The sequence below is a fragment of the Oryza sativa genome, chromosome 2, assembly GCF_034140825.1.
Source record: "Oryza sativa Japonica Group chromosome 2, ASM3414082v1".
In the NCBI taxonomy this organism is placed as follows: Eukaryota; Viridiplantae; Streptophyta; class Magnoliopsida; order Poales; family Poaceae; genus Oryza; species Oryza sativa.
The window spans coordinates 5,009,791-5,111,761 of record NC_089036.1 but is presented as its reverse complement, the minus strand read 5'-3'; the positions used below and the strand labels follow the sequence as shown (position 1 = coordinate 5,111,761).

The window sequence follows — 101,971 nt, the reverse complement described above, 5'->3', positions numbered from 1 at the left end:
CACCCCGAAGCGGCCCATGGATTCTCACCGAGAGGCTTGGCGGCAGCTACTAGGCCGCGCTGCTGCTCGTGACCCGGCCTTCTACCTAACGGGCCGCAACATGCATCTATTTCAGTTTTTCTTTCTTTCTTTCTTTCTTTCTTTTTTTTTTTTGCTCGCAAAAACGTCCCGGACGAAGGATGCCTCGCTGCTGTTGGAGAGCGCCGACGACTCCATGTCAGCAATGGTGGTTTTCGTCGGGAGTAAAAAAAAAAAGGAAACAAGGAAGATACAAGGGATTTGTTTTTGCAATTCAATCTACAAGATGCAAAACAAATCTTCAAGTTTCTTATCCTTTTTCTACTTTCATCTCCAGTAGAGCTTCGCGTTGATAATGTATTATACAACCCCGGCTACAAAGTAGTCTAATGAGGTTGTATAATCTAAGAAGAGAAGTGGAGACACAAAGTATACAAATGACTAGCCACCTTTTTTTTATATAGTGCAATCCCAAATATAGAAGGTTTGTGCCAAATAAGTGTATTTGGGCCAGGTCTTCATGGGCCAAGCTCAAAGTTCCTCAACATCGATAACAAGGAAGACACTGGTTTGGCGAATTTGAGGATGGCAAGAGCTGATGCCCCAAATTTAGAAGGTTCAGGCCTCTTCATAGCTCCAGAAATCCAGGCATAGATCAGGAGCGTCCCAAATTCATTGGGATTCTAATTGATACACAAAATTTGTACTATTTGTTGAGCAATTTTACGGTTCTTGAGAAGGTACCATGAGGTACCATTTTTTCTATTGTAAATTTGGTACCTCTTGGTACCTAGATACTATGAGGTACCAAATTTTACACTAAACTTTTGATATCTCATGGTACCTCCTCAAGTACCGTAGAATTGCTCTATTTGTTATGGCAACCGGATATCATGCACTATAGAAAAAGGAGATCTGAATTCTGTTGATTATCACTGAATATGTTCGGTCCATTCTAGGGATGTGCCTGTGCCAACCCGTGGACACGTTTATAGGCAAAATTTAGCGGGTAACTCGTGATTTGGCTCGCGGATTACCTACTAAGTTAACCTATAAATATGTTTATAGGTTGATCCACTTATAATAGATGTGCCAAGCTAGATCCTGACGTGAAAATCCATGGATGATTACTTATTTGACTTATAAGTGAGTTCATGAGTCAGCCCGCTTGCATCCTGAGTCCATGGGTTGTTGATAAGTAAATGAAGTCATCAATGCCGTTTTGACCGTTTGTAACGCAAAAATGGAATTACTTAAAAAAAGGGAACGTCAGTATTTTCTCCTCAAAACTTTCAAATTCATGATATTGGAATTAATAGATGGGCTAAGGCCCATTCGAAGATTAATTCTTTGGAAAATCACAAAAGCCCACCTCATGGGATGGCATGCATATGGGGTTTAGTACTACCTTGCTTATTCTAGGAGAGGGGATCTCCTTAAAAGGGAGGATGCCCTCCTAGCCACTTGAAGCATGTGTGGTGGAGAGAAGAGGGGAAACACACGCGCGAGCTCGCTCGCCTGGCCTGGCAGGCGGCGCGCGTGCACGACGTACGCGTCGAATGGTCCGCAAAATTGGCTCCTCACCCTTACGCAGATGCAGCCTCCTTTTGCAGTTTTGTTTTGCTGCGGGAAATTCGAATTTGTTTTGTTTTGGAAACACTCCAAAAAATCCGGTGCGTGAAAACGGCATGGAGTCCGGATAGGTTACGCGCGACTTATCCGGTTCGGTTTACGCGGGCGCCCTGATCAGGCGATCTATCTCTATATAAACCGAGCCGCCACCTTCACGCAACACACGCGAAATCAATCTAGGGTTTGCCTCCTACTCTGTGCTGCGCCATCGCTCGTAGACTACTCCATCCCGCTCACCGGCGTGCACCGGCGATCGGTAGAGCAAGTCTCCGGAACCTCTGCCTTCGACGTCCTGCACCGGGAGAAGGCGGCAATAAGGTTTTTGGGAAGCGCTTTGCGCGACTGCTCCCTGTTCGTCCGCGACGGCTCGCCTTCCTCTCCGCTCGCGTGCTTCGCGCCTTCGTCGACGCTCGCAACCGCGAGTAGTTCCTGCCGAGCAACCGGTCTTTCCGCCACCTTGGTACGTGTTCGACATGTTGCGCATATTTGATCTGTTCATGTTTTACTGCTTAGTTTATATGTGTAGATCTAATGATGTGTTCAATCTAGTTTACATCTGCAATGTCATGATTTATTTATGGAATAAATTAAATCATTATGTGCTTATAATTTCAACAATCCAAAAACCTTATTATAGGCGCTGTGATTTTACTATGGCTGGTTTTGCCGATGCACTGAGGTTGGATAAATTCACCGGTGTGCACTTTAAGAGATGGCAGATCAGGGTCACTCTGTGGCTGACGGCTATGAAATGCTTCTGGGTGAGTAATGGCAAACCTGAAGGAATTCTTACTGCTGATCAGCAGAAGCAATTCGAGGAAGCCACTACTCTCTTTGTGGGATGCATTCTTAGCGTTCTTGGCGATCGTCTGGTCGAGGTGTATATGCATATGACCGACGCTAAGGAGTTGTGGGATGCACTGAATACTAAATTCGGTGCTACTGATGCTAGCAATGATCTGTATATCATGGAGCAGTTTCATGACTACAAGATGGCTGACAACCGTTCTGTAGTCGAACAGGCTCATGAGATACAAACCATGGCTAACGAACTCGAACTCCTTAAGTGTGTCTTACCCGATAAATTTGTGGCCGGGTGCATTATTGCGAAACTACCTCCATCATGGAGAAGTTTCGGTACTGCACTCAAACACAAGAGACCGGAATACTCCGTTGAGGGGTTGATAGCGTCTCTTGATGTTGAGGAGAAAGCTCGGGAAAAAGACGCCGCGTCTCAGGGCGATGGTGGGCAGTCCAGTGCCAATGTTGTGCACAAGGCCCAGAACAAGAGCAAGGGGAAATACAAAGCTCAACAGACCACCAACTTCAAGAAGCAGAAGAAGAACAACATCAATCCTAACCAGGATGAGAGGACTTGCTTTGTGTGTGGGCAACCTGGTCATCTGGCTAGGAAGTATCCACAGCGCAAGGGGATGAAGGCACCTGCAGGGCAGACTTCTAAGTCTGCTAATGTGACCATTGGCAATACTGGAGATGGAAGCGGGTATGGTAATTTACCTACTGTTTTTTCAGTTAATCAATCTACTAATTGGTGGGTTGATACTGGGGCCAATGTACATGTTTGTGCTGACATCTCATTGTTTTCTTCTTATCAGGTCGCACGGGGTTCCACCGTCCTAATGGGGAATAGGTCACATGCTTCTGTTAATGGTGTTGGCACGGTAGATCTGAAGTTTACTTCGGGAAAGATCGTGTAGCTGAAGAACGTGCAGCATGTCCCTTCTATCGACAGGAATCTTGTTAGTGGCTCCCGTCTGACTAGAGACGGATTTAAGTTGGTTTTTGAGTCTAATAAAGTAGTCGTGTCTAAACATGGATATTTTATTGGTAAAGGTTATGAGTGCGGAGGCCTGTTCCGCTTTTCCCTTTCTGATTTCTGCAATAAGTCTGTGAACCATATTTGTGGCAGTGTGGATGATGAGGCTAATGTTTGGCACTCACGTTTATGTCATATTAATTTTGGCTTGATGTCTCGGCTTTCCAGCATGTGTTTAATTCCTAAGTTTTCCATTTTCAAAGGTTCTAAGTGCCATAGTTGTGTGCAATCGAAGCAACCTCGCATGCCTCACAAGGCTGCCGAGGAGAGAAACTTGGCACCACTAGAACTCCTACATTCAGATCTTTGTGAAATGAATGGGGTGTTGACGAAGGGTGGAAAACGATATTTCATGACGTTGATTGATGATGCTACTAGATTTTGCTATGTGTACTTGTTGAAAACGAAAGACGAGGCTCTAGACTATTTTAAAATTTATAAGGCAGAAGTTGAAAATCAACTTGACAGAAAGATAAAATGGCTTAAGTCTGATCGTGGTGGAGAGTTTTTCTCAAATGAGTTTGACTTATTCTATGAGGAACATGGCATCATACATGAGAGGACGCCTCCCTATTCTCCCGAGTCTAATGGGATTGCTGAAAGGAAGAACCGCACATTGACTGACTTGGTGAATGCCATGTTGGACACGGCGGGACTACCTAAGGCATGGTGGGGGGAGGCATTGTTGACTTCGAATCATGTGTTAAACAGAGTTCCTAACAGAAATAAGGACAAAACACCATATGAGATATGGATTGGGAGAAAACCATCACTTTCTTATTTGCGCACATGGGGGTGCTTGGCGAAAGTCAATGTACCAATAACGAAGAAGCGCAAACTTGGACCTAAGACTGTGGACTGTGTCTTTCTGGGATATGCTCATCACAGCATTGCCTATAGATTTTTAATAGTTAAATCCGAGGTACCTGACATGCATGTTGGTACAATTATGGAGTCTCGTGATGCTACCTTCTTTGAGAGCTTTTTCCCAATGAAGGATACACATAGTAGTTCGAGCCAACCCTCTGAAGTAATTCCCAGTTCAATCACACCACCAGAACAAACTGAACATACACATGAACATGTCACTGAGGAGGATGTCAGTGAAGCTCCTCGAAGGAGTAAGAGACAAAGAACGGCTAAGTCCTTTGGTGATGATTTCACTATGTACCTCGTGGATGACACTCCTAAGTCAATTTCAGAAGCATATGCATCTCCTGATGCAGACTACTAGAAGGAGGCTGTCCGTAGTGAAATGGATTCCATTATCGCTAACGGGACTTGAGAGGTGACAGAGCGACCCTATGTGTGTAAACCTGTGGGGTGCAAGTGGATGTTAAAGAAGAAGCTTAGGCCTGACAATACTATTGAAAAGTACAAGGCTCGGCTTGTTGCTAAGGGCTTTACTCAGAAAGAAGGCGAAGATTTCTTTGACACTTACTCACCTGTTGCTAGATTGACCACAATTCGTGTGCTACTTTCCCTAGCAGCCTCACATGGTCTTCTCGTTCATCAAATGGACGTTAAGACAGCTTTTCTTAATGGAGAGCTGGATGAGGAGATCTATATGCATCAACCTGATGGGTTTGTAGTTGAAGGTCAAGAAGACAAAGTGTGCAAATTGTTGAAGTCTTTGTATGGTCTGAAACAAGCTCCTAAGCAATGGCATGAGAAATTTGACAAAACATTGACATCTGCAGGCTTTGCAGTCAATGAGGCAGATAAATGTGTGTACTATCGCCATGGTGGGGGTGAGGGAGTTATTCTGTGCTTGTATGTTGATGACATACTGATATTTAGGACAAACCTTGAGGTGATAAATGAAGTTAAGTCATTCTTGTCTCAAAATTTTGATATGAAGGATTTGGGAGTAGCTGATGTTATCTTAAACATTAAGCTAATTAGAGGTGAGAATGAGATTACACTCTTGTAGTCCCATTATGTGGAGAAGATCTTGAATCGCTTTGGCTACATTGATATATAGTAAGCCTTCTCCAACACCTTATGATCCTAGCTTGTTGCTTCGCAAGAACAAAAGAATTGCTAGGAATCAACTGAAATACTCCCAAATCATTGGCTCGCTGATGTACCTGGCTAGTGCAACTAGGCCTAATATCTCCTTTGCTGTGAGCAAGTTGAGCCGGTTTACCTCTAATCCAGGAGATGATCACTGGCGTGCGCTTGAGCGAGTAATGCGCTATCTGAAAGGTAGTATGGAATTGGGGCTTCACTATACTGGGTATCCTGCGGTGCTGGAGGGTTATAGTGATTCTAACTGGATCTCTGATGTGGATGAGATCAAAGAGACCATTTTGATGAGGTCAACCATGGAAGCAAAACTAACGGCACTGGATACTACTACTGTTGAGGCAGAATGGCTGCGTGATCTATTAATGGATCTGCCTATTGTTGAAAAGCCGGTGCCGGCTATCCTTATGAACTGTGACAATCAAACGGTAATTGTCAAAGTGAATAGTTCTAAGGATAATATGAAATCGTCTAGACATGTGAAAAGACGATTGAAGTCTATCAGGAAATTGAGAAACTCCGGAATTATAACGTTGGATTACATCCAAACAGCTAGAAACCTGGCAGATCCCTTCACGAAGGGACTATCACGAAATGTGATAGATAATGCATCGAAGGAGATGGGTTTGAGACCCATGTGAGTTATACTATGGTGGTAACCCAGTCTATGTGATCGGAGATCCCGTGAATTAGAACCTGGGAAGAACAAACCATTAGTAAACTAGAGGAGAGTACCAATCTATACCCTCTCTAAGTGAAGATGCATGTACTCTCATGAGCTGCAAGGCAGGTTGGCTATGACTTAATGAGTTCTGTTGGCTTTAATTAGCGAAGATACTGTCCTGCAGAGCATTCTTGAAAGAACTCACCTTTGTAAGCTTGACTGTTGGTCGCAGTCTATAGAGATTTTGGGTGAATCTTCTAGGAAGCTTACTAAAGACCTAGAAGTATGACTTATACGCTCCATCCGAGGGGTAGTCTACAGACGGTCTAGTACCAGATAAGACTCTGAGTGAAACTTGCTTGCACAAGACTTGCAATTCAAGGCGTAGTCCATTGTTCAAGTTGTGAGTAAGTGTAACTTGGAGTTCTAGGTGGATGTTCAACCTTAATCGGTCTCCATCGAACCGCTGGTATATAAACAGTACATTGGAAAAGGCAAATCTCATTGGGATTTTGAGATTTGGTGGGGGATTGTTGGAATTAATAGATGGGCTAAGGCCCATTCGAAGATTAATTCTTTGGAAAATCACAAAAGCCACCTCATGAGATGGCATGCATGTGGAGTTTAGTACTACCTTGCTTATTCTAGGAGAGGGGGACCTCCTTAAAAGGGAGGATGCCCTCCTAGCCACTTGAAGCATGTGTGGTGGAGAGAAGAGGGGAAACACACGCGCGCGCTCGCTCGGCTGGCCTGGCCTGGCTGGGCAGGGCAGGCGGCGCGCGTGCACGACGTACGCATCAAATGGTCCGCAAAATTGGCTCCTCACCCTTACGCAGATGCAGCCTCCTTTTACAGTTTTGTTTTGCTGCGGGAAATTCAGATTTGTTTTGTTTTGGAAACATTCCAAAAAATCCGGTGCGTGAAAACGGCATGGAGTCCGGATAGGTTATGCGCGACTTATCCGGTTCGGTTTATGCGGGCGCCCTGATCAGGCGATCTATCTCTATATAAACCGAGCCGCCGCTTTCACGCAACACACGCGAAATCAATCTAGGGTTTGCCTCCTACTCTGTGCTGCGCCGTCGCTCGTAGACTACTCCATCCCGCTCGCCGACGTGCACCGGTGATCGGGAAAGCAGGTCTCCGGAACCTCTGCCTTCAACGTCCTGCACCGGGAGAAGGCGGCAATAAGGTTTTTGGGAAGCGCTTCGCGCGACTGCTCCCTGTTCATCTGCGACGGCTCGCCTTCCTCTCCGCTCGCGTGCTTTGCGCCTTCGTCGACGCTCGCAACCGCGAGTAGTTCCTGCCGAGCAACCGGTCTTTCCGCCACCTCGGTACGTGTTCGACATGTTGCGCATATTTGATCTGTTCATGTTTTACCGCTTAGTTTATATGTGTAGATCTAATGATACGTTCAATCTAATTACATCTGCAATGTCATGATTTATTTATGGAATAAATTAAATTATTATGTGCTTACAATTTTAACAATGATTCCTCGAGATTCGTGTAAAGGATGTTCTTTTCACAGCAGTGCATTAGTGAGTCGAACTCACGATCTCATTAGAGATCATGATGCTAGCCAATCCAGCATAAACATGTTTCAGCACAATTATATGCGAGTTATATGTAAGTTACGCTATAATAACTCTATTTTTTCAAAAGAATACATTATAACTACTTCCTCCGTTTCATATTATATAACTTTATAACATTGCCCACATTCATATATATGTTAATGAATCTAGACATATATGTGTGCCTATATTTATTAACATCTATATGAATGCGGGCAATGCTAGAAAGTCTTATGACCTGAAACGGAGGTAGTATATTTTTACAATATAATTATATTTTAATTATACTATAACTATATTTAAAATATTTCACCTAAAAAAAGCTTGTGATAGTTTTTGGGTAGTCCCACGAAAAATGCCTGGTGTTGTAAAATTAGCTCGTCATCAGCACGCCTGAAATGACACGGCATGCTAATTTGCTAATCACTCACGTCACCACGATCCAAGTATGGTGATTAATTGCCTGTCCTTCACCGTGATTAATTGCCAGGTGATCACTCACGTCACCACGATCCAAGTATGGTCCAATAAGACTCGGGCCGTGCTGGGCTGGCCCAAAATCACGACAACCCATCGCGCTTTTCATAAAATAAGTCTATTTTTTCTCCCTCAACTCTTTGGGTTGTGTCTTATATGGCTGGAAATAAGTCTATTTTGTATCCCTCAATCTCTTCGGGTCTTGCCTTATATGGCTGAATTAAGTCTATTTTGGATCCCCTACTATTTTCATTTGTCCGTGCCAAAGCATTGGCCCAGGCACGACCCCGACACCAGTCGGGCCGTACCGTGCTTGGGTCGGGCCAAATGGCCAGGCCGTCAGGCCTCAGGCCTTAGGCCATCTATACATAGGAGCCTTTTCTCACTCTCCTTCCCTGCTTAGATGGATCTAAAACTAAAACCCGATCCATATAACCTCTTATTAGTGCCAGTTTATTAAAAAAACCAGTGCTCCTGAGAAGGTTATAGGTGTTGTTTTTTTTTTTAAAAAAAAGACACTTTTAGGTACAGAGTCGAGCTGATCACCAAGCCAAGCCTGGTCTTTCTATCTCCAACCCCAAAACTCTCTCTATATTGTCCTCCTCGCCTCTCCCACCTTTCACTCTTTCCCTAGCCCTCCTTGTTGTTGTCGCCGCTAGTCCTCATCTGTCACATCCTGATTTTTGTTTCAGGATTTATAAATTATTTAATAAATTATTATTAGAATTTATATTAAATGATCTTTAATTTACAAGTGAAGTTAAATGTGGGAAATAAAATTTTCCAAATATAAAGCATGGATGGATTTAATTTTTATTAAATTCTCCATGATTAAGTCAACTCTCTGAAATTTTCTCGGATTTTTCAGAGCTCAATTCCTAAATGATACAAAGAACAGTTCAGTAATTATTTGATCAATAATGATCTAATTATAATTGTTAAGAGCTTTTCTTGTTTAAAAATCCTTAAATTATAAATTGTTGCTTAAAAGGAATAATTAGAAATGATCTTAAAAGAGAAGATCTAATTTTAATTTGTTAAATCTCAATATAAAATTGGGCTAGATAAAATTTTGTTAAATACTTTGCTTAATTCTATAATTCCTAGATTTTTCTGGGATTTATTTGAGCTAAGGAAGTATTTTTAATAAATAGAATTGTATTTCATGAATAATTTAAATTGAAAAAGGTTTTTAAAAGTCTCTTTTGGCTTTGGGCCGAAAGTCGGCCCAAAAACCCCCCTCTCTCTCTCTCCCTCGGCCCAGTAGGCCCAGTCCGCAGCCGCAGCCGCCCGCGCGAGTGCCGCTGTCGCTGACAGGTGGGTCCCACCTGTCGGACCCGTCGTCTACCTCCGGCCGCCGCCGCCCGAAACCCTAGCGCCGCGCCGCCGCCGTTTCCTTCCAAATCCGGTCGATCCTTTCCTTCTCCGGCCGAATTGATAGAGGAGAAATGATCCTCGGGATCTCCTCTACCTTTTCCCCTTTGGAAATATCGGCTAAATTGGCTTGGAAAGTGTTTGATTCGAAGTCGAATCGGATCGGCTTTTCTCTCTCCGAGCCCGACCTTTCCATCTCGTCGCCGGCCGCCATGGGCCTTCGCCGCCGCCTCCTTGCCCCTATAAAAGGACCCCGGTGTCGCCGCTACCCGTCGCCACCCTCGCCTTCGCCTCTCGTTGCCGATAGAGCCCTAGCCCCGTGTAGCCTTGTGCCGCCGTCGCCGCCGTCGCTCCAGCTGTGCGCCGCCGCCGTTCCAGTCGTCGCTGTCGCTCGGGAAGGTCGTCATCGTGGTCGCCAAGTCGCCGCCGTCCTCGTCCGCCGCTTCGCCGCCGCCGAAGACCGCCGGAGCACCGCCGTCACCGTCGACCTGAAGACCGTCGCCGCTTCTTCCTCGTCGCCGGCGCCGTCCATTGCTTTTCCGCCGTTGTTTTGGTCACCGGTGAGTTCGCCGAGTCGCCCTCTACCCGTTGGTGTCCTCCGTTTGCGTCGTCGCGCCGTCGTTCGCCGGCGAGCTTGCGCCGCCCGAGCCGCCGCCGGTGCTGACGTCATCGCCGACGTCATCGTCGCCCTCTCCCGTGAGCCGGTCGTGGACCGATCGATCTCGGCCGTCCGTTTTGGATGGATCGATCTCGGCCGTCCGTTCCCGTGAACCGTCGCCGTGCGCCCGGTCCACCGCAAACCCTAGCCGCTGACGCAATAATTCCCTTTTCCTTTTCAAAAATAATTCATTATTGCGTCATAATTCAATTAAAATCCATATAAGTGTTTTAATCCGATTTAATCTTTAAAAATTCATAACTAATTCATCTTAGCTCGGATTTAGTTGGTTCAAGTCTCTAAATTTTTCTAAAATTGAGATCTACATGTTAAAAATACCTACATGTACTGTTCATGCTTGTTTATGTGCTGTTTTGGTGTTTTTGCTCTTTTCTGTTTAGATTCCGACGTTTCTGGAGAGTCCGTTTTCGCAGGAGGAGAATTTGAAGAGTTCCAAGGCCAGCAAGGCAAGTCACACAGATCCCAAACAACCCTTTGAGCATGTTGATCCCGTTTAAAGCTATTGTTTCTATTCAACTATTGTATTTATTTTCGAATGTCATTGGGTGGAATTAACCTATTGTTTGTTATAGCCCTTTTTGTTCTTGATTACTTTATTCCTTGATACCTTGGGTTTTTATAACTTGACTAGTTGGGCTATATATATTAGTTCAGCTAGATATTAGATGTGATTGCTTAGCCATGCTTAGAAACATTAGCACACTATTGGGATAACTTATGATTCACTATTATTTAATGATGGCTTATTGTTAGTTCACGATGGTCAATCGTGATTGGTTAATTAATTACTTGCCAACTAAAACTTGATAATGGTGGGTTGTGAGCACATGGTTTTGAGAGTCGTGCTCATGACAATTAAGGACCGGTTCGCGAGCTACTGTTGTGAAACATTAACCGTGCCAACCACAAGCCAGCGTGGGCAACGGCTTTACCTTTTGTATAGCATGATTCATTGCGGAGCACCAGACTGAGAAGTGGCGAAGATAAGCCCACGGGGGTCGCTGGGGAGTCCATGCCTTGTTTATAAGGGGGTGATTATGATCCAGGAAAGGTGCGCTGTGGTGGATTGTGTTGTGCAAGGGGTATTGTCACAGCTCCTTTCCGAGGTACCGTGGTGGTATTGAGGCACATGGTGACATGTTGTGGGGCTGTGTCTTGTGGGTACAGTGGTACACCTCTGGCCAGAGTAAAACTATTCGAATAGCCGTGCCCGCGGTTATGGGCGGGTTGAGCAATGTTTTTCGTGATTAGTCTCACACCTCTCACAATAATTATAGATGTTATACCTGGTAATAATTTGCTTAGCTCCTGGCTTGGAGTTAGATCTGTACAGCCGGGTATGGTTGTTCAGGATGGTTGGGCCTGTGCAGCATGGGTGTGCTGTTCAGTGTTGATTAAAATTTCTGATTAATTACTCTACTGTTTTACTACTCTTAACTCTTTGCTAAATGCTGCTTTCGCAAATGAGACTATATTATGCCATCCTTTGGTATCCTTGTGCACTTGCATATTTGCTGTGTGGCTTGTTGAGTATGTCATATGCTCATTCTTGCAATAATCAATCAACCTCAGTTGAAGAAAAAGGATCCAGAAGGAGAAGACGTTTGGTTTATACCCCAGTGGAGCTGCCTGTGGGAGTGGAGCCGGAGCTTCGCTAGATTTTATTTTCCGCTGTAGTTTTCTTCATGGTGAGGACTAAGTGCCTCTTAAGTAAGTATTTATCGTTTTAGTTAATTGGATGAATCTGTATATTAAATTGTCAGTTTGTGTACCTCGGCTGATTCCTGGACGAGGATTTTATGCACAAATAAGTTCGGAAATTACTAGTGAATTTTCGGGCGTGACATCATCTCATCTGCAGTTCCTCCTCCTCCTCCTCCGCCTCCTCTCGGAGTGCCTCGTCCTATCCCCGCACGCCAACTTTCTCACTGACCGAATCCATCTGCAGCGCCATCTCTCTCACCTCTTAGCGCGGGCCTCGAGCTCGTGATGGTTGGATCCATCGATCACCACTCAAGCTCTAGGTGTGTTCCTTTGTGACGCTGAGTGTAGGCAACGATTGTACACCAAGGGTGACCCCCTCACCTCCCTCGATAGCAGGCTCCCCCTGACCTTTCCAATATGGTGGCGGCCTGTTCTCACATGGGGGAGGGGGGTCACAAGGTTAGGCACGACTAGATTTGGGTGTGGCTCAAGGTGGCTAGATACGGCTGCCACGAGTGCAATGATGGCTAGATCTATCCTCTATCATGACCAAAAGGGTGATGGCCTCCCCTTGATGTCATCGAGTGCATCGGAAGGTTGAGCGAGCTGACGACCAGTCTTTCATGGCAGCTTCTCCTCCCCTTTCCGGCTCGGGTGACGGCGGTGGTGTGGCGGTGAGCCGGTGAGCATGGCTGACGGAGATTTGATTTTGTATTTTCTTGATTTATTTTTTCCTGAGTTGTGGATGTTCTTGATTCGCAGATGTTGTTTCTGATATGTTCTTCATCTATATATAGAATTGTTGTTTCTACGATTCAGCTCTTAATTAGCTCGAAGCATCAGCTCAATTCGAGCCGATACATCGAGCTAACTTTTTTTTACTCCTAAAACCTCAAAGTTTAATGGGATGTCGGTTAAAAAATCCGACACCTATATAGGATTTTCAATTGGTACGTATTGAATATTATGTAGTAGTGTAACCATATATGATATATCTAATCCATCGTTATCCACGAGCTAATAATAAGCTAGCAACTGAGACTAACTGAGTGACTCTTTCCATTGGATCGAAGGATCGGTCCCATTTGGGGAAAGGAAGAGGGGGAAAGCCATATATGGAGAGATGGTGGCGAACAAGATGCGTGTTGCGTCAGATCGCAAGCAGGCAGGGGTCGTCAAAAGTTGCCATCATATCATTCAGCTGCTATACCTAGCTACTAGCTCATATGCACCTGTTATTGTGTGCCTTCGCCGCAGTTTTTCCCAGCATTAGCTGAAAGTTATCACGCACGTAATCATATCCAAGATATATCACTAGTTAGGGAATAGGGAGAGTATGCCTTTCCCTCCTGGGAATTCAACTATTTATTATTTGCCAATGTTGAATCAGCCATTTATCTGATCAATCTTTACGTTTTTGTCACCACAGAGAGAAGCTTCTCCGTTTTCATTTTTGTCAGTTTTTCTATGTGGCATGCATGGTAGGGTTAGATTGGCAGCGTGGATATATGGCAGATGCAAAATGTTCACCTTCCCCCTTTAATTTGTGCCAGTGACCCACTGCACATGAACTTCTCCAAGGCCCCGTTCTTGTTTACGAGCATGGTGGACTTGACTAGCACCCGGTGATAGGATGGGCGTCGCTAGTGTGCTAGGGTTCTCATCGGCGAGGAATATAGCGGTGACAGACTGTCGGCCGGCGCCGATGGCCAGGATGCCATGGCCGTGCGCAAAAGAGAGAGAGAGCGGGATAGGTGGCCGGATAGGGGCAAAAAGGGTATTTCGTATCCTCAGTCCATGCATACCGCAATGTGGGAGTGAAAAATTGAAGGAGCTCCTCTAACTTAATGGGTCCCTGACAGGTGGAGCCACCCTCATGACCCATATGTTAGCGACACATGTCCCTCTAACTTAGAAACCTCCTCCGTGGCGAATAGGTAGGAAATGTTCTCTCTTCAATGACAAATTTGTAACAACAAACACAAAAAGAGAGTGGTTGTTTATGAGAGAGCAGCAGATAGTTAAATTCTCCCCTTTCCAAATAAAGAGTACTTTTAATCAATTAGTTTATAATTAATGAAAATTGTCCACTTGTATGTATGACACAATACATATTGATCGCTAATATGGCATACTTTTGAGTATATATAAATATCTTGGGGGAAAAAAAGGTCAAAGCTAAAAGGTGAATTGTATCCAGTGAAAGGTATTTGAGACCAGAGGGAGCATCATCGAAATTTGAAATGTGCGTCACATACTCACATACATGTAGGCCATGCCTGAAACATGATAAATTAATTTGTAGGATTACCCGATTTAAACCATATATATACACACAACACACCATTGAAATGCATGTGCACTTGGATAGAGATATATGTAGTTGGATAATTGGATGACCTGACCTAAGACGGTTGCTGGGATCGTGGAGAACCGCAGGTGCATCCATGCACTACTGCCTCGAGTTGTTGCGCCAATAACCAACCAAAAAGGAGGAGAGAAAAATTAAAAGAAGAGGAATTATTGCTCCCACTAGCTAACTGTTGCTGTAATGCTGCTACCAAACCATATATACACACAGCGAAGAAGCATCGACGACGACCTGCATTATGTTACGCACAAAAAAATGTTAGTACTCTCTCTTCGTCCGTTCTAAAATGTAAGTTTTTTTAAGATATTTTTGTGAGATTAAAAAAATAGTTAAAATTGAATGGTTGAATTGAAGTCTGTAATCGGTTAATTAAGAGGGAAAAAATTGATGAATAAATTAAATGAGAAATGGTTGAGATGATCGAGATGATAGATGAAAAAAATAGTTATAGTTTGGAATAAATTTAAACTTTAGAAATAAATAAATAAATATATATATATATATATATATATAGGACACTCATATGGGGCACCATGGTGCCCGGGCACCATGGTATCTAATGCACAAAATCACTCAAAATTTTCAAATTGTGAGTATATACCTAGTTATAATAATTCGATTCATACCTATACTTATCAACAAAACAACTCAGATTTAACTTTATTTCACAATCCATGATTACATATCTAACTAATTATATATATGGATGCTATATACCTATAATCAAAATCTAACAAAAACAAGTTCAAATTCAGTTCAAACTTGCTTTGAACTAGTTAGTAAAGTAGTTAATGTTAATACCTAAGTAATTGAAAAAGTTTCATAGTCATTTGAATTGGGTATATACTCAATTTCAACAATGGTGCCCGGGCACCATGGAGCACCAAACAAATTTAATATATATAAATATATATATATATATATATATATATATATATATATATATATATATATTAGAACAGAGAAAGTATATGTGTGTGTAGTTGGTGTGTGTTGTTTAATTAGTGCACAAGTACACGCAAACCATGTCAACCATCGTCAGCATACATGATAGTGTTGGATGCTGTCTACCACTAGCTAGATAGGAAGAAGCCTGAAGCTCTGAATTTGTATATATAGCAGAAGGTTCTATAGCTAGCTAGTAGCATGCATGGTCCATGGATGGGGGGCCCTTAGCTTTCTTGATAAAATTATCCAATTTGGATAGAATTGTGATCGATCGATCAGTTATCAAAACACGTTATGATTTTTAGATAATGGAATATAATCTCGATCGGCCTTTGCTCAAAGAGCTACAGCCAATTATTATACCAACTCAACAAAAACTCACACCTGAATAAATAAAAGCACATACAAACTAATAAAAAATCATGCAGCATAAAAATATCACAAAAATTATTGAATTCTATTTGTGAATCTCCATCCAAAGTTAGCAAACAGCTACATAACCATTGACTCAAGATTACGACATGCAGCTTTCACTGGCTTGATTTCTTCATCACACTTTAGTAGTTAAGCCCAAAACCGGAGCCAGTATGTTGCCCTGAAAAGAATCTGCATATATGACATAGATGGTGATTTATCAAAAACCATATCATTTCTACACAACCATATAACCCAACATGTAGCAGATGCTCCAACAAGAATAAGTTTGGTAAATTTTTTATCAACTCCCACAAGCCAATTCTAAAAAATATGAGATATACTATGATGAGTATATAAACCAGTAGTAAACTGCAGAGCTCTCCAAAGAAATTTTGCACAGTGACACTCCACAAACAAATGTTGAATAGTCTCATTTCTCATGCAAAAACAACATTTTAAACTACCATGCCAATTTCTCCTAACTAAGTTGTTCTTTGTTAGAACAACCCCTTTAAGTAGGTGCCACGTAAAAATCTTAATCTTGAGAGGCATCTTAAGTCTCCATATAATCTTATTCCTCTCAATGTTGCCATTATTAATTAAAGCTACGTACATAAACCAAACCGAGAATACACCATTTTGATGAAAATTTCATCTAAAAATATCATTCTCCTCTGACAAATGAATATGAACAATTGAAGCACATAAATTATGCCAATTGTTTAAATTCTATCATACTAAAGCTCTCCTAAAAGAAACATTCAGTGGAACAGAAGACATAACATTTGCAATTGAAGCATTCCTTCTACGAACTATAGCATATAATGACGGATACCTATCTTTAAAAGAATAATTCCCTACCCATTTATCCTCCCAAAATCTCACTTGTACACCATTATTCACAATCTAGGAATCCATATATAAAAACTTACTCTTAACTTTCATAAGACCAGACGAAAATGGGAATCCCCTTATTTCTTCTCAACCCAACTTAAGGTTTGACTATAAAGATATTTCATTTTCAATAGATCATGCTACACGCCCTGCTCATTTATGAGCCTAAACAACCATTTACCCAAAAGACATTGATTTTGAATTTCAAGATTATGAACTCCAAGACCACCCTGATCTTTGGGTTGACAAATAATATCCCATCTAGTAAGCCTATACTTCTTCTTGTGCTTATCTCCTTGCCAAAAGAAACGTGATCTATAATAATCAATTTTTCAAAGAACTCCTTTTGAAATCTCAAAAAAAGAAATCATAAACATGGCTAAACTAGAAAGCACAGAATTAATTAACACCAACCTCCCCCCAACTGACATATGTTTACCTTTCCAGCTACTGAGTTTCTTTTCAATTCTTTCCTCACCTGTTTTCCAATCCTTGTTACTAAATTTTCTAAAATGTATAGGAATACCAAGATATCTCATAGGAAAATTCCCAAGCTTATAACCAAAAATAGTAGAATAAAGCTCTTGACATTCCTTTGCCTGAGCAAAACAAAATAATTCACTTTTATGAAAATTAATTTTAAGGCCAGATAATTTTTCAAAAGTCGATAGTAACAATTTTAGATTTTTGGTTTGTAGTAGATCATGTTCTAAAAAAAATAAAAAAAATAAGAGTATCATCTGCATATTGGAAAATTGAAAGACTATCATCCACCAAGTGTGGAATAATCCCACTAATTTGACCATCATCCTTGGACCTCTTAATTAATATAGTAAGCATATCAATGACTATATTAAAAAGAATTGGAGATAATTGATCTCCTTGTCTAAGACCCTTATAAGTTTGAAAGTTAGAACCAACTTAATTGTTTACTTTTATACCCACAACAGGAAACAAATGTTGGTGACTATTGTGTTTGTTAATTTTGACCAACGTATGTTACTGTTTAAAATGTGTTCGTTATGCCTCTCATCTTTGTTTATTGGCTTTTTAGCCGAAGCCAAAATTTAAATTTTAAAACTTAAATTTAGAGTTGTTTTTAAGCTTTTTTTATTTTTTTCATTGGTTTTTAAATCGGTGAGAATATATATAGATACGAAAGATTTAACAGTAAATATTTTTTCTTGATTTGTTTATTTTTTGCGGCTTATCAGTCATACAACAGACGATCAATCTATTAATGTATATATATCGCGAGTAATTTTGTGATGGAGGATGCTAGCTAGCAATCTAGAAGAGTCAATTGTCGCAAGACAGTATGATATATATATATATATATATATATATATATATATATATATATATATATATATATATATATATATATATATATATATATATATATATATATATATATATATATATATATATATATATATATATCACTGGTAGAGAAAGGGCCTTTACTCCCGGTTATAAACCCCCCTATAGTCCCGGTTATACAACCGGGAGTACGAATCCGGGACTAAAGATACCCATCTTTAGTCCCGGGTGAAATAACCGGGACTAAAAATCCATCTTTATTCCCGGTTGGTATTACCAACCGGGACTAAAAATGGTGGAGCAGTCCCGGTTGATTCTTTTTTTTTTTGTTGTTGTTTCATTGCTCAATCGATTTGCTCCCTAAATATCCCAAATCATCCACAAGCATCACAGATTTGGGAAGAAATACATCACATATTGCAAAGAAATACATCACAGATCACAAATACATCACATCACCAAATCTCAAACGAAAAATACATCACAAATCCTAAAAGAAATGCATCACAACTCAAATACATCCCAGATCAGATCCAATATCACATACATCACAGATCAAATCCAATGAAACACAAAATCAAAAAAAAAAATCGGCAGCAGATGGGAGGGCGCCGCCGGCCTCTCGGTCCCCGTCCTCTCGGCGTCTGCGCCAGCTCGGCCGCCACGCCCGCCCGCCGCCGCGGCTCCTGCCGGGCGCCGCTGCTACCGCCCGGCTTGCCGCCAGGCCCGCCCGCCCGGCCGCCGCCACGGCTCCCGCCCGGCTTGCCGCCGCGCACGCCCGCCCGGCCACCGCCGCCGCTCGCGTCGGGCGCCGCCGCTCCTGCCTAGTGCCGCCGCTACCGCCCGGCCGGCCGCCGCTCCAGATCGAGGGGAAGGGGAGGAACGGCAGGGGAAGTGGAGAGGAAGGGGATGAAGGGGAGAGGAAGAGGGGGTGAAAGAGATATTAATGAGAGGGGAGGAGATCGAGAGGAGATCGCGCGCGGCTCTCGGGATAGTCTTTGCTCCCGGTTGGTATAAACAACCGGGACTAAAGATCTATTTTTAGTCCCGGTTATTTATACCAACCGGGAGTAAAAATAATGGGGATCTGTCTGGAACCCGACAACTTTTTGAACCGGGACTAAAAATGATCTTTAGTCCCGGTTGGTGTTACCAACCGGGATTAAAGATAAAAAAGTACACCTCAACTTTTCAACCGGGACTAAAGATGCTTTTTAGTCCCGGTTTTTATTAGAACTGGGACTATTGTGAAATTTGGCCAACCGACCAAAGATGGTTTCTCCACCAGTGTATGTACATATATATATACATATATATATATATATATATATATATATATATATATATATATATATATATATATATATATATATATATATATATATATATATATATATATATATATATATATATATATATATATATATATATATATATATATATATATATATATATATATATATATATATATATATATATATATATATATATATATATATATATATATATATATATATATATATACATATATATATATATATATACATATATATATATCTATATACATATATATACATATATATACATATATATACATATATATACATATATATACATATATATACATATATATACATATATATACATATATATACATATATATACATATATATATATATATATACATATATATATATATATATATATATATATATATACATATATATATATATACATATATATACATATATATATATATATACATATATATATATATATATATATATATATGCATATATATACATATATACATATATACATATATATACATATATATACATATATACATATATATACATATATACATATATATACATATATATATATATATACATATATATATATACATATATATATATATACATATATATATATACATATATATATATACATATATATATATACATATATATATATATATATATATATATATACATATATATATATATATATATATATATATATATATATATATATATATATATATATCTATATATACACTCTCTCTCTCTCTCTACGACACTAGTAAGATGCCCCGTACATTACAATGGACTCACACTAGCTATTAAAAAAGGCTAAGCTAGGAAGTGGATCTAGCATAAATCGATGATTTATTTATCTAGATACTTTTCCTTTTTATTGCTGTTTCTTTTTAGGAAATTTTTTTGTTTTTTAATGCGGAGCGCGCAATTAATATCAACTGTTTTTTCTCTCTTTTTTTCTAGTCTTTTTTAGTGTGTACACAGCAAGGTTTACAATTTCGGTAGCCACCAAAATTTCAGTGCTAAATTCATAAATATTTGAAAAAAAAACTGATAATTTCGGGGGGAGATTTCAAACCATTGTGCACGATGGGAAGGGAGTCGGAAAGAGGACGACCATATAGGGTGTGTCTAGTTCACGTTAAAATTGAAAGTTTGATTGAAATTGGAACGATGTGACGGAAAAGTTGAAAGTTTATGTATGTAGGAAAGTTTTGATGTGATAAAAAAGTTAAAAGTTTGAAAAAAAAATTGGGAACTAAACCAGACCATATTAGAGAGAACAAAGTGTAGGTAGCTGCTAGCATATAGGAGTATGTAGGTGTGAGAGAATGCAAAAGGTTTTCATTCCTTACCAAACACACCTACATACGCTTTAATTTGTCCTCTCCCAATCACGTACGCGAAATTTCATTGCTGATAAAGCCACAGAACGAGGAAGAGACCTGATCAAAAGAAGTCTTACGATCGTTAACTTTTGACTACTGGTATACTTACCTACTAGATCAGGTCGAGGCTCTGCCTAATATTCTCTTTTGGAAGACCATTAGCTAGGGTTAAGTATATGGCATATATTAATATATATCATCGATCATTCGATCATCTATTGTCAGGGTTAATTAGTAGTGCCACTTTAACGACGAAGAGAGCTTAATTAGCTTGCTCTTATCCCTTTCACAGTGCTTTCGGCTGATGAGCTTTGCATTGCTTGCTAATGCTGTTTGCTAGTGCGTGCTTGCATGTAACCCAGCTCCATCTTGGGATATGCCGATAGTTGATGACGATCGTCTACGTGTGTGTGTCTGGAAAAAGATTTATTTTTCCTGACTTGACTTGCCTGCCTTGAAATATCACAGCTCTGATCTCTAGCTGCCTCTCTGTGTATATCCACAGATGTGAATTATTGGATGCATTTTGCCTGAAACTACCTGTCTATTGTCCAGCAACGACGGGGCAGTTTTTAAGCTTTCACCGGATTGTTATTTGCTTCATATTTTAAAAATATATGTTTTTTATTGTGTTGCATAAACTACTTTTATTTAAAAATTGTCTGTTACGCTTATTTCTTGAAATATTTATATGTCCCATAGATAATTAATCCGCTCCAAATCAAATGGGTCCTTTGTGCTATCAAAATTGTTAATTAACTGATTTCCTCAAAGTACAATGATAAATTAAACCATGAAATTAATTAGCCAAGACCCACTGAATATATATAGCTAGCTGGATGTGATTTTAGAATATATATATATATATATATATATATATATATATATATATATATATATATATATATATATATATATATATATATATATATATACAAATTACAAAGAGACAAAAGCAAGCTTCAAATTAGTATACCCAGCTGCCATACTATCCATGTATACAAGTAATTAACATAGTACAAATGTACAATTTTTTTTAGGGAAGAGCAGGAGCTCTGCCAATTTCATTAAAGAAGAGAAAGCGAGAATACAAACAACCCCTATCAAGTTTTTTTATCTAGATCCCTTCGAAGAAAAACTAGGCACAATCCTATCCATATATGCACCCACAAGGCCAGAACAAATAAAGCCCTACAAAATCACACATCAAACCATATACAACCAGACTAGTTGCAAGCAAATCAGCTCCCTGATCCTCCACTCCCCTCAAAAAGCAAAACCACAAATCTCTCTTCCATACCAAATTAATTAAAACACCAAATCCATCTGATTAACCATCATCAGTCCAATTAACTAATCAACCAATCAAATCAAATCAAATTAAATTACTAGTGGCCACAAATTAATTAGAGATTAACCTGGGAGCAGCACAGCACAGCACACAGTTTAGCCCAGCCACAGTGTGATGACAGTGTGACCCACTCCCATGCATCCTCTTCCTCCTCCCCTATATAAACCAACCAGCTCAGCTCAGTTGCCTCACATCACACCACACTAGCTGATTAGCTTAAGCTTAGCTGAGATTGATCAAGGCGAGAGGATTAATTTGGTTTAATTTCTTGCAAATGAGGCCGGCTGGAGCGGCTGACATGGCGATGGGCGGGATCGGCGGCGCGGCGGCGTCGACGTCGTCGGTGCCGGCGATGCCGGCGGCGGTGGCGCCGCCGCCGTTCTGGTCGACGCCGACGCCGTACCTGTTCATCGGGTTCGGGGTGGTGATGGCGCTCATCGCGGTGGCGCTCGCCGTGCTGCTGTGCACGCGGCGGAAGGACGGGGGGCGCGGCGTCGGCGGCGAGGAGCGCGGCGACGTCGTCGTCCCGCCGGGGATGATGTCGGTGCGCGTGCTGGCGCCGCTGGACAGGGAGGCGCCGCCCAGGGTGGTGGTCGTGATGGCCGGCGACGACTCGCCGTCGTTCCTCGCCAGCGCCACCCCGCTCGCCTTCGCCGCCGCCGCCGCCACCGGCGTGCCACTCGCGCCAGCACCAAAGGTGGTGGCCCCGCCGCAGCCGTAATACGTACGCCGGCGTCAAGAACGGCGCCGCCGTGTAGTGGCTCGCCGGCGCCGCCATGCGTGGATGTTTCAAGCTACATGTGATCAAGGAGCTAACGATTTTGTCAGAGTTTTCTCCTATTAATTTCACGGCATATGAAGCAATGCTAATTGCTACCTGCAAATATATATGCTAATCTTGTAACATAATTTCCTGCTAATGAGAGGATGAATTACCGGATCTTAATTTTTTTTCTAATTAGCTACTGTTTTGTGAAGAATTAAGAGTGTTTAATTAACCAAATTTGGGGATTAACTTGGAGATTAATTAATGATTTATCATCGGTTAGTGATCAGTGATCTTGACAGTGACGCGTGGCATGCTTTGATTGGTTTCTTTCTCTTTTGCTTTATAAAGAGAATGAAATTAAAGCAATCTGCATGCTGTCGCGGCCTAGTGATGACTACCGAGTCACTGAGCACTATCTCGCCCCGTTCCCATCCGAAATTCCTAATCCCAATAAACTGGTTGTTTTTTTTTTTTTTTTTGCAGGCAGCGCACAAAGTTTTTGCCAACCGTAGTTTCCATGAAATGGATCGGATCATATAATGTTGTGTTTGTATTGCTTTCATTAAGAAAAATGTTGTACTCTATTAAGCTCTTATTTAATTTACAAATTCTTAAATTTTAGATTAACTGCTCGTAGATTTATAATTCGACCACCACCTCTCTAAAGAGGAAGGTAATAAGTGCTCGATGGAGTTAGGGTTTGGGGTGATGGTTGTTATAGAGGTAGGGTGGAGAAGAGGGGGTTAGGGGTAGGAGGAAAAGAAATTGCTAGATCTGGAGGAGCCATGGTGTTGACTGAGAATTGTTATCGGCCGTCGAAAGTGTTGTTGTTGCTAGAGTCACTGGTGAATTTAAGCCGTTCAGCCAATGGTGTTATGGGTGAGTAAGGCTAAAACTAGTTAATTAGAAGGTTAGAGGAGACAACAATAAATCTGACGATGAGAGCCGACGAAGAGAGAAAGAATTAGGAGGCGAAGGAAAGAGATGGTGAGTGTAGACTGGAGAATTGTTGGACATGAGAAGAACGACAGGGCGAGAAATGTTTACCTTTTCGATGGACCGTCGAATCTCAACCCCCCCCCCCCTCTAGTACGATGTTTTTCTTGCCAAATTTTGCTCGAATTTACTGTTTCAAATTTGAATATCTTGTAAACCACTCAAAATTTTACCTTGAACTATGCTTTCATCCATGTTGAAACCTCAAAATTTTATATATAGGTTTTGACCGATTTTCTTCGAAAAGATAAACACAAGTAGTCGAAGACAGTAAAGAAATGAAACCAGACATTAAAAAACCGATAAGCCATATAAGCATTACTTGTACATATGGGCAAGGTGGTATAGGACGGTAGTGGCAATGTGGATGTTTTTATTCGTGGGGTTTGTACAAGTCTGGGTGTTTGTTTAGATGGAAAGAGGAGATATAATGGTAGAAATTGAGATGATGTTTTGTAACAATTCCTTGATCAATACACAGACAGTAGAATACTCTCTAAGCTACCATGAGCCTATGAATAATTTTTCCTCTATTCGAAGAATAAGATCAGATTAAGGTTTTTTAATTAGTGGAACTGTTTGCAGGCTGGCATAGAAGTCAGAGGATATGTGCATATATTTATAGATATATATACTCCAAAAGTCCAAAGCTATTTTACAAACCATTTGCAAAGCGAATCGTTTGCTTTTTCTTAATCCAGAATACCAACAAAGAGCACTTCCCAATCCAATGTGCCCCTCGAACAAGATTCGATGTCCATCAGTCCATGAACAGTGTCAACAAGTTAAATTAAGCAGTAGTACATGCAATGCATGTACCATTTGTCGCCTATTAATTCTATATCCGGTAGTAATATCCACTCATCTTTATCCAAGTTAGGCCATATCTCTGCTCTGCATATGCACTTCTTAAACTGTTCAAAGGCAATGGTTAAGTATGATTATTCTTTTGTAGTGGGAGCTATTAGAGATGTGGAAATAATTTGTGGCATCATGCATATATGTATGTTTGTCTAATCTTAATCTGTATATTATATAGCTCACATCACCTGCCATCAACTTTTAAAAGCCAAAATATGCGTGCATCTGGATAATAATCCTGCCAAAACCCAAAAGTAAGACATCTTGGGCCAAAGATTATGCAGGCCAATTAAGTCAAAAAAAAATTGTAGGCCAATTGTTTACATCTGGGCAAGGTACTTATGGGCTTGGGCTGAAATCATTCTCACACTATTGTCAGCTAATACTGGCCATTTTTGCCTTCTCCACAAGACCATAACAAGTGAGGTGAGAGACCACGCTTCATTTCACAAGAACAACAACAACAACAAACAAACAAACAAACAAACAAACAAACAAACGTTCAGTTTCATAAGAGGTCTAACACGTAAATCCACTTATAAATCATTTTCATGGAGGTTTAAATTATTTATAAGTGGGTTTGTGGATCGGCCACTTGCATCCCTACCAATTTATCGATTAATCTTCATATGTGTGACCCTCTATGCCTCTCATTCAAAATGCAAGAAAGGAAAAAAGTACTGAATTAAGAATTTATATGCATGAAAATTCCTAAGAATTGAAAATATATGAATGAATAAAAGAAGCATGTGGATGCTTCACATGACCCCCTTTTTTTTCTTGAATTTTGGAGTAAAGCATCACATGAAAAGCTAGAGTGAGGCGTAATCTTAAATACTAAAATAAACTAGTAATATACTTGTGCTAACGCAGCGGTGATATTTAGTAAAAGGGGAATTCCGAACTAAAATTTGAACTTATACCTCAGTGTGTTATTTGTTATGTTGTATTACAAGCTGACGAGTTAATATGGATGCAATATGATGCCATGCATGGTGCGAGTTTGACGGTGGTGCTGAATCCTACTTCCTCTCCCATCCTTTCCCTTCCACCCATTTACCCCATCCTTCTCTCCATAGATCTACTCTATTTATGGTTGGGCTTGTGCCATTGACGTACCTCTTCTTTCTCTCCCCATTTGTTTGATGAAAAGCTAGAGATTCAAAAGGCGTTGTCATAGCATCTCTAATTTCTCTACTGATGTACTTCGTCTGGATCAAGATTTGAATTGGTATGTCCTTTGATTTGTTGTTCATCTGATTCTAACAATGCAGTTTCATTTTATCGAAACGAGATTATTCCGAGGATCTCGTTAACTTTTTTACTGTATAAAACGTGAATTAAGAAGTACAATTATTGATCCGCCATAATGTTTTGTCTGTTTAGTGGTAATGAATTATCAAAAACTTCGAGTCTATTTGGACTAGTTACCATAGTTTTTCAAAGAATTGACTATGCACATCTCTATCCATGAGTTGCCCATACAAGAATTGAAAATTTTCATTGAAAAAGAAAAGGAAAAATCAAAGAGGCGAGATCTAGGAATCAAGAACCATCACATCTCGCTGCTTTAGTTTTTGACATCATGTGCATCTGTTGGCGATCCACCCTGCATCGCATATAAAGCCGTTGACCCCGTGAAGCAGCCCAGATGGACCGGATCGGACGGCTGGGATTGCGCCGAGATTCGTGAGGCCGCCGCGTTAAACCATCCTCGTCTCCCTCCCCACGTCGCGCCACGCGCCACGCCGAGCTCGCTCTCGCCGCGCCACGCCGCGCCGCGCGTTCGACCGGATCGGATCGGCGGCGAGGGAGAGGAGAGGGGAGGGATGGAGGCGGCGGATCTGAGCGCCGCGGCGGAGGCGCTGGCGCTGCAGGTGGACCTGCTGCAGCTGCCGCCTGAGATCCCGGCGCCCGGGGCGCCCGCGCTGAGCGTGGTGCTCGACCGGCTGTTCGCGCACTGGCTGACCCTCCCGGACACCGTCGCGCTGGTCGGGTGCCTGGTGCAGAAGGCGAAGGCGAGCGGCGGGGGCGGGGGCGGGGGCGGGGGCGGCGGCGCGGCGGGCGCCGCCGTCGGCCCCGGGTCCGCGATGCTGCCGTCGATGATGATGCAGGGGGGCGCCGCGGTGCCGCCGCTCTCGCCGAGGTCGCCGCGGCTCTCCAGGAGGCCCAGCGGCGTGGGCACCGGCGGCCAGTCCAACCGCTCCGCCTCCCCGCTCCGGCCGGCCACCGCCCGCGCCGTCAAGGAAGTCATACCCCAGGTACGCGTCCTCGATCCCCATCGATCAAATCCACGCAACAATCTCTCGCCGATGGAATCGCCATTGCCGTTGTTGAAATGAGCCAATTCTAATTATTTCAAAATAAATGTTAATGTTGATTTTGATTGGCAGTTCTACTTTCAAGATGGGCGCCCACCCACATACGAGCTGAAGAAGCAATGCATAGCGATTGTTGATCAGCTCTTCGCTGGACACTCCAATGGTCTCCGGATTCAAGGTCTGCTCCAAATCCAATCTGAGACATTCTTTTCGTTCTAACCTTGATTCTTTTCGTTCTAACAATGGATTGATTCTTGGAATTGATCATAATTAAATAATTTAATGGTGTCTGGATGCTGGAGCTAGCATATCCTGATTTAGTCATTGGGTGTTTTCATCCGACCGTATTCGCTTTCATTTTCATAACATGTTCTGTTAATTATTTGTGATGTTGTATAGTCTTGTAGAAGACAAAAAAATGAATTTGTGCCAAGATGTCAACTATCTTGATCAGATCAGTTTGTGAGTGATGCTGTCAACTAATATTCTTTTCTGTCTCCTTTTGTTCTATAATAGAGTTTCGGCTGGTCACTAGGGAACTCTGCAAACTGCCATCATTCTTTACCACTGTTCTTTTTGGGAAGATTGATAAGGAAAACACAGGATTTGTCACAAGGTAGTTGACTACTTGGCTACTTGCACTAGTTTGCAGGGTGCAAAAAAAAATCCCGGTTAAATCCTGTTTTATGTTATTTGTTTTCAGGGATGCCTTCATCGATTTCTGGTTAAATAGCAATATGGTGACTATGGACGTTGCAACCCAAGTATTCATAATCTTAAAGCAAAAGAATCAAGATTTTCTCACAAAGGTATGCCTCATTCATCAAAATATAGGTCTATGGTAAAATATTTCAGAGATGGATTAATTCAGGAAATCAAGGTGTGGGCTTATACACCCCACTGCCTAGGTTTGAATCCTGTTCAATTCGAAATTGGGTGCCTATTATTCTTATATATAACTAAATTTATACTGTGTCGCTCTTTGGTGTCCCGCACATATAGTTCATCGCTGATGTCCTTGTCTTACTATTGTTCCACAATAACTTAGGAGGATTTCAAACCAGTTCTTCGAGACCTTCTGGATAACCATCCTGGCCTGGAGTTCCTAAAGAGCACACCTGAATTTCAAGAAAGATATGGTAAACTATCAATGACATACTGAAATCATGCAACTGAAATATTAAATCCAATCTTGTATTTTTCTTCTACTTATACAGCATTGTTTGCCAGCTGAGACTGTCGTATATAGGATATTTTATTGCTTGAGTCGAATTGGAGGTGGCCATCTTATACTTAGGGAGCTAAAGCGTGGAAATCTGATTGATGCGCTGCGACATGCGGATGATGAAGAGGATATTAATAAAGTTTTAAAGTGAGACATTAAAGCATTTGGTTTCACATTATCTTTGTTGCTTCTCTCCTCTCTTATAGTTGTTATTCTCTTTTTTTGGGGCTCTACAACAAGTGCGGCACTAAAGTTTCTCATTTTTGTATAGGTATTTCTCATATGAGCATTTTTATGTGATATATTGCAAGTTCTGGGAGCTGGACACAGACCATGATTTCTTCATTGATAAAGAAAATCTTATTAAGTATGGAAATCATGCATTGACATATAGGATTGTAGATAGAATTTTCTCAGAGGTTGGTATTATTTTTTTTCTAACCAACTTCAGATTAACTATAACATTGAGTTTGTTTTGACCAATTTGATTTGATATACAATAGGTTCCTAGGAAATTTACCAGCAAGGTTGAAGGGAAGATGGGATATGAAGATTTTGTTCATTTCATATTATCTGAAGAGGATAAGTCATCAGAACCAAGCCAGGAATATTGGTAGGTCACGTTGATTTTACTACTATTTGTTATTATTCCTTAACCGTGCGATGCTCAAACTTCAATTATTGTCACTAGTATTAGAGTGTTCATTTATCTGTCTCAGTTCCTGTTGTATATCACATAGGAACGGAATCTAAATTGTTTCAAGTTTATGCATCTTCTATGCTGTTTTGATTTTCAAGTTTATGCCCCTTATGTAAGCATCAGAAACATTTCTGGGCAACTTGGGCATGCTATTAGACCTCAGGCTAAAAAGTAGTCACAGGACAAACCCCCCAAAGTAACCTTCATCAAAAGAATCTTCATGTTCCTATGGTACTTGTTTCACTGCCAATTTAAGATGGCATACTTCTTATTAATGGTCCCTTCACCAAAGTTCCCTTCATGCTAATCATTCAAATGACAAATGAATGTCACTTCTCTTATTTGTCACTTCTTTTGAGCTTGAGTGTTGAATATTCTAACAATTTATCTTATTTGTGCTGCACATAATCTCTCTTCAGGTTCAGATGTATAGATGTGGATGGCAATGGCATTCTCACACATAATGAACTACAGTTCTTTTTTGAGGAGCAACTTCATCGCATGGAATGCATGGCCCAGGAACCTGTACTGTTTGAAGACATCTTGTGTCAACTAATTGATATGATTGGACCTGAGGTAACCAAACATTTTTCTGTATTTCTATTCTGTTACTAGGTTCTTAGGCTTTTTAAGCTGATATATTTAATTTGTTCTTGTTTCAGAATGAGACCTTTTTTACATTAAAAGACTTCCGAAGGTGCAAACTGTCTGGGCATTTCTTCAACATTCTCTTCAACCTGAACAAATTTATGGCCTTTGAAGCTAGAGATCCCTTCCTCATCCGCCAAGTAAGTCAATTGCCCACTCATATTCTGATAAAATTCAAACAATATTAGCAGATTATGTCATGCTGATAAGTGTTTATGATATATTATTTCCTGATGCAACTGCAGATGCGTGAAGAGCCATCATTGACAGACTGGGATCGTTTTGCTCGGAGAGAGTATATAAGATTGGCCATGGAAGAAGATGGTGAAGATGCTTCAAACGCAAGTGGAGATGTTTGGGATGAGTCACTTGAATCTCCTTTCTAAATTGCAGAAGCTGAGGAATTTGGCAAGGCACATCAGAGCATTCACAGACATCCTTAATAATATCAAAATGAATCGAGCTGATGGTGAAATACTGAACAGCTATTTGATATCTCTACAGAATTTACAGTTGAGGCAACTGTACTCGTGTTGATACATCTAAAGTTTGAAATAGTTTGCCGTGGAGGGCCAATCCAAATCTAGAGACAAATACTTTGATCTAGTTGCCAGTTTCGGTTCTTGATGCCTGTGAGTTTGAACGGCAATTACATTCATGACATGGATCTGGCCTAGTTTTGCTGTTAAACCGAAGCGCAAATCTACATCTACTTGTGATATTCTGAAGTCATCATCCATAGTCAACTGACAAATAAGAAAGTGCATGGGTTCTGATTGAGGGATGGAATCATCGTATGTTCAACTGTACATTGGCTGGAACCACAACTTTACTTTTTCTCATAGTGTTGATTAGATATATGTTTTCTTTTTCAATAAAGTCATCGAGAAGATCATTTACCTGTGAATTTTGTATCTATAATAGTTTGTAGTCGCAATGAACAATGAGTTATTATACAAGATTTATTGTTGCTTTTCTAATAAGTACGTGACAAACTGATGCTGAGAAATATAAATTATAATACGATCATTTTTTTGTCTAATAAGATTCGATCAATTTTTGTGCTGCATGATGTACATGTGTTAAGAAAGATGGAACGACCAAACAACAAAACTATTCTGAATTATCTCAAGTAAATAATTTTGGACCAGGTTAATCTGTAATTTCTGTAAGATATACGTATTTGCAACAATTTGATGGTGATACGCACATGACTACAGGAGATAAAAACAGTGGCTTGAGTGGCTGAACTTCTTGCTAATACCACATCAATGATTGCCTCATGGAGAAAGGTACAGAAAGAAAAGAGTATCCTTTTGCTCATCTTTTGAAGCAAAATGATAATAAATAATTAAGAGCAAAAGGAGGCATCTATCATTGAGTCATCTTTCCTACAACGGTGGAAAGAAGCAGAAGGAACACAAGATTGCAAAATTAAGCATATCCATGCTGCAGATAGAAGAATAATAGCATATTAAACTGCAGAAAAATCAGCATGTTAAATTGAAGAATTATTAAGCAGTAGTATCCTCTCATGGTTTACACACACGCACACACAAAATCAAAGATGAACTGAATTCTCATCAAGAGTTTACCCTGGATAGGACAAAGTTTCTATCTTAAAAAAAAAACACAAAACACAAAAGCCTTGCATATGCCATTTCATTAAGATATCTAAAGTAACATCGACAAAATAGCAGGCCAAACCGCCAAAGGTTGATACAAATTGTAATCTGGAGTTGATACAAATCCCAAATAAGAATTCCTCTCGATTTAGAAAGAATGCCAAATAGCTGACTAGTATTTAGTTTCAAACTAACTACTACTAGTCAGCTATTAAGGGTTGATAATTGTTAGTAGTAATTGGGAATAAGCATCCCTCCACAGAAGTAGAAGCAACCAAAGGTTGTGTATACTTCTTTATTGGAGTATATCCAAGATTCATTCCCTCAAAGTTAAGCCCTTACATTTCTTTTCTGAATTGTCTCTTTAGGAACAGTTAGTTGCTAATCATAGGGATTCTGATAGAGCATTGTGTCGCAATCATATTAGCAATACACATTCTGCTCTTTTTCTAGAATCCGTAAAACCATGCCTTGCAAATAATCACTCACAGATTCCAGCAACTCCAAGCTATTTTTGCATTGGAGTTCTTGTCTGGAGTTCTCAAGTTAGGAAGAAATCAAGAAACTAGCCAGCCAACTATTTAGATTTATTTTCTTTTAAAAGTTGATAATTGAGTAGTAGTTGTGTATAAGCATCCCTCCAGAAAAAAAGTAGCACCAATCAAAGGTTGTGTATACTGCTTTATAGTATATTCAAGGTTCATTGCCTCAAAGTTAGACCCTTACATTTCTTTTCTGAATTGCCTCTTTAGTCACACTTAGCTGCTAATCATAGGGATTCTGATACGATTTTGTCTCAATCCTATTGACAAAACACATTCCAATCCTTTTCTTGAACCAGTAAAACCATGCATTTTGCAAGGATCAATTCACAGATTCCAGCTAATTTGGCATTGGAGTTCTTGTTTGGTGCCACACAACTAACTAGATGTTCCCCATACGTGTTAAATGCCCAGTTTGAAATTGTAGTAAAGGTTCATCTAAAGCCTAGGGCACTAAGGCACTAACTGTTGTGGTGATAAAGGTTGCTTAGACCACAAATCACATCCCTATCCTGTAATATCAATTGTATAATTGAATGATGGTTCTAATGGCTCATTGGCCTAGCCATTGACGTCATCAGAAAAGCTCTTCTGATCAACCCTTTGTTTGGGCTGAGGTACTGCAAAAATTGCAAAAGAGAAAAGGTGTCCTTGTCCATGCTAATAGTCTATAGTTTCCTCAAGCAAGATACTTAGCCTTGTAGGAGATGAACTTGCCGACTAGGACCTGACCAAACACTAGAAAAATTGCTTTCATTTTTTAGTGCTATTGAGAATTGCTTTCATTTTGAACAGAAAATGTCTTGAAGACACCAGATGATATGCAAATAAGATAGCAAAATTCAGTTTTTTTTTAAAAAAAAATAGCAAATAAAAAAAGAGTATGCGTGCAAAACTGAGTCTGGACTTTAGACCATCAGCAGTGAGCATGATTCATAAGAAACTCTTGCCAGAGATGTAGGACATAACTCCATGTTCATGATAACAATAGAAAGGCTAAGGCTCAGAAAAAGCAATGGTCAAAAGGAGTCATCGTTAACAATCATCGACTTTTTAATGATAACAACATAAATTGATTGCTAATCAGTCACAAGAACATGAAATAGTTCTTCTACACACCAAAGCGATTTGGTACATTCTGATTAAACAATCATTGCCACTACTGATTGGTAAGTAAACAAAAGCTTTCAATAACATGAGAAGCCTAGTTGCCTAGTCCAAAACTAAAGTACTTCGTAATGCCACTGCAGAGTACAACATAAAATCATGTACACAAAGGACTGTTGAGTAATAGCACATTGGTATATTATTTATGAATTCCAGAAAGGTCACCATATCTACCTACTGTTTTAGGTAAAACTAGCTGTCAATGAATCTAAATAAACGATTGAAGATGAACAAGTAGCCAAAGACTATTCAAAGAAAGAGAAGAATTTACCAGTGTCTTGATCAAACAGTTTCCAAGCTATACGTAACATGCAGAGTGGAATGAACAATTGGAGTGCTGGCATAGGCCATGTTTAACATTTGCAGATTCACTGAAGATATTGTTGTCGCATCTTGATATAAAAGGCTAGGAAGGTAATTGCTTTACTTGGTCACAAGAACCAATTTGGCCAGAGTGCCTAATGCATTACTCTATGTTTGAGCACACATTATTCACTATAACTGTGTAGCATTCAAGATGATATTTGACATATTAAGAATGAAAAAGAAAAGGAGAAACTTACATCTGATTGTGAACTTAGATGGTGTAAACAACTGGTGCAATTTCTAAATGAAGATTCAAATATCATGCCCTGTTCATATTTCCAAATCTTTCTCATCTCCCTTCTCTGGGTAAATTTCACATGCATTGCAATCGCCATTCCATAGGAAAAATGACGGCTATGCGCATTGCAGATTCTACCTGGAACAGAGAAAACAGTTGTTACTTTAGACAGAATTTCCACACAGAAAAGCATTTTTTCGAGAAAGCATACCTTTCTCTACGACGCCGACATGTTCGCAGCAATAACCTAATGCTATATCTCATAAATCAACATGATAATCTCAAACAGCCACAAAGATGCAAAGGCAAACTTGCTTACAACACAAGTAGGCCATTGTCTACAACTTTAGATGCTTTTCTGACAATTTAAAAGGAACACATCTCTGCTCAACCTTCCCCTCCATTCATTCAGAGCACCCAACTCCTTGAAACTAAAATCCACTGCCTCTTTCCTCCTCCACATTGCAAACCTTCCAAAATCCCCCTCCCTATCAAACATGCAGCATGATGCCATATCCAACATTGCATACCATCCTAGCATGGATTTCACAAGCTTTTTCCTGCCGCAAACCGACGCTTACTCGCATGATCTCAGTGCATTGCTGGACATGGCTGTGGTTGATCCATACATCAGCTGCAATGGCAGCAGCATCACCATGATTCCAGTGACTGAAGATGAAGCAAATGCTCAGCCGATGAACCATGGCAATGACGAGAGGAAGAAGAGAAGGCTGGTGTCAAACCGTGAGTCTGCAAGGAGGTCCCGGGTGAGGAAGCAGAGGCGCCTGGATGAGCTCTCATCTCAGGTTTCAGAGCTTCGAGACACCAACCAGAGGCTTCTTGTTGAGCTGAATCACATGATCTCCAAGCATGCTCGCATTGTCAGGGAGAATTCCCAGCTCAGAGAAGAAGCTTCTGACCTGCAGAGAAAGCTCAGTGAGATGAAAATGGAAGATGCTGAAGTAGCTGCTGCTGCTGCTGCAGCACCACGAACATTAGAAGTAGCTTAATTAATTATTTAAGCTAGTTCTAATGTTCACTAATTAATTGCAGCATATCATGGCTAGTAGCCTTGGAGTGTTGCATACTGCATAGTTGTACTACTAATTAATTATAGGTGAATATTCTTTTTTTTTTATTTTTATTTTTCCTTTGTGCAAAGAGAGCATATAGGTAATTCGAGACTACTACCTTTGTATTTTGTACTAATATCGATTGAATTGAGAATGGCTGAATTCTCCTCCTCTAGATATGTCAAAAGAATATGACAAAAGAATTTAAAGATGCATGTCATTTCATTTGATAGCACCTTTTGACTGGTCGATTAAGAGCATGTCAATTGTCAATCAGTCCTAAACGCTACTACTACCACCTTTTGTTGGGCATTATTGCCCTGTACTTTATCCATGATTGCCAGTGTTACATCAATTTCAAATGGTAAGCATGGCTGATGATGTTTTTTATGTACAGAGCACAGTTACATTTGGCAAGTGTTATAAGAGCACTTTCAGAAATCAAAAGATGCATACCAAAACTGTAATAAGACAGTTCTGCTCCCCCCTCAGAAATTGCAGGTCTGTGACCTCCAAAGAGAGGTAAAGAGTGGTAGAGAAGAGATTACAAAAACAATTTGTGACAATTAAACCCATCTAATGCGTCATAAAAACAATTAAACCCATCTCAATTTGTCAGACAGACAACTTGTCAGAGAGAACATTTGGGGTAGCTATCACATGTCAGAAGCAATCTCCTGGGCGATCTGATAAAAGATTCAACAAATCCCAACCATTACAAATCATGCATTCGAAGGGGAATTCTGTTTTCAGCTTCAGAAACAAGAAAAAGGAACTGTAGCTAATCAGATTAGTGCAAGAGCCTTGAAGATAACCGACAACTCATCATTCATACGAGCCGAAGAACGAGAAAATGAGTGGATCGAACTACTTAGTTTTGTACATTTACAGCATATCATAGGACAACAATATGCTGAGTGTTAGCCAAAATGTTGGATGCCGGTACAGTTTTCCTGCCAACATTCCAAGGGAGTTGGGGGGTCCCTCTACCTACGTCAGTTCAGTTTCTTGTCTTAGCTGCCTGATCATCATACCAAATACTGGGACCGCATCAAAATGAAGTTTTCTCAGGTCCATTTTCTACCACACATTCACTTGCGCCTTCAGCACCCATGGTTGCGCTGTCTCCACAGCCCTGTCAATGTAGGAGGCAATACATCACATTACAACACAGCAGTTTAATCGTACCATGTGCTTTACTAAATTTGAAAGATAAGACCGAGTAAAATGATAACATCGACAGAGACTGCCAACAACTATATCATTCCTGGAAAAGACAGGTGGTGACTGGTGACTGGTGTCAAACAAGCCTCCTAATTAGCATTGCTACCTGTTGTAAAAACAACAGACTAAGAATATGCCAGCAAGTTGGTCCCAAACGTTGGGTCAAGTGTGACCTATGCTGAAAAACAAAGGGCAAGCGCAATGTTTGCAAGGATGAAAATACTCAAGTTTAGTAAAATATAATGACTTTCACAGTGTTTCAATTTGGTCCCATAAATAGGTTCGATCAAGGGAAACCTATCATTAAAAATAAAGGTCCACAGTCCCCTGCAATGTTTGCAAGGGAGAGGTAAATTCCCAGATCAGGTTTAGTAAAATCCAATTGCTTTCACAACGGTTAATGAAATTAGCATTCGAACTGGTACATCAGTATACATGAACCAATCATGTCACCTGCCATTACAGCCTTACAGACACAATCAGAGAAGTTGCACAGGTCCTCACTGTTTGCTTTGGTTAAAATTAAGAACAGTGGTTTTCTGCTCATGCATTTTATCCTAAAGGCTTCTTCTATGACTTAATATGAGCTCTTAACTTCTGGTTTCCCTAAAGGCTTCCTATGCTTTCTCCAGTTCATAACTTAATATGTGGGCATGTTTAGCCAACAGAGCTTACAATTAAATATCCCTAATTGTTCATTCCTGAGTTTCAAAATTCAAATGTACATTTGGAATAAGCAAATAGACAGGCAATATCCAGCACACCAATAATTACATTAGCATTGAAATTTAGTCAAACCACTTAACTATAAATACTTTGCAGTTTCACTATTTTATATTGACCATTGAAGTCCAATTCGTTTTTTTAAAAGAGAGCAAATACAAATTTTTTTAAAAAATTATGAAGATGCATGCTGTAAGCCACCGCCATGAAAGTGCACCTAAGATCTTTTCCACTAAATGTCAACATCATACCTGTGCCGGTGCACCCTGATGCTCCACTGCTGCTAGAACAATCACGCGCCGAGCCATACGTTGTTCATAATCGTCATCTTCAGTGCGAACTTGGTGCCGGCAGACAGGGCAAGTGGTCCTGATAGTTAACCATGGCCAGATACAGTCCCCATGGAAGTAATGCTTGCACGGGAGCAAGGCGACGATCTGCCCCGACGCAAAAGAGTCCTTGCACACGGCGCAGCCACGAGAGGCCTCCTCTTCACTGAGCGTCGCCTCCGGCAAGCTCTCCACCACCAATTGGGACGCACGCGAGGGCCGCATGCTCATGCCGGCACCGGCCTCCCTGACCTGTCCTCCTCCGAGTACCTCGACAAACTGGAAGTCATCGGAGTCAGTGTCATCGGCGTCCACCATCATCCGGAATCCCGCGGCGGTGCCACTGATGGCCCGCGGCGGCGGCCCGAACTCGAATCCATTCGGCATGATCCCCCCGCCATTGCCGGCCTCCTCCTCCTCCACCACCACCTCTTCCCGTACCTCATCGGCGCCCATCACCTCGTGGATGTCCTCGAGGATGCCCCCAATGGCCATCGCTGTGTCGAGATCGAAGGCGCTCACCATGAACCCATCTACGTCGCCGCCGCCGCCGATGCCGACGCCGTGGCCGTGGCCGAGGACCAGTAGCTCCTCCTCCTCCTCCTCCTCTTCGTCCTCGGAGAGGCGCATCGCGGACACGATCTGGTGGAGGGTGGCGGAGAGGTCGCCGTCGGAGTCGAGGGAGCGGGCTAGGGTTTGGGGGAGGGGATCGTCGTCGTGGGGGTCGCCCGTCTCGCGGGCGCCGGAGGATGACGCGTCGGAGAGGTCGCGGACGGAGAAACCGGAGACGCAGAACTCCTCCACGCCGCCGCCGCCGAAGGGGCCGTCGCAGAACTCCTCCCAATCGTCGTCGACATCGGAGGCGCCGTAGCAGAGATCCTCGACGTCGAACGGCCCGTAGCAGAACTCATCGCCGTCGCCGTCGTCCCCGAAGAATGAGGAGTCGTCGCCGGCGAGCCCCGCCATGGGGATCGGGGCAGGCGTTTCTGTCTTCCGTTGGTTTTTTTTTTTTCCCTTGTCGCAACTCGCAAAGAGGAAGCGTGATTTCAAATGCCGCTTTCCCAGTCTGAAAGCGTATTTTGTTTCCTTCTTTATATAGCCCACCCGACGCCGTTTGATCTCCACGAAGATGTTAGGCCCTGGCCCATTATTGAACTTATCAAACTACGGGCGGAATAAGTTCACTTGCCATCCGTCATCTTTACGTCTAGTTTAACTTATATTCCTAAACCGCGGTACCAGAAATCTTCACTCTCCATCTTAACAGAACCGTATAATTCAGGTCCTTTGACGACGGTATAGATGACGGTTTCACTGACGTAGCATCCTATTTAGTAAAAAGAAATTAAAAGGCACATGGGGCCCACCTGTAAGTGACATACATCTTCCTCCTCTACTCCCTTTATCTTTTCCCTGCATCTGCATGTCGTAGCAGCAACCCTTCGCCCGCAAATCTACGTGTCAACTGTCAAGACAAGTTAACCAAATAACCATCCCTGAAATAAAACAGATAGCTCCTGAACAAAAAAGGAAGCCTTTTTAATTGTTGCAAGCCTGCAACCGGTGAACATGCTCACACACCGATCGCATGCTCGAATTCTCGGCAATCAACGAAATAACCCAGCAACAACATTAAAAACCAGAGCCTTTCTGATGAAAACTGAAGCAAAATTAATTGAAGGTGGCCTTGCCGTACTTAATGATCCAAGCCACATAGATCGATTTATCGACCGACTTCAAACTGAATTGGCTATGTGCTTCCGCTGAGCAAGGACAACAACACAAGGAGATAAGTGTTAATCTCCCTTCCTAATCCTTCCGATCCTGTTGCTATAAGTCGGTTAAGTGGTTATGGCAAGGAGGATGTCTATATGTACACATGTTCTGTGATTATTCAATCTATCGCTTCAATAAGCAATATTTTCTAGTGGGGCGATTGGATTCGCCTGTCCTGAGCTAGAATTCCATGGTGCAACGGCGTCGCTGGTGTGAAAGCCACGGCAATGATGGACATATATACTTGGGTGCCCCGACGCGGCTTGCGTCTACAAGCTCGTCAAGGTCATCATATCGTCGTGCAGCCCCTGCCCCCCTGCTCCTAGCACAACATCTACCTCATCCATCTCCACACGAGCCGAGCCCTCTGCGCGCTATCGCGCCCGTGAGCTCAGCCCCGCCCGATCCCTTCGTCTCGTGCACCGGCGCCGCCTTCATGCGGGTTTGCTCGCATGCCAAGCCCCTCCGCGCGAGGCCTATCCCGGCGCGGCGTCCACCCGGCATGCCATCGGTCCCTCCGCTTCGCTGTTGTGGGACGTGGGTCGGGGATGGATGGATAGGCAAGGCGGCTGACGAGCTCAAGCATAGCCTCCATTACGGACACGCCTGAGTGAGATTGGGAAAGAGAGAGGAGTAGAGGAAGAAAATGTCTTGGGTCTCACATGTCTTTTTTCTGACTAGGATGCGCCCGCACCGTGAGACCTGATTTGAATGGCTTTGTCAAGATGGAGGATAAAGTATGCACACGTGTGACATATGGCAAGACAACAAGACGATTTGCCCCCAAAAAGAAAAAAAAAAGAGGATAAAACGGATTTGCCAACAAAGACGATGATAAAAAAACACCTCTCATAGTCCCGCAAACACACACTTGTGCTATTGTCGAGTAGCGGCAGATCCATCCCTCTCGCCGCAATCCGCCGTCGCCGTCGTCGCGTGGCCGTCGCCGCCACCCGCCAGTCGCCGCGCACACGCATCGCCGTTCTTTTAACTTGTCATCTTGTTGCTGTGGATAAGGGACCAAACCAAGAAAGAAAGGCGAGGCCGGAAGGAAGCAATCAGCCGCCCGCCGGGGAATTTCTTTTCCTTTTATTTACTTTAATTTAATCGAGCACAAGCAGGAGGAGGAGAGGCAAAGGAAAAGATCGATTTTGATTGGCGAGCCAAGGGGGAGGAAGGCGGCGGGAGGACGCAATCTGGATTGGAAAGTTTGGCCTTTTCTCTCTCTTTCTTTGGGCGGAAAGCGACCCCCAGCCGCGGCGACCCGGAAGGCAAGAACTCCTCCAGTTGTTGGTTTGGTGTGAAAGAGAAGAGAGAGGCTTTTGCTCTGCTGATCCACCCGGCGTTGGTTCGCCTATAAAAAAAGAGAGGAGTTTGGGGGAGGAAGAGAGAGCTTCTGTAGGTGTGATATTCTCTTTTGATCTTATCTGATCGCCGGTATTGAGCAAGGATTGGGGTTTGGGGTAAGGTATGTTTCTTTCTCCTTCTCATTTTTAGGGCTTAAAAATTTGGGTTGTGGAGATTGGTTTGTTGTAGGATTGGGATTAGGTGGTATTTGATTGGTTGGGCTGAGTGATCTCACTCTGAACAATCCCCCCGAGTAGGCGAATTCGTCTAAATTTCGATGTATGCTTCTTCCTGTCGATGGTTGTAGTGAAATCTCGTTCAAGGCATCCTGTATGAATTTAGCTGGAAAATGTTGGGTTCTGGGGGAATTTTAAGTGGTTTATCCGGTGGGTAGTGCTCAGATTGATCTTTATTGTGATTTTGCCATCATTTATTGGCAAACTTTTAATCAGAATCCGTGTCAGCTCGGATTGGTGTGCGGCAAGCTTATTTCTAATCTGTAGTTTGTCATTGATATGGTGGTTATAACTATGCAAAGCTCCTGAATACCTTATATGAACATTTTGGGTTTTTCCGAACCACAAATAAACTTGAAATTACGCTGCCCAAATTTGCGAAGACAATTAATGATCGTAGGAGTCCAAACAAAGATCCTGTTGTTCTAACTGAAGATTTTTCCCATACAGGATAGCGAACACAAATGGGAATTGGGAATGGATCACCAAGTGACAGCAGGCATGTGTCACACAAGGAAATACGAGATGAGACCACACCGCTTCTCCCAATTAAGGAAGAGGAGGAGGGGATCCATGAGTTCAATGGAGCTTCTTTCTCCGGTGCAGTGTTCAATCTGTCAACGACCATCGTGGGGGCTGGAATTATGGCACTGCCAGCGAGCATCAAGATGCTGGGAATTATCCCTGGTATCCTGATGATCATCCTTGTGGCGTTGCTCACTGAGGCATCCATTGACATGCTGGTCAGGTGCAGCCACGAGGGCAAGATTACGTCCTACGGGTGGCTGATGGGTGAAACTTTCGGTCAGTGGGGGAGGATCGCGCTGCAAGCATCTGTTGTAATAAACAACATTGGCATGATGATCGTTTACATGATTATCGTTGGTATGCCTCTGAAAACCACACCCTTTTGTTATCCTACTTCTGAACAACAACCATACTGTTGAATAGTGCTAGTACATGTTTAGTTCCTTTTTTTAGTTGCTCCTCTGAATAATCAATAATTCTTGGAAGCCAGGGAGTCTCTTAATTACTCGTGTTGAACATATGGCATGTGACATGTGAAGAAAACCCATATTTGTTTACAGAGCTTAAAAGTTAAAACTAACTCTTCTTATATTTATTTGCTTGAGGCTCTTCTAAGTATCGATACTGATTGTTGACTAAGTTATTGTTTTGGAGTTGATTTTTCCTTCTTTTTTTTTGTCTTGTTATACTTTAAGGTATGGTAAGCATTCACTCGTAATTTGATTAGCCTCCCTCCACTGTACTAGACAATATAGATGGTTTGCACTTGTGCTCATTATTGTTGTATCATAAGTTGTGGTTGTAAGTTGTCTCGTTCAATAGGCTATCAATTCACCTGAAATTATTACCGTTGATGGTTAGTAGATACTCATTCATCTTTCTTTCTTAAGGTGATGTGCTGTCCGGAACATCAACAAGTGGTGTTCATCACCGTGGCATCTTCGAGGGGTGGTTTGGACCTCATTTGTGGAATTCTCGTCCGGTTGTTCTCCTTGCTACGACTCTTTTTGTGTTTGGTCCATTGGTGAGCTTTAAGCGTTTGGGTAGGTGAATTCCACATTGTAATATGAGGTTCACTGTGCTAACTATTGTTTACGGTTAACTCATACTAATAAAACATCTTTGGTTTATAGATTCATTGAGATACACATCTGCACTGTCAGTTGCTCTTGCTGTGGTTTTTGTTGTCATCACTGCTGGAATTGCGATTGTCAGACTCATTGAAGGAACTGTGGAGATTCCCAAACTCTTTCCCGAGTTAGATGGAACTAATTCCATCTGGGAACTCTTTACAGCTGTGCCTGTTGTTGTCACTGCCTACATTTGCCACTACAATGGTGTGTTTCCTACTGCTCACTTAGTTTACGCTTGCTGTTGTTTATTTGTGTGTGGCCTGAATGTGAACTTTTCATGATTATACAGTACATAGCATCGACAATGAGTTGGAAGATAGAACTCAAACCAAGCCAATTGTGCAAACTTCACTGGCTCTCTGCTCAAGTGTGTACATTGCGACAAGCTTCTTTGCATATCTCCTCTTTGGCGAGGGTACCCTGGCTGATGTACTCGCCAACTTTGACTCCAACCTTCATATTCCATTCAGCTCTGTCTTCAATGATGTTGTGAGAGTGAGCTATGTAGTCCACATCATGCTCGTCTTTCCCATAGTCTTCTTCGCCCTTAGGCTCAATTTGGATGGACTGCTCTTCCCTACTGCAAGGCACATTTCTCGTGACAACAGAAGGTTCGCCATTATCACGGGATCACTCCTTGCTGTAATTTATCTTGCTGCCATCTTCATACCGAGCATCTGGGACGCGTTCCAATTCACCGGTGCCACAGCTGCTGTTCTTATCGGTTTTATCTTTCCTGCCATGATCATACTCAGGTAACCTAGTGACCACTAGTATTATTTTCAGTTGATACATAATTGGACATCGCTCAGGTTCTATCTGATCTAATTTGTATGTTTTTCCTCTTTCATGTAGAGATCCTTATGGAATTGCAACCAAGCGCGACAAGATTTTGGCCTTAACCATGATTGTGCTTGCGGTGCTCTCAAATTCTGTGGCTCTATACAGCGATGCACTGAACATCATCTTTCACAGGAAAGTGGAGGCCTAAAACTCCATACTTCGAGCGACAAAGTGGAATGTACAGTTAGAATGATTTGGTGAGTTTAAATTAGTAATACCCAGCAAAGCAATGTGATTTTCGGTGGTAGCCATTGATTTTTATTCTGGACACCTGAAAGGATTTGATTTGCTGCATTTGTCTAGTTTCCTGAACATAAGCTGGTTCAACATTTAGAAGAGCCACTTGTGAATTGTGATATGGTTGCGGTTGTTTGTATCTATTCCGCCAAAAAGAATTTTTCTTTTTGTTCTATACATGTTTATTCAATCATCCTGAAAATTTTAAGTGGATGACTTGAAAAGGTTGTTTATATATACAATAATGCACATTGAAACTTGAGTTGCTGTTTTGTGTTACAAAGAACTTTGAGCCACTGTATGCTACCCTCTTTTTTTTTTGCGCGCTACTGTATGCTATGTTGATTTGCAGAAATATATAATTGCCCAATTGCCTTAACAAGAGTACAACTATTTGAACAATCCAATTGAATGTGCATCAATATTGAGATTATGTACATTCTTGTGTAATTGTGTTGAACTGGCAGCTTGGTTCCGGAGAAGTTAAGCAAGATGTGGCAGGCTAAAACAGACTTCTGCGCAGATAATTAAGATGTATTGTTTACTTGATTAATATTTTGAAACATAAACTTCACAAGTAGGTAGAAAAATTGGTCCAAACAATACAGTAGATTTTTTTTTGAGAAATTGTTTTTTTATAAGCGTTGGGAAAACAATCAGCGGCAAAAATTCTGTGTAAAAAAATTTTGAAGAACAGGAGGGCCGCTAGTTCATGCACAGGGAGAAATGCTTCAGATAACTGTTGCTGTAATCAATCTTTTTTTTTTTTGAGAAATTGATGCATGTACCGCGGCACACGTCAATCAATCAAATAAGCTTATAGATTGGCAGATGAATTGTTTCGTCATATAGAATAAATTGCAATTACTAAGCATTTATTTACTGTCTAGGATACAAATTAACTAGAAATATTCCAGGAAAAGGATCTATATTTTCCCTTAAATTTTACGGTTCCTTCAGCCCAGGCAGCAATGGTAGCCATCCAATCCAGATTCTGTCCATAGGAGAAAATCAGCAATGAAGCAAGCATAGGGAAGACAGATCCCCTTACCTGCTCCGGAGAGAGAGAACTCATCCAAACTGTCACATTAGAATACTAGAGCTACTAACAAACAAAAGGCTAGCAAATGCAAATTTTCCTGCCAAGCATGTATGTACAGATGGCCAATGGCTGCTCAACCTGCAGACACTAGATGAATGCCATTGCAAAGATCAGCCAGCCATACAGGAAAACAGCATATTCTTCGATTGACAGTAGGGTAGATAACTTAATTAGCACATACTCAGATTACAAAGCAAAATAAACCAACATTGTCATTACAATGTACCTGCGCTTTGGCTGAAATCCTCTGGTAGGTCTGAAAATAGGAAATTTCGGGGAAGCTGACTCAACAAGCCAAATGCCGATGATTCAATATCCAAAGTTGGCCCGTTCAACTCTGAACTGCTAAAGGATCCACCAGATGCATTAATGATTCCAGGAAAGCATTCCCACAGAAACCAAAATTACCAATGCTCGAATAGCCTGATTCCGTCTTGAATGTTGTCCCATTGTCCACACCAAACAGCAAAGAATTAGTATTCTGCACTGGAATTTCCATTGCATATTACATCATCTGGTATTGCAGGCATGGGAGTAGACCTTGCTAAAAAGCATGGATTTTGCTTCACTGAAAGAGGAAAACATAGGGCTATACGAGGGCAATCTGTATCATGTTCACCTAAAAAACACAAACTTTTTGAGCTTACAATTGGATAAGATCATTTTCAGAAACATGGATTTCTTGAGGCTCCTGAAGAACTAATTATTTGTTAATCATTACTACTCCACTACTCCAGTTATGGACATCAGTCATCCAACAAACAGAAGAAATTAGGGGACAAAAAAAAAAGAGCGCAATCCAAACTGGTAAACAGAATAATGACATATGCTCCTACTTTTAGGCGGGGCAGGATGAGCCAGCGATATTTGGATTTTTTACCTTAAGTGAGCGGAAGCCAGGGATGACGGGATTAGTCATACGAGCATCACAGCGGCTGGGTGGCAGGAGGAAGATGACCCTTCTGACAATCTGCCTGCTGCTGGCCTATTGCGTTTGCTTTCCGTCTTGGTCTTGGCACTTTGCCCCTGAACTGCCCCAGAGGCGGTGTGCCGGCCCATCCAAAAGATTTTGACGACCCACAAAGCCCATCAACTACCAACCTTGAGGATGAACGGAGAGCATTGTGATGCTCGACACAGCTGACATCATTTTACTGAAAACGCATATTACTGGTATTAGAGTATCAAAATGGCAACAAGAATCTAATTAAGGAGAAGAAAGAGTACCTTTGGTGATCAGAAATTCAAAAGCAATTCCAAACTAAGGAGACTAGGTGAGAACTCCTGTTCACAGTGTTCCTCAACCTCAGCTTTTTCACACACAAAAATTGGTGTCCTATGAAATGGTATTTACCAAAAATCGTTGCATGAACATGTTCCCTCTCTGAAATGGTGGAACCTACTCCGGTCTCTGACTATGATTTCCCGGTTCCAAAGCCTGGAAATCAACTTGATTGCAGAGTGGCAGTCCTCACATACCCTCAGATTCTTTCTGATATGAACCGGCAAGTTTGGTGCTAGATTAATGAGGCCAAAAGCAATGGCCAGCTTCTCACTGTGTGCTAGCAGCGCTTGTTCTTTCTCTTCCTCATCCACATCCACTGTTATCTGTGATGTAAGCGGTGAATAACCCAATGACTTTAACCTGTGTGAAATCTCCTCCAGCATTGCAATGATTTCCAATATCCGTGGATGTGATTTGTCACTAACAACAAACTTGTGCACCTGCCCAGCCACAGTAATAGAACTATATCCTGCAGTCTTCTTAACTTGCCTTTCTTCCATCAACATCCTTATCTTTGACGCATTTTCCCATTGTCTAGAGTCTATGTATATGTTATATAACTGGACATAGACACCATCCTCGTCAGGTTCTAGCTTCAGAAGATGCTCTGCGGCACATTGAGCTAAGTCAATGTGTTTATGGACTCTGCAAGCACTCAAAATGGAGGCCCATATGACAGCATTTGGTTGTATGGGCATGGTCTTGACAAGATCCATTGCTTCATCCAAAAGCCCACTGCGTCCCAGCAGATCAATCATGCAGCCATAGTGCTCAATCTGAGGATGTATGTTGTACAAGATTCTCATCTCATCAAAGTACAGACGGCCTTCATTCAGTAGACATGAGTGGCTGCATGCAGTCAGAACAGCAATGTAGCTAACTGAATTAGGCTGGAAGCCATCACACCTCATCTGGTAGAAATGCTCCAGAGCAGCCTTACCCATCCCATTGAATGCAAGACCTGCGATCATAGCGGTCCAAGTATGAACATCTCTCTTGCCCATCCGTTGGAAAACAATGGTTGCCTCGTCGACCCTCCCACATTTCATATACATGTCCAGCAGTGCAGTACCAAGGTATATATCTGCTTCCACCAGCCTCTGCTCAATGCAAGCATGCAATGCTCTGCCCTGTTGTAATGCACCTAAGCTTGCGCAAGCAGTTAGAAGATTCACCACCGTAAAGTTGTCGACACGCAGGTCATGTCTCCTCATACTCATGAACAATAGCAATGCTTCTCTAAGCTGGCCACTGTGGATGTACCCAGTCATCATCGAGTTGAATGTGATGATATCACGGACCTCCATTTCATCAAACAGAGACCGTGCAACATCAACATGCCCATGCTTGCAGTATCCATCAATGATAGCATTCCATGATTGAGGCCTTGGGCCTCTACCCAGGGCATCGAAAACCTGTTGCGCATGACCAAAATCACCACACTTGGCATACATGTCGATGAGCGCAACCACGAGATTTTCACTCGTCGGCATCCCCTTCTCCTCGACAAGCAAGTGCAGGGAACGTCCCAGTTCCAAATCCTTGAGCTTTGCGCATGCCGAGAGCACGGCGATTACGGTAACCTCGTCCGGTGCAATGCCATGAGAAAGCATGGTCTTGAAGCAACCCACAGCCTCTCTGGCCCGATTGGCACGGGAGTAGGCGGCAATCAAGCTTGTCCACGAGATCACATCCCTCACTGGAGCCTGAGATAGAAGAAGCTGCGTGTCACAGAGCATGCCCATCTTGGCCAGCCCACTGATCAGCATTGTCCAGGCAACCGCGTCCTTGACATGGATCTCATCAAAAGCTCGGCGAGCGTCGGCAGCGAGCCCGAGCCGAATGTACATGTGGATGAGAGAATTCGAGACGAACGGCGCGGCGGATGGTAGCATGGTGCGCAGGCAGGCGGCGTGCAGCATCGTGCACAGGAGGAGGGAGTGGGGGCGGGAGGAGGAGGAGGAGCACTTGAACAGGAAGTGGAACGTGAAGCCGTCGGGGCGGACGCCCGCGCGGCGCATACGGCGGAAGAGGAGGAAGGGGCGGTGTGGATCGGAGCCGGCGCGGGAGCAGGCGCGGAGGGCGGTGTCGAAGAGGAAGGTGGAGGGGGGCATTCGGTCGAACAGGTGGAGGGCGTAGCGGAGGTGGAGGGGATGGGGCTCGAGGCAGTTGACGAGGGAGTTGAGGAGGTGGCGGGCGGATGGCGGGTGGAGGAGGAGGTGGCCGGAGGTGGTGAGGCGGGCGTGGAGCTCGGCGGCTTGCCTGACGGTGCGTGGCGTCGGCCATGGCGCCGGCGGCATGTCTCCGCCACTCCGTTTTCTCTCTCGGGTGAGCAGAGCGGATGCCGGTGACCACCGAGGAAGCCGTTCCCGCGGTCCCGGCAGCCGGCGGTGACCGTCGAGCAGATGCAGGAACGGCCGCACGCCGGCGGTCGTCAGCGAGCGCGGCTCGCTCCGTGCATGGGCATGGCCGCCGCCGCGAGTGCTTCCCTCGAGGGCCGAGGCAACCCCTCCAGCTCCGGCGGGCGCACTACTTGCCTCGAGCTCCTCTTCGCCGGAGCTCGTGCACAACGACCCTCGAGCTCACCGGCGGCGGCCGCGTCGCTCCCCGGCGCCGCGGCTTTGGATGGCCTATGTTGTGATCGACCCGACCATAGTGGGCCAAATCCTGTGGGCCATAGTGGGCTTTGCTCACCTACGCAGAGAAAATGGGCCTCTGAGAGAGCCCGCATGTCGGAAAGTTTAGGCCCATATCACGGAAATGGATTTTAATCCGTCAAGGGATGTTCCCTCGTTGATTCATGTCATTCAAATTGTCGTAAAAAAATAAAAAAAATTGATAAGATATATTAGTATGTAATATATAACTCACAGACATGTAAGTTGAAATTTGATCTTCATAAATTGTAAAATAAATAAATTTAATTGTAATTTGTATACATGTTCTCACAGTCATATTTGTGTTTTTCATTGTAATTTGTAAAAGTTAAATTTAAGCTTATATATTTTTAAAGTGACATATTATTGTCATTTTTCTTTAAAAAAAATCATAACTATTTAAATGGCATGCAAAGAAACAATTTTTTTTAAAAAAAGAAATCCCAGAGTTTGCCTACATTCACAGCCAAATTAAGCTTATAGAATTGAGCGCCCGTAAAACATTTATTCTGACTTGTCGTATCAAACCATTTAACCAGCGGTAGCGAAGGCTTCTCTTCGTAGGGTTTTTAACTATTTGCCACTCTTACGAGTGGTGCTTAACGATTTGCCAATAGGTCCACATGTCATAGACACATGAGAGTCCACATGTCAGACACATGAGGGCCCACATGTCATAGACACGGTGTGGCAAATCGTTAGTTGTTATGTCACAAGAGTGGCAAATAGTTAAATTTCCCTCTCTTCGTTGCCCGGTACATGTGGCCGTCAGCAACTGCAAGTGATGGCATAGCATAAATCCAATCAACCCTTCTACGGCTTTTCAATCCCAACCGAATTTTGGATTTTGGATTTTAATTTTAGAGTTGATTTTTGATTTTTTTTATTGTAGTAGTTTATTTTTGAACATCGACTAATTTTTACGTCACTAAGAGCATATGTTTTATCCATTTTTTATCGCTAATAAAGGTCACGGCTTGTAAACCGCTGTAGGCGAAAGATTGAGCTGAGAATGATAGATGATATTTCGAGCAAAATTATTCTTCCGATAATAGCAAAACTGTTCTTTAGATTATATGATGATAGACCTTTTTTTCACAGCTGCTAACAACGCAGTAACATTGATAGATCTTAGTATCTTACTGTGTCAGTTGATAAGAACTTGCCCCATAACTCCACATCTCCACGTACTCAGTGAGTACTGAACATTCTCGTTCATGTTGCTGCATATTGGCAATTTACACAATTCCCCACTTGAAATATGAGCGTTTAATTATGGTCAAATAAAACTTCAGATATGCATGGTTACCGTTTCCAAGATACAATCCACAATTGAACAGTGAACACTTTGTACTGAGCTCACCAAGTCACCATTCAATGATGCAAAACCAAAACACAAAGCATTCTAAAGAAGTTTATTCTACAAAGCCCATGGTATCACCCATACAATAATACCCACAGTTACCTTTTGGCTTTTATATTCTTATTATGGTAGTCTGTTCATTACACTCAAGCAAACACAAATTGTCTCGCAAAGATAGTTCAGTTTGACCAAAGAAACCATGTATGATAGGTATTTTATTTATCTAAGAATGGACAGGTGAGGATTAGCACTAGAAATAATACTTCAAAACCCTAGAGTTCAACAACATAGTAGTATAGTACCTTTAAACATCCAATCAATTTAAGGATGAGTTGACCTGATGCTTCAATATATTGCTTCAAGCCTCCTGTGTTCAACTGCCACAAAATGTTCAGCACATCATTGAAACCACTGTTCACTTCATGGCGATTAATTTGGTCTTCAATGGCATCATAGGATTTGGTTGAGCATCAGGTGAGTTCATCACTTTTCTCGAGTACCATACTACATATAGAGAGAATTAGACATTTTTTGAGCTGTGACTACTTAGTTTTGCCATCTCATTTTTTGAGTTGTGACTACATGCAGGGTGATTGCTACATGCTTTAACTGCAAACTTGGGTTCAGAACACTGGACAATGAATATTAATTTCTTTCTTCACGAGCTTATTTTCCAGTGGAGCAGGGGAGACCGTTCAGATCGCAGAGGATTCTTCTCTCTTCCCCTCCTGTCCCAAAGGATCATATCTGCAACTGCGCATCATCAACAGGCATGTGATCTTTTACTCAAAAAAAAAAGCATGTGGTCCTGCAAATCTTAATAGCTCATATGTACCTCATCCGGTTACTGAAAAAAAATCTCCGAAAAGATAATTTTTTTTGAACCACTCAAAATAAAATTTAGTAGCAAATATGCCGGTAGCAAGATGCCAAGAAATATACCGAAAGTCATCAAATTCCTAGTTAATGAAATACATAGCTTGGCGTACTAAAACGGAAATTAGCAAGTAGTACCAACCAGCATTAACATACACCACCATGTTCATTTCAAATTTTCAGTGCCTCACTAAGACAGACAATAAAGCTGGGATATCATATTTTGTTCAACAGGCTAAAAGAAAAGGAGCTCTTACCGGTTAATCTTGCATATCCACAAGAAGTAACACATCAGTCAGTAAGTGAAGACAGACAATGGCAGAGGCAGCAGTAGTCCTAGCTCTCGGCAAGCTTGTTACCTCTTTTGGAGTATCATCACTAAGGACTTACCTAGAGAAAGAACCCGCACGGCTCCCAGATCTACCATACACTGCAAAGCACATCGAGAGGGAATTAGACATGATCCATCATTTCTTGAGCCAGGTTGGAACAAAAATCTACAGCAATAAAGTTCTTGAAGGCTGGATAGTAAGGGTGCGGAAGGTCGCTTACCGTGTTGAGGACATAACAGATGAGTACAGCTATAACATAGCTCTTGAACATGAAAACCATTTTAAAAGGTTAATACACAAGTTCTTCTATCCAACTGCTTTTCATCGCATCGCTATTGAGCTTAAAGATATCGAGGAAGAGATCAAGCACTTGTCACAGCTGAAAAGGGATTATCGAGAAATGTTCAATGAATTACTTGACAACACTAGTGATAGTGCTCATATTCATCTCCTGTCATCTAATGGTTCTCCTCATGCCGTTAAAGGAGATGACATTGTTGGGATGAAAGAAGACATGGAGCTGCTTGGCAGATGGCTAGATCCCAAGGAGTTAGATCGAACAGTAATATCAATATGGGGTTTTGGTGGATTGGGTAAAACAACCCTAGTCAGGAAGGTTTATGATTGGGAGAAGGGAATGAAGAGCTTTGACTGTTATTCATGGATTGCAGTATCACATAACTATAACATCAATGCTATATTAAGGCAGTTGATTCAAGAGCTGAGCGAGGACCAAAGCAAAATCCCCACTGATCTTGACACTATGCACCATGGTAAGCTGAATGATGAGTTAAAGGAGGTTTTGTCAAATAAGAAATACTTGATTGTACTCGATGATGTATGGGATACTAGAGCTTTCCATGAGCTATCTGACTCATTGATGGATGATAAGAAAGGAAGTAGGATAATAATCACAACCAGGAATAATGACGTTGCTTCATTGGCTCAAGAAATGTACAAGATGAAGCTTAATCCACTAGGCAATGATGATGCATTTGAACTCTTTCATAGAAGGTGCTTCCAGAAAAGCAATATGGAGTGCCCCTCTCATTTGGAGGAATTGTCTAGGCAGATTGTAAATAAGTGTGGAGGCTTGCCGTTGGCAATTAATGCAATAGGAAATGTATTGGCTGTACAGGAATCAAAAGAGATAGTATGGAGAAGAATAAACAATCAATTCAAGTGTGAATTGGAGGACAACCCTGGCCTAGACAAAGTAAGGAGCGCACTGAGCATAAGCTTCATGTACCTGCCAAGGCATCTCAAGAATTGTTTTTTATATTGCAGTATGTTCCCGCAAGATTATATTTTCAAGCGTGAGCTTCTTATCAAGCTATGGATAGTAGAGGGCTTTGTAATACAGCGAGGTCAGAGTACATTGGAGGAGGTTGCAGACGGCTACTTCACTGAGCTGATCCAACAAAGCATGATGCAACTTGTTGAGAACGATGAGATTGGTAGAGTGGTAAGCTGCAGGATGCATGACATTATGAGGGAATTAGCACTCTCCTTTTCTAGGAAGGAAAGATTTGGTCTGGCGGACATAAACCTTGAAACTCAAAAGAAGGATGATGTTCGCCGGCTGTTAGTGTCAAACTTTGATCAGGTGAATCAGCTGATAAAATCAAGCATGGACCTTCCTCGTCTCCGGACATTCATTGCAGCCAACAGAGTTGCTAATTATCAGTTGTTAACCTTACTAATTTCCAGGTGTAAATACCTTGCTGTTCTAGAACTACGAGACTCACCCTTGGACAAGATTCCAGAAAATATTGGGGACTTGTTCAACTTGCGCTATCTTGGCTTAAGGAGGACACGTATTAAGTCCCTACCAATATCAATTAAAAAGCTCACCAATTTGGAAACTCTGGACTTGAAATCAACTAACATTGAAAGGCTCCCAAGAGAGGTAGCTAAATTAAAGAAGCTGAGGCACATCTTTGCAGAGCAATTGTATGACCCAGAAGAGAGGCAATTGCGTTACTTCCGTGGTGTGAAATTGCCTGACTGTGCTTTTGATTTGGCACAGCTGCAGACTCTCCAGACTGTTGAAGCAACCAAGGAATCGGTGAAGCTACTGAAATACTTGCCTGAGCTGAGGCTTCTGTGTGTCGAGAATGTTTGTCGTGCTGACTGTGCAACACTGTTTTCTTCCTTATCAAATATGAACCACCTTTATGACTTGGTCATCAGCGCCAACGATCTGAATGAACCTCTGGATTTTAATGCTTTCAATCCTATATGTACAAAGCTAGAGAAGCTCACAATCAGAGGATGCTGGGACAATGAGACATTCCGAAGACCAGTGTTCTGTGAGTATGGTGCAAATATCAAGTACCTGACACTGACATTTTGCAAAAATGACACCAATCCACTCCCATCAATATCATCAAGCGTGCCAAATCTGATATTTTTGAGCATACGCAGGGGATGTTGGGCTGAGGACATAATTCTCCGTGCAGGATGGTTTCCTCAGCTGAGGACTCTTTGGTTGGGAAAATTGGAGGAGTTGAGAAGGCTAGTCATTGAGGAAGGGGCCATTATTAGGCTGGAAGTGCTGCTTCTGCTGTCGCTCCCATCCCTCAGGGAGGTTCCTAAAGGTTTGGAGCTTCTTGCATCCCTCAAGAAGCTCAATGTCACGATGCAACACCATGAACTCAAGGTAGAGTGGGAACGAGACAACTGGAAAACAAAATTGCATCGTATCCAAGAAATACGTTTCTAAGAAGAGATTATTGGCTGATGCCTGTATTTTTCTTTTTCTTTTTATATGATGCTAGTATGTCTAGCGTTTGCTTGTGTTTTCAGTGTTCACAACAAATTGAAAGAGTGGCTGTTTTGTCTTCTTTTATTGAAACAGAACTCGTCTTGACAATATCTTCAATTTGGTTATTTAACATGGACAGAAAAATGGATAAAACTCCTAACAAAAAAAGTAAGATAGCATAAAACTCTCTCTGCACCATACTCAATATCATTCCGACTTTCTGGCATTTACACCCAAGTAAATTTTGCGGAACATAACTACTAAAAATTACATAGTACTAATACATATTGCAGTTTGCACAATTGCACTTATTAGCAGTCTAGAGCTACACATACTTTGTCAGAGCATTTTAATGTGATGGAATTCAATATGTGGGACTAGGACCCACCTGCAACTGGGAAAACATGTGTAGTAGTATGGTCCCACCGAGTAAAAAAATCAACTTCACTCACAATAAATTGGTAAAATTAAACTTGTACTATGATCAAATAAAGAAGTCAAAATCCTGTAAAAAATGTATGGTAAACAAAAGCATAAAAATAGTTGTGCTTAGTACAGTATGTACATGTACAACAAATTTTTCTAATTCATTTCTCCTAAATTATTTTGAGATTGAAAGAAGAGTTTCTTAATCATATATTTATCTGTAGGATGCAATCTAGAAAAAAAATCTTTCTAGAAAATAGTAGGAAGCAAACTCAAATGCATGCATTTCACAAAACATGCTAACTTTATAAAAGTACCATAAACCTGCACATTTCACAAAATTATACATATTCTGGCCATGTTTAAGATTTCTGTCACATTTAATCGAGAAATGTGGGTTTATCGATAGGCCATAAGAACATGTCTGTAATTTATGTGCAATACATCTTAAGATGTGTTTTTCTCATAGTATCTTCTGTTTGCTAAGATATGCATAGGCTTGCGAAATACTCCCTCATTTTTAAACAAAGAGAAGATAAATCATTCCACTACTGCTCTTCTCATATCTAACCAAATTTCGGTCTTAAGCCACATTCGCAAAGAGAATCCGCATAGACCCTAACCCATCCGAGATGCAGTTCTACGCTAACTCCATAATAACGCGACGAACGCGGACTTTGTGACTTCCTATGAAAATTCAAAAAGAAAAAAAAAAGAAGAGGGGGAAGAAAATGTCACCAGGCGTCGTGCGAGCCGAGCCGATGGAGCCTCCGGCGAATCTCCATCGCCGCCGGCACCGTGCTCTGGCTGACCACTTCGCGCCGCCGCCCTCCGCCTCGCCGCCGCCAGAGGAAGGAGAGGGGAGAAGATGTTGCGGGTGAATCGTGCAGTTTTGGGCCGGGCCCATTACGGCTACATAGGCCTCGACGACCGCCCAATTTGGGCCGGGCCGTGCCGTCCATCCACGAGGCCCGAACTGTAGGACCAGCTCCAGTGGGGGCCCAAGAGAGCGTCTTCCGCAAGAGGGCCCGAGTAACCAATGGGGTTGGGCCCAAAAGCCTACTCACGCCTTAGTCCCAAATCCCAATCTCCGATCCCGAGCACTCGACACCGCCGCCGCCGCCGCGACGACGGCGGAGCTCCGATCCGAGGAGGAGGAGGAAGGGTGGGCCACAGGGGACCGCCGGCGATGTCGGCCGCGGCGTCGGGGGAGCGAGACGAGCTCGCGGATTCGCTCGCGGAGCTCTTCACCAACGTCTCCCTCATGGTCCGCGGCGAGCTCCAGGTCCGTTCGCCCCCACCTCCGCCTCGTCTTTGTATCCATGGACGGCCAAATCGGCGGCCTGAACCCGTAGTTTCTCGCTGGTCGCGGTTGCACGGTGGGCCGTCGTAGAATTCGCCGGCGCCTGCCCTACAATTCTGTGAATCGCAGCAGAGTTGATAACCCTAGAGTGCCAAATTTAGCTATATTTTTCGTGGAATATGCGTTGAATTTATAGTTAGATTGTCTCACCTATATAGTTCAGGTGCTCCAATTGTTATATCCCAATCTGTTTCCCAAGGATGTGTAGCAGTTCCAGTTATCTTGGTATCCCACGATAAATGGGAATGTTCAGAGTTTAGTTATTAGTGTGAACTTCACATGATTGAATTGGGCAATTGGTTGATGCTACTCGCGTGCCACTTCATGGAATTGTTTCACATTTTAGCAGCAAGTCAAAAATCAGCTGAGTTTTTTTAGTCATTCATAGTGTGCCTGACTCAAAGTTTAGCTAGTTGTTGTTTTTTGAGATTGATGAGTGCATCTTTTGCGGCCAAAATGGCATGCACAGTACGGTGGGGAAGGAAGGTATCGGGTGCTATTGCATGAACTCGTATTTCACAAGTACTAACAGACATTGATTCACTCTTCTTTGGCATGTGGAATCAAAACATGCAGAGTTTATGCACAATGATATTGTGAGACCTTTGGTTTGAAGCAACCAGAGGCTATTCACTTGAATTTGGTGTTCCGTGTTGTTGAGAACTGTACTACCTCTCAATTATTCGCTTTCGCCAACAAATTGTTATCATCATTTCAGCAATAAATGAGCTTTTCGACAGCAAAGTTCTTTTGCCGGCATAAGTGTGCATAAATGATATGAAAATGATTACTTCACATAACTTCACCTAATCATGTGGATCCATTAAACATTTAAAGCTTATGGGTTGCTCAATCTGGACTTTGAAGTAAAATATGGCAGTTTTTGTTCACTATGAACTGTGAGTCAACAGTTGAACCTATGCTTAATGTTTAGTGGTGTGGTTATTTATTAGACTTGGGTTTTCATTTGGATCTCATTCACTGCAGGGGACTAACAGCCAGCTTTCTCTACTTGAGAAAATGAATCGACGTGTAGCAGAGGAATACAATAACTATGGAGATGTTGCATCCGGCCTGCGGGTTTTCGTAGAACAACTGAATGAGAAAAACCAAAGCTTTGGTGAGTATGTATCGCAGATTGATGCGATAGACCAGCAGGTGACCGAGTTTGAGGCAGTGGTGTCCATGCTTGATAAGCATGTTTCCCTCTTGGAAAAGAAAGTAAAGTCCGCATATAACATTGCTCCTACCCAATGAATAATCGTTCCTCTCTGTATGTTTCATTTTAATTTTTGTCATATGAGCTTATCTAAGCGAGGTAGAAACCAAACCTGTGGATGAGAATTTGATGCCCGTTATCTCTGATGTTTCCAACACATGTATAGTAGCATGGTGCTAGCCAAGTTGTGATGTTTCAGGCATTTTGTTGCTAGTTGCTACAGCATCGACAAATGACAAATTGCCACAGTGTAAGATTTGTTCTCATTGCCCTATTTGTTGTGATCATGTTCAGTGTTAGGAAAATGGTGTGTGGACCAGATCTGTGAGAAAAACTCTGAAGAAATTGGCTGATGAAAATGTGCACATTCCAACCCAGATTCCTGCACATTTTCAATTCATGGAATCCATTGTCATGTGGAGGCAGTGTGAGTTGAGAATTGCTGTGGCCAAACTGTCATTATCATCCAGCACAGGGTAATTTGACCACCATTTGATTACTCCGGGAAACACGTCGGTTTGACCTCGTGTCTTCTGCCCAAATGTCTTACTACTAGTACTCCAATTTAAACAAATTTCTTCGGAAAAACAGGTTAGGTTAGACTTGTTCTTCTAAAAAGGACACTTCCCCATTAGAGAAGTTACTAAATTAATCAAGAAAGGGATTGATTGATTGATTTAACGTAACACTGCAAATAAGCACTAATATGGACTGGGCTTCTTTATACTACTCACACTGACAGTGGGACCTAGCACAGCTGTGGCCCACCTGTCAGAGGGAGTGGGCCCCGATTGCTACGGGATTAAATTAATTAATTAAGCAGGGAGAAAAGCATCTCTTTGTCGATAATGGTGAGGCCTCCACGGGGGTAGGCAGCCTTGCGTTCCCTCCCCATAATCTCCACCTTATCCAGCGCATCTTCTGCAGGATTGGCCCCTCTGCTTTTTCAGAATTGCACCATGATGGTGTCGGCCGTCTGTTGCTGCTGTTTGTTCTTAATTAGGATCATGGACATGTCGACCCACTCTTTTAGAAAAGAAAATTAATGATGCTCTTGTGGTTGCACTTGTCACTAATTAACTTAAGTAATTAATAACCACATGTATTTGTGAGTGCTTTATTTATGAATTTGTAAAGATTTGCAATGATAAATGTCATGATCCAATACATGGTTACAAGATAATCATGTTAGGTGAACTGTAAGGAATTGCGATAAGAGTTTCCACGTGTGTTTAATTGGTCCATCTTCTATTGGTCAAAAACTCATACTCCTTCCGTTTCAAAATGTTTGACACCGTTGACTTTTTAAGTACGTGTTTGACTATTCGTCTTATTCAAAAAAATTTAAGTAATTATTTATTCTTTTTATATCATTTGATTCATTGTTAAATATACTTTCATGTACACATATAATTTTACATATTTCACAAATTTTTTTTAATAAGACGAACAGTCAAGAATGTGCTAAAAAGTCAACGGTGTCAAACAGTTTGAAACGGATGAAGTACTAAGCATGTATGGGAATGGCATGTTTCCAAGTGTGGAGGGAATTGAGATGATAATGATGATGGAATGTGCACGTTGAATAAAACTGCAGATAATTGGGATTCATGTTATGATCATATCTATCATTTATGTCTTCTTGGAGTGAATTTGGTATTCATAATTCAGTCTTAGCGTGCGCATGAGAACTCTCCGAATATAAAGCGGTAGTTGATAAATGCAAATATAATGTGTAATAACTGATGAGTTTCAGTTTAAACAAGGTGCATATGAAGCAACATTAACGCTAGGTTTTTATCTGTTTAAGCCGGTATGAATTTAACCACACAACTAAAAACAAGCCGTCGCTTTGCATTTTCTTTCACATACAAACATATTGGCGAAGGATCACACCAAAAATCTATGGAGCCACTCATACTAAATCATCCCATTATACATAACCATCAAGCTCTCAAACTTTATTAACACAATATCTCCAGCCTTTTCTAGATAATAGTAATGATCATACAAATAAAAACAAACCATAACTTTACACCTTATTAAAAAAAAGAAACACTGCTACAGATAGCATACAAACATGCTGGCAAAGGATAACACCAAAATCCCATGGATCTATTTGCACCAAATCATCCAATTATACCAAACCATCAAACCATTTTTTCTAGTTCCAACTTTTTTTTTGTTGGTTGTTGGGATGAACCTTTTCTTTTCTTGAAATTAAAAACCTCAACAATTAACCACCCACAAACCGCCCCCTTTCCTCCTCCTCCTCCTCCTCCCCCTCCTCCCCTTTGCATCCAAAAAAACCAAAACGAAACGGAAACGCGCTCCCCTCCTCCTCCTTCCCGTCGTCGCCTTCTTCCCCTCTCCGCCTCTCCGCCTCCGCCTCCTCCGCCTCGGCGCAAACCCTAACCCTAACCCTAACCCTACCAATCCTCCTCCTCCGATGGGAGCCGTCACCTCGACGGTCGCGGCCCGCTTCGCCTTCTTCCCGCCGAGCCCGCCGTCGTACGGCGCCGAGGCCCCGCCTCCCCCCGCCGCGGCGGGCGCGGGGGTGGGGGTGGAGAAGGATGGAGGGGGAGGAGGGGTGGTGGTGGAGCTGACGGATGTGCCGAGGAGGGGGAACGTGGAGGCGAGGCGGCTGCGGACGAAGCGGGGGACGGAGGTGGTGGCGATGTACGTGCGGCAGGCCGGGGCGCGGCTCACGCTGCTCTACTCGCACGGCAACGCGGCCGACCTGGGCCAGATGTTCGAGCTCTTCGTCGAGCTCAGCGCCCACCTCAACGTCAACCTCATGGGGTACGTGCGCGCGCGCCCCGATTGGGTGGATTGCCTTTTTAGATTGGGAGATGCCGTGCTCTGTCGCCCTCGTGGATTCGAGTTCTATCTCGGATCTTCCGGGTGGGGCGTATTTTCCTGGATCAAAGGCTCGAAGCTACGATTTTCTAGGATTAGTTAGTATTGGGAACGTTAGATTTTCCGGGCGGATCAGTAGGATGGCTGTTTTGTAGTTTCGACGGATGCCGCTAGCTTCTCTTCATCAGGGCTCGTTCGATTAGGTTGATGCTTTGGTGTGATGTTGATGTTGAATAGTGTTCTGTGCTGTAGGATTAGGATTCGCAGGCTGTAAGTCTCTGATTCCATGTGAATTTTTTGACTCATGATCTCGTGTGTTCTGTTGCATCTTGGCATGTATATTTTGTGTTTGCTAATGGGGTTATCTGATCATTTTTCTTTTTCCCTTGAAGCCGATCTTTTTAATGATTGATTGGGATAGCTTCTTGTGTTCGAATTGTTATCTACTCTTGGTGATGTAGATGGTGAAGCATGTCCACTTAGGTGAAATTTTTTGACTTTTTATTGATCTTGGGTAGCAAGAATGATATTGATAAATCGCTATCTGGTTCTGTACGGGTATTTCATGAATCGCTTTTTTCTATGGGAGACGGTGGGGAGCTCGGTGCTTTTGGATACTTGATTTGTTACTATCTTAGGTCATAATTTGAAGCTTTGGATAATTTTCTTCAATTAATTGTTAGATATTAACATTTAGCTGAGTTTAATCTACTGTTTCATTAGATTTGTTAAACAATGGCTGTAGTGAAAAGAAAATGTTTGCAATGAAGGTTTGGTTGAATTATCGTGTACATGAAATTGTACCGTTACTTATTAATAAAGTGTGTTGAGGAAACCAATAGTTAACAAATCTTTTCACTATATTATTACATGCATTCATTTTCTTCCCTCTTGTAGCTCTTATAGAAGAGTTAATGTCAGGGTTGCCATCTGTCTTTGGTAACCTCCATATTGTTCTGCAAATGTCCGGTCATGGCCTTGTGGGTTCTCTGCGAGAACATTCAAACAGTTGAGTAATTTGTGTCAGTACTGCTGGGTACCCAGAGGTAGAGAAGAGATAACACAAATCACCATTCTGTTTGTTTGTTTGCTTCTGTTCTTTGGTCCAAGTTACTTGATACATTGGATGAAGGGACCTTTGCTCTTTTCTTTATTGTGTTTCCTTGCCAGATTACCTTTATTGTGGTGGAAATTATGCTGTGAAGGTTTGGCCTAGTGAATTGTTAGATGATGTGTGGTCTGGTTATTGGCGTTGCTGATGGGAGAACCATTGATTGATTCAGTGGATCTTGCAGCTCTAACTAATTTTATATTTTGTGGTTAGGAGTAATTGGCTTGTCCTTTCCTCCTTTTTTAACTTCGCCTTTTTGTTTGTTTCCTAGCATAGATACTAATATAATCGTTATTTGTTTGTCTGTGTATAGCTATGTCATTTGTCTGTTGAACCTAGTTTTGTGCTTTTTATGTGCTCACTACTTTTTACCAAGACTATGCATGTGTACTAGTTGCTAGTATTTGACTGCGTAATGCAGTTCTAGGCCACCATAGAGGCTCCTGCTAACATGGTCCATGATGACTAAACTAACAACTGATGTAACCATTTATGAGGCTATAGTTTTAGTCTTAAGTGATCAATCCGTTCCTTGCCAGCTTATATGGTTGAGTGTTGCATCTATAACTCCATGTTTTACTCCTAATGTAATATTAGCACCTTGCACAAGGAAAGTTTCACAACCCACAACTAGGAGGATATATCAAATGAAGCCACCTGACATCACTCGATGAGCTTCTTCTTTTAAGGCTTATTGTAGCTCTAAATTAATACCTTCCGTCTTCATTCTGCAGCTATGACTATTCTGGTTATGGGCAATCTTCTGGGAAGGTAAGATTTTTGTATACACATATTTTATGCCGAATCTCTTTGATGTGCATAGTATTAACCTTTTATTTTTTATCTAATACCGCAGCCCAGTGAGCACAACACTTACGCTGATATAGAAGCCGTTTACAGATGTCTTGTAGAAACCTATGGAGCCTCCGAGGAGAATATCATTCTTTATGGACAATCAGTGGGTAGTGGTCCTACTTTGGATTTAGCCTCCCGTTTGCCTCATTTGAGGGCAGTTGTTCTGCATAGCCCAATTTTATCTGGCTTAAGAGTGATGTATCCTGTAAAACATACATACTGGTTTGACATATACAAGGTAATTAATTTGCATTATGTCAACCTTTTTTGACACTTAACTTTAGTTAATTCTGTATTTTATCTCTATTTCTGCAGAATATTGACAAAATTCCATTAGTCAGATGCCCTGTGTTAGTGATTCATGTGAGTACCATTTCATCCTCACAGCAAATCTTATTATTATTATATATATTTGATTCTTTTTGTGCATGGCGTGCATGTGCTCATGCACTTGTTTGTATGTTCACATAGTGAATTAAATCATTGGAATATGAAATCAACAACAGTTATATGTATGTTCCTCATATATGTACACTGGTGCATGGTGATAATTGTAATGTTACATAAGTGAAGTTTAATGAAGCAGTTCTGGTGATTTAACTACCAATTGGACCATTCTTTTATTGACCTACACCCTAGCCTTTAGTTTATTTTTTTCCTGTTATTTTTTAGTGCCGTTAGTGTGCTTATGTGACAGAAGCAGTGCTAGCAATGCATTTAAAAAGATGGCATGGAAACTAAATGTGAATGCCTGTAGAAGTTTTTTCAGTTCACTGAGATGAAAAAACTGGCAATTGAGGGCAACATATTCTGAAAACACGGGACAAGTATTCTGTTAGCAGCATCAGCTTTATCATGACTACCGCTTGCTACATTATTTTACTTGGCAACAGATTTATGATGTGAGAAAGAACCTATTCATTCTAATCAAGATGTAGAAGAAAGTTGATGATGCTAAGGTACTAACACAATCTCTTTTCCCAGGGTACAGCTGATGAAGTTGTCGACTGTTCCCATGGGAGGGCATTGTGGGAGCTTTCCAAAGTAAAGTATGAGCCTCTATGGGTCAAAGGAGGAAACCACTGTAATTTGGAACTGTACCCAGAGTACATTAAGCATCTAAAGAAGTTTGTTGGGGCCATTGAAAAATCGCCACCCCTATATGATGAATCTCCAGAGAGCTCAGGTCCATCAGATAATACTCAAACAAACCCTGAAGGCACAGAGGAATCTAGGAAAAGCACAGACTGCAGGGAGAAAACAAGGCCAAGCATAGATCACAGACAAAGCACAGATCGCCGGGACAAATCAAGGGGCAGCACAGATAGGAGGGATAAAAACAGAAAGAGTGTGGACCAACCACGGGCTAGTGTCGATCAGCCTGATCGGCCAAGGAAAAGCGTTGACCGGTATGGTTACCTTGTTGACCTATGATTTTCTTTTTCTTTAAGACCATAATGCTGTGTATGTATCAACTATTTCTACAGGGTTGATATATAACATGTTTTCTTGACTAATTTGATCCATGGTGTAACAGCTTTGGTGGGGTGATGAAGTCCGTCAGATATATCGACTGTTTCAGAGTAACAACTGCATCTGGGAGCTGAAGAAAAATATATATACCAAAAAGGTTAGCGTTGGGGTTCTCTGTATGTAGTCCATTTGTATAACTTAATTCATTCGGGTGATTGGTTTGGTCGTTGGAGGCGTGTCTCACTACAATGGGGGGGACTTGTATTGTTTTTCTTGATTTTTTTCCAATATGAAATAATTATTTGTCCATAAGCATCTTCTTTTTCTTTTTCCCCAAGTGGTTGATACTTGATGCTTCATAAGAGATGTGCCTGCAGGAAAGTAAGCGATCCGTGATAAGCAAACTCTCTCGGTTGCCATTTATCTTGTGATACTGGAGATCGTTTAGTTTGCTGTAGTTGTGGTGGCCTCCTGGAGCCCTGGTTACGGTTGTTGATTGGAACAGTGCTAACTTCTGCCAAATACAGCAGTTAAATTTGACAGAAGATCGTTGATCGTGCAACTGGCAGACTGATGGATCGGAGCACCCTGTGCAACTGGTTTCCATGGCAATGGGCCAATGATCATCTTCCAGCTTGTTTTACGGGGAAACACCCATTTCTGCTTAATTTGTCTGTGAAAGTCTGAAGTCGTGACACCGTGTTTGTGGTGGTATTTTATGCGTTGTGGTCATTTTTATGACATAATTCCAGTGAGCTAAGAGCTTCACGCCGTGTTTGACAAATGCCACAAATGCTTGTTGCTATAGTTTTATCTGCGTAATATGCTTGGAAGAGCTGAAGATTAGACACAGACCGGCCGTCTTTTCCTGACACCTGTTATAGCAAAAATGCGTTGCTTCCTTTCAAAATAAAATAAAATAAAATGCGTTTGGTTCGTTTTCTCGTCCTCGAAAGCTTGGTTGGATTTCCATAGGCCTACCCGTTCTGTTACAGCAGACGCTCCCCAGGCCCCAGCAGGGTGTGTTCTTTACTCCATCTTTCCAATTTTTGCTCTTAGTTTTTTGCATGCACGTTTTCCAGACCGCTAAAACTTGTGTTGTTTAATCTATATATGTTTCAGTATTTATAGCAAACACTTCATCAATCATGTGCTAATTCATCATTCCGTTTTACGTGTCCGAGGGGAAGGCTATTCATGATTTTTTTTTTCAGATATTATTCGTAGGAATACATCGAGTTTCAAGCTTAAAAAAACTATATTCTAAGATACTACATAATTACACCGTAGTTACAATGTAATTTTAGTATTGTTACATTGTAACTTTTAGTAAATATAACGTGTTGTTGGATTTTATTGCCAAATAAGACTATAATTAAAGTTACAATATAATTATATTATAGTTATACTATAATTACATAATAGTTACACTGTAATTATATTATAATTACAGTGTAACTTTCAAGTATATATATGTTGGTACTAATATTTTTGTTTTAAATTAGGAAATAAATACAATGCAATATAATAATCTATTAAAATACTCCCTCCATCCCAAAATATTTGACGCCGTTGACTTTTTTAAAATGTTTGACCGTTCGTCTTATTCAAATAATTTAAGCAATTATTAATTCTTTTCCTATCATTTGATTTATTGTTAAATATACTTTTATGTATACATATAGTTTTACATATTTCATAAAAGTTTTTGAATAAGACGAACGGTCAAACATGTTTAAAAAAGTCAACGGCGTCAAACATTGGAAAGAGGGAGTATGTCAAGTAAACAATAGCTAGTCCAATCCTATAATTGAAAAAACGTGTGAGCTTTAACAAAAAAAATCTGTCGAGTGATAGCTAGCTAGTCCCTTTTATTTTTGAAACCTTTTGGAAAAAAAAATTCCCACCGATATTTTCCGTTTCCAAATACGTTCGAGAAACCCAAAAACTTTCCGAAACGTTTTATCCCTAACCCAAACTGTGTGATCTATCAAGAGTGTAGTCTGAACCGAGGATGATGAGAAGAATGTGCCGCCAACATCATCAGGTCAGGAGGATCGATGGAGGAGTCCACCTGGACGGCGCGCGGCCACCGACGGCCGGCGCCCTGATCGGATCCGCCGCGCACGCCCTCGTGTCCCCCCTGCCTCCAAATTCCAAAACCGTCGCGCGACCGACCGTGCGCCCACGTCCTGCAATCAACCAGCCAAATTTCACTGCCTACCCAAACCAAATTTCCAGTTTGCTACAGCCTAGCTAAGCTGCGTTCTTCAGCAGCGCAAGTTTAGAAAAAAAAAACTCACTTATTTTTCACGGGCGCTTTTTAACAATTAAATATTAAAAGGTGTGTAGTATTTTACCCAAAAGAAATTATAAAAATATGATTTAGAAAAGAAAACCATATTAATCGATTTTAAAGTTTAAAATAATTGATACATAATTGATCATACATTAATAGCTTATGATTTATCTCGTTTTATTTATCTTCTTGTTCTTCTTCTTTCCTCTCCTCTCAACCATATATCCATCCAGTTTCGCTGAGTGGAAAGGAGATGAGGGAACGAAATGACGGCAGGCAGTTAGTAACCACAAACTAAAAACACCACATAGTACTACGTGATATGTACATAATGGCAATTATTATAAACATTCAAGATACCACATAAGCTTAAATAGAGAGGTAAAATAAGAGAGATAACCCTTACACAAAATTCAAGATAAAAGGAGAGAGAAAGAGTAGATTGACCAAATAAATATTAGGACTAGTAGTATATTAGAATTAGTATATTTATTAGTTATCTCTTTTATAAAATTTGCCTTAAGTGTATTTCCAATTTGGAATTTGTCATCCCTGTTCTCAAAAAAAGAAGAGAGAAGAATTTATGATCCCTTTCAGAAGACCGAGTTGACTGTGTCTGTCTGTCGGTCGGTCGGTCCGTTTGAACAGAGCTGTTACTTTCGTTGCATCCTACTTGTTCGTATACATAGGGCCTGTTTAATTCTCAAACAAAATTTTTCACGCTGTCACATCGAATGTTTGGACATAGGCATAGAGTATTAAATATAGAAAAAAACAAAATCAATTACACAGTTCATCAAGAAATTGTGAGATGAATTTTTAAGCCTAATTGCGTCATGATTTGACAATATGGTGCTACAGCAAATATTTACTAATAACAGATTAATTAGGCTTAATAAATTCGTCTCACAGTTTCCTGGCGGAATCTGTAATTTGTTTTGTTATTAGACTACGTTTAATACTTTAAATGTGTATCTGTATATCCGATGTGATATGTAGGGTTAAAATTTTTTACCAAACCATAACCATAAAAAATGCACACTACTACTACTTACTATTTAGTGCAGCAATATTTGATTCTTTCGTAGAAGTATCGATCAGAGAGCACCTAGGCAGCCCTGGTAATCTCTCATCTTCGAATTTCAACGTCCTCTCCTCGTGACCAGCACGTACGGTACACTAACACTACTCTGTACCATCACACTAGCAGTACACATGCTTCATCTTGGAATCAATCCATGATGATTAGCACCAACAACCAAGCTAGAGCCGTCAACGAGCCGAGCTCACCTGCTGGCCTTCAGCTCGAGCTTTCAGTCAGGCTTGGTTCGTGCTCGATCGAGCTCGAGCTCAACTAATAAAGTTGGCTCATAAGTACTTCCTCTATTTCATATTATAAATCATATAACTTTTTCTTTAGTTAAAATTATTTATGTTTGATCAAGTTTACATAAAAAAATTATATCTATAACACAGATTAATTTAACATTGAATAAATTTTGATAATTTGTTTGTTCTATATTGAAAAAGTTAATGTATTTTCTACAAACTTAACTAAACTTAAAAGATTTGGATTTAAGAAAAAAAGGTCGAACGACTTACAATAACAAATGGAGGGAGTAGTATATACATATATTTTGAGGATAATCTCTCCATAAAAATAGTAATTTCTATTTAATTATATTGATAAATAAGAAGAAAAATAAATAAGATAAATATATGATAATGACACCAATACACGCTATTTGGATACATATTAATGGTATACTAAATGGTATATTTGATCCACTAGTTTACAATAAGAATTCTAGAGCTAGAGTCGAGGTAGAGCAGCTTGCGAGCCTTGAGCTTTTCTTTTTTTACCGCCCTACACCAAGCCCTCGTCACCGGATCGAGGAGAACACCATGCATATGCATGTGTTCTTCCAATTGCCACCGACACAGCAACGACGGCTACTTGTATATATTACCACAACATGCAATCGATCGATCCATGCATCGGTTTACCTTCCTTCGTTCTCACGGGATGCCATCTGCTACACTTACTTGCTCACTACGTGTTACGCTTCGATCACCTCGTATTAAATCGATTGATTAATCAGCAGCAATGGCTTAATTAACTCACGGTTTCAGAGCACACCCACAGAACCGAATCATCGGAAGGATTACCCAACTGAATTTTCAATCTCATCGGAAGCCACGACTTGATCGCAGAATCTTCAAATCCAAGCAATGGCAGCAGCAGCAGCCTCTCGGAGAGATCGAGGCACCTTTCTTTTCTTACAGTTTTCAACGACATCTTCGGTAACAGCAGCTTGACAAATGACTAATCGACAGGCCTACGCTTAGCCCCAAATGAGCAAGTGGTAATTAGCACCTAGCTACTTCCTCCGTTTCACACTGTAAGATTTTCTAACATTGTCCACATCCGGCATATGTATGTGTCTAGATTTATTAACATCTATATGTATGTGGACAATGCTAGAAAGTCTTACATTGTAAAACATAGAGGGAGTACATCAGTGTAAACAAGTGCAAGAAAAAGTACAGGTGCAGTATTAGTAGATGCATGGGCACGCTCAACTTTGACCAATCGTTTGCCTCTCTTCATCTGACCTGACGATGAACTCCTCCACGTCTATATATAAAACCACCACTGTCTTTTCAGTATTGCTTTCTCTCTTCTCCTCTCTTCGTTGTGATAGTAGTATTTATACCTGAAGTCAGATTCAGAGATTTTTCTGGAGACTAGATTCAGAGTTCAGAGGTTGGTAGGTAGTTTAGGTAGTAGGTTTGTTAGTTATGCAGCAGCTGAACTGGGTCAGCCTGTTGCTCTTGCTGTTCTTCATGGTTGCTGCACTCAGCTCCTTCGTTGCCACTGCACACAGAGGTAGATCATCAGCATTTTCAGGCAAAACTTCCCATTTCTGAGCCATTTGGTCTTTGTTGCTCGAAGATTGTCACTCACAAAATTATCACTGTCTCTTTTCAGAGCTGCCAATGGCAAGAAAAGTCGATGAAATTGGAGACCATCTTCAGGCCAAGCTGGTAAGTTCAGTAAAACACCTTGTGCTCTTGAGGATTTGAGATGGATCGATGAACAGCAGTGTACTTATCTGAGGTTTAACTTGCTGAATTTTTTTTGTGTGACAAGCAGGATAATCAAGCTAGCTCTGTCAGTGTAACCAGAGCAACGGCGAAGGCTGAACATGATCATCAGGAGGCTGTCATGAGGAAATGCAAGAACGGGAGGAAGAACTGCAAGAATTTCAGAACAAGAAAGCTTCCTGCAGATGCAGATGGCAAGATCCATTTCGATGGCCACATGCCATTCACTGCAGATTACCACTCAGTTCGTCGGCATCCTCCCAGTCACAACTAGGAGTTAATCTTAACACTACTAGTACCAGCTAGTTGCTTTGCTTAGAAATATATATACAGTAATTAAGTAGCCTAATTTAATCAGTAGTGACAGTCCATATAGCTAAGCTGTAGTATCAATTCTTCTTTCCTTTCGTCCTCGGATGGTCATCACTGTCAGGCTCTCAGCTTCCAGTTAGCATTGCATGGCTTTGCTCTTTGCTTTGCTGACATTTTTGTTAGTTAGCAAGAGTAGCTCACAGTGATGGCATGTCACCACCCTTGATGTTCCCTAATTTAAGCTGTTAATCCATCAAAGTTAAAAAAGATGTATCTCTTCTCTCTTTGTTCCTTGGTTTTCCCTCTAATCACAGAGCCAGCTCCCGGGCATGTCGGACGGTCACCTTAACTCGCTATCACCATACATCATGGTTAGCTCCTTAATAAAGCCCCATAAAAATTGCCAATAATAAAAGTTACTCCGTTGTCCGGGCTTGACGAGGTCGCTGGCTTCGCCATGGCTGGCTTTTCTTCCTACCATGGGTCCATAGAGCAGACACGTGTCATGCTCTCCTTCTCTCACTTTCAGCTTAACTACTGATATTTCTTTTTTTGCTTGCCGGCCATGGAAGCCTTTTTGCTGGTACATATATAGGCTGATGTGGACTCTCGTTGTGTACATACATTTGCTCGGATTATATTTAAAATCTCGTTTCTATTTAACTATTTTTCATGTGTTGTCCAGGCATAAGTTGCCACGGATATTTGGACGGCTTGAAATGTGACAGTAGTGGCAGCTTTGGCCTAAGGTGTATTTAGTTGGGGAAAAGGAAATTTTTAGGTGTCACATCGAACGTTTGATCGGATGTCGGAAAGGGTGTTCTGACATGAATGAAAAAAAACTAATTTTAGAACTCACCTGGAAACCGCGAGACGAATCTTTTGAGACTAATTAAGCTGTCATTAGCACATGTGGGTTACTGTAGAACTTATGGCTAATCACGGACTAATTAGGCTTAAAAGATTCGTCTCGCGATTTCCCCTATAACTGTGCAATTAGTTTTTCTTTTTATCTATATTTAATGCTTCATGCATGTGTCAAAGATTCGATGTGATGTTTTTGGGAAAAAAATTTAGGAAATTAAACGGGCCCTAAAACGATTGAACTTTTCTACTCTGTGTGTGTCTTTGTCCTCACCTTGGGTCGCACTTTCATAGGATCTACATGTGGAATCCACAACTAGCTTTTTCACAAGGCTATCCTTTCATCTTTTGTGTCAACACATCTAAGAGAGATTTTTTCTTATTTTTTGAACTTATTTATTTTTTTTATTTTAAAAATAAACCATTCTAAAACTTATTCTCAGAATCTAAACATTTTAGTCACGCCAGTTCACCTAACGTGAGAAAATAATACTGACACGCCACACACTAGGCGTGACAATTTTGTTCTACCATGCTACCGAGGTAACATGGCTAAATAACACTGCCACGCCAGCCAGATCGACGGGACCAAATAACACTGTCACGCCAACTGCCAGGCTACCGTGACAGTGTTGTTTTGCCACGCTAGTTCGGCTGGCGTGAAAAGAAAAGTTCAGATATTGAAAATAAGTTTTAAAAGGGTTTATTTTTAAAATTAAAAATTAGAAACGTTCAAAAATTTTTAAAAAAATCCTCTTAGAAAAACACAGTAGTTCAATTTTTTTTTAAAAAAAACATCTTTGGGCCTGTTTAGATCCATTTGGAATGGTAAATGGCAAATGATAAAAGTTTTGGTAGCAAAAGTTTTGACATTGCAAAAGTACTAGTTGGTGTTTAGATGCATGTTAAAGTTTTGCTATTCTAGCACTAAAGTGAGAGAGAAAGAGAGAGGGAGTGGTCCCAAAGCACTTTTTAGCACAATTTGCTACTATGGACTAGCAAATTCCAAATGCCAAATTACCAACTTTTGCTACTAGTGTTTAGATCCAAAATGGCAAAACTTTTGCCATTTTGGAGGATCTAAACAGGGCCTTTGATTATAATAGACATTTGGGGAAAAAAAATCATATAATCCAAACAGGACCATCTAACTATTGGAGGTCTAATAACTAGAAGTAACTTGAAGCCAATTGGGTTGAGAATATCAGGATTTGCTGAAGTCGTAATTTGACTACCGACCAATCATTGATAACTGCACGGTTATTATCGCTTCAGTTTAGTAGAACTATATACCGAATTCTATCGAATCATTACCGTATTTGTATCGAAATTTGCAATTTTTCAGAATTACACCGTGGTAACCAAAGTAGTAATTAATTATTGTCGGTTTTTGTGGACGATGTTGAAAATTCCTATGTTTCAAATAGGACCGAACACGTTTAAAATGAACACTAAATTTTGACACGGTTAACTTGATAGGTGCCTTCAACCACCGTTCCGTAGGATATTTGTTTAGCCAAGTCTTAACAGCATGCACGGATAGAGTTGTAGCAAGTTCCTTCTTTCTCTGATAAACTGCTAGTAAAGCTGAAAATACGTAGGATCGAACCATTTAATGGTTTTGTACAATCATAATTAATGAAAAAAAGGGGAAAAGAGTCCGCTGCTTCAATTAGAAAAGGAAAAAAGTCCAAATCCCCCTAAATTATGCCCCTAAATCCATCTAGCCCCTCAAAAATATCAAACCAGGTATAGCTCGCTAAACTAATTTATAATTTGACCCGTTTAACGCACAAGTTATTTTGCGAGTTGGTTTTATACATCCGGCATGCTGACTCAACCGTATTTGCCACATTATGATTCTGATTGGATATCTACGAATGAGACTATCCAAAAAGCATATAATATTTTCATTGCATAATAAGTTTGCTAAGATACTGATTCACAATGTAAGTTATTTTAGTATTTTTCACATTCATATTGATGTTAATAAATCTAAATTAACATCAATATGAATGTGAAATTCATTAACATTAATATGAATATGAAAAATACCAGAATGATTTACATTGTGAAACAAGGAAATATATAGCTAAGAATTATTACGTTTTAGGACCTGTTCAGCAGAGTTCCCATTCTAAAATTCCATAATAAGTTGGCATGCAAAATTGCAAGAAGCCAGGTAGTTGGGAGAAAGTGGGCACTGAATCACTGTTCAGTGTTCAGTGGCGCCCCCCTACCACTCTCCCTGACCTCGCGGCCGCCCCACCCGCAATAAGAGGAAGAAAAGCTTATCAGGATTGCACGGCGATTCCCCACCTCCCGCGCCACGCCGCGCCGCCATGGCCACCACCGCCCTCCTCCTCCGCGCCCACCCCTCCTGCAAGCCCCCTCCCCCTCCCTCGCCGTCGCCGCGCCCCACGCGCGCGCTCGTCTGCCGCGCCGCCGCCGCCGGCGAGGCGCTGCGGTCGCTGGCCCCGCCGTCACGCCCCGAGCTGCTCTCCCTCGACCTCCCCCGCTACGACCCCGCCCGCTCCACCCCCGTCGACCTCGCCGTCGTCGGCGGCGGCCCCGCCGGCCTCGCCGTCGCGCAGCGCGTCGCGGAGGCGGGCCTCTCCGTCTGCGCCATCGACCCCTCCCCCGCCCTCGTCTGGCCCAACAACTACGGCGTCTGGGTCGACGAGTTCGACGCCATGGGACTCTCCCACTGCCTCGACGCCGTCTGGCCCTCCGCCACCGTCTTCACCCACGACGACGGCGCCGCCAAGTCGCTCCACCGCCCCTACGCCCGCGTCGCCCGCCGCAAGCTCAAGTCCACCATGATGGACCGCTGCGTCGCCCATGGCGTCACGTTCCACAAGGCCAGGGTCGTCAAGGCCGTCCACGGCGAGGCATCCTCCCTCCTCATCTGCGACGACGGCGTCGCCGTCCCGGCCACCGTCGTGCTCGACGCCACGGGGTTCTCCCGGTGCCTCGTCCAGTACGACAAGCCGTACGACCCGGGGTACCAGGTCGCCTATGGCATCCTCGCCGAGGTGGACGGACACCCGTTCGACATCGACAAGATGCTGTTCATGGACTGGCGCGACGCGCACCTCCCCGAGGGGTCCGAGATCAGGGAGCGCAACCGCCGCATCCCGACGTTCCTCTACGCCATGCCCTTCTCCCCGACGAGGATCTTCCTCGAGGAGACCTCCCTCGTGGCGCGCCCGGGCCTCGCCATGGACGACATCCAGGAGCGCATGGCGGCGAGGCTGCGCCACCTCGGGATACGCGTCCGCGCCGTGGAGGAGGACGAGCGGTGCGTCATCCCCATGGGCGGCCCGCTCCCGGTGCTCCCGCAGCGGGTCGTCGGCATCGGCGGCACCGCCGGGATGGTGCACCCGTCCACGGGCTACATGGTGGCGCGCACCCTCGCCACTGCGCCCATCGTGGCGGACGCCATCGTGCGCTTCCTCGACACCGGCAGCGGCGACAGCGCGTTCGCCGGCGACGCGCTGTCGGCGGAGGTGTGGAGGGAGCTGTGGCCGGCGCAGAGGAGGAGGCAGAGGGAGTTCTTCTGCTTCGGCATGGACATCCTCCTCAAGCTCGACCTCGACGGCACGCGGCGATTCTTCGACGCCTTCTTCGACCTGGAGCCGCGCTACTGGCACGGCTTCCTGTCGTCGAGGCTCTTCTTGCCGGAGCTCGCCATGTTCGGCCTCTCCCTCTTCGCCAAGGCCTCCAACACGTCGCGCCTCGAGATCATGGCCAAGGGCACCGCCCCTCTCGCCAAGATGATCGGCAACCTCATCCAGGACAGAGATAGGTGAGGTGAGGATCTGCATCATCTCTCATCTCAAGATCTGCATTTGGATCACTGAATTTTGCTGCTGCTGCTGCTGCTGCTGCTGCTGAATGTATCCAAGATTTGCAAAGATGAGAACACCATTAGCAGCAGCAAGCTAGGAGACAATCCATCCAGGAGATGAAGTGTGTGAGTTGAGTAACAATTGCTGCTGCAAAACACACTCTTTTTTAAGCCTGGTGATTACAAAATTTGAGCTGTATAGTTCATATTTGAGGTATGATGATGTGCCTCTCAATGTACTGTATAAATGTCATGATGTCAAACACACAGATCAATATTTCCCCAGACATATGGTAAAATTTTCACCTACATACTTCCTCTGGATTGATAATACTTGCCCTTTTGGATAAGGGCACGGTCTCCAAAAAGTAATTTTGGCAACTATTTTCTATTATAATATATATAGAAATATCAACAAATATATGATTTTATTGAAGTACTTTTTAGGACTAATCTACACATATGGTTTTTATATTTTTAAGATAAATATTTTAGAAATTATTTGTAGTCAAAGATTTTAAAGTTTGAGGCTGTTCACTTTGACGTCATTTTCTACCATACCATTTTTTTTTGACAAAGTAGCCAAAAGAGTGCCTACATTTAGTTTGTTGCTAAATTTTAGTACACACATAAAAAATCCTACCAAAATTTGGTAATATTGCCAACATTGCCAAAATTTTAGTATTGCCAAAATTTGGTAAGGTTTATTTTGGCATCAAAGTGAACAGCCCCTTTGACTTTACCCTTGTCCAAAACGAATAATATTATCAGCCCGGAGGGAGTAGCACAGAACAATCAATAACACATGTAGTAGTATGAAGTGAAGCTACACAAGAATTCATATGTGGTTGTAGTAGTAAGGTGTAAGAGCTTTGAAGCAATCATCATTAATAACACTTGGTATGAATTAACACAGTTGAGCATGAGCTCAAGGTTAAATCTCTTTTCCATCTTTTTCTCTACCTGTGAATCAGTGACCAACATGCTATACATATGCCATTGATTTAGGCCTGAAGAACAATGACTGGGAAACAAAAAATGAAAAAAAGAAAGGGGGAGAAGAATGAACAAAATTTGAACAATGAAGTACCAAAATTATCTTCTCAAATCCGTTCGACCATGAATCGTGTGATCAACTCGCGTTCACCAGTTCATCTTCATCATATGAGTAGTCCAAAGTTCTTGTAACTGAGCCTCCAAACTGTTTTTTTTCGCCTTGTACCATGGAAGGAACTTCTCAGAAGGAAAGGTCTCTCATGTCGCCTTCGCGTTCAGGGGCTCTGTATGAATATCCCAATTCTTCTCCAGATTGTCGCCTCACTATGCTGGCCCTTTGCATCAGGCGAACAAGTTGCTGAACTACCTCAGACATAGGAGGGCGAAACTCGGGCTCAGGCTGCGCAAAAAAAAAAAAAAATCACAAAAGATGTTCTTAGAATATGCTCCTGGCAGAGGATATTACAAGAAATCAAACTAAGATGCCCAACATCCAGATACTAACAATGTGGTCGGTGTCAGACTACAAGAATCCTACCAAACTCAGCAAGAAAGCTTATGTTACATTCCATTTTGGATTTCATGAAGGTCTCCATGTGTGCTCACTGATTACTATGTACCTATATCAATGTCTAAAGATCTATCACAATGCAAACGCATGAACATACCTGAACACACAGCGCGATTATGTCCGCAAAACGGGAGAGCGATTTAGCAGGGTACATTCCATTTAATGCTGGATCCACCATCTTAGCAAGCGCATCGATATCATGAAGCTGTGGAGTAGCCCATCGAACAAGAGATTGTTCTGATCTCTCTCTAGAACTGCAATATCCATCAGAAGGTCATTTTCAATTTATAAAACGCAATGCACCGGGATTTGAATATAAACTAGAAGCATACCTGTCTAGTGGTTTCCGCCCTGTCAATAGCTCTAACATCACAACTCCAAAACTGTACACATCACTCTTTACGGTATAAATTCCTGACATGGCAAACTCCGGGGCACTGTATCCAAATGAGCCAAACACCTCAGTTGAAACCTGGAATGGCAAACCAAGCATATTCAGTCCATTAATTAACTACTTCTACAGGAGCCAAACAAGGCCATCTGAGAACTTTAGCAACCAGAAGTTTAGAAATGTGGTGGTATGACTGACCTGTCTCTCCGTGTTGGGTGTCAAGGCGGCAAGCCCACAGTCAGATAAATGTGGATTATGCTCTTCATCGAGTAGGATGTTTGAGGACTTAAAGTTTCTATGCACAACAGATGGCAAGCACACCTCATGCAGGTACCTGGGAGAAGGTTTGAAAGACGTTAGAAGTGCCCCTGCTGCTGTAAAACATCAGAAAAGGTGAACAAAAAATGATGTATGATTCATAAAACTTACTCTAGCGCCCGAGCAGTCCCTAGGGCTACCCTTACACGGATGTTCCATGTAAGCTTCCTGCTCAACTCATCAGAGTAGTGCAGCACATCATGCAGTGTTCCATTTCCAATGTACTCATAAACAAGAAGCCTTTGCCCATGCTCAACACAATACCCTGTAAGTGGCACAATGTTTGGATGCCTTAGCCGTGACATGCTCGATACAGCCTCAAGAAAATTGTCTTCTTCCTGCAAGGAAAGGGCTGAACTATCTATCTTCTTAACTGCAAGAACCTGCAATCACAGCACGCAACTCAGTCGCAGTGCATAGCATGACACAAAAATAATAAGAGGGTGAAAAAATTTCAAATATTTTTAGTTTTACTGCCTATAGGAGTAAACAGGCTAAAAACCATCGGGGTTTGGCTGTATGTATAACAGTGTTGCACAGCTGATTCATCCACTGACTAAATTATAAGGTTATGGTTTACATTCCACTTCATGCAACATTCATTTAATATAAGATGCATATTTTACCTTTCCATTGGGGAAATCGGCCTTGTAAACACGACCAAGTGAGCCCTCTCCTAGAAGGGAATCTTGACAGAAGCTATTAGTGGCAACTTGGAGGGAAGCAACAGTATAAGGCGTTGCAGTGATTGGGACCTTTGTCTTTCTCATAGAACCAGTTTTACCATAAATCCTCTCTGGAGTCATTTTCTCAGCAGGTGAGATCTTCATAGTTGCTACAGAAGTATTCTCAGGACTCTGCTCTGGGATTTCCCTGTTAGAAGCTACAGAAGAGAAGGGTGGAAATATGTATTATGAGCAACACAAGTGCATTCCGTTACACGCTGTAAGTTAATGATGTAAAACAGTTCTTAGTTTTGATTGTATTTTCAGAGCAAAGGTAAAATCATCAGAATTCCATATAGATCTATCAAGTACATATGATCCAAGACTTCGAGTTTTAGCTGCCCCTAACTAAATTGACAAACTAAGCTGGTCTCATGCAAATGCCTGACTTGAAATATACTAAAAGTGGGGTCTCAAATATACATGATTTATCATTTTATAGATCAACCAAAATTCAAGGATATCTTATTTTATAGGGAAAGCATATGGTTATCCTTTCAACTAAGGATTGTCTCAGCTAACTGAAATTATATATTATTAAAGATAAGAAAAATATTGCAATAAGAAATCATGACAGCATATGAACAAGTGTAATACCTCTCTCTATGTTTACTGATAGTGGACCTACAAAATCTTTTGAATTGCTGCTGGTATCATCCTTTCTTTTCTGAGCATTGCGAATGCAGAATACCAAAAGAAGAAGTGCACATAAGGCACCAACTGTTGAGCCAGCAACTATCCCGACAAGCGGGCCTGTCTGAAGACCTTGCTTCTTGTCACCTTGACCAGCTGGGCTTACTGAGCCTTCTGGAGCATCTCCACTTCCCCGAGGATGGCTGGGCCGATTACGTGGTCTTCTAGGGGGTGGTGGCATAAAAGGTGGTGGTGGTGGAGCAGGTCCATTTGTGAATGAGTTTCCTCCAAGTCTATGGTTGTAATTGCAACAGGTCATTAGAGTGTGTCAAAGATGATTTCCAAAGAGAAAGGGCAGTAAAAGTATCTCATACGTCAGATCTGGGATTGAACTGAATTCTTGTGGTATCCAGCCATTGAAATTGTTGTTTGCAATATTTCTGTTTGAAGAGAAGGAAATCTCAGTTATTAAGCAAGCAGCATAGCAGTCAATTTGTTGTCTGAAAAACTCGCTTACAGTGTTGTGAGGCTTAGACCACTGAGAACATTGACAGAACCTGTTAATTGATTGTTTTGCATATAACTGCAAAATGGAGAATTTTATATCAAGCATTAGAAAGTTTTTAAAAAATGTTTAAATTGGGGTTTACATGAAAATTACAAGATACTCACAGACTAGAAAGATTTGAAAGAGAGCCAAGAGAATTGGGAAGATCCCCTGTCAATTTGTTGAAAGATACATCTCTGCCAAGGAATGTAAACAGTATCAGATGAATTCATGAGACCAAGGGAAGAGCATGTGTGTTAGTATAAAGTACTTCCTCCGTTTCACAATGTAAGACTTTCTAGCATTGCCCACATTCATATAGATGCTAATGAATCTAGATATTATTCATTAGCTTCTATATGAATGTGGGCAATGCTAGAAAGTCTTACATTGTGAAACGGAGGGAGTAGAAGGTAAATCTTATTACCATAAACGTGCAAAGGGTATAACTGCATGTCAAAACATAACAGCAAGTTTTACAACATTCATTGTAACTAGGAAGGTAGCCCGCACACATGCGCGGGCATCTTATTTAATGTGTTTGAAATTTTATTACGAATTTTTACGATTACTCTATTATAAACATGTTTTTTGAATAATTTGCTTGGGGTTTCTTTGAGTGCTAGTATTTCTTTTTCTAATTACCACTGTAGTATATGAATTCTAAACTAAAATTACTTAAAACCATTGTAGTTTTAAATTTATAAGAAACTATTGTGTCACAGTGAAATTGTTTCCTATGAAACTATAATATCATTTGTACACAATGCATTTCTTTTTTAATATTTAGTATATTTTATTTTTGCAGAGTAACATTTTTCTTGTATACTATATATGTTAATATCCTTAAAAAATATTCATAAATGACATATATGACTTTGCTATTTAGAATGGGTTTCAAATTCGAAAAAAATGTTAGATTTAGAAAAAAATAAATGTTCAGTTTTCAATTTTATTTCATGTTATTTTAATTTTTTTTTCTAGATTTCCATTCCGTCAAGTATCTCTTAAATGTTTTGATCTCTGCAATTTGGAATGAAAATATAAATGGGTTAAGGTGGTACAACTTGGCATGGGGTAATGGCATCCTTTCTAAATTTCTCTCTCCAATTAAGAATTAAGTAATGGTACCACTAAACTGGAGTGTTTCTGGATTTACCAAATAAATAAATATATAAATATACATGGTCTTTAATTTCCATATAGAATTGATTTGATATATATGGTTGTTTCACTGCTATAATTCCTTGGCACAAACCATGTGCTTGCTACGATCTTATATGATGCTCAACGCACCATGTTGGTTATTTTCAATCTGTTATCTATATATGACAAATAGACCCTACACGGGGTACACGTTACGACTAAAAAAATGATATAATCAAAAGCTTTTTCTCTAATCTATTAGTGACACCATATATCATATGTATAATTTATATGCTATGATCATCCTAGGAACATTTATTTATCTCGTATAAGATAATTTATTCACAAAAGCGCATCTAAAATCAAGTACAAGTAAATAGCCCCTATTTGCCTATTAAGAGAAATTAATTACTTCCTCTTTTTTGGAAAAATATATCAATAATTACAACACCAAATTACTTTTAGTAAATTTAAAATTGAATATGTTTTTTATAATATATTTGTTTTTTATAATATATTCAAAACGGAAGTAGTCGGTAGAAAGACATTAGATGTCTAGCAGGGTATAATAAATAATAGGTTTACTGGTTTATTAAAAAAAATAAGGTGGGATATTTGAATTTCTAATGAGAAATTTTTATTTTATTTTATTTAGTGGAGGCCTCAAGGTGGATATGTTCCACAAGGTAAGTCAATACGCATATTATATTATTGATTTAATTAAAAATTACAGTAGTTTATACATATTGTAAATTATATATAATTTAAGAAATTATGATTATTTTAAAGTCCAATTTATGCTGCTTCTATAAGTGCTAGATAGAGGAGAAAGAGAAGAAAATCATGTGATAGAGGGAGAGCCAGCTACATGTGTTAGGTAGAGGTCCATTTTTGAGATTTTTTTGGGTAAAGATAATTTTTATTTTAGTCATTGCGTGGAGTGAAAAAAACAAAGAAGGAATGGCAAGGAGAGAGAAATAGGAGGATGGGTGAGGGAAGAAGGTTGGTTTGCGATTTTTTTAAAAGATAGATCTAACCATATAAGATAGTGGGTCCATCAATTTAAGTGGAAATCGATAGTTAGATGTTTTATTGCACATATTTATTGAATTTTTAATTTATTAGAGTTCCTTATAATGACTTAAGAGCATTTATAGGCATACCACATAGTTAGAACGGTCACATGATCTAAATTTTAAATAATAAAATATGAGCAATATGAATTTTGAATTATGTATTTAATTATAAATAACTCAACAATTGAAAAGAAAAAAGAAAAATATGTAACTTGAGAGTTATGATCATTTAGATGTCCAAATTATTTTTTAATATATGGAGTGTTAGTTAGAAAATAGGATAAATTAGCTAAAAGATAGGAGAGAAGGGGAGAGTAGGAGGGTGGGAGGGAGCACGTACGTACGCAATGGAGGTGGGGATACCACTTTTTTCCTTTTTCCTTTTAGATGTAGATCTAATGGTTAAAATTAATGGGTCCACCGATTTAAAGGAAAATCAATGGTTAGATATTTATTTGATTTTTTTATTAAATTAAAATGCCATATGGCGGTTTAGGAGCGTTTGTAGGAGACGACGTGGCGGCTTGAGAGCGTTTATAGGAAGTTTAATGGACTTTTAGTATATAATAGAAGATTTCTAAGTTCATACTCAACTGTTGGAAGGGTTGCTTAGCTTTGCACTAGGTGGTTGATAGTGTCCCCTGGTACTACTACCAAGAATCAAGTCTCAAAATAATAATAAAGGTCACGTAACAGTACTAACGAATTGGAGGGAAATACTCAAAGCATTTATTGTATGGGCATCAATGTTATGGAATAATAAAATGACAAGAACCAAAATGGACAAGAAGATGGCATGCCTGGATTTAATCACTACAAACAGAACTGCTACTGAATTTCTACCTCTTAGGACTAACTTCTGCTATGGACCATGAAGCAAAAAGGCATTTTATGGAAGTTTATATGAGGCCATTTTAAGAATAAAATTTGAATTGAATTGTTGCCAAAAGATATATGCCATGTTGCAGAAGAATGTCTCTTGACCGTAAATAGAAACACTGTGTAATCACACAAAATCTAAATAAGATGACTTACAGCTCTGAAAGTGAATTGAGACTTCCAAATAAATCACCTATCTGTTGAGACAGTGAGTTGTGGCTGACATTGCTGCATTAACGATGTTACATTAATACTTGTTGATACAAAAGACAGCAAAGTAGTGATGGACAGAAGCTTACAGGTACTCTAATGAAACCATGTTGGATATAGAGTACGGAAGGTTGCCAGATAAGTTGTTGGTTGCCAGATTCCTGTGTCATCATTTAGAATAAAACACCCTATACTTATTGCTGCGTAACAGATTATAATAGGTGGGGTACATTACATACAGATATGTGAGATTCGGTGGCAGCTGGTAAGGAATTGAACCATGCAAGTTGTTGTTGCTCAAATCTCTGCAAGTAACGAAACGGGAGATCAAAACAATGCATAAAAAAAAATGAAGAGTATAACCAAGTTTTGAGCTCTCACAATGTCTTCAATGAGAATAGACTGGAGAGTTCATATCCCAGAGAGCCATCCAGTCCTACCCCAGCAAGCCTACTATACAATGGAAGAAGAATACGAGAGCAAGTCAGTGTTGAGTAGCTTCTTATAGTAACAAAAGTAAATAAAACTAAACAAAAGATGATGTATGTTCCAAAATGAAGTTTTTTTCCCACTGAATTTCCAACAAACTTGGTAAGAGGAGTTGAGACACCAATGAAAACAGAACTGCCATGAATGTAGTGAAGTTGGTTAGTGCGATGTAGTCACATTCCATAGATGGATCCAAAAAAGGAGTTTAATTCCCCTCTTTTCATTAATCCTGTTAGAAGATTTTGGCAATCCTAAACTATCTGCCATCAATGAAGATGGTGCACAATGTGATATTGTGATTCGATTCCCAAATGCACATTTGTTTTTATTCAGCTTGCAGAGAGTCAGAAATTTAGAATGCAGTAAGAATCAAACACCAGCCAATGAAAGAACTCATCAAATCCAATAAAAAAAAGCCAATGAAAGCTTCGCTGTCGCATCACGGGATCTTTACATTTCGGTGACGCCAGCGCCGGAGCAGGAGATCCCCTGCCACCCCGCGCCGCAAGGGTCGCCGCCGCCGCCGGCCGACCACCCAGCCAGCTGCGACGGGCTGTTCCACGACGAATACAGATTCCCAAGCGCCGCAGCTGCAACAACACCCCAACCATCAAAGGAAAAAGAAAACAAGATTTCCTGAACATTCCAAGAAAACCAAGAACCCCATGAATCGTGGGCCGCAGCTCACCGTCGGAGGCGTCGGTGGTGGCTCCCGCCGGCGCCGACGAGACAGCAAGAAGAAACCCAACCAATGCGGCGGCCAGCGCCGCCATTCTTGGCCCCTCCCTCCCACTAACACCTACTAGCTTCCACCCTCTTTCTCTCAAGAACGCAAACTTTGTAGGCCTTTCTCGGTTGCTTCTTGCCTTCTTGGCTAGGAAACGGCCACGCGGATCGCCATGGCCGCCGCCGCTGCCAATGGACAGCTAATGTGCAGGGAGCAAAACAGCTACTACTAGTAAGATAAAGAGGAGGAAAAGGAGAGAACACCGGATTGCTTCCTCCAGGAGGAGATTTGGATGCGGCGAGTGTGGGTAAAGAATTCAATATCTTTCTCCGCGGCCTTAAATTCTTTGATAGGCTTCTTTTTTAGGGTGCTGTTTGTTCTTGGCTTCTGCCTCTCATCAATGGGAGGAAGAAAGGGATGAGCTTTTTGATTCGATTAATAAATGTGGGGAGCAGGTGAAAGGTGAGGTAGGAGGAAGGAAGGAAGGAAGCAAAGCTGATCCTATGCTTTGCTAATGGAGTGGGAAAAAATGTTGTATATTAGGCTGTGTTTAGTTCAACACAAAGTTTGTATTTTGGTTAAAATTAGAGATGATGTGACTGAAAAATTGTGTGTGTATAACATGTTGATGTGATGGAAAAGGACGGATCCAAAGATCCAAACTTTGGATCTAAACACAGCCTTAGTAGTATAATGATTCTTGTGTTTGTGTTGTGTTTGACTCAAAATGTGGCTCTTCACTCAAGTGATTCCTCCTCAGGGTTTATAGAACCCATAAAAATCGTTCTGGATTTTTCAAACCGGGCCGAAAATATAAACTAGAGTATTTAGTTTTGATAAAGTTAAAATGATTAAATCGAGTTTTATTTTTTATAAGATTTATTTAAATTTTATCGGTATTTATCGGTTTAACAAATAGTTTCAATAAAACCCAAAGGCATTCCTCATGAGTGGTTTTTGATCTGTTGGGACTGTGAACCATGTTCCTCCTCCTTCCTCCTATGTTCCCCACAGCCAAAAAAAAGCTTGCTTTTTTCTTGCCAGTTTCCAACTCTCTCTGAATCCAGCTATGCTACTTACTTTTGTTGTTGGATGCAGTTAGTTGGTGACCTGTATTGCAACAGTTTCACACAGCAAGTGTTTACAGAAATGTAATCATGTACTACTACAGCAGATGTTGGCATGGTCTTCAATGCACTCATTTTACCAGAAAATAGTAGATCTTGAATCATATGTAAAAAAAAGATATTAACAATATATTCATGGTGTAAAAGTATTCTCAATGAAAATTTGGGTCATTATTGATTTTGTCATGGCATGCATATATTTTTTATGTATATGTATCGATCCGTGATCAAGATTTTGAATGTTTTAAGTTATATTATGTACTCTCTTCGTCTTAAAATATAGTAATTTTTAGTTGGATGGGACGTATCTAGTCCTTCTGTTTAAATTCATAGTATTAGGATACATCCCATCCATCCAAGCAAAAGTTGCTATATTTTGGGATGGAAGAAATAGTGACTACTATACCAAAATAGTATAAATGTAGTAGTTTAGCGTAATGTAAATTTTATCACAATATGAGCAACTAATATTATGATGAGTATTATATAGTTCAGAACATACTTGTCAAAGCAACTTAGAACATGTGCATTTCTTAACACTTACTTCAGGTGTTATAGAACTCTCTCCTTTAACACATGCTCTATCATTATTATTTTTGTCTGCTCCATCACATCAGATACTATGCCTGTTATTTTCTGATTAACATATATATTTTACTTCAGTTTTCGTTAGCCCGTTAAAATTTTACTTTAGAATATGAGATATTTCAAGTCTGTAATAATTAAAACTCCATTATTATCTAATAGTTTTTTTTGATTTTTTTCCTTAACTTCATCTTCATATCTAGTAGAAACGAATGCTATCATGCCAAGCTTGTTAAATTTTGACTAGAAGTTTATGATTTGCATGTTAAGAAATTTTGGTACATTACATGAGCTTAGGATGTGCTAGAGTCATGGCAAACACTTACAGTACAGTACTATGCTAAATCAGCCTAGCTAGTCTTCGGCTGAGATTGATGTACATCTTGAAACATTTGTCTCCTGCTAAATGTGTTTGGTAGATCATGCCGGTTGCTTGCAAGTTGGGTTCTGACTATTTTGACCAACCATTTGATTAATTGAGCCGCCCGTTTGCAACTAACCAGTACAGGGTTAGTCTTTGTTATTTTATTTTATTTATTTCAATCCATATGAATGTTGCATTGTACTTAACTATGCAATTATGAACATGGTTACGTACTATATTACTATTCTGCCCATGCATGTGGTGAGCTGAAAAAAATAATTGCTCTAGATGGCATCAGTTCTGTGTTCATCTAACTGTACTTAAGATGTGGCAGGATGATCAGTGTCTGAAATTGTGGCTTTTGGTCCTGGTAGTCTTGTTGTGTCTTGTCATCTTCTTTCCAAGAAAGAAGCTGAAAAAAACAAGATTGTGTTCAGCTGTTAGGTATGTGTAGAATGTTAGGGGAGACTTGCAAAGACCGTTATTAATATGTGAAATCAATCTAAAATCACAGAGATGGAACAAGAGAACATGATAATGCTAGTAGGGTTTGATGAAATTTGGGCAAATTTAAATTTAGAAAAAAAATAAAAAAAATCCTATAAGTAGTATCTAATTTCTCTTGCTATTTGGTGAAAAAGAATTTGTGAAAAAAACGAAGTTAACATCATATTTTGCCGCTAAACCAAAACTAAAACTAAAATAGGAAAAATAGGCTAGGTCCACAGTGAACACTATACATGGAGCCCTTTAGGCCCACTTGAGGGAAAACGTGCAGTTCCTACCTTGTTTCAAAAATGTCTATAATATACCACAGGTCTCTACATGATTCTTATATTCTTTTACATTTTCTGAATTTTACCTATATTTTTCTATAGATACCTATAATTTTCCAGAATTTGTCCTACTTTTTTTTTTGCATTTTTCAGTCCACTGAATAATATATCATGGTTACCACCACTTACCTGCGGTTACCGGCTACTGCGACCGATTGAGGGAGTTTGAAAATTTTGTATTCAAAAAGTTAAAGATGAATTTTTGTGCCCTTTTTTTTTTTGTGTTAACGGCACAGTTACCGCTTACCTTGGGTGGTAGTAAAACCAATACCACCACAGGGGGAACCTTAGCCGCAGTCCAATTCCTGCCGATTTTCTGAACCTGAAATTGCAAGAAAACTAACCATTCTACTCACATCTGAAACCTGAATCCTGAAGCAATTAACCAAACCATGCATGGCATGTGACAAGGTTACAATGCAGCCGATTTGTTGGCCCTATGGCCTGTGAGATCCTGCAGATTTACAGCCTAAATTATTTATCAGCATTTTGTCCTTCAGCTCCTGAAACCTTCTGCTTTGTCCACTGCCCAGTCCAGACTGGACTGTCCAACTCTTCAAGCTGTTGCAGCCTCCATGATTGACATTTTTCTGCTTTGTTTGGCCATCTGCATGGATGAATGAATGATTTCATTTCAGTTACATCTAGCTTGCTCACCTAAAAAATACGGAGTACTACTTAACCCCCAAATCATTGGCTGTCTTGATCCAATAAAAGGAAATAGAGGATGATGATGTAATAGCAGCTCATGCATCTATCTGCTCATCTTCACCTACCTATAGTTGGAACAGCAGGTTCATTCAGGTAATTATTCTGAATCCCTGTTCAGTCCAGATGTGAGTTAAAAAAAAACTGGATCTCCCATGATGAGAGAAAATGATGGTTAACTGTGGTGAGTGGATCCAGTCAGGCACTCAGACAAAATGCATCATGCAACTGGGATTCAATTGCGAAATGCTGGTCTGGTCCCTTCTTGTAAAACCTGATGCAATGATCAGATCACCCTGACACCTTGGTGTTTTTTGTAACATTGTGGATTGCTCTGAACATGGTGTGTGCAACTGTTGGTTTGTCACACTGTTCACTTGTTCAGTGCCCTGCCATTTGGTCAATTTGTACAGGGATGGATGGCAATCTCCCCAAGAGTATCCGAGACACCAGATTCAATGAAACAAACGTCATTGTGAGAAGGAATGTCCGGTTTTAAAGTTTGGGCGATCATATTTAGGCTTAGGGGAAAGTTCGGGGGTATAAAATAGACTAATCCAGAAAAGGGATAATACCACTTCCTCTGAAATTATTGTGAATTTGTGATGCAGGCATGCAGAAGATTGTCTCTTGTGTAATAAACAACACTGTTAATCAGAGAAGCCTCATGTTACATGTCAACCGACATTCTGCTCTCTCTTTGAAGTAATAAGAACATAAGGACACCAAAGTAATAACAGAAGGACAATGCAGTGTGGCAGCAGTGTTGCATTTGCATACCCCACTACTGCTGAAGTGATGAGTGCATGTGAAATGCACAACCTAAAATAAGTTAAAGAGAGAAGAGGAAAGGAGTTTATTTGCATATATGCAGAAGAATCTGTCCATTAATTTCCAGCTTTCCATTTCATGGGCCGTCATGGATTGCTTGTCTTGGCTTAACCTTGAAAAAACGGGGAGAAATTAGTGGGCTTGAATTGGGTCCTCCAAGGTTTTGTTTTGATCACAAATCGTTCTTGGACCCATGCCGCCCCAGTTAACAAACTCTTAGTTTTTTTGGAGAATTCTGTTGAAGAATGCCCTTTACTCATACAAACTGATTTTCCACAAAGTCAGAGAAGTTTGAACTTTTAGAATTAATCTAGAGGGGTTTCTTCGTTGCTGCCATCGTATTCTCATACCACTAAAAGTACAAATGTGAAAGTCTTACCATGAAATCATTTTTCATCACTTTGGGCGCATGTCCTTCCTAAGGGTATGCTTGGGAGGAAGGGCCGAAGGGATCCGGAGCATGGAAGGCTGAGAAGATAGGTAAAACGCGATAAGCCGTTAGCGTATGATTAATTAAATATTAATTATTTCAAATTTGAAAAATGGATTAATATGAAATTTTAAAGTAACTTTTGTATATAAAATTTTTATAAAAAGTACACCGTTTAGCAAATTGAGAAGCGTGGCGTGGAACATGTGGAATTTTTTTTCTCTCTTTATGCTGCAGCCCAACGCAGCCTAACGATGCTTAATTTATAATCATATGAGTACACAGTAGACGTTTAGTGATCCAATTAATATGGAAGTTTGGTGGCACTTTCTTGGGCTGCCATAAAAGAAAATATTTCCGGAAAGTTTTTGATGCAGGAGTGATCTTGATTACTTGGATGGTTTGTAAGGATAAAAATGCCAGGTCAAGGGTATCACTAAAACTGCCATTGACGTCTTCTAGTGTGTTTCCAAAAAAAAAAAAAAAAGATGAGAGTGCTCATGATGTGCCGCTGGTCTTGGAGACATCACGATATAAGATATATATACTATCTCCGTACATAATAAAACCAATCTAGTATTGGATGTAACATATCTTAATACTATGAATCTAAATATACATCTATCTAGATTTGTTGTCCTAAAATATATTACATCCAATACTAGTTTCATTTTTTTGGGATAGAGGGAGTAGGACCTAGGTTATTACTCCCTCCTTTTTAAAATTGTTGATTTTTTAAATACATTGGACATTTGTTTTATTGAAAAAGTTATATAATTATTATTTATTTTATTGTGACTTGATTTATCATCAAATGTTCTTTAAACATAACTTAAAACGTTTTATATTTGTATAAAAATTTTAAATAAGATGAATGATCAAACGTCTGTTAAAAAAATCCATGACGTCATATATTAAAAAAATGGAGGTAGCAATTACCTTTGGTTATTGTGCCGGGTAGTTAGTCGTTTAATTTGCCGGCAAAAGTAAGTATTGGGTTATCACAATAACCATATTTGTTGGAGTAATATGCAACAGTACGTCTCCCTCGTAATTAATCTTAATAAAATCTGATCGGGGGAGTGAAAGAAAAAATGATATTTAGATATTCATGCAAAACTAATTAACTACGCAAATGCATGCGATATTAAGCAAGCCGCCTGTTGATCGCTCTCGTACGAGAGTTCGGCGAGCTAGCACGATGGCGAATATTTCAGCAGCGACAAGCTAATTAAGCCGACGAGAAAGGCCGGACGGGCAGGCAACCGGCCAGAGCTAGCACAACTATAAACTTACGTTAATTACGTGGAAAATAAAGGTAAAGAAAAACAATAAGTATTACCTCATGAGCTAGTTATATACATGTTTCAAGTTATATATTTACGTTAAATTTATAGCGATAGAGAAAGAAAGATGAGAGAAAAAATATAGCTAACCCCTATACACTCCCCATCTCGTAACGTAATGAATTTTGGAAGATGTGACATGTCTATTATAAATCTGGACTTGGTACTAGGATAATGTATCACATCCTTCAAAATCCCTTATATTATGGGACATAGGGAGCTAGCAGTTAATCTATTATACATATTAATTTTAATATAACTTGCTTCCTCCGTTTCACATTATAAGACTTTCTAGCATTGCCCACATTAATATATATGTTAATGAATATATATATATATATATATATATATATATATATATATATATATATATATATATATATATATATATATATATATATATATATATATATATATATATATATATATATATATATATATATATATATATATATATATATATATATATATATATATATATATATATATATATATATATATATATATATATATATATATATATATATATATATATATGTGACTAGATTCATTAACATTTATATGAACTAGGAAGGTAGCCCGCACATTCACGCGGGCATGTATCGTAAGCTGCATTTGAGATACTCGTAAGTAATAGGCTGATTGTGTTAAAATGTCGTATTTGTTATATAGTAAACTATAGGCATATGGATCTTATATCGTTGGTTTGATTATAAACAGAGCAATAGTTAGATTAGAAATTAGACGTGAAACTTATAATTATAGATTATTTATATTTTAGTTAAATAGGAACGTAAGAGGAATGAAAAGTTTAGAGCTTGAGCCAGAGAGGGGAAGGAGTGGCTGTGTAGTGATGGGCGCATGTGGAGGGGATTTTTTTTTTTTGTAATTTTTCTAAGTGATTAAGTGAAAGCCAATTATTAGATGTAATTTTCCTAAGATTTGCAAGATTTTTTTAAAATATGTGACATGCCACTTATTAAGATATATTTTTCTAAAAGTAGATTAGATAGTTGAAAATAATGTTAATAGGTCATCGATCTAGGTGAAAACCGTTAGCTAGAAGTTTTATTTTTTTCTTTTAATATATAAGATTTTACTAATTTTTAAAATGTGACACCTGGTAATTTAACATGTCTCTAAAAGGTCATACATGGTGACTTTGTATTTTTCTAATTTTTATTATGTAGAATGATTAAGATGACATAATACATATTGTCAAATTTTCAACGTTTCAGTGTTGTTTGCTTGTTGGTCTATGTTCAAATTACGTATTTTAAATTTTACATAGTAAAATATGAGTAACATAAATCAACAGTTCAAATAAATTAAAAATAGGATGTTATTTGGGTTGTCAGGTAAAGAATAGGTGGCAGTTCAAATAACATATTTTATTTTTTATAGTGAAATATTGGTAATATTGATTTTAAATTATTTAGCTGTCTAATTATGAAACAACCATTCAAACAAACTAAATAAAAACATATATACTACCTCCATTTCATATTATAAGTCATTTTGACTTTTTTAAGTCAATTTTTAAGTTTGGCCAGGTTTATAGAAAATATAGTAAAATTTTCAAAAAAACATATTATGGATATATATGGAACGTTATATCTAACAAAACAATTTTGTGTGATAGATGTTGTTAATTTTTTTTATATATTTGGTCAAATCTAAAGAAATTTAATTAAGAAAAAAGTTAAAATGGCTTATAATATGATATAGAGGGAGTAACTTTTTAAAATTATGATTATTTTTCTATGTAACTATTATATTTTTTCTAAATTGTTAGTTAAAAATAGATTTGTTATTTATAAAAGCATGCATCAAATCATTAATCATTTATATATATATTTAGGCATGGGACATGCAATCAAGAGTCCACATCCATTCTCGTGAGATAGAAGTGAAGAAATTAATTATTAAGTAATGAAACAAAAATCTTAACTACCATACAGAAAAAGGAAAGAGATGAGGAGAAGGGATTGAGGGGAAGGAGATGAGAACGTGCTGTAGTAGTTGAGAAAGGATTTTTTTTATGAGATAAATCCAATTGGCCCACCAGTTCAAGTTATATATTTTTTCTAATTTATTAGAGTGCCCTGTGATGGCTTAGGAGTGTTTATAGGAGTCTCACGTGGCAACTTAAGAGTGTTTATAGAAAGTTTAATGGACTTTTACTATATAATAATAGATAGATAGATATATAATATATGTTGTTAATAAGTATTTAATTTATTTAGATGACATGTAAACTTGCAAAAAAATACACAGTCTATACCACAATAACATATTGCTTATATATAGCAAAACATTCGATGTAAAATTGTCAATTTAATTATAAATAGAACAACGTTTTAATAGAATATAAATTAGCTATGTACATTTAAATTATGGTCAACTTAACTCGTTTTTAATTTGATAACATAAAAGAATTACGAAGAGAAAAAGATGGAGATATAAAAGAATAGGAAGAGGAAGAGACAGGAGAGCGTACTACGTTCTTATGTTTTTTTTCTTTTTCCGGCCCACGGTTATACGAAGCCACACTTACGTACGTACGTACGTTTTTTTTTCTTTTTCTGGCTCACAGCAGAGGAAGGGATTACTTTCTTAAATAATAGATCTAATCTAATGGTCTAAAATATTGGGTCCATTAATTTAAGTGAAAATCGACGATGAGATTATATAGTGGCATGTGGTGGTCTAGAAGTGTTTGTAGGAGTGACACATGGCGGATTGAGAGCGTCTGTAGGAAGTTTAATGGACTTTTAGTATATAATAGAAGATAGATGTGGATAATGTTATAAAGTCTTATAACCTGAAACTGAAAGAGAGGAGTAATAATCAATAATCCATAGTTACCTATAGGAGTATTAAACTTGCTCAAAGTTTGGCGATCGATGGAGTGAGTGCGCGTCACTGCTTTGCGGTCGCGTACAGCATGCAGCTACCCCTCTCCTTTCTTGATCAATTCCAGTCCATCTTTCTTTCTCTCTCTCTCGAGATGGTGGTGGCCGCACCACCATGGGCAGATGGCACCATGCATTGCATGATTCATCGCACCGGCCGGTTCTCTCATTGATCCGTCACCTCTATCGACAGATTCAGATAGATGGGAGAGATAGAATAATGGTACTAATTATAGAGATAGTAGATACTTTGTCCGTTTTATCTTAAATACTATTCCTTCCGGTTCATATTATCAGTTGTATTTTTCTCTAGTCAGATTTCTATCGGTTCGATCGACCAAGTTTTTTTATAAAAACACAGTAATATATTCAACACAGAATAAACAAAATATATTATATATTAGATTTAATTTTGATGTTTTATATGTTGCTAATTTTTTCTATAACTTAATCAAAAATAACAAATACGAAATGGAGGGAGTATTTCTAAAGGTTAATTTTCGTAGGTATTATGAAAGTAGGTGGAATTAAGTGACAAAGACTATGGGATTTGTTAAGGGCGAGAAATTAAAATACATAGAGGAATTAAATCAGGGATAGTTGTAATTAGTTAAGATAATTAAGAAAAATAACCAGTATAATTTAGAAAAAAAATTATAAATAAATAGCTATATTTTATGACGGATGGAGGATATATATGCTACTGTACGCGCCAGTGGTCAAATATGTCGTGCCTGCATCGATCATCGGCATAATTGGAGCTAATTGCATGAATCTTTCTTCGTCATCGGTTCTCTCTTCCATCGATATATCGTTAGATACCCTTTGCGGCTCTCTTGTCTCCACCTGAGCCGTCAGCGTCGCCTCAAAATATATACCTCATGTATGATAGCAGCATATATGAATGCAGATGCAGGATTGCAGGGGTTTGCTATATATAGAGACGTAATGTCAGAGGAACGTAGTCACCACTGCAGAAACTCCAATATCGACCAACGACACAACATGACTCGCTACCAGAATCCAGAATTTTTTTTTGGCGGCCAACTGATTTATTTAACGGTGAAAAAATTAATTGTTTTATATTGAGTAAGTTTCAGAAAACTATAACTTTAGTGACAAAACTATCAGTTTGCTGCAACGACAGAGTAGGAAATTATCATAAAACTACAACTTTTACATTATATGCTGGTACAATACATATAGACTGCCAAAATCAATGAATAATCTTCTTGGTTGTATCTAACACTGTTAAAAAACAATTAGAGATTTTCCTTAAAAATACATTTACGATGGTATTTACTGATGGTATATATTCTACTACCTATGGTATTAATTATCGCCGGCATAAGTGATCATAACTGTTTATTTATGAGTTTTATTACTAGTAGGAAAAAATATTCTACTATCAGTAGTTGTGGTGGCTATATAAATAGATAAGATCCATCATGTTAGAAATTAAAGATAAATGTTTTAGATTGATTCTTCTATTATAATTATAGATAGTACTAACTTCTTTGGGATGAATCTAGATAATTCTTTTTATGATGGAAGGAGTCGTCCCAAAATAAATTTTGGGATGGAGGGACTACTTGGTAATGAATATTTTTTATTTACAAAAGGGTATGTCGGCACATCGTTGTCATGCATGGTGTACTAGCTCTAGTAGTGCAAAGCCAATGGCAAATCTACCGAGCCATGCATTCACAATCTCATGCGCAGTACAGTCACTCTAGTCTATACTAGTCTAGCTAGACATGTCACCAAAGGGGTTACTATACTATATACTACTAGTGAGGCATCAACCATGGATATATATATATATATATATATATATATATATATATACTCAATTTCAACAATGTTAATGTTAATACCTAAGTAATTGAAAAAGTTTCATACTCATTTGAATTGGGTATATACTCAATTTCAACAATGGTGCCCGGGCACCATGGAGCACCAAACAAATTTACTACATATATATATATATATATATATATATATATATATATATATATATATATATATATATATATATATATATATATATATATATATATATATATATATATATATATATATATATATATATATATATATATATATATATATATATATATATATATATATATATCATTGAGACATCGATCTAGAGATGTCCTTGAGTTTGTTTAGAATATGGAACAATAAAAGGATACGATTTCTATATATGAAGGGAAAAAAATATTGGTAGTGATTAAGAAACCAAAATAATGTTTCTTGAGTTTTTTTTTCATCCCCCATGTGGATGAGACTAAACTATAACTTGTCATACATGACATTGAGACCAGAGTCTATGCAATGTACATGAATGGTGACAGTCCAAGCCTCTCCACTACACATTTCATGATACATACTTTAATTTGGTATTGTATAGGTGGTATTATTTATATTTGCTAGCTTGCATATATATTATACTGATCACAAATGTCAACGGGACACTTCTTAATTTCCAGGCCATAGTTTTGGAATAATAACACTCCTTCCTCATATATGCATATAAATCACGAAAAGTTTAACTTCAATGTTTTTAATGTTTGTGTAACTATCGTTGTCGTAAGATGTTCCTAGCAGTTGTATTTCGTTATAATTATCCGAGTTTGTCATAATTCAGATATAAAAAAACCACCTAAATTTAAAGAAAACATTAATATTTTTTTAAGAAATGGACAACACACATTGTATATACATTCCCCCGTTAATATTACTATCTATGACTCGGAGGTGTATATGGTGTATACATTTATAGAAGTGAGTGTGCGTGTGTGTGAGTGTTTATGTTTGTTCCGTGTTTCTTAAAAAAAACCACATTTTTCAAGGAAAAATTGTAGAGCTGTACGAGCAAAAATCATGATAATAAAGCGAGGCTGTCATTGGCATCTACTAATATACAGCCACCTCCACTTTTTTATCGTGTTAAATTAAATTAATTAATTAATTATACATCGTCAACTCTTGATCCGATAATTTGCACATGTTTGCGGCAGCAAATCTGTGTACACGAAAGAAGCTTGACCCTCCTAATTTTAGAATTTAGCCAGTAGGAGTTATTTTATCCTGTCATTATTTCTCTTCTAAAATATTTGTGAGCTTCTAGAAGCTAGCTAGCTCAATCATACAGTTGTGCATGCTATAGCAGCAGCTGGCTCCCTTTAATTAATCACGGAACGGAGTCGCCATGTTAATGTGTACTGAAGACTTAATTTGGTGATATAATAACCTTGGCTAGTATTATACTCCCTCCATCTATTTTTGATAGTCATATTTCCAAATCTGAAAATTCTATTTTTGATAGGCATATTTCAATTCAACAACCTATCATCTTAATGACTTTCTCGGATTTAATGCATGACTCTCCATTCTTCCACACAAGATTGGCTACTTGAGCATCATGAAATGTAAATATTAATGAATCGCTTGTTTACGAGGAATGACTAGTAGCATGTTTAAATGGATGATAAGTAGAATTACTTATCATTAGTCTGTGTGCCAAGATGAAATATGACTATCAAAAGTAGATGGAGGGAGTATTAGAGATAAATTTTCATTTAAAAAGCGACACCGTTAATCTGCTGGCACTTGTCCCTCCTAACCATTAATTAATTTGAACTTAATCAGGGATGACACGAGCAAGGCCTTTCTTTATGTTATCAGTTTGAAAATGTTATGTATACGAGACTAATGAAATTTGTGGTTGTGAATGTCTTGTAGATATTAGGCATGCATGCAAATTAAAGCATTTCTAAAATACCTCAATCAGATCATTTAGGGTAGCTAGAAGTAATCAAGAGCACAACTAATAATGTTGCCAATTTGCCACATTTAGCATTCAAACTGCTACCACTAGAGAAACACATGCAGTACTCCCTGACTACTAATCGATTTTTCTAAGTAATTTAAACAAGATTTAGTTTTATAATCTCATAGTACTACAAACTCTTGTGTTTAGAGCAACAAATATTAAAGTTTCTGCTTCTAGAACAAGTTCACTGTTTTTTTTTAAGTGGAAGAACAAGTTCACTAGCTGTCATCTAGCTAGCTAATATAATGGGATAGATGCATGCATCAGCCACCAGATGTCAATTACATCATCAATATATATTTTTTTTCGAGGGAACCATCATTAATAAATTTGTACCTTGTATTTTCTTGAGAAAGATGCATGCATATGTTCCTGTGATTAATTGCTTCTATCCTCTTAGAATAATGCATAGCATATTTTATTTATCTTCTTGCATCAGGAATGGATTCTATGCCCTTTTCCATGAGAATAACCACATCATAATAATGTGGCGTCTATGTTCTAAATTAACCAGATAGTAGCTAGCCACCGGCAAGGGCGGAGTTAGATCAAATATATTACAAGGTATAGGGATAGCCATTTTAATTAGATCAAATCTATTTTTTTATCTATTGTGATTTTAATTAGATTACAAGGTTCAAGCTCAAGTTGTTTAGGCTTGTTTTAGCCCCTTGCCATCGAATTTGAATATAACACAAACCGAGTCCAGAATTGAGGGATGAAAAACATGTCTTTTTAATTAATTAATTAATTAATTAATTAATTAATTAATTGTCTTCTATATATCAATTCATGCACGCTAGTGATCGTTGATGGTTTGATTTGTATGGTTGAAGAAAGGCAGGACAGCATGTACATATGTACTTGATTAGCTTTTCATTATCATATAATAAAGGAGGGTAGAATCGACATGCACCTAATATCTTTGTCAAGACAAAGGGGAAAACCACATAAAAGTGAACCAAATAAAAAGAAGCGACCTCATGATCATCCCTAAAATAAAAGCAAATTTTGATTGCATTATATTTACATTTTTACTATAAATATAAATATATATGCATTTAGGTATTGTTTCTGGATGACCCCACCAATAAGGATTCAAATTCTCGCAAAGCATTCATATATGCACACTTCATCAATATATAGAGAAAGTTATTATATTTTTTCTCTCGTCTCTATCTATTAAGCGTGTGTTAAGGGGGCATGCTCTTAGTGTACTATATCAGCAAGTACATGTATGTCTATGTTCATTTCCGTACAATAAAATTAAGAAAAAGACGAAATGAATGGGTTTATCTTCCATGTACGATCGCTGCATATGTTGCAAGGTCGCAACCAATGTGAAGAACGAACGGCCGATAAATGATAGTACATATAGTACGTACTACTTAGTGTCCTAACTGCACAAGTGTGTGTTAAGAGGCATGTCAGCAATCTATACGTAGTACGTGTACTAGCAGATGTTTATGTTTATGCACATTTCGTTATAATAAAAGAAAAAAAAAGGAGTGCATGCATTTATCTAACATGTATGTACAATGCAAGCTGATGAAGGTTGCAAGGCCAAGCATGCGAAGAACGTCTCCTTGTTTAGCGCATTTCATCTAGAAAGTCATACTCCCTTCGTACTCGTAAAGGAAATTGTTTAGGACAATGTTTAAGTCAAACCTTGAGAATATAAATCATAAATAACTCTCAAGTTGTTGAGTTTGAAAATGTAAAAATTATATGAATAGATTTGTTTTGAAAAATACTTTTATAATAGTATACATATATCACTTTTCAATAAATATTTTTATAGAAATAAGAAGTCAAAGTTATGTTTTGAAGACCGTGCCACTGTCCAAAACGACTTCCTTTACGGGTACGGAGGAAGTAAAAATTATAAAAAAAAACTAAGCAAGGCAGGTAATAAATCAATATTTGATGCCACCTCCACAAACATGCAAATTGAAATTACACATATATAACTAGAAACAAAAATAAAAAAATATTGTGAATTATACGGTCTATTCGAAATCAATTATTTTCTTGTTTTTACTAGTTGAATTTGAACTTGCATATGCTTATGGAGCGATGTATCACATATTGTTCTATTTCAGTAAATTTCTTCAAGTTCTTGGATGATTTTTTTGGACGAGACGAAAAACAGGGATACTTTCCCTTGAGACGAACTTTTGCATAGTATATATCACTAATTCTTTTGTTGCAAAGTGAAACAAAGCGGGGATGGGTAAGGATCGATGTATGGCCCGATTGACGGCAAAATTTGATCGATCAGAGCCGATCTCTTTGGCTTTCGCCACTTCAAAGGTCATGATTTACACATAGATAACATATCAAAGTAGCAAGGGGAATAAAAAGTAGGTTAATTATCGGTTCATGTCTAGCTTTTCTCCATCCTAAAAGGAATGGATGACCAATCAAAGGAGGCCTTTTTGTACAGTACCCATGGAACCTTTGGCAATGCATTATCCTGTTTCTTAATCCATTGTGATTTTAATCTAAAATGTTGTACTGCTATATCAATTTTCAGGGAAACATGCATATAAATAACCTCAAACAAATACTACCACAGTTAATTAAGTTACCACACAATTTATTTTCTACTATATGTATTTTTTTCGCGAACGCGTAAAGGATTGCACGTCAGTATATTAGAAGAAAAGAGTTTTCCTAACACAATGCAATCAGCCAGACCGGCTTATGCCAAGAGGAGAAAAACAAAGACAAAAACCAAGGAAGAAAAAGAAAAACTCGTACGACGGGTAACGCTACTCCAATCAGCGAGAGTGGGCAGAGCCGCGCTACACTCCCAACACAAATCCCCAAGGGAAGCAACACCAGCTAACGACCACAGCTAGCCTTCCGAAAGGATGGACTCTAAAACCACTGAGATCGAAGAGAGCGCAGAGTCAAAAACCCTGGAGTTCTGTTCCTTCCACAATTCTAGAGCTACTATATGTAAATATCAGAAGGTTAACAATTACTCCCTCCATCCCAAAATACAGGAAGTTTTGGTTGTGACACATTCTAGCTAGTACTACGAATCTAAGCATGTCCAGATTCATAGTACGTATTAGGATGTATACATCCAACCAAAACTTCTTATATTTTGTGACGGAGATAGTAGGTCTCTATCGACCATAGTTAATTAAGCCATAATTAGTTGTTCTTGTTGACCAGCTTACTTGATGTGGGAGAGATGAGATCGGAGTGGCCAAAATAATTACGCTTGCATTGCAGAAGGTGAGAGGCTACATCAATCGTTGAACCTTCTGCTAATAACGATCTCCATTTCGTGTGGCTATTCTTGAATCTTGATTCCCCTTTTTGCTGGGAGATGTTGCAACCAGGTTCTTTCTTCTCCCACGTCACGGAATATTGGCAGAAAAAATCTGCACACGAAATTGCATGTTAACTAATGGAGATGGAAATGTTCTGAATGCGACATGTCTCAACGGTGGTGTAATTGACAGGGGTGGTGCATGTCTCTTTGTTTAGATTATTAAGTGAATTATTGGTACGCACGGAACTATCTACTTATTGTACGAATAAATTAATAACTATTTTGACAAATACATTTAACAAATAGGCTTTAACAATTAGCCTAAAAGATATGGAAAAATATTTTTGTTCATAAAACATAATTTTTAAAAGTGCGGAGGGAATAATCTGTTTTAATAATTCGGTGAATAATATCACCCTTAAACTCCGAGTTAATTGCCTTGTGGCTCACAATTAATATTGGAAAAAACTACATCGCTTTTTCTATGCAAAACTAAGAAATGTAATAAGAGTACCTTTTAGGCCGGAGCAATCTTTTAAGTCACAGTATGTTATCAGATATATGTCTACGATATAGCATTGATTCTCAAGACATGTAGGGTTGGAGCCATATGTGTCAGAATCACAATGACTGACATATTGTGGGCATGGAACGAAAGCCAGTTGAGCAATGCGAATTTATCCCTACTTTTATGAGATGTTAATTGACCAAAAAAATACTATGTACTAACATAAAGAAAGGGAAAGCATCAGTGCCAATTCCTTTAATTTTGCTTAAATCAGTAGGTTATGTACTGCAAACGATATATATGGAACCAATTAATCCTTACAATATTATTTACAGCAATGGAAGAACAGTGATCACCACTACACTGAACTACAGGAGGAGATCAGATAAGTCATTGATGTGCTGCTCCAGTAGCAGCAGTAGGAAAGCATGAGATTCCATTCCTCCACTTTTTCAATCTGCATAGAAAAATATCCCAACTTGGGGAGATGGAGAATCTGCACAGAACATGCACTTTTGTGAATTTGGTAGGATCTATTCTTCAACTTTCTATCACCTCTTTATGCAATTTCAATGCTCTGCTGTGTGCCTCTCTTTTGGCCAATTGCATGATTAACTCCTAAGATGTAGCATCTGACCTATTGTAGTTTGTTAACCATAGAGGTGTACTCTAAAGTGCTGCCTAGCTAGCTACTACTTTCATATTACCTGGTGTTTAGATGGAGCTGAAACTTTTTAGTTCATATCACATCGGATATTTGGACGCTAATTTGGAGTATTAAACATAGACTAATAAAAAAACTAATTTCATAAATGAGAGCTAATCTGCGAGACGAATTTTTTAAGCCTAATTAATCCATAATTATGAAAAGTTTATTGTAGCATCACATTGTCAAATCATGACGTAATTAGACTCAAAAGATTCGTCTCGCAAATTAGTCCAAGGTTATGGAATGGGTTTTGTAATTAGTGTATGTTTAATACTCCAAATTAGTGTCCAAACATCCGATGTGACAAGGGCTTGGAATAAGTCTTTGTTTCCCAAATAGTAAAGTCTTCTACCAGTGCTTGGTTAACCTAAAGATTTATTGTCTAATAATATTAAATTGCATATGTACACCTGTCAAATCAACTCAAAAGGTTAAGCTAAAGAGGAAGGCTAGGGAAAGGGATACCGATTAATCATGCATGGCATACTTCTCAAAATATAATTTTGATCAAAAAAAACTTTCTACATCAACATTAATTGTTTGGACAACATTTTATAAACATTTTTTAGCTTTATAATAGATAATATTTAATTCGTACCTATAAGCGTTATAGCTAATACGCCCTACCATCTAGCTAGAATGCGCTTCCAACACTCTCCACCTCACGTTGGAGGCACCCTCGAGCCATAGATATATTTCGAATAAAAATATACTATGTATTTTTTATTTAATTTCTGTTAGCAGGACATTGAAACAAAACCTTTGGGTCTAATATCATACTGAAATGTACTCCTTCATTTCCTAACTTTTTTCCTAACTTTTTTTAATGGATTGTTAACTTTTAAAACTTCTGTACAAATACAAAATATATAGATTATGCGATAAAATAACTCAATATAAAATAAATGATAATTATATAAGTTTTTTTAAATAAGGTAAACGGTTAAACGTGTATCGAAAAAAATCAATCAATGATCGACGCGTGTTAAAAAACAGAGGTAGCATATGTTAGCAAGTTCATCAAATTAGTTGATGCCTCAACCTCAATTAAGGCCTTGCATACGTGGCAGCTAAGATCTTTGAACCTAATATATGGTCTACAGAATCAGCTGATTGATTCGAGAATTGACATAACGAGTACACTTGTGTGTTTAGCTGAAGTAACTTAATTAATTACTATGTGCTCATTGAAATGGCGACAATGCTAAAAACTATATTCCGGTAGCAAACACGTGCCATGACAATTCATATTCTGAAAAAACTCATGGAAATTCAAGGTCATCCACGGGTCGTTGTGAAAGTAACAACCTTAAGGTTTATGTGACCATTAATTAATACTTGATGTTATCATCAAACATCGCCATCATGTTTGATAACCCGAGAGGCTCATATTTCAGCTTTATGGAGCCATCGTTTGCTCTACGGGTGAAAAGCTGTGAAAAAAAATAAACAAAGTAACCGAAACTAATTTATAAATAAAACTTTTCTAGCTACCTGTCTTCTTCATTAACAACTAAAAAGACAAAGCTGAAAAACACTATAATAAAAAAATCTCAAAATTAATTCTAAAATTAAGTTTGACAATTTAAATTTTTAGCTGCGACAGATAAATTAAATCAACGTGCAAACGATGAATCTGATAATGACGAGACCCGGTTAGCTAGCGATATAATTAACGATAGATCGTACTCCCTTCGTTTCATAATGTAAGTCATTTTAGTATTTTTCACATTCATATTGATGCTAATGAATCTAGACATATATATCTATCTAGATTCATTAGCATTAATATGAATGTGAGAAATGCTAAAATGACTTACATTGTGAAATGGAGAAAGTATGTACGTAAACCGTCATTAATGAATTGACCTACAAATCCAAACTCTATCATCCTCATAATTGTAGAAGAAAAAACAACACTTTGAAGACTTAGAACTGAAACGTACTACCTCCGTCCCAAATTAGTAACTAGTCGTTTTGATCTTTTTCTTACAACATTTGACCATTCGTCTTATTTTAAAAAATAGTGTAAATATAAAAAATAATAAGTCACACTTAAAGTACTTTTAATAATAAAGCAAGTCACAAATAAAATAAATAATAATTTCATAATTTTTTGAATAAGACAAATGATCAAAAGTTACAGACAAAAACTCAAAACGACAAGTATTTTGGGACGGAGTTGGTAGACATCATGAATAATCCATGCCTACAACTTGCTGCTTTAATTTGTCAACCTATTCAATTATGGAAAAAATATAATTATAGGTATAAAGTGAGTATAACTATGTATTTATTAATTTTGAATATCTAAATGAAATTAAGAAAATTGCTAAATCAATACTCCTACATTGTATTAGTACAAATGGATACTTATTAATTCTGAATTTTCAAATTATTAGTTTAATAAATATGAAGAGATAAAATCATTAGTAGGATGAATTATATATATTATTGTGTGTTCACTGATTCTGATTTTTTGAACTATAGATAAAATAAATAATTTTCCGTTAGATCTTTAAAATAGACTTTACATATATCTTAAGAAAAAAAATAAAACAATACATACTCAATATATGTTAAAATTTAATAAAATCTAATAGTTATAATATACTCCCTCCGTCCCATAATATAAGGGATTTTGACTTTTTGTTTGCATTGTTTGACCACTCGTTTTATTCAAAAAATTTTGGAATTATTATTTATTTTTTTGACTTACTTTATTATTCAAAGTATTTTAAG

At 39.8% G+C, this 101,971-nt stretch overlaps 11 protein-coding genes and 2 long non-coding RNA genes across 18 annotated transcripts; 8 read left to right on the top strand and 5 right to left on the bottom strand.

The window, feature by feature from the left end:
* Positions 1-22,181: 22,181 nt before the first annotated feature.
* Positions 22,182-22,962, top strand: LOC4328581 (protein GLUTAMINE DUMPER 6). Its single transcript, XM_015768775.3, has one exon. It carries the CDS (start codon positions 22,279-22,281, stop codon positions 22,723-22,725), a length of 447 nt encoding a protein of 148 aa, XP_015624261.1. The 5' UTR covers positions 22,182-22,278; the 3' UTR covers positions 22,726-22,962.
* A 3,317-nt stretch (positions 22,963-26,279) lies between these two features.
* On the top strand, positions 26,280-30,553 carry LOC4328580 (serine/threonine protein phosphatase 2A regulatory subunit B''beta). Its single transcript, XM_015767274.3, has 11 exons — positions 26,280-26,891; positions 27,024-27,129; positions 27,468-27,567; positions 27,655-27,760; positions 28,000-28,090; positions 28,182-28,323; positions 28,448-28,595; positions 28,680-28,789; positions 29,296-29,452; positions 29,539-29,664; positions 29,770-30,553. The coding sequence occupies exons 1-11, from the start codon at positions 26,460-26,462 to the stop codon at positions 29,908-29,910; spliced, it is 1,659 nt and encodes a 552-aa protein (XP_015622760.1). The 5' UTR covers positions 26,280-26,459; the 3' UTR covers positions 29,911-30,553.
* A 2,916-nt stretch (positions 30,554-33,469) lies between these two features.
* On the bottom strand, positions 33,470-34,442 carry LOC136355065 (uncharacterized). The gene is made up of 3 exons (XR_010739131.1): positions 34,206-34,442; positions 33,674-34,131; positions 33,470-33,600 (listed from the first exon to the last, which is right to left on the bottom strand). It is a non-coding gene; the product is annotated as an uncharacterized lncRNA (long non-coding RNA).
* Positions 34,443-35,196: 754 nt separating this feature from the next.
* On the bottom strand, positions 35,197-37,879 carry LOC4328578 (uncharacterized). The gene is made up of 2 exons (XM_026023260.2): positions 36,734-37,879; positions 35,197-35,670 (listed from the first exon to the last, which is right to left on the bottom strand). Exons 1-2 carry the CDS (start codon positions 37,775-37,777, stop codon positions 35,587-35,589), a joined length of 1,128 nt encoding a protein of 375 aa, XP_025879045.1. The 5' UTR covers positions 37,778-37,879; the 3' UTR covers positions 35,197-35,586.
* Positions 37,880-39,975: 2,096 nt separating this feature from the next.
* LOC4328577 (amino acid transporter AVT6A) lies at positions 39,976-43,176 on the top strand. 2 transcript variants are annotated; one of them, XM_015770103.3, is made up of 6 exons: positions 39,976-40,050; positions 40,621-41,055; positions 41,589-41,741; positions 41,832-42,035; positions 42,121-42,586; positions 42,687-43,176. In XM_015770103.3, exons 2-6 carry the CDS (start codon positions 40,635-40,637, stop codon positions 42,820-42,822), a joined length of 1,380 nt encoding a protein of 459 aa, XP_015625589.1. In that variant the 5' UTR covers positions 39,976-40,050; positions 40,621-40,634; the 3' UTR covers positions 42,823-43,176. The 2 variants fall into 2 exon arrangements, with proteins under 2 accessions (XP_015625589.1, XP_015625588.1); XM_015770102.3 differs by having other exon boundaries at positions 39,976-40,055.
* A 474-nt stretch (positions 43,177-43,650) lies between these two features.
* LOC4328576 (pentatricopeptide repeat-containing protein At3g62890) lies at positions 43,651-47,900 on the bottom strand. Of its 3 annotated transcripts, XM_015770100.3 has the most exons (4): positions 45,241-47,900; positions 44,894-45,167; positions 44,240-44,446; positions 43,651-44,100 (listed from the first exon to the last, which is right to left on the bottom strand). In XM_015770100.3, exon 1 carries the CDS (start codon positions 47,596-47,598, stop codon positions 45,364-45,366), a length of 2,235 nt encoding a protein of 744 aa, XP_015625586.1. In that variant the 5' UTR covers positions 47,599-47,900; the 3' UTR covers positions 43,651-44,100; positions 44,240-44,446; positions 44,894-45,167; positions 45,241-45,363. The 3 variants fall into 3 exon arrangements, with proteins under 3 accessions (XP_015625586.1, XP_015625579.1, XP_015625578.1); XM_015770093.3 differs by having other exon boundaries at positions 43,651-44,446; XM_015770092.3 differs by lacking the exon at positions 43,651-44,100 and having other exon boundaries at positions 44,135-44,632.
* A 1,601-nt stretch (positions 47,901-49,501) lies between these two features.
* Positions 49,502-54,607, bottom strand: LOC136355064 (uncharacterized). Its single transcript, XR_010739130.1, has 2 exons — positions 54,458-54,607; positions 49,502-50,624 (listed from the first exon to the last, which is right to left on the bottom strand). It is a non-coding gene; the product is annotated as an uncharacterized lncRNA (long non-coding RNA).
* On the top strand, positions 50,654-53,251 carry LOC9272257 (disease resistance protein RPM1). Its single transcript, XM_015768858.3, has one exon. The coding sequence runs from the start codon at positions 50,654-50,656 to the stop codon at positions 53,249-53,251; it is 2,598 nt and encodes an 865-aa protein (XP_015624344.2).
* A 197-nt stretch (positions 54,608-54,804) lies between the features above and the next one.
* On the top strand, positions 54,805-56,567 carry LOC4328575 (biogenesis of lysosome-related organelles complex 1 subunit 2). The gene is made up of 2 exons (XM_015768195.3): positions 54,805-55,004; positions 56,070-56,567. The coding sequence occupies exons 1-2, from the start codon at positions 54,909-54,911 to the stop codon at positions 56,337-56,339; spliced, it is 366 nt and encodes a 121-aa protein (XP_015623681.1). The 5' UTR covers positions 54,805-54,908; the 3' UTR covers positions 56,340-56,567.
* A 2,032-nt stretch (positions 56,568-58,599) lies between these two features.
* LOC4328574 (uncharacterized) lies at positions 58,600-63,383 on the top strand. Of its 3 annotated transcripts, none has more exons than XM_066307200.1 (7): positions 58,600-59,103; positions 61,006-61,042; positions 61,128-61,364; positions 61,442-61,489; positions 62,111-62,535; positions 62,664-62,756; positions 63,130-63,383. In XM_066307200.1, exons 1-6 carry the CDS (start codon positions 58,751-58,753, stop codon positions 62,731-62,733), a joined length of 1,170 nt encoding a protein of 389 aa, XP_066163297.1. In that variant the 5' UTR covers positions 58,600-58,750; the 3' UTR covers positions 62,734-62,756; positions 63,130-63,383. The 3 variants fall into 3 exon arrangements, with proteins under 3 accessions (XP_066163297.1, XP_015627217.1, XP_025879054.1); XM_015771731.3 differs by having other exon boundaries at positions 62,977-63,383; XM_026023269.2 differs by lacking the exon at positions 63,130-63,383 and having other exon boundaries at positions 62,664-62,911.
* A 4,202-nt stretch (positions 63,384-67,585) lies between these two features.
* LOC4328573 (uncharacterized) lies at positions 67,586-68,591 on the top strand. The gene is made up of 3 exons (XM_015769549.3): positions 67,586-67,788; positions 67,891-67,946; positions 68,056-68,591. Exons 1-3 carry the CDS (start codon positions 67,701-67,703, stop codon positions 68,278-68,280), a joined length of 369 nt encoding a protein of 122 aa, XP_015625035.1. The 5' UTR covers positions 67,586-67,700; the 3' UTR covers positions 68,281-68,591.
* A 2,841-nt stretch (positions 68,592-71,432) lies between these two features.
* LOC4328572 (lycopene beta cyclase, chloroplastic) lies at positions 71,433-73,341 on the top strand. Its single transcript, XM_066307199.1, has one exon. The coding sequence runs from the start codon at positions 71,525-71,527 to the stop codon at positions 72,992-72,994; it is 1,470 nt and encodes a 489-aa protein (XP_066163296.1). The 5' UTR covers positions 71,433-71,524; the 3' UTR covers positions 72,995-73,341.
* Positions 73,342-73,889: 548 nt separating this feature from the next.
* On the bottom strand, positions 73,890-81,948 carry LOC4328571 (protein STRUBBELIG-RECEPTOR FAMILY 8). The gene is made up of 16 exons (XM_015771747.3): positions 81,702-81,948; positions 81,468-81,603; positions 80,906-80,977; positions 80,764-80,829; positions 80,614-80,685; positions 80,471-80,542; positions 77,339-77,410; positions 77,184-77,249; positions 77,041-77,106; positions 76,631-76,959; positions 75,935-76,191; positions 75,420-75,691; positions 75,189-75,324; positions 74,932-75,071; positions 74,697-74,853; positions 73,890-74,428 (listed from the first exon to the last, which is right to left on the bottom strand). The coding sequence occupies exons 1-16, from the start codon at positions 81,784-81,786 to the stop codon at positions 74,270-74,272; spliced, it is 2,157 nt and encodes a 718-aa protein (XP_015627233.1). The 5' UTR covers positions 81,787-81,948; the 3' UTR covers positions 73,890-74,269.
* Between the last annotated feature and the right edge of the window lie 20,023 nt (positions 81,949-101,971).

What these genes read in the sequence shown, in the direction of transcription:
- LOC4328572 (XM_066307199.1), top strand. Translation starts at nt 71,525, where the DNA reads ATGGCCACCACCGCCCTCCTCCTCCGCGCCCACCCCTCCTGCAAGCCC.
- LOC4328574 (XM_066307200.1), top strand. Translation starts at nt 58,751, where the DNA reads ATGGGAGCCGTCACCTCGACGGTCGCGGCCCGCTTCGCCTTCTTCCCG. An exon ending in CTCAACGTCAACCTCATGGG is followed by an intron (nt 59,104 to 61,005) that starts GTACGTGCGCGC and finishes TTCATTCTGCAG; the next exon opens with CTATGACTATTCTGGTTATG. An exon ending in CCAAGGAAAAGCGTTGACCG is followed by an intron (nt 62,536 to 62,663) that starts GTATGGTTACCT and finishes ATGGTGTAACAG; the next exon opens with CTTTGGTGGGGTGATGAAGT.
- LOC4328577 (XM_015770103.3), top strand. Translation starts at nt 40,635, where the DNA reads ATGGGAATTGGGAATGGATCACCAAGTGACAGCAGGCATGTGTCACAC. An exon ending in GGTGAGCTTTAAGCGTTTGG is followed by an intron (nt 41,742 to 41,831) that starts GTAGGTGAATTC and finishes TTTGGTTTATAG; the next exon opens with ATTCATTGAGATACACATCT. An exon ending in CCTGCCATGATCATACTCAG is followed by an intron (nt 42,587 to 42,686) that starts GTAACCTAGTGA and finishes TCTTTCATGTAG; the next exon opens with AGATCCTTATGGAATTGCAA.
- LOC9272257 (XM_015768858.3), top strand. Translation starts at nt 50,654, where the DNA reads ATGATCCATCATTTCTTGAGCCAGGTTGGAACAAAAATCTACAGCAAT.
- LOC4328576 (XM_015770093.3), bottom strand. Translation starts at nt 47,598, where the DNA reads ATGCCGCCGGCGCCATGGCCGACGCCACGCACCGTCAGGCAAGCCGCC.
- LOC4328578 (XM_026023260.2), bottom strand. Translation starts at nt 37,777, where the DNA reads ATGGCGGGGCTCGCCGGCGACGACTCCTCATTCTTCGGGGACGACGGC. An exon ending in ATCAGGGTGCACCGGCACAG is followed by an intron (nt 35,671 to 36,733) that starts GTATGATGTTGA and finishes CTACATTGACAG; the next exon opens with GGCTGTGGAGACAGCGCAAC.
- LOC4328573 (XM_015769549.3), top strand. Translation starts at nt 67,701, where the DNA reads ATGCAGCAGCTGAACTGGGTCAGCCTGTTGCTCTTGCTGTTCTTCATG. An exon ending in CGTTGCCACTGCACACAGAG is followed by an intron (nt 67,789 to 67,890) that starts GTAGATCATCAG and finishes GTCTCTTTTCAG; the next exon opens with AGCTGCCAATGGCAAGAAAA. An exon ending in ACCATCTTCAGGCCAAGCTG is followed by an intron (nt 67,947 to 68,055) that starts GTAAGTTCAGTA and finishes TGTGACAAGCAG; the next exon opens with GATAATCAAGCTAGCTCTGT.
- LOC4328580 (XM_015767274.3), top strand. Translation starts at nt 26,460, where the DNA reads ATGGAGGCGGCGGATCTGAGCGCCGCGGCGGAGGCGCTGGCGCTGCAG. An exon ending in AACACAGGATTTGTCACAAG is followed by an intron (nt 27,568 to 27,654) that starts GTAGTTGACTAC and finishes ATTTGTTTTCAG; the next exon opens with GGATGCCTTCATCGATTTCT. An exon ending in GAACCAAGCCAGGAATATTG is followed by an intron (nt 28,790 to 29,295) that starts GTAGGTCACGTT and finishes ATCTCTCTTCAG; the next exon opens with GTTCAGATGTATAGATGTGG.
- LOC4328581 (XM_015768775.3), top strand. Translation starts at nt 22,279, where the DNA reads ATGAGGCCGGCTGGAGCGGCTGACATGGCGATGGGCGGGATCGGCGGC.
- LOC4328571 (XM_015771747.3), bottom strand. Translation starts at nt 81,786, where the DNA reads ATGGCGGCGCTGGCCGCCGCATTGGTTGGGTTTCTTCTTGCTGTCTCG. An exon ending in GGGACTGCTCGGGCGCTAGA is followed by an intron (nt 75,325 to 75,419) that starts GTAAGTTTTATG and finishes ACCTTCTCCCAG; the next exon opens with GTACCTGCATGAGGTGTGCT. An exon ending in TAATCGCGCTGTGTGTTCAG is followed by an intron (nt 74,429 to 74,696) that starts GTATGTTCATGC and finishes TTTTTTGCGCAG; the next exon opens with CCTGAGCCCGAGTTTCGCCC.
- LOC4328575 (XM_015768195.3), top strand. Translation starts at nt 54,909, where the DNA reads ATGTCGGCCGCGGCGTCGGGGGAGCGAGACGAGCTCGCGGATTCGCTC. An exon ending in TGGTCCGCGGCGAGCTCCAG is followed by an intron (nt 55,005 to 56,069) that starts GTCCGTTCGCCC and finishes CATTCACTGCAG; the next exon opens with GGGACTAACAGCCAGCTTTC.